Source organism: Notamacropus eugenii, chromosome 2 (assembly GCF_028372415.1).
Source record: "Notamacropus eugenii isolate mMacEug1 chromosome 2, mMacEug1.pri_v2, whole genome shotgun sequence".
Lineage (NCBI taxonomy): Eukaryota > Metazoa > Chordata > Mammalia > Diprotodontia > Macropodidae > Notamacropus > Notamacropus eugenii.
The window spans coordinates 27,825,991-27,941,580 of record NC_092873.1 but is presented as its reverse complement, the minus strand read 5'-3'; the positions used below and the strand labels follow the sequence as shown (position 1 = coordinate 27,941,580).

The 115,590-nt window shown below is 50.0% G+C and overlaps 4 protein-coding genes and 1 long non-coding RNA gene across 18 annotated transcripts; 3 read left to right on the top strand and 2 right to left on the bottom strand.

The window, feature by feature from the left end:
- Positions 1-8,675: 8,675 nt before the first annotated feature.
- On the top strand, positions 8,676-39,109 carry PTDSS2 (phosphatidylserine synthase 2). 7 transcript variants are annotated; one of them, XM_072639561.1, is made up of 13 exons: positions 8,680-8,773; positions 16,094-16,195; positions 19,531-19,613; positions 21,516-21,583; positions 24,802-24,990; positions 27,181-27,315; positions 27,615-27,665; positions 28,055-28,168; positions 29,483-29,601; positions 37,318-37,432; positions 37,542-37,687; positions 38,145-38,330; positions 38,435-39,109. In XM_072639561.1, the coding sequence occupies exons 5-13, from the start codon at positions 24,988-24,990 to the stop codon at positions 38,568-38,570; spliced, it is 1,005 nt and encodes a 334-aa protein (XP_072495662.1). In that variant the 5' UTR covers positions 8,680-8,773; positions 16,094-16,195; positions 19,531-19,613; positions 21,516-21,583; positions 24,802-24,987; the 3' UTR covers positions 38,571-39,109. The 7 variants fall into 7 exon arrangements, with proteins under 7 accessions (XP_072495664.1, XP_072495662.1, XP_072495665.1 ...); XM_072639563.1 differs by lacking the exon at positions 24,802-24,990 and having other exon boundaries at positions 8,676-8,773; XM_072639566.1 differs by lacking the exons at positions 8,680-8,773; positions 21,516-21,583 and adding an exon at positions 9,443-9,658 and having other exon boundaries at positions 24,802-24,983; positions 27,151-27,315.
- Positions 39,110-40,284: 1,175 nt separating this feature from the next.
- Positions 40,285-53,864, bottom strand: RNH1 (ribonuclease/angiogenin inhibitor 1). Of its 4 annotated transcripts, none has more exons than XM_072639558.1 (10): positions 53,736-53,864; positions 46,966-47,071; positions 46,699-46,869; positions 46,358-46,528; positions 43,766-43,936; positions 42,759-42,929; positions 41,892-42,062; positions 41,624-41,794; positions 40,852-41,022; positions 40,285-40,620 (listed from the first exon to the last, which is right to left on the bottom strand). In XM_072639558.1, exons 2-10 carry the CDS (start codon positions 47,049-47,051, stop codon positions 40,533-40,535), a joined length of 1,371 nt encoding a protein of 456 aa, XP_072495659.1. In that variant the 5' UTR covers positions 47,052-47,071; positions 53,736-53,864; the 3' UTR covers positions 40,285-40,532. The 4 variants fall into 4 exon arrangements, with proteins under 4 accessions (XP_072495659.1, XP_072495660.1, XP_072495657.1 ...); XM_072639559.1 differs by lacking the exon at positions 53,736-53,864 and adding an exon at positions 53,085-53,168; XM_072639556.1 differs by lacking the exon at positions 53,736-53,864 and adding an exon at positions 52,702-52,921.
- A 354-nt stretch (positions 53,865-54,218) lies between these two features.
- LOC140524776 (USP6 N-terminal-like protein) lies at positions 54,219-83,597 on the top strand. 4 transcript variants are annotated; one of them, XM_072639551.1, is made up of 16 exons: positions 54,219-54,349; positions 69,784-70,084; positions 70,184-70,262; positions 71,235-71,357; positions 71,745-71,830; positions 72,365-72,404; positions 72,985-73,065; positions 76,714-76,821; positions 79,945-80,054; positions 80,383-80,431; positions 80,893-81,013; positions 81,454-81,548; positions 81,656-81,721; positions 81,825-81,924; positions 82,090-82,242; positions 82,587-83,597. In XM_072639551.1, exons 4-16 carry the CDS (start codon positions 71,292-71,294, stop codon positions 83,378-83,380), a joined length of 1,869 nt encoding a protein of 622 aa, XP_072495652.1. In that variant the 5' UTR covers positions 54,219-54,349; positions 69,784-70,084; positions 70,184-70,262; positions 71,235-71,291; the 3' UTR covers positions 83,381-83,597. The 4 variants fall into 4 exon arrangements, with proteins under 4 accessions (XP_072495652.1, XP_072495653.1, XP_072495654.1 ...); XM_072639552.1 differs by lacking the exon at positions 70,184-70,262; XM_072639553.1 differs by lacking the exon at positions 82,090-82,242.
- A 195-nt stretch (positions 83,598-83,792) lies between these two features.
- Positions 83,793-86,912, bottom strand: HRAS (HRas proto-oncogene, GTPase). Its single transcript, XM_072639555.1, has 6 exons — positions 86,742-86,912; positions 86,096-86,219; positions 85,078-85,256; positions 84,834-84,993; positions 84,239-84,371; positions 83,793-84,123 (listed from the first exon to the last, which is right to left on the bottom strand). The coding sequence occupies exons 2-5, from the start codon at positions 86,204-86,206 to the stop codon at positions 84,252-84,254; spliced, it is 570 nt and encodes a 189-aa protein (XP_072495656.1). The 5' UTR covers positions 86,207-86,219; positions 86,742-86,912; the 3' UTR covers positions 83,793-84,123; positions 84,239-84,251.
- Positions 86,913-103,502: 16,590 nt separating this feature from the next.
- Positions 103,503-106,766, top strand: LOC140524775 (uncharacterized). Of its 2 annotated transcripts, none has more exons than XR_011973830.1 (4): positions 103,503-103,955; positions 104,363-104,564; positions 105,446-105,669; positions 106,017-106,766. It is a non-coding gene; the product is annotated as an uncharacterized lncRNA (long non-coding RNA). The 2 variants fall into 2 exon arrangements; XR_011973829.1 differs by having other exon boundaries at positions 103,516-103,955; positions 105,446-105,589.
- The last annotated feature ends 8,824 nt before the right edge of the window (positions 106,767-115,590 follow it).

Genomic DNA, 115,590 nt, shown 5'->3' with positions numbered 1-115,590 from the left:
TGGGTGTCCCCAGCTGTGCCTTTACTTCTCTATGAACATATCTCTGGATCCCCAATAGTAAGTCAGCTCTTTGAGGACAGTGTGGAACACCATAGGAGCTTAATCGTTGCTTGTTGAATAAATGTATGAATCAGTCCAGTTCCCCATGTGACCAGAGGCCACTGGTGGCACAGTGAATGGAGTGCTGAGTCTGGAGTCAGGAAGACCTGGGTACAAATCCAGCCTCAGACACTTATTAGCTGTGTCACCCTGGGCAAGTCACTTCACCTCTCTCTGCCTCAGTTGCCCCAACTGTAAAATGGGGACAATAACGCTTAGCTCATGGGGTTGTTGTGAGAACCAAATGAGACGGTATTTGTAAAGCACTTAACCAAGTGTCTGGCACATAGTAGGGTTTTTATACACACATATATAAATGCCTGTTCCCTTCCTTCCCCCTCCCAATATTCCAACTCTTAGAATCGTCTTCCTCCCCCTTTTCCTCTCCCCCTCCTCCTCTTTCCTTTTCCCCTCCTTCTCCTCCCTCCCACTGTGACTCCCCCACATCTCTCCCATAAGTTCCCTTTCCTCCACTCATATAGCGGTAAATCTCCCTTGTCCAACCTCCTCACTAAGGCAGCCAGTACTCATCTCATGAACCCTGGCCGGCGCCTCCCTGCTGCCTCCAGGATAAAACAAATGCCCACACCTGATGTTTGAGACCTTGTGGGACAAGTGAAGCTGACATTTATAGGGTGCTTTCAATTTGCAAAGGGCTCGAAGAGCAGAGAGCCCTGAGGCAAACTTGTGGCCATTTTACAGAACTGAGGAGCAAACAACCTTTGGTGCATAGTCAGAGACTAGCATTCTGAGCAGGAGGCTGCCTCTGCCACTCTGGCCTCCATCCTGTCCCTTCCCCCACTCCCCCAATCACTCTTCTTTAGGCTGTTGCTTCCTGGCCCACCCTCCTCATTCCACTTGGGCCACTTCCCCCAGGAAGCCTCTCATGATCTCCCGCACTATGGTTGTCAGTTGCTCAGGGCTCTACCTAGGAGAAGGTAAGCTCCTTGAGAGCAGGGACTGTCTCACTTTCTTCTTTACATCCTCAGCACCCAGCACAGACCCAAGTGGAGAGGCAGGTACCATATAGGGCCTGGGGGGAGGGCTAGGGTGTGTGTCTTCTCCCCCTCCATCCCCCCCAAGTGCTCAGGTCCAGTCCTGGTTATTCCTGCCCTCCCCTGGGGGATTTAGGACTTCAGACAGTGCAGTGAACTACTCTGCTGAGGGATAGGCCCATTGTGCTGGGCTGGGAGTGCCTGCACACGGCAGGGGGCCTTCCCTAGACTGGGAGCTCAGGTCTCTGCAGCTACCTGCCCTGCTCAGGTGTAAGAGGAAGAAGGAAGGAGGCACCGCTGTCCAGCATCTGCTGGTAGAGGGACCCATTCTGAGACAGGGACCTCTCCACAATGCCAGCAAGTTCCTTCCTCCTTGTGTCTCCATGGGCTCATTGGTGAAAAGGAGGCTTTGCTTGACCGAGTCTTCTTTGTCCCTTTGGGATCACAGGCCCTTGGGTCTGGAACTGGAGACAGAGAAATGAATTCTGTGGAAGTGCAGTTGGCACAGTTTATAAACACACAAACACACGAGTCACCAGCCCCCAGGGAAAGAGCCCCTGGGCCCAAGGGTCCCTAGGCTTCAGCTTCAGGTCTAAGCTAAGGACATTCACCCTCCTCCACATGTGGCCTTAGGTTTCAGATTTCAGGCAACTTGGACAACACCTGTGCTCCACTCCCCAAAGTTGGCAGAGTTGGGTCCTCTGAGGGTGATGGCTACTTCTGAGTTCTAGGGAGACCCAACCCTTGGCACAGCGCTTGGCACATAGTGGACCCTTCGTAAATGTTTACTGATTGACTGACTACCCACTTCTAGAACTCAAGTTCAAGAGTCCTCACTAAGGGGCTTCCTACTAACAGTCAGCCTGTAGACACAGCTCTTGTGCAAAGGCATTTATTAAGATGGCACCAAAAGACATTCTTTTCATCTGCCTGGGAGGTACTCTCCCACAAATGCCCACAGCATCCTTAGAAAAAGAGTGGGCCCAAACTGGAAGGTGGCAGTGGAAAGGCAAATGTGAAGATGGCACCTGTAACCCTGGGAGACAAATCACCTCTCTGCATGAGTGCTCCTGGCTGCTCCCTCTCCCATGAGTCCAGAAGTCACACTCTTGCAGCAATAATCACTTGGCATTGATGTCTGTCTAGAGAAGTTGTCCCTGCTCCTTCACCTGTACCTTGAACTTTGTCTACCCAACTTTCCAACTCTTTCCAGCTGCTGGATGGTGGTTAGACAGATCTTCAGCTCATGATTCACGCTGACCTGAGTGTCTTCCATCCTTGTTTGTCCAGTGACATTGTTTCTTTCTACTCAATGGGACGAGTGTTTGTATTTTGTAAAGGGATGAGTGTTCATACCTCTAACACCTGGTCTTGTCTGCTGTTAATTCTGCAACTGGATCAACTGAGATGGAGTAAAGGGGGTGGAAAAAAAAGCTGACATTCTAGATTTTCAAAGGAAACAGGGTAGCTGGTCTTTCATATCAAAGCGTGGGGCCAGGGGAGCAAGGTCCAGCTGGAAAGAGGCTCTTTTTGCTGCAGAAGACAGAGTTGAAAAAGGTTAGGAAGGTAAAGGATTTGATGAAAAAGAGCCCTTTGAAAAATATTTTTAAAGAAAAGTTGAGTAGTTAACAAAAACTAGTGGGGTTAGTAAGTTTCTTTTGCTTGGTGAATAATCATCATGTCCTTTGTGATGGAGTATTCACAAAGTTGGCCTTTGTATCACATGGGTGCAGCTCTCTCCTAGTGAAGGGAGCTTGTACACCTGGGATGTAAGGGGCAGACCCCATTCCCTACTTGATGGGAAAGGAGTAGATGGGGGCTGGGATCTCTGGAATGCAACCTGACTTGGCTCTGGGGACCCTGAGGCAGGAGATAAGAGACCTAGCTGCTCTGGGTACATCCATCCTGCTCTGGACCCTGAGGGTAGGGGCATGGTTCTGTCCTAACCTGTGAGTTCCTATAGAGATTCAGGAGTCCAGTCTGTGTGGGATGGCTCAGGTCCCTACTTAATTACTCAGAGGCCTCTCAAAGTGATGACAGAAAGTTTATTTACTAGATTCTCGAGAATCAGGACAGTCCTATACCAGTTCACCTGGAGTAGGTAAGCCGAAGACAAAGAAAAGGCAGTGATTTATATAGACCCTAATGCAAGTCCCCCCCACCCACTGACCATTATTCTCATTAGCTGAGAATATCTTAAATTCTAGACATGAAATCTAACCAATCCCTTTTGAAATGAAGACATTGAAGAATTAGGTAAACTTTATTCAATCATTGAGACCCTAATGTACTACACAGTTTTATATCCTTATATGGAATTATTCTGTTCTAAAAATATAGTAACCTTGAGCCTCTCAGTCTTACCTCACCCCTGGGAGAAGAATTACAATCTGAGAAGTCTTCACTAAACCTATCCCACTCAAGTCTAAGGACCAGTCTAAAGAATAAGCATTTATGAAGTGCCTACTGTGTGCCAGCCATTGTACTGAGCGCTTTACCACTGTGATCTCATTTGATCCTCACAACCACACTGGGAAGTGAGTGCTATTATTCTCCTTTTATAGATGAGGAAACCGAGGTAAACAGGTGAAATGACTTGCCCAGGGTCCCACAGCTAGCACATGTCTGAGGCTAGATTTGAACTCAGGTCTTCCTGACTCCAGGCCTGTGCTCTAGGCATTGTGGCATCTCCCAAGGGACACTTACCCCTTTGGACACTCTGATCTGACCTGGACTGCTCCACTCTACACTGGACAAACCCAACAGCTCGTTCAGCAGATTCCCCTAGCCCAGTCAATGGCCCCAAATCTATTAGCCAATACTCTATGAGGGCCTGCTGGCACCAGGAGGTCCAAAAACCTTTTGGGAGACGTTGAAGGGATGGGAAGGGGGTCCATGGAATCCCCTCCCCTCCCAAGCCAATTCTGCTGGTCTGCATCGAGGGAGAAGGCTGCATCGAGGAGGAACTAGCCAAAGCTGGAGCTGTGACTCATCCTGGCTACATGTGTCCTCACCCCTCAGGTCATACTGCCAAAGCAGCCCCTGTTTGTTGTGCAGGGTGCCCGTCAGTATCACTCCCCAATGCCCCCCAACACTCTCCAGGTCTGGTCACATACACCTTCTCTGCTCCGACTCAACCACGTTCCCTGGTGCAGGCCCTCCTCCCCTCATGACTGGACCTTTGCAATAGGTGCTGGATGGGGTGGGGGAGGAACTCTGCCTGCCTCAGTCTCTCTCCCTTCTAGTCAGCCACCAAAACAGCCTTCTGAAAGTGCAGGTCTAACCAAGTCTCTCCCCCTCCCCCACTAAATAACCTTCAGCATCTCCCCATCACTTTGGCTTCCTCTAAATCCCACTGAAATCCCACCTTCTGCAGGAAGCCTTTCCTGATTCCCCCTTAATTCAAGGGCCTTCCCATTGAGATGATCTCCTTTTTGCACGTCACTGCCTCCAGACTGTCAGCTGATCAGATTGTAAAGTCCAAAGCCAGGCATCTCAGACGCTGACTGAGACCAGAGAGGACATCCAAGCTGGAAGAGAAGACGGGGCTGGAGCATGGATGGCAATATTAGTCCCAGCATGTGCCCAGCTCTCAGAGGTTCACAGGTGCCAGGACTGTCCTCCTTGACAGAACAGGGAGCTGAGACTGACAGAAGGGCCCAGGGTCACACAGTTGTGTGTGGTGTGTGTGTGTGTGTGTGTGTGTGTGTGTGTGTGTGTGTGTGTGTGTTTGGATGGGTGTTCATGTGTGTACAGGTGTGTGTGTGAGAGAGTTTTTGGATGGGGGTGTATGTGTATGTGTGTTTGTGTGGGTATGAGGCAGGACTGGAGGGCCCTATCCAACAGTCTCTCCATTGCCCACCCACCATCATTGGACTGGGATTCCAATTAGGAGAAGCAGAATAGGGTTAGCCGACAATGCAGGGCCTCCCAGAGTGCCCAGCTGTGATTCTGGGCTCTGATTGGCTCGCCCAGACCCAGGCCCACCATGCTACTTCCTGGCCACCTCCCCCCTTGGGCAGACCTCAGGCTCTGATTGGTTATTGGTGCCCTCTCCAAGTCCTGTCACCTCCCAGGAGCTCTCGAGGGGTTCTCACTTTGGAAGTCAGCATTCTCCAATGCTTTCACGCAGGCCTTTTCCTGCACACCAGCACACCTTTGCTATCTTCTAGCCAGGGATGACTTGGGCCCCAGTGTCATTTGGATGGTTGGTAACTGGCTTTTACAGCTCAGAGGTTTCACTTTCACTTCACTGAAAAGCCATAGTAAGAACCACAGTCCAAAACGCTTTTTTTTTTTCCTTTTTGCCAAAACCCGGGCAGCCTCTGTCTCCCTCAACACCTTGAGCTCTAGAGTTGCTACCCAAGAATTCCTTCCAAGTTCCCTCTTTCTTGATTTTGTTGGGCACAGGCCTGGAAGTGGTTTGACTCCCTCAGAAGGGATGCATAGTCAGTAACTTTGGGGGCTGAATTACAAGTGGCTTTCTTGAAGAGCTGGACCTATCCACAACTCCAGCAATAGCTCCCTCTGCAGGTGAACTTGCATTCTCACAGCCCCACCTGCATCTGCCATCCTTTGTTGTCTTTGCCAGTCTGATCAGTGGGAGGAAAGGCTCTAATTTTTAGTGATTTAGGGCATTTTTTGCATACAGTTGTTGACAGCTTAGATTTCAACCTTTGAAAAAATTCTCTCCTCCTATTCTTTTACTATTTATCATTTGGGGCAATGGATCTTAGACTGAGATGTTTGAGCCAGTGCCTGATGCATCTTGGCCATGAGAGATGTACTGCAAAGATGTTCCCAGTTACCTGTTTCCTTTCAAACTACTTTGGACTGGTTTATGTAAAAGTTCTTCACATTTTATATAATCAGAATTGTCCCTTTGTCTTGTCTTGTGCACTACTTGTTGAGTCACAAACCAGGCCATTGCCCTCTCCTCAGATCGGAAAGGCAGTTTTCCCTTTGCCCTCCAATTGATTTTTCATGCAGTCTTTCACATCAGGCTCATATTTCCCCTGGAAGCGTCAGCACGCATTTACTGAGCCCTCGCCATGAGCTGAGTACTGGGGCTGTCAGGACAGACCCTGCTCTCAGAGAGTTTCCAGTCCAGAAGAGTTGATCAGAACAGCCATGAGCTCGAAGCAAAGACAGACTGAGAAGTTTTGGCAAAAGCAAGTTCTACTGATTCCTCCCTCCACCCACATTGTCACCCCAGGCACGCTCTCCCACAAGGACACACAGAGACCTTGGGAAGAATGGAGTGAACCTGGAAGATGGTGTTGAGTATCAGGAGGCCCCCCCCAGGAGGATCAAGGCAACTCTTCTTCCTTGAGTCAAAACCAAAAGTCAAGAAAGAACTGAGCTCACCTCTTAGAGGAAGAGAAGGTTTTCTTTTCTCCCTGATGGGTGAGTTATGGCATCCATTGGGGGAGCTCTGCTCTGGAGGAGACACTTCCATCTATCAATTTGGGAGAATTCCAAGCCAATGAACCAGCCTTACTATGTAAGCACTAGGGATACCGAAAGAGGCCCCCTCTCCAGACTGACATGGAGAGCTGACTGTGAATGTCAGTCCCAATGCTTCCAAGAGGACCAATGACTTAACTTGGCAGTGAATTGGATGGAAGAGGGGCACAGTTGCACAAAGTCATAGGCCTCACTCTCTCAGAGACATCAAAGTGCAGAGGCAGGACTACAGTCAGGACTGGTGATGGCCCAGGATGCAGCAGGTGATGGTGGCATCTTCAATGCCTGACCATGCTCTAAGCACTCCACTATGCCTAGGGAAGACACTTCCCTAACTCACCAACAGGTTTGTGGTCCATTGGTTGCCCTCAACCCCGCTGAGATAGTTTTAGTGCGGTGTGGCCACTTTGCATGCTACAGCTTCCGGGAGCCACAGGTGAGACAGAAGGATACTTGGAGTCCCCTCTGCCACACTTCTGTGGACCACAGGGAGATTTGTGGGAGAGGGCGGTCCAGGCTTAAGGTTGGCTTAGGGATGCTTGGTAGCTTCTGTTTTCCTCTTATGTTTTTTTTTTCAACCAACAAAAATCTATATTCTCTCTCATGTCCAACTCCCTAACTTGAGGAGAAAAAGAAAACTCTCATAAATATACATAGTTAAAAAATTAATTCCCATCTTGGCCATGTTTGTCGTTACCCTGTTTTGGATATTGGGTCATTGTGAGGTTTTCTGAGTCTGCATCTGCTCATCCAAATCTTCTGAGGCTTCTCTGAAACCATCCCCTTTGTCATTTCTTAGAGCACAGTCAGAGTCCCTGAACCTCCCTTAGGTCCACACACATAGCTGGGCCCTCGCTGGGCCATTCATTCCCCAGTTGTTGAGTGGGCTCCCAGTCACCACTCCACTCACCACCCACCACTGCTCCCTTCACAGTGGCTACCAGCTACTGATCCTTCGGGGGTCCTTTTCCTCTTGCTCCCATTTTTTTATTGGGTCAAAGGGTATTCATATTTTCCAGTTTGATTTGACTCATTTTCCATTTTTGTCAACTTGGCCAGTATCATGGGAATGGCTTTAAGCTGCTGCACTGCTCTGATTATTGGTGGTTGAGCGGCCAAAGGGTGCTGGATAGATGGAGAATGCTGGAGTCAGGAGGACCTGAGTTCAAATCCAGCCTCAGACACTAGCTGTGTGACCCTGGGCAGATCACTTCACCCTGTTGGCCTCGATTTCCTCATCTATAAAACGAGCCGGAGAAGGAAACAGCAAACTACTCCAGGACCTTTGCCTGGAAGAACCATCTGGATTTTTTTTCCCACGAGGCGACTGCTTTTATCCTCCAGAAACCGGCCCTTTATCATCCTTAGATTCTTCATCGGAGAAAGACTTCTTATTATAAGTCGGAATCAGTTCAATCAGTGCCAACCAGCACTGCCACCCTCGGGCACGATGCCTCTGCCAAGACCCGGAGAGGGGCCGACGGACACGGGACTTCTCCCCAGTTCCGGGGGCAGGTCAGGCTTCCCAGGCCGACGGGGTGGGGGGCTCCCGCCATCGCTCTGACCGCTGGCTCAGCCCCCGGGGTCTCCAGGCTGCGCGGGATGTCCCCTCCCACCCCCAGGCCGCTGCCACCCAAGGGGACCCACGCGTGATACTCCCTGCGGCGAGTGGATTGAAAGGCAAGCATCCGTTTAATGAGGGCGTGGGCCCCGCGCCGGGGAGCTGAGGGGGGGGCACTGCGGGCTTTTGTCATCTGGGAGGGAGGGTCACGGTCAGGGGGGGAGGAGTCACGGTTAAGGCGGGTGGGGTCACGGTCAGGGGGGGAAGGGTCGCGGTGATGGAATTGGAGTCCGGGTCTAAGGGAGGCGGGGTCACGACCAAGGGGGGCGGGGTCACGACCAAAGGAGGCGGAGTCACGGTCATGGGAGGGGGGGTCACGGTGCCCAGGCCGTAGGCACTCAGATCGAGGGGGGGCGGAGTCACGGAGAAGGCGGGCATAGTGAGCGTCAGGGAGGGCGGGGTCAGCGTGAAAGGGGGCAGGCCGAACGTGTCCGAGCCCGTGGAGGGGCGGGGACAGGGGGGCGGGGGTAAGGTCAGAGGGGGCGGGGTCACGGTGAAGGGCGGCGGGGTCACGGTGAAGGGCGGCGGGGTCACGGTGAAAGACGGCCCAGCCGAGGTGACAGACGACGAGCCCAAGGAGGCCGAGGTCACGGTAAAGCTCGGAATCACGGTCGGGCCGAGCCCCAGGACGGCGCGGGGCGGAGTGGCCGCCTGCTTCCGCATTTGCTTGGCAGGGGAGTGGGCGAGCGTCGGGGCGGACGAGGCCGGGGGCCGGGTCACGATCAGGGTCTTTGGGGACATGGAAGGGTGGGGAAAGGGCGTCCAGGGCCCCTGGCTCGCATCCAGCTGCTCGTTGGGCGAGACGCTCTGGCCAGAGGCAGACTGGGGGGGCTGCTGCCGGGACCGCGGGGGGTGGGCCCGGATGATCATGCTGCAGGCAGGGGCGAGAGCGAGGCCTGGATGTCAATTATCCTGATAACCAATCCGAGCCGGGACTACGAATCCCAGGATGCTGCGAGGGCCGGGAGCTGCGCGGGCGGGCGTGCTCGGACGCCGCTTCGTTCGAGGGGCGGGGCGGGCGGTGTTTCCCAGCATGCCGCGCGGTCGCGGATGTAACGCGGCGTGCGCCAGGGGCGGGACGAGGGGGGGGTCACCTTGGCAACCAGCCCGCGTCCCTCCGTCCTGCTCCTTGGGACTAGGAGCTGGAGCCCGGCTTGAGGCCCAGGAGTGGCGTCCAGTGACATGCGCCGGGCCACCCTGCGTGCGGGGCGGGCCGGGGGCGGGGTGTGCGTGCGGGGCGGACCGGGGGCGGGGCGCAGCGAGCGGGCCGGGCCGGAGCTTGAGGCGAGCGGTGTGGAGCCAACGCCATGCGCAGGGTCGAGCACAGGGACGCCCCGGGCCCGGGGCCGCAGGGCAAGGCCTCCCTGGAAGGGCCGCCGGCGGAGCCCGGACCCGGGGCTGGGGCGGGGGCCGGGACAGGGGCGCGCCGCAGCACCGAGTCCGAGGTCTATGACGACGGCACCAACACCTTCTTCTGGTGAGCGTCGGGCGGGCGCGCGGGTGTACGCGTGCGCGGGGAAGGGGCGCGCGTGCGCAGGGGGGGGCGGCGCTGCGCCGGCCCCTACCCTCTCCCCACCTCGCCGTCTCTGTCCCCGTGCCCCCGTGTACTCCTGCCGCGGCGTTCGGAGTGCCCCCTTTGACCCCCTGACCTTTCTTTGGCCCTTCATCTCCATCTAGAACCTCGACAAGGCTTGTCGTGGAAGGTTGTCCGCAGGCTGCCCTCGGGGGCTCCGGGTCTCCTGGGGCCGCTACGTGTGCAGAGGACACGTGGGAGCCATCCCCCCTAGGGGGTGCGCCGGCGGGGTCTGGCATTAGGGTGCTCCTGCTGGGAGGGCATTCCCGGGGTAGAGCTGGGTCTGGAGATGGGAGGTTGGGTGACCTCTGGGAGGCCAGGGTCACCGGATCCAATGAGATGTGAGAAGATCCCGGACGCGATAACGGGGTGGTGTGGTTAGACTGCCCTTTCGGAAGATCAGTCTGATATCTAAGTGGAGGGCTGGCTGGGGTGGGGGGAGGTAGAGGCAGGTAGAGTCTGTTGTAACAGAGCAGCCCTGACGGTGTGAGGGCGGCCGAGGTGTTACCAAAGCCCGACAGATCAGAAATGGTGCAGAGATGAAATGGACCAGAGATGTTGCAGAGGTGAAATGGACCAGAGATGTTGCAGAGGTGAAATCGACCAGAGATGTTGCAGAGGTGAAATCGACATGTGTTGGGACACAGTGAGCGGTCCGGGTGAAAGCCTAGGCTGGGAGTCTGGGGAACTTTGGCTCTGGATAGTTGGATTCTCTTCCTCTCACCAAGGCACATGGTCACTTAGATCAAGGCCACCAGCCCTTGTAGGACTGGACTACAGGTGTCCTCTCTAGTCTTCATGTGTCTGAGGGGTCACCAGTAATGATGCTGAGGATCAATAAGAGGCAGCCTTTCTGGAGCCCTTTAGTGTTCGCAAAGTGCCCCCCATCACAGTTCAGATCCCCATTTTACAGCTAGGGAAATGGGCACAAAGTCACGAAGGGTCGCAGTGCTTGTCATTGTCTGAAGCTCCATGCCACTGTACTCCCTGGCTGCCTTTCTGACTCGATGCCCCTAAGGCACAGATGACGCAGCTCCTGCCCTGCAGCTGTGAGTGCTAGGGAACAGAACTGAGGGGCCTACACAGACTGAGGAGTTGGAGGGAGAGAGCAGAGAGTCAAGCTCCTTTCTACTCACCTCCTCACCCAGTCCTGGCCCCCATGAGGGTGTGGCTCCTTGGCTTCCCTTACCCGGTCCCTCTCTCTTCATGGCCCCTGGCAGCCTTCCCATGTTCGAGTGCTAGGACCTACAGGGCAGAGAGCCTCTCCTGCCTGTCTCCTTGGGCCCTTGATGGGTCCCGCTCCCACCCTTGACCTGTCCCTCTGGCCTGGGCCCTGCCCTCCCACAGCAGCCTCTTCTTCTCTCTCCAGCATCCCCAAGAACCCTAAATGCAGTGCTAGGTGCTCTTGGCCACCCACTGTCCTTTCCTGCTTTCCTTTCTTCATATCTGTCTCCTTTTTGATTCATCCCTGCCACCTTGTGTCCTTGCCCAAGGTAAGGATTCAGCTATCCTTTCGACATGCCAGTCCCCGCAGACTTACATGTCTGGTTCCTTCTTTGGACGTCAACACCCTCATGTTCCCAAGGCAGAGCAATGCCTCATCATCCCCCCCAAAACTCCTCTCTGGACCACCTTTCCCCTCTTCCATATTCAGTCTGTGGCCATGCCTCTCTCCAGGCACTCACTTCTCTCTCTCCTGGGCTCCCCCATCCCATCCTCCACTGTGCCCCTAAAGCTGTTTACCTGAAGGGAAGGTCTCACTCTGGAGGCTTTGGAGGCTGAGCCCCCTGGTGGGATCCCAGACAGCCAGGGCCCCCCCACATTGGTGCTGGGCTGAGCAGGGACTGTGGGAAATGGGAGAGTACCTCCATTGTTTGTGGCATACAGGAGGTGCCCCATAATGCTTTTTGAAGAAAAGATGATCTAGTTGGAATTGTGCATCAGTCAAGGGATGAGACCTGTCAGGACCCCCAAAAAGCATCGGCCAGGTGAGGATGCTGCCACCATGCCATTCCTTCTGGGACCCTCCAGTGGTCCACACTGAGCTGGCTTCAGAATCAGGTTCCTGAGGCTGAGTCCCCAGCTGCCACATGCTCCCTGGAGGCCTTCCTGAGGCAGCTGGACACAGTGATTCCCAATGGCTTGTTTCTGGGCTGTGACTCTGTGAGCCCTTGCTGGCTGAGTTCGATACCCACTGCCACATCTGGCTCCAGACAGTTTGAAACTGGTGCCTCCCAGTAACCTTTGTGGGAGGTGTTGTGTGGCCAGCTGGGCAGAGGAAGCCTTGCTCTCTTTTCCAGAGGGTTTCTTTGTGATGACGCAGAGGGGCATCTGTGCTCCCTACAGAGGGGTTTGACTTTTGTCCGGGGCACAGGGGCAGGCCTTCAAAGGAGAAGACTCGTTAGGTCATAGTACATGATAGTTGGTGGAGAGGAGTCATGGGAGGCAGGTGAAGCCAGATTGCCCAGTGGAGGAGGGGGTTGCCTTTTCTCCTCTGAGCAGGGTTAGAGGGAAATTATTTTGGCAGTTGTGGGAAGGATGGAGTAGTGAGGGGTCAAACCTAAGGCAAGAAGACCAGGCATAAGTGGAAAGGAAAGGTTTGGGGAAGGCTGGGAAGAAGACCACCTTCCAGGCCTGGGTTACCCACAGGAAGACAGGGCCTTGGGCAGCAGACAGTTGAAGATGTTAGGTGAAAAAGAGGGAATAGGCTTGGAGATGGTCATTGAACCTTCGCGCACACACACACACACACACACACACACACACACACACACACACACACACACACACACACACACACACACACACTGCCCCCAGGGTGTTCCTGTTCAGTTTTGTGGCCTCTGCTCACTTAGACCAGAGGGCCTCTTCCTCTCTGCTCTTTGGGGTCCCTGTAGCCCTGGCATTGGGAATTGCTCAGAGGGGGTGGGACGGGTGAGAGACTGCCCTGTGTTCTCCCTCCCCTTCTCCTGGGGAACTTGAGCAGGCAAGCTCACTGCTATCTGGGCATCTATCTGCCAGTTGATGTGGGACTTCTGATTCCCAGCCCTTGCGAGCCTGGGGAAGTGTCAGAGACAAAAGGGTTAGGAGGCCAGAAAGGAAGCTCAGCTTTTCTCTGCCAAGGAGCCTGAATAGTTTTGACCCACTGACCAAAGTGATGAGCAGGTCCCCAAGAGTCAGTCAAAGAACTGTATCCTGGACTCCTGGATGAGCTGGTCCATGATCTTTAAAAGGTGGCAGGAGCCAGAAGGGGACACAGGGTTGGAGCACCTGGGACCAAGTTCTCAGTGAAGGAATGAATGAGATAGTGTCCTTTAGGGACATCCAGTGTGCCTCAGATGAAAGTGAGTTCAGTTTCCCATTTGGGGAAATAACATATTGGAGACTGATAGAAAGATCTGCTGGCCTTCAGTGCCCAGCGCACAGATTCTCCATGTCCAGGACTCAGGACGTTGTGGGGGGAAAGCAGAAGGTGTGGAGTTGATGACTCTTGGCTCACTCAAGTAGTGTGAGTGGCAGTTGCGACGGCCACCAGTTTGCTCCACTCCTGGCCCAGAGGCTGCTTTACCGGGACCTTGGGTGATTGGTATAGACATCAACTCTAAGAGAGAGGCAAGGTGTGGTTGTGCTATGAACATGTTAGCTTAGTGAGAAAAACCAATCCTGGGGCCTTGGTGGCCCTGGAACTCAGGAGTGAGGCCATCAGGGAGCCAGCCAAGTTCACAGGGTCTTGGGCTACCTTTGAGGGGCCCTTGTGGGAGAGAGAAAAGCCAAGATGGCAGACGGAGCTGGCTTCAAATTCCTGCTCCCCAGTCTCCTACCTTTGTGGTCTTAGACAAGTGGAATTTCTTATTTCAAAGCAGTTGGTTTTTTGTTTGTTTTTTTTTGTCCAGAAACTCCCAACGGATTCCTTCAGCACAGAAAGCTTTAGTTTTGTATGGCATGACTGCATACTTGGCTCAGCATTTTGTGAAAATTTTTCCTTCTCCTTTCCTATTCTCTCTGCTCCCCCATCCTCTTCCCCTCCTCCCTCCTTTCCCTTTTCCCTCCCCTTCCTTTCTCCCCCTCCCTCTCTTGCCCTATTTGAGTTCTTATGGAACTCGGCCTGCCTACTCTCCTCCTTGGGCGACTTGGGGTTACCATACCCATCTAGAATTTTCCTGCCCTTCTGGTGTCCTGTGACCTTAGGCTCCTGAAGTGCCTTTCCCTTTGCCCTAGGGATCCAGGGTGAAACCTCACAGTCCAGTCCCTGGGACCTCCCTAGCTTTGGTGGGCCCAAGGGCTTCATTGTCTTGACATGGGGTGACATCTCTTTGAGGTTCTTGGGAGAAGGAATCTTGAGGCTCTGCCCCTACCCTAACCCCCAGGACTGGTCAAACCCAGCAGGAGGCCATGGCCTTAGGGGTGACAGTGAGAATCCACATGGTTTCCTTGGGATGCTGGTGGTCTGGTAATGCAGGAATAACCTTTGACTGCTTGGAGAGGAGCCCCTGAGGGCTGGGAGGGTGGGGGTAGGGGCCTGGGCCTGGTAGTTCTGGTTTGACCAGAAAGGAGGCCTCATGAATTAGAGATGCCTGATTCCAGAGCTCCATGCAGAGTCTGGTTCTTTTCTAAGCAGGAAGTTGCTGGCCACATTTCCCTGCGGACGGAAACAGATATTCTTGGAAAAGTTTAAGGGTTTTAATGCTGAAATCAGAATACCCCAAAATAAGTATTTCCATATTCCTAGCAGAATGTAAAGAGAAGATGGTCAGGAAGCCAGCCACCTCCAGAACACCTCATAAGGATGCAACCACCTTGGATGGCCCCATCCATCCATCATCCATTTGTCTGTCCATCCATCACTCCATCCATTAGCCCATTCATTCACCAATCTGTCCATCCATCTATCCATCCATAGATCCATCTGTCCATCTATCCATTGTTCTCTTGGGTGCAGCTCAAATTTTCCCACTGGCCCTTTCCTTTCTTTTGTTGGGAAGTTCTCAGCTGTCTGTCCCAGCACCTGCCTCTCACTTCCCTTGCCTGCCATGAGTACTGATGGATGGGCTTGTGGGGTGCAGCATCAGAAGTGTCAGGTTAGACTTCCAAGCCAGGGCTTCCCAAGCAAGGGGAGGCTGGGGGAAGGAGGGTATCTGGGAGCTTGAGCTTTTTTTTCTAAATAGGTGTTTTGGTCATTGTTCCAGTTTAATTGGCTTCCTATATAAAGGCTTGTATTCCACTTTATACATTTAAAACCAGCATTCTGAGAAGAGGTCTCTCAGCTTCACCACAGTGCTGATGGACACAGATAAGGTTCTGAAACCCTGCCTTCCTCCGAGGGTTATAAGATCCAAAGTCCTCTCTGTCTCTGGAAAGGTGAAGCAAGTGTTCACATCCATTTGTACACACTGAAAAGAGAGTCACTGAATCTTGGGCCCTATCAACGCAGTCAGGAAAAATGAGTCTCCATGCTGGCCACACATGAGTCCAGACAGGCGGTCAGTCCTCAAGAATCACGGCTGATCATTGCATTGACCAAGCCAGCTCAGCTCAGCAAGCATTTATTAATTGATTACAAAGTGCCAGGCACTGTGTTGAGGACTCTCACAGACATTACACTCCCAAGGGGAACCTTCACATGGAAAGTAGATACCCTCACCCTACCCCCCCCAATATACCCCCTTCTCTCCCACACTGCCCCCGCCCTGGTGTAGACCCTCAGCCTCAGACCTGGACCATGGCCATAGCTGCTGGTGAGTCTGCCTACCTTCCTGCAAAGGGTCCAACTGTGTGTCCCCCCACCATCAGTAGACTCTGGGGGCTCCCTGTTAACCTCTAGGGTCACAGAAAATCCTCTTCATGACAGTCCCCACTTTCCTGTTTCCCCTCTGTGTATTGTGCGTTAGGCACTGGGCTCAGTGCTGGCTGTTCCTCTCATGGGTTGCTTCCCCAGCTCCCTTGACTTCCTTCAGGTCCCAGCTGAAATCTCAGGCCTCTCTAGTCTCAGTCACTTCTTCCCTATGTAAACCGTCCCTATTTTAGCCTGTATGTTTATTGTCCGTATATCATTGTGCATGTGCTGTCTCCCCCAGAAGAGGGAAAGCTTCCCGAGAGTAGAGCTGGTTTTTGTCTCTCTTGTATGCACATGCTTAGCATGGTGCCTGGCACACAGTCTGTGCTGATGGGCTGGAGAAAGCCTGCAGTCAGGAGGGAAAGCGTGAGGAGGAAGGAGGGTCTGGGGTCAGAGCTCAAGTCTAGGTGAGACTAGAGGACACCAGAAATGCCTTCAGCACATGTGACAAATGAAGGAGCGAAAGTGCCTGACTTGTAACTGTTCCCATTTTCCATGTGTTTCAGGAGAGCCCACACCTTAACCGTCTTGTTCATCCTTACCTGTGCCCTTGGCTACGTGACTCTGCTGGAAGAGACTCCTCAGGATACTGCTTACAACACCAAACGGTAAGCCTGGGCCTTGGGCCTGCCTCCTGCTGGCCAGGACCAGATGGAAATGATGGTTCATTGGGGTATCTTAGTAAGGTGCCTGTTCCCCTCTTTGATGGCAAAGCTTAGGGCTGCCATTGTTCTGGGGCTGCTACTCCTGTCACCATCCCCTTGGCCTGGGGCCCCAGCGCACCCCAGCACCTGCTTCTGTTTGCGTGTGTTATGGGTCTATCAGGGATACAATGCTCCAAAGGCCCTTGAGCTAGTGGGAGGGGAGAACATGGCAGGCGGCTGCCGTCAGTGGTCTCTAGTTGTCTTTCTTGGTTTTTACTTTCCCCGCTTCAGGTATCCAAACCACATTTGTGTCAGAGGGAGGACTCTTTCCCTCTTTTCCCCTCCAATTACGTAGTGTTGGAATTCATTGTTCTTGAAACATTTGATGTAGAACTTGCTGGGAAACTGTCTGGTCTTGAGTTTCTTGTCTCAGGGAGCTCATGTTTGGCTTGTTTGATTTCTTTTTGTATTTCCTTTTGTTGATCCGGGCAATTTCTATTTTTGTAAATAATTCATTTCATTTAAATTGTCAGTATTTTTGGCAGTTGGTTGGGCAAAATAGCTTTTAATAGTTGCTTTAATTTCATCTTCACTAGTTGTGTATTTACCCTTTTTACTTTTGAAACCGGTATTTGTTTTTCTTCCGTCTTCTTTTAAAAATCAATTTAGCCAATGGTTTATTTTTTCTCTTTTATAAAATCAGCTCCTAGCTTTACTTATTGGTTTAATAGTTTTTTTGACTCAATTTTTTTAATCTCAACTTTGATTTTCTGGATTTCTATTTTGATGTTTAATTGGGAGGATTTTAATTTGATGTTTTTCTATTTTGTTTAATCACACGCTCAATTTGTTGATTGTCCTTTTTTCTTTTTTTGTTGATGTATTTAGAGATAAAAATTTTCTGCTAAGTAGCTTTGGCTACAACACACACATTTTGGAACATTGTCTTGTTCTTGTGATTTTTAATGATGCTGTTGATTGTTTCTGTGATTTGTTTTCAGACCCACTCATTCTTTAGAATTAGGTTATTTGGTTTACAATTAATTTTTTGTCTGTTTTTCAGAGACCCTTTTTTTAAGATCTCCTTCCAGAGGTGATTGGTGGATTCTTTCAATTTCTATTTCACCCTTTGGTTCTAGAATATCAGGGCAATTTTCCTTGAGAATTTCTTGAAAGATGATGTCTAGCTGCTTTTTTTGATTGTGACTTTTAAGATAGTCCCAATATTTTTTTAATTGTCTCTCCTGGATCTATTTTCCAAGTCAGTGGTTTTTTCAATGAGATATTTCATGTTGTCGTCTATTTTCTTATTCTTTTGGTTCAGTTTTATAATTTCTTGATTTCTCATAAAGTCATTAGCTTCCGTTTGTTCCATTCTAATTTTGAAGGAATTATTTTTGTCGGTGAGCTTTTGGACCTCTTTTTTTATTTGGCCAGTTCTGCTTTTTAGGCATTCTTCTCCTCGTTGGCTTTTTGGACCTCTTTTACCATTTGGCTTAGTCTATTTTTAAGGTGCTATTTTCTTTAGTATTTTGTTGGGTCTCCTTTAGCAAGCTGTTGACTTGCTTTTCATGATTTTCTTGCATCATTCTCATTTCTCTTCCCAGTCTTTCCTCTACTTCTCTTACTTGGCTTTCAAAACCCTTTTTGAGCTTTTCCATGGCTTGCAACCAATTCGTATTTTTCTTGGAGGCTTTGGGTGTGGGAGCTCTAACTTTGTTGTCTTCGGGTTTTATGTGTTGACCCTTTTTGTCACCAAAGGAAGATTCTGTAGTCTGAGTTCTTTTACAACCTTTACTCATCTTTCCAGCCAAACACTTGACTTTCTGCCTCTTTGTCAAGGCAGGAGTCTGCTTCCAGTGAGGGTGGGGAAGGGGTGGGTGTATTTCCCAGGCTTCTGGGATTTTGTATCAGCTACTTGATCCCTAATTGTCTGTAGGCCCAGAGCTCCAGAAGCAGCTTCTGCGGCTGCTGCTACAGCCACCGCCCCCACAGAGTTTTCCCATGGACTTTTTTGGCATTTGTGGGCTGAGAAGTCTGGAAAATACCACAATTGCCAATGATTCAATGAGTCCCCTGAGGCCTGCTCCAGCCATCTGTGCTGCACTCCCTGCCCAGTGTGAAAGACCCTTTCTGTCAACTTTCCAGGTTGTCTTGGGCTAGGGATTTGTTTCACTCTGTCATTTTGTGGGATCTGTAGCTCTAGAATTTGTTTAGAGTCATTTTTTACAGGTATTTGGAGGGCTTTGGGGGAAAACTCAGAGGAGTCTCTGCTTTTATTCCACCATCTTGGCTCTGCCCCCTCCATATCTCACTTTCTAAAATTGTATTCATCTTCTTAACTTCTTCTTTTTTATTTTATGGTTAGATTTATCTAGATCTGAGGGGGGTAAATTGAGGTCCCTCACTGGTATAGTTTTACTGTTTATTTCCTTCTGTACCTCATTTTATGTTTACTATAAAGAGTTGTATGCTCAGCCTTTGGTGCTTTGATGACGAGCCTTTGGCACTCGCTGCAGCTTCTGGTGGATCAGAGATATCTTGTTTCACTAGTTCTTTTGGTCAGATCTTGTTCTGGTGAGATGCAAGGGACCTTCTGAGGGGCTAGTAACAACCTTAACTTGTGTTGAGCAGGAAGGCTACATGAGCCCTCAGTGGTGTTCTTGCCAGGGTCCTCCGTGGACAAGCAAACCCTACTGTTTATCATCTCACTGAAGGGCCAGAATCCCTAGTACCAATGTGCCCCACTTAGAGACCACCTTCTGGGCCCTTTGGGAGGAGGGGACCCTCGCCACATGGTAGCCCTTGGCTGGAGAGTGAGTTAGCAGCTAAAATCAAGGGGTTTCCTGGGAGCTGGAAGACTGATCAGATATATCTAAGCAGGGGGTGGGCTGCTTTCAAGGACACAAAGGGGAAGGGATAGAATCAGCTTCTGTATAGCCCCTACTGTGTGCCAGGTTCTGAGCCAAGCACCTTATAAATGTTAATTCGTGATCCTCACAGGAACCCAGGCATGTCCCTGTTATTGTTACTATCCCTGTTTCACAGATGAGGAAACTGGGGCAGAGAGGTTCAACAACTTGCCCAGGGTCACCCTGCTAGTCAGTATCTGAAGCTGGATTTGAACTTGGGTCTTCCTGACTCCAGAGAAGGAGAGGAGGGAGAGCCCCTTTGAAACAGAAGGGCCTGGCTCTTGGGCTGCTCTCCTGGCATGGGGGGGAGGCAGCCTAAAGTGGGAGGGTGATTTGGAGATCCCAGTGGGCCAGTGGCACAGACACTGAAGTACTCTTTGTCCTCAGAGGGGTCGTGGCCAGCATCTTGGTTTTCTTGTGCTTTGGAGTCACGCAGGCCAAAGACGGACCATTCTCCAGACCTCATCCAGGTAACTTGCCATTCGCTGTTGGATTTCCTGCATTGGCGTTAAGGGTGACTGTTGGTAACTGGGCCCATGAGACTCTGCCTTCCCTGAAGAGCCCTTGGGGCACTGACCTGGGCCTTTCCAGGTCCCTAGGGGAAACAGACAACTGTGGATGGCCCCCACATGGGACCAAGTGGCCTCTGACAAGAGAACAGGGCTTGATGCTCTCCATTGCTTCTCAGGATGCTGAATAAGGTCCCTGAAGAAGCCTGAGAATGCTGGCTGAGCCAAGCAGCAGGGGGGTCAGAGGGAGGGGTAGGGACCCAGCATGGCTTGGAAGGAGCACAAGGTCCATCCATGTGGTGAAGTTGTGCATCAGACCACAACCGTGAATCTGCTCTCTGCAAAGTGCTTCCCACATCTCACCCAGAAAGGCTCAGGTGGCCCAGGCAGAGTTATCCCCCTTGTCTTTTGCATCCCCAGTGGCCTTTTTTCTCAGTCTTCTTTCTTGACCTCCCTGTGGCCTTGAACACTGATAATCACTCTTTCCTCCTGGATCCTCTCTTCTCTTTAGGTTTTCAGGACACCCCTCCTCCAGGTCATGCCCTGTAACCATGTGGGTGTTCCTCAGGTTCTGTCCAGGGCCCTCTGGTCTTTTTCCCTCTAAGCTCCTTCCCTTGGTGATCTCATCAGCTCCCATGGATTTAACTCTTTATGCTGATGATGCTCAGATCTACCTTTCCTGCCCCAGCCTCTCTGCTGACCTCCAGTCTTGCATCTCTAGCTGCCTTTCAGACATCTCAAACTGGACATCCAGCAGACATCTTCAAGTAAATATGTCCAAAGCAGAGCTCATGATCTTACCCCCCAAAACCTCCCCCCATCTTCTTTGTAACTGTAGAGCGCTGTGCCCTCCTCCCAGACCCTTATGTTCGCAATCCAGGAGTCATCCTGGACTCCTCACTCTCTCATGCCCATATCCAATATGGCACCAAGGCTTGTCGATTTCACCTCTGCAGCATCTCCCCAATACTCCCACTTTTCTCCTCTGAAACTGCCCCCACCTGGGTCCAGGCCCTCTTCACCTCACAGCTGAACTATTGCAATAGGTGCTGGATGGTCTGCCTGCCTTTCGTTCCATCCAACGATTCAGCTTCCTAAGTGGTCTTCCTAAAGCACAGGTCTGACTATGTCCCCCCCAGTCAGTAACCTCCAGTAACTGCCTGTCACCTCCAGGATCTTATACAAAATGCTTCACTCCTAGCCCCATCCTCCCTTTCCACCTTACCCTCCAGCACATCCTCTTCAATCCAGTGCCCCTAGCCTCCTGGTTGTTCCACCAAGACCTTCCATCTCTCAGGCTGTCCCCCTTCTCTCTGTCTCCTGGCTTCCCTGGCTCCCTCTAAGTCCCAGCTCAAATCTCCCCTCCTAAAAGAAGCCTTCCCTGAAGCCCCTATTTCCAGTACCTTCCCTCTATGGAGGGAATTTCCAATTTTATTGCAATATCTGATAAAGAATTTCATACTGTTTATCTAGAAAAGATGGTGAGATGTGGGCTAGACTGTAATAACTGAAATGGGTGTGGCATGGATTAGATGGCTTTGAAGGAGGTCTCTAGTGGCTCAGGGAACTGTGCTTAGCTTTGTGTGGTGACTATTTTAGTCAGTGCTTGGATAAAGGGACAGATGGAAGGCTCCTCACACTTTAGGCGGATACTGTACTGATAGGGGTCACTAGACAGGCTAAAACACTGGGCTGGATCTGACAAGATGGAATTCAGTAGGGAAGAAGCTTCTCCTGTGGCTACCTTGAACTGAGGGGAACAACCTGGCAGGCCCTTGGAAAGCCTTGGGCACCACTGGGTTGGCTGGAGGAGGCGGGTGCAGACAAGGGCCGACACCTACTGCTCTCTCTGTGTCCTTGTAGCTTACTGGAGGTTCTGGCTGTGCGTCAGCGTCGTCTACGAGCTCTTCCTCATCTTCATCCTCTTTCAGGTAAGCTGCTTTGTCATTGCCATGCTGAGCACGGATCATAAGGACCAGAGGACAGAACATGACCTCTCCTCCCCGACCTGACTTGTAGACTGGGGTGGGTCAGGGCCATGCCCCACCCAGGAGGAGGGGGGCAGTCATGGCAATGTGTGGAGGTGGCCAGTCTTCCAGAGAGCCCTACATGGGCTGATGGCCTGCTTACCCAGCCAGTTTACTTAGATAGTGCACATCTGTTAGCTCATGTAACCATCTTTAAGCATCAACCCCTTCAACTAATATGTCAGGCCTGAAAGAGATAAGGACCTGGCAGCAGGCACTTTGTCTCTCCTGGCAAAGAAATTGGGGCTCCTGCAACTGATGCCTCAGATCTCAACAGAACAAGATCTCTCTTTGAGATCCAACTCAGTGAGGCGGCCCAGGCTGCCCCCAGCCCCTTCTGGAGCTCTCCAGTGAGCAGGGCATTGCTGTGGGCTCTCTCCTTGGGGGGAAGGGGGGAGTCAGACCTAGGGGGCCTGAGGCCCCTCCTTCCTAGAGGCTCCTACCCCTTTGGGCCTGTCCGCACTGTCCCCTTCCCCTGCAAAGCAAGTCATTCCTTCTCGAACAAATTGATGTTCCAGAGTATCTGAGACCAGGCTAGATCATGTCCTTTTCAGGGGTAGCAGGATTCCCTGCCCTTCACCCCCTAACCCTTTAGGACTGCTTCACTCCTCCCCAACCATTCCCTCTCCTCCTCCTCAGTCACCTGGCATGAATGTGTTAGGAGGGAGTTTCTCAGAGTCAGCCTCAGGTTTCGCATTCAGGCCTTGGGCGTCAGGGCCACTTGAATCTTATTGGGATTGAGCTATTCTTCCTCAGCCAAGGCCTGTCCAAGACACAGAAGATGCATTCATCTCTCCATGTGACCTGTGCTCCATGGGAAGACTCCTGGAGCTCTGACCCAGAGAATCCCAGAGTATTCAGAGTTGGAAGCCAGTCCAGCCAACCCTGATTGTAAATACACCTGATGGAACTGTGATGGCACTGAGGGGAGAAGCAGGTCCTAGGAGCTGGTGCCAGCAGCTGAGAGAGAGAGGGAGGGAGAGATTGGGGTGAGGGGAAGGGGCAAAGAGGGAGAAGCATCTCCAGGAGATTGGAGAAGAGAAGTAAGTGATCAGAAGTGGTCTCAAAGGATAGGAGTGGAAGAAAGGCTTCCCGTAGTCATGTTGGATGTGTTGGATGAGCCTGTCAGAAGCCAAAGAGGAGAGAGAGGACAGGAGTGGATGGGGAGTGGGCTCTCAGAGGAATGGGCTTGGGTCTCTGGGCCCTCCCTGAGGTCTCTGACTCCCACTAATACTCAGGTCCAGCTATGTGTCCGCATCTTTCCCACTCGGTCAGACTCAAGGTCAGGCCTGTCTGGAGTGACTGTTTCTTGAAGAAGCTCTGCTCCCACCTGCTGTCTTCATCCTCCCCTTCACTAGGCCTTTGAGAATCTTCCGGAGCCAGAGCACAGCTCACTGGCCTACACTTGGCTCACTCTGTGCTCTTCCTTTCTGTGAAAATTGGACTGTCGGCCTTTTCCCCAGCCCATGGCCTCTCCTGTTCTCCAGGGGTTCCACATTCATCTGGGCCTCACCATAGGGAGGACACCAGGCTGGGCCTAGTGCCCAGCTCCATCTCCTCCCCTGGGGCCTTCCCACCTCCCATAAACCCTGGAGCTCTCATAGATGACCTTTGGCCTTATCTTGCCCCCAACATGGTCCCTGAGTCACTTGCTGTGCCATGGCCCCCACCGTCGCGATCATCCCCTCAGACAAACTCACAGTTCCCTTTCATTCTTTGTCTTCCTTTCTTTACCATGTTAGCTTCTGAGAGCAGGAACTGTCCTGTGCTGGGCACACAGTAAGAGCTTAGTATATATTTCATCTCCTCTCATCTCCATCTGCCTACTCCCTTGCTGCCCTCTTCTTATCTTTCTCTTGGAAGAGAACACAAGTGCAGCCCCCATCACCCCTCCAGAGGGGCTTCTCTTGGCTCCCCCTCACTATGCCCCAGGGGGAGTGCATTAGGGAGTAGGGAGAAGGCACCCTGGTGCTTTCAGACTTCTCCTACTTTCGCAGCCCACTGGTCTTGTTCATCCATTTCACAGTGGCCAGGGCTACCAACAAGCCTCTGTGAATGTGGTCCCTCCTTCGGCTCAGGTGTGGGAACACCCAGCTTCTCTTTGGTGTGCTCGCCGCAGTCTGGCCGGGAGACAGCTTGTAACATGAGGCCCGGCGATCTGGAATCAAGGACGGACTCCAGCCTGGGCCCCTGGAGGCCATTTGAGGCAGGGGAGCCAGGCAGTGCAAAGCCAGGATGCGGAGGACAGAGCAGCTGCACCCAAGAGTGTGTGAAACCAGAGCACATTCCCAGAAACTAGGGAGCAAGCATCCTTGAGAAAGTCTTGGACCCCCTGGTCTCCGCTGAGTTTCTGAGGTACAGAGGTAGGCGTGAACAGATCAAGCAGCTGAATGGACATGTGGGCACATCACAAAACTGGGAGTCTGAGGGAGGGACCGGAGCTCAGGATGCAGAAATGTAGGAGGCCCGAACCTGGAGATGGTCCGGTCCTTTCTGTGTCTGCTTCCGGTATGTGCATCGTCTGCAGCTTGGTCGGATTGGAGATGGAGATGCATTGCTAGGGAGGTCAGTGATAGAAAGATCAGCGCTGTAGAGCCCAGAGGTGCACAGCCACGTGTTCTGTGGAAAGCAGCAGAGAGATGCCATCAGTTCTTGCAGTGTGTGCATGTGACGGGCTGTCCCTGGGATGGAGCCAGGTGGTCTTGGAGAGATGCTGAAGTACTGAAAGAAAGCTAGGAAAAGAGGGCCCCTGACGAGATCCGCCTCCCACCAAAACCGATGGACTGCTGCTGGACCACTGCCAAGCTGGTGCCAGACTGCTGCAGGACCACTGCCAGACTAGTCCCGGGCCTCTCCCAGATCTCTAGGACTGCTGCTGGACCCCTGGGGTCATTTATGGCCAACGAGATGCCTCTCCTTCCCCTTCCTGGGAGCCTCCTGCAGTGTCCAACTTTTGCAGTTGCTTGGTCAGTTGGGGAGGGACGTGTTGGTTTTCTTCTTTGATTCCAGGGGATGGCTCAGGGTGGAGAATGCAGGCAGTGTAGAAACCAGATCTATCAATAAAGTTGGATTTTATTTTTTCCAAAGAGAGGTCATGGGACTTTTCTCTTGGTCTCTTCCAGTCTGTGGTGTGCCCGGCAGTGAAGGCAGCATTGCGACAGCGGCCTGTCCCACAAATGGCGCCCGGAGACTCGTCTCTGAAGGGCTCAGCCCCAGAAGCGCCAGGGGGCCCCCCAGGGGCAACAGAACAGCTAGCCCTGGGCTATGGGACACACAGCCGGCCTCGGCCCTGAGACAGCGCACCATCAATGGTGAGGCAGGAAGCCGGTTTCCTTGGGCTTGGGAAGGGACTGAGGTGAGGAGGGAAAGGCCTCACAAAGGAGAGGGTAGGAATAAGCATCTGTTAGGCGCCTGTTGTGTGCCAGGCTCTGTGTTATCTGGTCTTCACAACAGCCCAAGGAGGGAGCTGCTGCTGTTCTCATTTTTCTAGATGAGATAGAGAGAGGGACAGGGCTTTGCCCACAGTCCCTCATCTAGTAAGTGTCCAAGACTGGATTTGAGCTCCTGTCTTGCTGACTTCAGGCCCAGGGCTCTAGGAGAGATTTTGTGTGGCAGGGTCTCTGGGAGAGGCGTAGACCTGTTTGTAGTATTTGTTAATAGAAAGGGGAGCAGTGCTCTGGGAGGGAACGAGGTCAGGGATACATAGAGGGGGAGAAGGAGCACTTATTCGGAGCACCGTGTAAAGGGGGAGTGGTCAGGGGATTGTGCCAGGGAGGAGTAGGGAGGGAGAGCTGCCCTCGGTCCAGAGGAGGTGAGGCTTAGGCCCTGGGAGTCAGGTGGATAGAGCAGGGGGAGGGAATGTGGACATGAAGGCTGAAATCCCCTCATGACAGCATTTAATAAGTGCTTACTGTGTGCTGAGGGCTGAAGGGAAAGTGCTCCCCTGCCAACGTGGGCTACACACTACCACCTACAGAAAGTTAAGGCCCAGTGGTCCAGAGGGCAACGCATGGGCTGCAAAGCCACTGCTGGACTAGAGAAGGAGGCTGGAGTGCCACAGTCTGCCCACACTTCTGGCTGGCCTTTGGTCTTTGATCCTGGTCCTCTTCTCTTTTGGGGAACATCTTTTCCCCCATCAGCTCCACCTCACTGGGTACCTGGCCAGCCCTCCGCTCCAGCACATCCATCTGCCTTGGACTCAGAAGCTCGGTCCCCTCTCGCCTCTGCCTCATTCCCCTTGTTTGGTCTCTAGGTGCTGTCAGTGAGGCAATTAAAGACAAATTCGCCCTCTCAGCCACACACACACGGCATTGCATCCACTCAAGGTCACCTACAAGGATGTGCCGACGTGTCCATGAGGAACCTCACCAGCCCCAAAGAGCTGCCCTCCCTTCTTGACCAAGGTTTTTGTCCTTAGGCCTGGCCATGGGAGACCTGATCTCACTCTTGTGGCCACACTAGGACTGTGGCCAGATCCCAAAGGAGAATGTGGTATAGCCAAGGTCATCCACCCATCCACAGCCACGCCAGAGCCGAAGGTCACACCTGAAAGCTGACCCTGAGGTCGAGGATCCCCTCCCTCTACTGCTCAGGCTGTGGCCCCTGGCCCCTTCGGTGATCATGCAACTTAACATGGGTTCTGGCCCAAAACATGAGGACCCCCATAGAACCCCCTCACTTCCCCCTCCCCCATGGGGGCTCCTTCATGGCCTATCCTGGCTTCTGCTCCGTGTGCACATGTCTGTTCCTTCCGTTTCTTTCTTCCCCTTGGCCTGGTATGCAGCAAATGCTTCGATGCTTATCAACTGACTAGGCTGGGTGGCCTCCCCCCTGCTGTGCCTCTCTTGGCTCCTTTCCTCGAACCCTGACCAGTTCCAGCCACTCCAGGACACTGGTGAGGCTGGGGGGGGGGAGGGGGGGGCCAGGGAGAATAGCCAAGAGAGAACAGCCAAGGAAACCAGTCTGGGCTGAAGCCCCCCAATGCAGGAAGGCCAGTGGCAGCCCCCAGCACTTCTGCCCAAGCCCTCATGTCGGGGAGCCAGGGCATCTGAATCCCCCTGGGGCCTTCCCTGGAGAAGAGGCTGGTGCTGCTGGATGGGGTGTGGGGGTGGGAATCAAGGGCATTTTTGGAGTTTTAAACAGGGTGGAGGAAAGGCCAAGGCCCCTGCATCCTGGCCACGTGGTGCTAGTTCTGACATTGTTTCCTGTCTGTCTGCTCCTCTTCCCTCTCCCCATCGGGTCTGGAGAAGATGGAGGACCCCAGACTCGTCCCTTCTCTCTGAGCTGCCGTAGGTGGGCCCAGCTGACCTCTGCATCCGCCCTTCTGTCTGGCCACTGTGGGATGCCTTTCTTTCTGTCGTGGGCAGGAGCCAGCTGGCCTCTGCCTTGTATCTTCCCTCCGAGTCACTGCAGGTGGGCCTGGCTGACCCCTGCCTCTTCCAGGCCAGCATGCCAGGGATGCTGGGAGCCACTTGCAGAGTCAGTTTCTCTTGGTCTTGCAGACGGTGCATGACGGAAGGCAGTTTTTGAAGTACATCGACCCTAAGCTGGGTGTTCCCTTGCCAGAGCGGGACTATGGAGGAAACTGCCTCATTTATGATCCGGACAACAAGACGGACCCGTTTCACAACATCTGGGTAAGGTGGGGCCACATGACAGGGTGCTGGGCTGAGCGCTTCAGCAGGAGGATCTCCTTGGATCCCCTCCTCATTTTACAGTTGAGGAAACTTGAGTCAGGCAGAGAGGAAATGACATGCCAAGGGTACACAGCTAGGAAGTGTCAGAGGGCAGATTTGAACTTAGGTCTTGCACCATTTGGTGGGTAGTAAGTTAACTGTCACTAGAGGTCAGGGATATCATACAGGGAGTCTGAGCCCCCAGGACCTGGCAGGGACCCCCCTTGGATGGCCACAAACACTCTCCTGTTTTTCTGCAGGACAAATTGGATGGATTTGTTCCTGCTCATTTCCTTGGCTGGTATTTAAAGGTATGGCCCAGGGTGTGGAGGCCCCCTGAGAACCCTGCCATGACTCCCTGCCCCCAGCCCAGTCTAGAGTAGGCACCCCAGGAGAGCACGGCTCTTGTGTGGGGAAGGCTTCAGAGGGCCTGGGGTGGAGAGGAGTGGGCCCTGGGAGAGAGAGGGGAAGAGATTTCCTTGGCCTGGACTGTTGTGGGAGCCGGTCTTTGGGGGAGGGAGGGCATCCTGTCCTGTCTCCCCCATTAGACAGAGTTCCCCTAGAGCAGGGGCTGCCTTCTGCCCAGAGCTGGCACATAGTCTGTGGCAGGTCTGGAGGGGGCTCTGATGCCCCTCCCTTGGGGGCCTGAGCAGCCTGTGGGGGCGGGTGCCAGTCTCCTCCTCTTGTCTCATGCCCCCAGACACTCATGATTCGGGACTGGTGGATGTGTATGATCATCAGTGTGATGTTTGAATTCTTGGAGTACAGCCTGGAACACCAGCTGCCCAATTTCAGCGAATGCTGGTGGGATCACGTAGGTATCTCATCTGGGTGTGAAGCAGGGGGTCAGCTGCAGGGATCTGGGTGTGAACCACACCTCTCCAACCCATGACCTGAGCAGCCCCAACCTGGGGAGAAGCCCCCCAGAGTGCGTGCATGCCCCAGAGCAGGGAGGCAACCCAGGACTGTGGGCAAGGAGGGAGTCACAGAGTCCTGAGTTCAAATACAGCCTCAGACGCTTGGCCTCTGGGAGAGGAAGCTAAGGCCCAGGGTGGTGGTTTCCTATAACTGGGTTCCACTTGCCCCTCAGAACATGGACCAGGGCCCATATCCTGTAACTTTGTGAATGTGAATTTGTATATGTAGCTATGTGAGAGTGTGGTTTTGTGTGTGTGTATATGCTTGTGTGGACCTATGAATCCAGAAACTAAAGCTGTTTCATCTAGTGTGGGAATGGGGCAGAAGAGGCCTTCCTGAAAGATGTTTTGATTAAGAGAGTTTCAATGGGTTTAGTTTTTTTTTTTTGAGGGGGTAAAGCCTGCCTGCCCTTTCCTCCCTCCCCTGCCTCACTTCCTGTTTCTTCTTTTTTTTTTTCCTCTCTTTATCTCTGTCTCTCTTTTCCTCCTACTGAGTGTAATCAGAGACCCTTTCTCCAAATCCCAATCAAATCCTTTCAGTTTTATTGTTGGTGGGTTATTTTCCAAATATCGGCATGTCCCTGGTACAAATCCTACTTGATCCCCTTCCCCCATTTCTTTGGCTGTACTGATATTATCGATCTACAGTTTTCTTTTTCTGCCTTATCTCTGTGACAGTGATAATTCATCAATGCCTTACAGATGTCATCCCCTTTGATTCCATCTTCCAGAAGAGGAAACCTAGGTAGGCAGTGAGGAAATCACTTGCCCAGGGTGTCTGGTATAAGGCAGGGTTAGGCAGTTAGGGACCCACTTATGTTTGCTGTATTTGTTTGTCTCATTGGGTGCCTTTGTATGGGACAGTTTGGTAACACTTTATTCAGTAGATTTCAAGGTTGTGGCTTCTTTGGGGCTTTTGTCCTTTTTCATCCATAAGGATAGCCAAGGGGCACCACTGTACCCAGAGCACCAGGCCTGGATTCAAATTCACCTTGGATACTTCCTAGCTGTAGGACTCTGGGCAAGTCCCTTCACCACTGTCTGCCTCAGTTTCTTTACCTGTAAAATGGGGAAAATAGCCTGCTGGGATTGTTACGAGCTTGCTCAGTCAATGCTGGGCACACAGTAGGTGCTTAATTAGGCTCATTCTGTCTTCCATTTGAGGGGCTGAGATGTGCCCTGTCTGGGTGTGACACTGTTCTCCTTTCCAGTGGATAATGGACGTGCTCTTGTGTAACGGGCTGGGCATCTACTGTGGCATGAAGACCCTAGGCTGGCTTTCTCTGAAGACGTACAAGTGGCAGGGGCTATGGAACATCCCCACCTACAAGTACGTGTGGGTGGCGGGGTTGGGCATGGGTCATTGGTGCCATGTTTCTGCCTTTCTGTGGACAGTTCACCCACACCATCCAGGGAGACAGATAAAACATTGCTGAGCACCTACTGTGTGCAGGAAACACTGGGCTACAGACAGAGAGAGGAAGCAGTCTCTGCCGTCTGGAGAAACCACAAGCAAACAAATGGGATGGAGTAGGCTTTAGGCAAGATAAACAGGGAAGGATTAACAGAGGGAAGGCCTTGCTGTGAAGAGCTGCCTGGAAGGCACACTGTAGGAGGGGGAGAACCTGCCAGGCTTCGTTTCTCAGCCAGAAGGCTGGGGTCACTTGGTGGGGAAAGGGAGAGAAGGAGGGAGAAGCAGGTGATGAAGGACCTTGAAGGGGCTAGGGGAGTGAGGTAGACCAGTGGTTTAGGAGGATGGGCTGGAGGCAGGAGATGATGAGGGTTGGGGCTGTGTAGGAGGGCTTAGAAATGATTAGGACAGCAGGGAGAGGTACTGTGGGTCTGAGTTCAAATGCTGCCTCCCTCACTTAGTATGTCCTGGGAGTCCCTGGGTAAATGATCCTCAAACCTGTCAGTGATTGGACCAGTTCATAACTGCATTGGAGGCCAGATGACAATGTCTTGTGGAAGTGATGGGTAATTCCCATCTTCGGGCTTCTTTGTCATCCTTCCAGCCCCCATTTCTGAGAGGCCTTTGTTCTTCCCCTTTGTCCTGTGTTCCCCCAGGGATCCGCTCACAAACCTTCATCCAGGATTTGATGCAAAGGCTATTTTTCCCCATCTAACTGCCTCCTAATTTAAATACAATCCGTACAACAATCCTAACTGGAAACATTTTTTGTGCTTTTAAGGTTTACAGAACACTCTTCTTGTGTTCTTCATAACAACCCTTTGAGCTCAGGGCTACAGTGACACCTGTTCACAAGTAAGGTATTTTGAGACTTGCCCAGGGTTGCACAGTTGGTCGGGGTCTGACCCCATTCCAGCTCCTGTGTTCACAGCACCGGGAATGAGAGTCCAGCAAGAAATCCATTTCCCAAATGATGCGGGCTGACTAAATGCTCTTTATCCTGGAGATGCAGGGATGGCCTTGGGTCCTTTTAAAAAGAGAACCATCCCAAACCGCACTGTCATAGGAGTAAAGCCTTTGACAAATCATAGCACTCATTTGGGCTCTGAAATACTGTTAATTGTAAGCATGGAAGGTCATTCTTGTATAGAATGTAAATATAGATGGCAGAGAGAAGCCAGGAAGTTGTCTGAGCTCTCCCAGTTTCCTTCAGAGCAGACCCTAGAGCAACAGAACCCCTGAAAAGATGGAGTGAAACAACTTTCTAGCTTCAGATAACTTAGAAGGATTTCAGGAAAGGTCTCACTTGGGCAAAAGGGGAGCTCAGCCCAGCAGAGACCGTGTCCAGGCAAGCCAGGAGGAGGCTCTTCATCACGGCAGACGTAAGCTAATGACTGTGGGAGACATCAAGAATCAAACAAAATCAGAGGAATGAAAAAATAAGAAAATGTAAATACCTCATTGAAAAAAGAACTGACCTGGAAGGTAGATCCAGGAGAGATAATTTAAGAATTATTGGACTGTCTGAAAGCCACAACTAAAAATAGAGCCTAGATAGCATCTTTCAAGAAATTCTCAAGGAAAACTGCCCAACATCCTAAAACCAGAAGGTAAAATAGTCATGGAACAAATCCACTAATCACCTGAAAGAGATCCCAGATTGAAAACTCCAAGGAATATTGTAGTGTAGTCAAATTCCAGAAATGTCGGTAAAGAAGAAAATACTGCAAGCAGCTAGAAAGAAATATTTCAGACGTGAAGGAGCCACAGTCTGAATTTCATAGGGCTTAACAGCTTCTACATTAAAGAGTCAGAGGGCTTGGAATGTGATATTCTGGAAGGTTACAACCAAGAATCAACCACCTAGCAACGTTGGCCATAGTCTTTCAAGGGAAAAGATGAACATTCAATGAAATGGAGGATTTTCAAACTTTCCTGATGAAAAGAGCAGAGCTGAACAGAAAGTTTAATCTTCAAAAACTATTTAAGAGAAGCATAAAAGGAAAGAGAAAAATTCAATAAGGTTAAACAGTTTACATCCCCATGCGGGAGATGACACTTGGAACTCTTGAAAACTGTATCTCTATTAGATAGTTAGAAAAAGTATACATAGACAGAGGATATGAGTATTAGTTGACTTTGATGTGATGATATAAAAAAGGGGTGAAAAAAGGATTGTACTGGGAGAACAGGAAAGGAGGAGGCAGAATATGGTAAATTACATCACATGAAGAGGCTCAATAACCTCTTATGGTAGAGGGTAAGAAGGGACAGGGTGAGCATCGTTTGAACCTTACTGTCATCGGATTTGGTTCAAGGAGAGAATAACACATATACTCAGTTGGGTATAGAAATTTATCTTACCCTGTAGGAGAGGAAAGGGGAAAGAAAAGGGAAAGGGGCCTGAGAGAAGGGAGGACTGATTGAGGGAGGCAATGGTCAGAAGCAGAACTGGTGGTAAGAAACAGGATGAAAGGAGAGAGAAAAGTATAAACAAAGGGAAAAATAGGATGGAGGGAAATCCATAGTAATCATAACTGAATGTGAATGGGATGAACTCTCCCATAAAACAGAAGCAGAAAGCAGAGTGGATTAAAAACCAGAATCCTACAATATGTTGTTTACAAGAAACACATTTAAAGCAGAGGGATGCACAGAGAGTAAAGGTAAAGGGCTGGAGTAGACTATATTATGCTTCCACTGAAGTAAAAAAAGCAATCCTGATCTCAGACAAAGCAAAAGCAAAAATAGATGTAATTAAAAGAAACAAGGAAGGAAACTACATCTTGCTAAAAAGGTACCATAGACAATGAAGTAATGTCAGTACTAAACATATATCCACAAAGTGGCATAGCATCCACATTCTTAGAGGAGAAATTGTGAGTAACAAAAAGATAGACTGTAAAGCTGTACTAGTAGGGAGACCCCAAACTCCCCTTCTCAGAACTAGATATAACTAATAACAAAATAAGAAAGAAGTTAAGGAGGTGAATAGAATTTTATATGTTAGCTATGATAGATTGCTAGAGAAAACTGAATGGGTATAGAAAGGAATACACCTTTTTTTCTAAGTGGTATATGGCACCTACAAAAAATTGACCATGTATTAGGGCATAAAAACCTCACAGTCAAATGCAGAAACGTAGAAATTTTAAATGCATCCTTTTTAGATCATGATGCAATAAAAATGGCATGTAATAAAGGGCCGTGGAAAGATAGATTAAAAATTAATTGGAAACCAATCCTAAAGAATAAGTGGGTCAAACAACAAATCATAGAAACAATAATTTCGTCAAAAATGTTCATCAAAAAATTGAGACAACATACCCAAATTTATGGGATTCAGCCAAAGCAGTTCTCAGGGGAAATTTTATCTTTACATGCTTACATGAATAAAATAAAGAGCAGATCGATGAATTGGGCATGCAGCAAAAACTAGGCAAAGAATAAATTGAAAACCCCCAATTAAATACCAAACCAGAAATTCTGAGAATCAAAGCACAAATTAATAAAATTGAAAGTAAGAAAACTGTTGAACTAATGAATAAAAATAAGAGCTGATTTAATGAAAAAAGAAAGCCAAATTACCAGCATCAAAAATAAAAAGAGACTGAATTCACTACCAGTGAAGAGGAAATTAAAGCAATAATTAGGAGCTATTTTGCCCAACCATCTGACAATCGAAGTGAAATGGATGAATATTTACAAAAATATAAATTGCCCGGATTAACAGAAGAAGAAATACAATAACCCTATTTTAGAAAAAAAAAATTTGAACATGCCATCAATGAACTCCCTAAGAAGAAAATCTCTAAGGCCTGATGGATTTACAAGTGAATTCTACCAAACATTTAATTCCAATACTACATAAACTCTTTGGAACAATTAACAAAGAAGGAATTCCACTAAATTCCTTTTATGACACAAATATGATGCTGATAACCTAAACTTAGGAAGAGCTAAAAGCAGGTTAAGATAATTATAGACCAGTTTCCATAATGAATATCAGTGCAGAAATTTTAAAATACTAGCAAAGATTACAGTAATCTATCATGAGGATATAACACACCATGACCAGGTGAGATTTGTACCAGGAATGCAGGGCTGGTTGAATAGTAGGAAATCTGTCAGCATAATTGACTATATATCAGTAACAAAACTAGCAAATCATATGATTATCCCAATCGATGCAGAAGAAGCTTTTGACAAACTGCAGCACCCATCCCTACTAAAAACAGTAGAGAGCATAGGAATAGAGTTTTCCTTAAAATGATAAGCAGTATCTATCTAAAATCATCAGCCAGCCTTATATGTAATGGGTTTAAGCCAGAAGTATTTCCAGTAAGATTGGGGATGAAGCAAGGATGTCTATCATCACCACTATTATTCGATATTATACTAGAAATGTTAACTTTAATAAGAAGAAAAAGAAATTGAAGGAATTGGAATAGGCAGAGAAGATGATATACTTAGAGGATCCTAGAGAATCAACTAAAAAACTACTTGGAATAATGAACAATGTTAGCAAAGTTGCAAGATATAAAATAAACCCACACAAATCATTGCCATTTCCATATATTATTAACGAAGCCCAACAGCAAGAGATAGAAAAAGAAATTTAATTTAAAATAATTGTAAATGATGTGCAATACTTGGGAGTCTCCCTGCCCAGAGAAACCCAGGAACTATATGAATATAATTACAGAATGCTTTTAACAAAAATGGAGCTGGACAATTGAAGAAACATCAGCTGCTTGTAGGTAGGCTGAGCTAATAGAATGAAAATGACGGTTCTATTCAAGTTACTTTACTTATTCAGTGCCATACCGATCAAACTGTCCAAAACCCTATTTTATAGAGCTAGAAAAAATAACATTCATCTGGAAGAACAAAAGATCCAGAATGTGAAGGGAACTAATGGGAAAAAATGTAAAGGAAGGTGATCTAGCAGTACCAGATCTAAAACTATATTATGTAGCAGCAGTCATCACAGCTATTTGGTACTGGCTAAGAAATAAGAGTGATAGATCAGGGGAAAGGGTTAGGTAAGCAGGACAGTAGTCAACAACTATAGTGGTCTGCTGTTTGATAAACCCAAACCCACCATCTGACAGAAACTGCGAATACTAGAAAACAGTATGGCAGAGACTAGGCATAGACCAACATCTCACAGCCTGTACCAAGAAAAGGGTGAAATGGGTACATGATGTAGACATAAAGGGTGAGAGTGTAAGCAGACTAGGAGACCAAGGAATGGTGTACCTGTCAGATCTATGGAGAAGGGAAGAATTTATGACCAAATGAGAGAACGTTATGAAATGCAAAATGGATAATTTGATTACCTTAAATTGAAAAGTTTTTGTACAAACAAAGCCAATGCAACCAAGATTAGGAGGGAAACAGAAAACTGGGAAAGAATTTTTACCACCAGTGTCTCTGATAAAGGCCTCATTTCTAAAATATATTGAGAATTAAGTCAAATTTATAAGAATACAAGTCATTTCCCAATTGATAAATGATCAAAGGATATTAACAGGCAGTTTTCGGAGGAAGAAATTAAAGCTATCCACAGTCATATAAAAAAATGCTCTAAATCACTATTGATCAGAGAAGTGCAAATCAAAACAACTGAGGTATCACATCTCACCTGTCAGATTGGCGGACGTGACAAAACAGGAAAATTATAAATGTTGGAGAAGATGTGGGAAAATTGGAACACTAATGCGTTGTTGGTGGAGTTATGAATTGGTCCAGCCATTCTGGTTGCCCAAATTTTGATTCAGTAATACATTGCTAGGTCTGTATCCCAAATAGATCATAAAAAGTTTTCCTTTCTCACATGTGCAAAAGTATTTCCAGCAGCTCTTTTTGTGACAAAGAATTGGAAAGTGAGGGGGTGCCCATCAATTGGGGAATGACTGAACAAGTTGTGGTATATGAATGCGATGGAATACTGTTGTTGCATAAGAAACGATGAACAGGCGGATTTCAGAAAAACCTGGAAAGACTGAGTGAAATGAACAGAACCAGGAGGGCGTAGTACACAGTAACAGCCACAGTGTGCGAGGATGAACTGTAGTAGACTTAGCTCTTCTCAGCAACACAGTGTTTCAGGACAGTTCCAAAAGACTCAGGATAGAAAATGCTATCCACATTCAAACAGAGAACTGTGGAGTCTATTTTCACTTGTTTTTGTTTTTCCCCTTTTGTTCTAATTCTTTCAGAACATGACTCATGTGGAACTATGTTTAACATGATTGTACATGTATAACCTATATCTGACTGCTTACTGTCTTGGGGAGGGAGGGAGAAAAATTTGGAACTCAAAATCTCATAAAAGTAGATGTTGAAAACTATCTTTAGATGTAAATGGAAAAAATAAAATACTGTTAAGTGATGGGGGTCGGGGCTGGGAGAAGTATCTAAAAGCAAAAGTTGGCATTATGTGCTGTGGTGAGACACTTAAAGCTTTCTCAGTTAACACAAGAATAAAGCAGCGGTTCCCTTATCCCAGTACTATAAGCAACAGCAGGAAAACATCTGTAGAGAGGAGACCAAACTATCCCTGCACTCTCTCATTGGGATGGTTTGCCTAGAAGATAGAAAACAAAAGGAAAATCCTGGAGAATCAGCAAAGAAACTGAATCAAGGCCAGGCGTAATGATAACAAAATAACAGGAGAAAATGATGAAAGGGAAGATCCATTTAAAATAACTTCAAATTGCATAAAATATCTGGGAATGAAGCCAGCAAGATTTGTGTGTGTGTGTGAGAATATATAGTATATGCATGTATATGTATCTATATATTTCAGTGTATGTAGATATAGGTGCTGTCTAGATACAGTGAATCTTGAATGAATCGACAGTACAAGTGCTCATGCCTGGGGAGACGTGCTAGTGCAGGACAAATGTCTACAATTCCAGAGTTAATTTTCAGATCAGTGGTCATGCCAGTCAGACTGGAGGGAAAATAACCTACTTCATTGGGAGGAGCCAAATAAAAGTCGAGAATCTCAAGGAAGATCATTTTAAAAGTCGGAATCAAAGAACAATACACTAAAGCGGGGATTACAGAAACTCTTGGATGCTGATCAGAAGTAGACATTCCAGTCAGAGGAACCGTTTAGAAGGGTTGCCATGTTTATTCTCATCCTCCTAAATTCTAGACTAATCCTGGGTCTGCCTCTCTATTTCCTTATGAATTACTAAGATTGCAGAACCTCTTTTACCCATTTCCTAAGCTCTGAGCTCCACCCAGTTTGTTAACTATTATGAGCAGTTCCTATCTGCATCCCAAAACCTCTTCATTTCTCATGTAACTTCACAGTTTCTGTCTACACCGTTGCATTGACAAGATAAGTAATAATGTCACAAAGATGGAAATAATTGCAGTATTTGGGCTGAACTGCAGATGACTTCTCATCACTTCTGGAGTGATGCCCTCACCTTCTGTGTCCCTTCTCAGTCCCTTAGGGCAGGGAGCTTTGCTACGCACTCCCCCCACCCCCCAGAGGTAGGCTGGGGTTCCCCCAAGTTCTCAGCCTCTGCAGCCTGGGCAGGCCCATCTATGAAGACTTGTAGGTGGAAGGCGGATCTCCCAGCCTGGGGGTGTTTGTGGTTCGTGTTTTTCCAGGGGTAAGATGAAGAGAATCGCCTTCCAGTTCACACCCTATAGTTGGGTACGCTTTGAATGGAAACCTGCCTCCAACCTTCGAAGATGGCTGGGAGTGTGCGGCATCATCCTGGTTGTAAGTCACCCTGGAGGCTGGCGTCTCTCGCCCTGCCCTGCACCCTGGCTGGGGGGAGGGCACCCTGGACATTGAGAAGGGTGGTGTTCTCAGGCCAGTCCTCTCGCAGTTTCTTTTGGCAGAACTGAACACCTTCTATCTGAAGTTTGTGCTCTGGATGCCCCCAGAACATTACCTGGTTCTCCTTCGACTAGTGTTCTTTGTGAACGTTGGGGGCGTCGCGATGCGAGAGATCTATGACTTCATGGATGACCCGTGAGTAAGCAGGGACCCAGCATCAGGGGAGGGGGTCTGCCTGGGCTCTGCTCAGCCTGCCTTTGTAAAGTACCTACTGTGTGCAGAGTCTAGGACTGGATGTAGTTCATGCAGTGCCTGACAGCTCTCAGTTATTAGCACCTGTGAGGTTAGGGAATACATCCTGAAAGAAGAGATTTTGAGTCATATCTGAAGGGTGGTGGGATGTCAGGACTCAGAGTAAGAGGAAAGGAACTGGCCCCCCAGAGAAGGACAAGAACCAGAGCTGGGGATGGGGGGCCCAAAAAAGGCTAACCAAGGATAAAGACTTGGGTCAGAAGGCGGTGGAGGTTGCGGGGGGACATTGGAGCAGCCAAGGCAGAGAGCCCTTGGAGAAGACAGATGGGGCACCGTGTGGCCTGGGAAGGACTACGTGGGCCCTCCTGCGCCTCGGGTCAGGGGTCCCTGTTGCTTCCAGGACATTCCATAAGAAGTTTGGCCAGCAGGCCTGGCTGGTGGCAGCCATCACGGCCACTGAGTTCCTGATTGTAGTGAAGTACGACCCCTACACGCTGACCCTGTCGCTGCCCTTCTACGTGGCACAGTGCTGGATCCTGGGTACTGTGCTCATCCTCACCTGGACTGTCTGGAGGTTCTTCCTGAGGTGAGCACCTGCCTGGGAGGGGGGAGGCCTGTTCTCAGTGCTACCCCACCCCTGGCCATGGGCCCCACCCTGTCCCCAGGTCAAGCCACAGCCTCTTCCTGCAGGGACATCACCCTGCGCTACAAAGAGATCAGAAGGCAGAAGCAGGAAAGCAGATGTGAAGTGGACCAGACCTCCATGGATGGCAGTGAAGGGCATTCTCCATTGTTAGAAGAGCAGGACAGAGATGGGGAGTTGTGAGCAGACCTCCACTGGCCTCTAGCCTCAGCCCTCCTGGAGACTTTGGGTGGGCCACTACCCTGCCTACCCAGCCCTGGGCCCACCCCGCTGGGCAGTGTCTGCACAGCCAGTGACAGAGCAAGAAGATGACAGTAGTCTGGGGGGGGGGGGGCGGGGTCGGGGAGTGTCCTGACTGATGAAGGACCAGATCTACCCCCTCCTAAAGAGGTGGTGAAGCCCTCAGGCCCAGAGAGAGGCCCCAGTGAGCCCTAATGATCTCCCAGAGTGGGGCAGAGGCTCCCCAGGGCCTGCTGGGCTCCCCAGGCTGAGTCTGATGATGCAAGACTGTCTTTCTCCATCAGAACCTGCCTTGAATTATTCAGCCTTCCGTCTGGGGAGGGATGGGCACCTCCTGGAGCCTTGGCCGAGAGGTGTGACATCTCAGGTGTGTCCTTCTTGGGGGTGAGGGCCCCCCGGGTTGGAGGGACAGAGTTGGGGTTGGGGTTGGGGTCAGTATCCGTTAGTGGAGCAGAACACAAATAAAGACAAATGAAGGAAAACAGAGACCAGAGATTTCCTTTCTAATTCATTGGCCTTGAGAGCAGAACCAGGAGCCACCAGGGAAAGGGGTTTGGCCCAGGCCCAGGTTCCTTAAGAGGCTGCCCCCTTCATCTGAGGAAGTAGTCCCAGCTGCTCTCTACCCAGCCCTCCTGCCCTGGACCCCCGTAGCTCCCACTCCCACCAGTCTGTCCCATTCTTCTTCAAGGCTCCCTCTCTGGTGGCACTAGGACCTTCGGGGGCTTTCCTGACTGCAGGCTCAGGACTTCTGTGAAGGGCTAGGTTACTAGCTTATTTGGGCTCTGCACACACCCATTTCTCCCTTGCCAGGACCCCACCATTGCCATGTTTTCGGCCAGGATACAGTAGATCATGCCCCCAGGTGTGGACCAGGTAGAGAACTGTCCTGGGGACCCACCTTGGATTTGAACCCCAGGGTTACCAGGTGGTCCAATTGGCTCACCCCTTGTGGCCCTCCAGGAAATGCCTTGGTGCTCATCCCTTGCCTTGAGGGAGGTCTTTCTTTTCCCTCTTCCTTTGTCCGTTCCCCTGTTTCACATCTCCCTCTCTCTCTCCCTCTCTCCCCTCTCCTCTAGGCGGAGTGAGAACTGGATGGGCCCCTCCTGTTCTCACCTGACCCCTTGGGGTCTGTCTTCCTACTCCTATCTCCACCATGTCCCCTCCCTCATCCCCACAGGGCTGCCTTTGACCAATGAGGACCTGGAGTGGGACATCAGGTCCCCCACAAGGTGTGGGGGGTGGGACAGGAGCAAGCAGGCACTCCATACAACTATATTTTACAGATGAGGAAACCGAGGCAGGCCCCAGTGAAGTGACTTATTTCCACCCCACAGCTGCCTGTGGGAATACCCATGTCTTCCACCCCAGAAGTAGACCCAGAGGGGAGGAAAGGGCTGCTTTCTAAGGCAGTGGAGCAGAGACTGGTCTGAGCACATATTAAGCACCTACCTCCTCTTACTTGATCTCCCTAACAACTTGAGAGGAAGGTGCTGTTGTGATCCCCGTTTTAGAGATGAGGAAACTGAAGCAGTGATTTGCCCAGGGACGTACCACTAGTGTGGGAGGCTAGATTAGAACTCTGGGCCCTGTGACGCCTGGAAGGATGCCCAGATGTCCTGGCAGCCAGTGTCCCATAACAAGAGCCTGAGCATCAGACTAGATCCAAAAGAAACTTTATTAAAGTAGGAAGTGTTTGGACCAGAAAAAGGAGATTTAAAGTGCCTGGTGCCGCTCCTGGGCAGCCATTAAAACCATAGCTCAGCTGAGGGTCTGAAAATTAGACAAGTGGTCCCTCCCTGCCCCCCCCCCCCCCCCCCGCCCCCTGCCCTCAGTGCCACCAGGGGAGAGTAAGGCACCTAACCCAAGAAACAGCCAAGGCTTAGTGTGGGTAGGGCCGCCAGGCCCTCAGGATGTGATGCGCAGACTGGGTTTGGCCTCCTGCAGGGCCTTCAGCTCATTGTCCACCTCCTCTGTCCAGTAAATGTCAAACAGGCTGTGGGGGAGGAGAGACAATGGGTCAGGCCCAGTGTGGCTCCACCAGGCCACCACTCAGTGCCACATGATGCGATGCCCAGGTCCATCACCACCACCCCCATCCCACTGCAGCACTGGCATCAGCTGTGATATAATGCCCAGGGCGCCCCCCCCCCCCCCCTGCAGCACTGGCACCAGCTATGATGTGATGCCCAGAGTCCCCCCTCCCCCGTCCCCCCACAGCACTCACACCAGCTGCTCCAGGGTGCAGTCAGGCTGTCGGAGGCTGGCCACCAGCTGCCTGATGCCCACGTCACCCATTCTGTTGTTGCTGAGGTCCAACTCCTTCAGAGTGTGGTTGGTGAGGAGGACAGAAGCCAGGGTCTCACAGCAGGCGTCTGAGAGCTCACAGTCACCCAACCTGGGAAGGACAGCCCTGCCCGTGTCAGGGCCTCCCACAGGAGCCCTTGTCCTGGGCTCTTCCTCCACCATCCTCTCCATCCTGCTCCCCAAGGGCACTGCCTTCTCCTAACCCTCCCCCCCGCCCCTGCCTCCCTGTCCCCTTGGTCCCTCAGCTTCGTCCTTTGGGCCCCATACAGTCCAGCTCCTCTCCATGCCTTTGCCCAGATTGATTTCCTTAGCGGATCAATGGCCCTTCCAGTGTGCTTGAGCCTTCCCCTCTGAGCTCATGGAGGGTGGGGCTCATTCCATTTCTGACTCTGGCTCTCCAGGGCCTAGCATACTTATTCAGTTCATTTTACAGCTGAGGAAAAGGAGGCAAACAGGGTCATACAGTTGGGAAGTATCTGAGGCCAGATTTGAACTCAGGAAGATGGGTCTTTGTGACTCTAGGCCCAGAGGCACTTCCTCCACAGTGGCACCCCCCATAGCTGCCCATGCCTGGCACACAGCACACGTCTTACAAGAGGGTCCCATAGGGACCTTTTCTCCTAGAGGCTCAGGAGCCCTGGGGTGTGGTGGCCTCTGGGAAGGAAGCTCCCACTGTCCAGCGTGATCCTCACCAGAGACTCTGGACTGGGCAGTCAGGATGCATGAGTCCCTTGCTCATCTGCTCGATGCCCACGTCCTCCAGCATGTTGGTGCTCAGCTGCAGCTCCTTCAGGGTCCGATTCTTCTCCAGGACAGTGCAGAAGCTGGCACAGCTAGCCACTGTGAAGCCACATGTCCTCAGCCTGTGGGAGAAGGCTCACTGAGGCACCCGGGGGGGAGGGGGAGGGAGGCTGCCCAGATTCCTGGGTGACCGCCTGGGAAAGAGGGGGTAGCACTCACCACAGCTCCTCCAGCTGGCAGCCAGGGTCCAGCAGTGCCTCGCACAGCAGCTCAGCCCCTTCATCACCCAGTTGGTTACAGATCAGGCTCAGCTTTGTCAAGCAAGGCTTGTTCTTTAGGACCTGGGCGAGGGCCCTGCAGCCCTCAGCTGTGATGTCACACTCCCAAAGCCTGCGGGGACAGAGGGACATGGATTCCCAGGGTGAGGCCCAAAAGGATAGAAGTTGGGAATCCGCCCCCCCCAGCTCTCGGGTTCCCCAAGTTTTCTCCCCTAGAGACTTCCACCTCTCTCAGCCCTTCAGCCCTCTAGCTCCACCGCCAGATGGGGTCTAAACAGGAAGAGGGATCTGCCCCTCCCTAATTCTGGAAATTTTGTAAGTTTAGCTCAGTGCCTAGCATACAGTAGGTGCCTCATAAATGTTTGTTGACTGACTGTGGCCTCCTTCATGCAGCCCATCAACTTTCTGCCAATGCTCGTTAGGCCTGTGAGCTACTCAGACACGCAGATCTTTTCCCAAAGATTCTGCGTGGCCCTAGAAGGCCACTCTTAGTTTCACGGTGGAACTTGGCATGGCTGCCTCATAGTGTTCTCTCAAGTACTATGAATCCCTCACCAACCCTTCACCAAAAATGGGGTTTGCCAAGTCCACCTCCTCTCCACATTCTCCCAGGTTCCCCAGCCAAAGATTCCTGCTGCCTGGATTTACAGCAGGAGGAAACCAAGCTGCTCTTGCAACTCAGGAGGTGTGCAGAAAGCTCCCTGAGGATCCTGGCTTCCACAACAGCTGCTGAGGATAGCCCCTGGCTAAGGCTGCCTCCAGGCTGCTCTGTAAACTTCAGGAGGAACGAAAGCCCAGGCCTCCTCACCACAAGGTCTTCAGGTTGCAGGCAGGGCTCAGGATCCCCTGGCACAACCAGTCCAACCCTGCATCTCCAATCTTGTTTTCTCCCAGGCACAGCTCCTGCACAGATTCCTTGGTTTGCAAGACCGTGCTGAGGTCCTTGCAATTGGCAGAGGTGACTCCACAGCCCTCCAGCCTATGGGAGAAAGAGGGGGCCAGCCTCAGTGAGTCCTGTGCCAATGATGCCTTTCACTGCCAAGCAGAAACATGCTGCATCTGGAAATCCCTTCCTGGTGCCAGGGCCCACTGTGGAAGGTAGCTGGCTCTGCTCCGGGGGCTTCACAGGCACCCACACATCAGGCCTTTTTAGCAAAGGCCATGAGAAACAGCCCAGCTCATTGCAGTCCCACTTGTTCTGGGAATGGACAAGGGATGCCATGCTGTGGCATGGTTGTGCTGGGCTCAAATCCTCCCTCAGACACTTTCTGGCTGTGGGACCCTTAGAATGACTGCACTCCTCTGATGCCAGGCCCCTTCACTGCTAATAATAGTGCCTGTTGCCCAAGGGTAACGATGGAAGGGTATACAAATGTCAGTTCATATGCTCATCACCATTCCCAGGGCACCCAGAGGAGGCTTTGTCCCATAGCAGGCTCATCCCCTCAGTCGCGGGCAGATCAGATCCCTTCCTGCCCCACCTGAAGCCTGAGTCAAAACTGGCCAGGAGCTTGAGTTCTGTCCCATTCTGGCCAGTGCCCACTCAGAGAAAGAATGGGCAGAATTGGAGACATTCCTGAGGAGCCAGGCCTCCACCGTGTCCCCAGCCAAAGAGGGTCTGCTCAGAGGAGCGCAGGGGCTCGTCCAAGGTCACAGAAGAGGGATCTCCTCACCATTGCTGGCCTCAGAGAGGAACTAGGTCATGTGTGCCACTAACACCCTGGGCCCTCCCAAATCCCCCCAAGAAGGCACAGAGGGCTATGACCCTGAGACCCCCTGCAGGCCCCCCACCAGGGGACCACGGAGAGCACTCACTTCAAGACCTGCAGTTCACAGCTGGGGTCCATCAGTCCTTGGCAGAGAACAGCCACCCCTGCCTCCCCTAGCTCGTTGTTGTTCAGAGTCAGTTCCCGGAGGGAGCCCTTGGCTTTGAGCACAGCTGCGAGAGCTTCACAGCTTGCTGTGGTGAACTCACAGTATTCCAGCCTGCCCCAGAGAACAAAGGGCAGTGAGGCCCCTGGGAGCACCCCTGGCACTGCCCAGACCTGCCCCTGGCACTGCCCAGACCTGCCCCCTGGGAACCCCACACCATGCCTTTCAGACATACCAGGATCCTGCCCAGCCCATGTCCTCCAGAAGCCTGCTCATTCACTCACCTCCAGTCTCTCCCTGTCTCCAAACATGCCCACATGTCCCCCACCATCCCATGTCTCCTGGGGCAGCTCAGTGCAGAGTGCTGGGCCTGGAGTCTGGAGGACCCAAGTTCAAATCTGGCCTCAGACACTTCCTAGCCGTGTGACTCTGGGCAAGTCACTTCATCATGTCTCCCTCAGTTCCTCATCTGTAAAATGGACTGGAGAAGGAAATAGCAGACCAGTCCAGCATCCTGGCCAAGAAAACCCCCAATGGGGTCACAAAGACTCGACTGGACCGACTAAACACCAATCACCACACATCTCCTGCCTCAGGGGTTAAATTTACAGTCGGGTTTGTGACCTTATCATTCACCTGAAACCACTCTTTCCAAAGTTACTAGTGACTTCTCAATGGCCAAATCTAAAAGCTTCTTCCCCCTCAGTCCTTCTTGACCAGCAGCCAAATGAGCATAGTAGGCAGAGGGTTTAATCCTGCCTTAGGCACTTGTGAGCTCGCTAACTCCCTTCACACCTCTCTGCCTCAGTTTTCTCATCTGCAAGATGGGGGTAATAACAGCCCCTGCCACCCAGGGCTGGTGTGAGGACAGCCCCTCCCACAGAGTGGCTCCCACATCACTGACCTCTGGCACAGGTGAGGACACTCACCCACCCCACAGATAACCCCTCCTGGTGCTCCTCCAGCTCACGGTCTCTTCCCATGAATGTCCTTTGGGGCTCCATCCTGGCCCCTGCCCTCTATCCTGTTGCCACCTCTATGCTGATGAGGCTCCCATCTACCTTTCCTGCCCCAGTCTCCCACCTCTAACTAGACATCCAGCAGACGTCATCTTTAACTCAACGGGTCCAAAACTGACTTCATTCCCTTTCTCATTATCTTTTACCTTCCTCCCAGCCCCCCAGGCTCCCAGCCCAGGAGTTACTCTGGGGTCCTCTTCACTATCCCTCCACCCCCATATCCAATGTGGTGGCAAAGCCAGGCAATTTCACCTCTGCAACATCTCCCCAAGACTCCCCCTTCTCTTCTCCACTGCAGGCTCTCAACCCCTCACACCTGGACCACACAGTTGCTGCTGAGGGTCTGCCTGCCTCAGTCTCCCCACTCCAGTCCACCCTCCACTCAGCCTCCAAAGTGATTTTCCTAAAGTGCAGGTCTCAGCATGTCACCCCCCTCCCCAATAAATTCCTGTTTGGCCTTCCAAGCTCTCCATCCCCATCCAAGTGACCCCCCAAGACCCTCCACCTCCCAACTTTGTGTTCTCACTGGCTGTCCTCTCGGCCTCAGAATCCCTGGCTTCCCTTCATAGCAGGCACTGCCAAAGCCCAATCCTCATGACAACCCTGGGAGGCACTACTATCCTCATTTCACAGATGAAGAAACTGAGGCAGAGTTGCTGAGTTGCCACACAGCGGCCAAACTTGAGCTCAGGTCCTCCTGACTACAGGCCCCACTTTCTATCTCATCCGAGAACCTGTCCTGTGGAAGTTTCTCGGGGCAGACTCTGTTCCCAGCGTTTTTGTCTTTGGGGCCCAGCTGCCTAACACAAAGTGCTGACTGACTGAACAGGGCTAACCCCATTTCTCTCTTTTCACTTTTGGCCCCCATATGCAGGACAGGGCACCCCCAACCTTTCTCCTGGGCCCCAGGAAAGCTTTCCCACATGAGTCCCATTTCCTGGCCCTGCAGAGGACACTCCGCAGACATCCCACCTGCCCCATTGCTCCTGGTGGCCCAGATTCAGCCACAGGGTTCTCCTACTTGCCCCCTTCCCGTATCACAAGCCAGTAGTGACTCAAGCAATCCCATCCATCTTATCTCTGCCAAGTTTTCCAGATTTCTCATCCATGTGCTGATACAGGCCACTCACTACCTGCCGGCCATCTTTGAACCAGGTGAGGGGGACCTTCCCAGGCAAAGCCCACTATAGCCTGAGGCAGGGGTGGCTTTCTAGGTCCTAGAGTACAGCCAGAAATTCACAGCTGGGGCAACTCTGTTTCTATCCATGCCCATCTTAAATCAAGTCCAGCTCAGAAGCCTTCTTCCCAGCTCTTCCCATGCCCAGTATGCTGGATGCCAGCAGGTTTGGAGCATGGCCTCCCTCTCACACTTTCTCAGATCAGTTGATCAGATCATGTCCTGCCTGGGAGGAGATTCCTGGATGTCCATTCCCTCCCAGACCCAGCAGGGCTGACAGCTGCCTGCTCCTGCCCCTCCCAGCCCACCAGGAACCTCAGCTCAGGCCCAGGGACTCACTCCAGCCTCTGCAGGCTGCACCTGGGATCCAGTAGGCCTTCACACAGTAGCTTCACACCTCCATCCCCGAGGTGGTTGTCGCTCAGCTGAAGGTCTATCAGGGTGGGCTTTGTCCGGAGCAGGACTGGGATCAGTTCACAGCCGGTGGACGTGATGTTGCAATTCTGCAGACTGGCAGAGATGGGGACAGAAATGGTGGCAGTGCCCTCCTCCTAGCTCCCCAGATGTGCCCAGGAGAGGCACCCAACCCAGAAAGGCCTCACCCCACAGAAGAGGCGGCTCCTTTGGCCCATGCCCCAATGTAACCCACTAGGGAGGCTCCCTGGGCCCTCGGGACTCACTTGAGTTTCTGTATCTTGCAGGTGGGACTCTGTAGACCCTTCAGTATCATCTGGGCTCCCGCATCTCCCAGCTCATTATTGGCTAGGCTGAGTTCCGTCAGGGATGAGTTGGCCTGCAGCACAGAGCCGATGCTGGAACACATGGCGTTGGTGAGGCCACAGTCATCAAGCCTGGAAGACAGAGGCCCAGTCAGAGCCTGGGTCACACAGCCAGGGCAGCAGAGGCCCAGCTAGGGCCCCAGGGAAAGGTGGGCAGGACCTCCCTACCTGATGACGCCATACTGCTGCATAGATGGAAGAAGCTCCGTCCAGCGGGCACTGCTCAGATCTTCACACTGAATCTCCAGACTCATGGTGGGCGTGGGAATGGCACCTGGGGGAGAGAAGGTAGGGGGCTGTGAGCCCCAGGAGGAGCCAGAGCCAGCCTCGGGCTCCATAACTCAGAGTCCAAGGCCAGGGCTAGGAACAGAACACAAAATGTAGTGGTCCTTGCCCTTGAGCACACAATCCAGCAACTAATTCTGGGATCCGGGGCCTTTTCTGTCTAACCTGGACCTGAGATTGAGAACCCAGTATCCCCAACTTCTGCTCAAAGACCTTTTGGGGCAGCCTGCACCTGACAGAGAGCCTAGCTCACTGCTCACTAGCTGGTTTCCAGTTCTACCCAAACCTCCCAGGAACCCAGAAGGGGGCACTGTCGGCTCAGCCTTAACCGGCAGGCCCCAACTCCACCCCCTCTCTCCAAGCCCCACTCAGCAGCCTGGGCCCTCCCCAGGGCCAGAGGCTGCCCACCCCTGAAGCCAGAGCAGCCCCAGAGCCGGTCAGGACAGGGACAGTCCCCAAGGTGCAGAACAGGTCTGGCCAGGCCACCAGCAAAAGAGGTCATTTAAAATGAGTACTGACAGCACTAGCTAGCAGGGCGTCCACATGCCAAGACAAACCCAGCAACGAGGTGAACACAGTGACAAAATACTACTCACACACAGAGACCTCCCAGGTCAATATAACCAACACGCCAATTCCATCCAAATTTACTTATTCAGTGCCACACCAAACTACCCAAAAAATCCTAACAAAATTCATCTGGAGAACAAAGGGTCAAGGATATCAGGGGAATCACGGGAAAAACCCCGTGAAAGGTGGTCTAGCCACACCAGATCTCAAGTTGTATTACAGGGCAGTGGAGGGAGATTGGACACAATTAGATTAACAAGCCTTTACGGATTTGGGCTCCATACATTTTCCTCCAGAAAAGGCCGGCAGACTCCAAAGGGTAACAGTGAGGCGACTCCTGCCCTCCCCCATACAATGGGACCCTCCTTCAGGGATTATGAGATTTGTCCTGGCTCACTTCATTAAAGTCTGGAGTGACCAGATGTACAAAGGAGACAAGGAGCAAGGAAAAACCCGGATGGAAAAGGGCTTCCAATTACTCAGAGGCCACACCTGAGAGCCAGCCAGCAGCCTTCTCGACTCCAAGACAGAGAAGAGCTCAGAACCCAAAGCTGACCACCCATGGGGATGGCCAGGGGAGGAGGTCCCACTGATGTATAGCAGGCCCACTATGGGCCAGTTCTCACTTCGGGGCTTTGGCACAAATATGACCCTGTCCCACATTAAGATATCCTGGACCCCTATCAGTAAATGATATGACACTCAGAGAAAAGACCTCCCCCCAGGCCATAGTGGTCACCAAAGCAATCTGGTACTGGCTAAGAAAAGCGGGATGGCTTGGGTGCCGGATACATTAAGTAATCTGTTGCTGCCTCTTTGTGTCCCCTGGGGGGGTTGTCTGGGCAAAGATACTGGAGGGATTTGCCATTTCGTTCTCCAGCCCAATTTACAGATAAGTAAACTGAGGCACACAAGGTGAAGTGACTTGCTCAGGGTCACATGGCTAGGAAGTGTCTGAGGCCACATTTGAACTCGGGTCTTCCTGACTCCAAGTCCAGCATTCTACTCACCATGCCACCTAGATGTCCATGGTAATCTAGTGTTTGATAAAAACCAAAGATCCCCATTTGGGGGCAAAATGCACTACTTGACAAAAAAATTGCTGGGAAAACTGGAAAGCAGTTTATCAGAAACAGGCACAGACCAACATCTCACATCATATACCGAGCTAAGCTCAAAAAGAGTGAGCAATTTAGGGAAGCGAGGAAAGTTAACCAATCAGATCTATGGATCAGATCTAGGGATAGCTCTGAACCAACAAGACATGAGAGCATTACAAGAAGCCAAACAGGAAAGGGGCAGCTGAGCCCCCCAGTCCAGCCATCTTCTCTCCCTTTCCCACCAGATGGAACCAAAAGGTGACCCAACAAGAATGGTGCCTTCCCTTAGTCTTGTCCCCAGTCCCTTCAGACAGAGTCATGTCAAAGCTCCCTCCCCACTGCCTGGGGATCTGGGCCATGGCCCCCGAGAGGGGAGAAGTGCCCACAGCTTCAGGGTCAGCAGATGGACAAGAAATGGCCTGGGGGAAATCCAGGCACAGATCAAGGCAGCCCATTGCCCTGGCTGGCCTTCTACTGTAGAGATTACAGGTCCCACAAAGCAGGTGTCAGGGGCATTGGGGTCACCTGCTCTCTGTGCCCTCTCCCTTCTAGGTTTCCCTCTTGTTCCTTCCCCCTGGCTAGGGCTGCCTCAAGTGTTTACTATCCCTCTTGAAAGCTAGAGAACTGGGGCAGCAGAAGACCCAGTCAGAGAGTACCCAGGGCCTGCCCAGGTGGTAACCAATGACCTCTAACGGGCCCTGACCCTGGCCTTCCCTCAGGATCCAGTCAGCAGTCAAGTTCTCCCTCCACAGCCCTCCCACCTCTCTCCTCATAGATGCCCCTCTGTTCAAGAAACACTGGGCAACAAATCCCAACCCCGCTCCAGAGACAGGCCTTCCAATGATGGGGTGATGAGACCCCTGAAAAGAAAAGATACAGCCCAATTCTGGAATTTTCCCACATATTCCAGCAGCCCAGACAACTGGCCCATCCCAGACCACACTCCTCAATCCCAGCTAGATCCTTTCCCATTTGTACATAAGTATCAGTTTCAACTCCATCAAGCTGCAGGTCCCCAGCTTTATGGACCTTACAATAAACCAGGGGTGGGGAGCCTTTGGCCCTGAGGCCATATGTGGCCTTCTAGGTCCTCAAGTGCATCCCTCTGACTGAATCCAAACTTCACAGAACTCCCCTTCGTAAAAGGATTTGTTCTGTAAAATCTGGACTTGGCTGTATCCCAAAGAGATTATAAAAATGGGAAAGGGACCCATGTATATAAAACTACTTATGGCCAAGAACTGGAAATCGAGGGGATCCATTGGGGAATGGCTGAGCTGGTTGTAGACAATTGTGATGGAGTACTACTGTGCTGCGGGAAATGATGAGCAGGCAGACTTCAGAAAAACCTGGAGAGACTTAGATGAACTGATGCGGAGAGAAGTGAGCAGAACCGGGAGAGCACTGCACACAGTAACAGCCACATTACATGATGGCCAACTTTGATGGACTTATCTCTTCTTAGCAAAGCAAGGATCTAAGACAACTCCAAAAGACTCAGGATGGAAAATGCATTCACACCCACAGAAAGAACTGGGGAGTCAGAACACACAGAGTATAAATGCTCTTTTGGTTTTGTTTCTTTCTCATGATTCCTCCCCCGATTGGTTCTAATTCTTTACATGACTAATGTGAAAATGTTTAATATGAATGTACGTGTACAGCCTGTATCAGACTACATGCCATTTTAGGGAAGGGGAGGAGAGAAAATTTAGAACTCAAAATCTTACGGAAGTGAATCTCAAAACTAAAAACAAACAAATCAATTTTTTAAAAAGTCAAGGAAAAACTCAGACCCAGTCAAAAGGCCACACCCAAGGACCTAGAAGGCCACACGTGGCCTCAAGGCGCAGGTTCACCACCCTGGCAAACCTTGTCACTTGAGTACAAGGTTTGAGTGCGTGCATTCATTCATTCCAGGCCCCATGAAATTGGTCCCAGGTGACACCGCCCTGTGCCCTGACATTTAGGGTTCCCAGCAACCCAAACTATGTCACCTTCATGCATCTACATTCCTGCCAAATGGGCCTCCAGTACCCATCCGCCCCCAAGCCTTTGTACTGGCTCTCCGTGAGGCCTGGCATATGGTCCCTCCTCCCTCCAACAGGAAGCCTCTCCCCCTCTTAGCTCCCCCTCTCCTTCCCCAGTGAGCATCCTGCCTATAAACCCTCTGAGGGCAGGGGCTGCCCAGCATCTGACAGAACGCTTGGTCAGCAGCAGGCAGCTGGCCAATGTCTTAGGAGTCAGACGGACAGACTGGGGGCTGGGCTGCCACCTGGGAGCTTTCCCAGCTCTGGCCTCTCCCAGGCCCCAGAGCAGGCAAGCACTAGTCTGGCTGGGCCTGGGACCAAAGGGCCACCATTCCACCACTCCCGTGGGCCTCAACAGCATGGTGAATGCTAGGGAACCCCTCCTCCCTTCCTTCCTCTTTCAGCCCCATCCCCTAAAAAGACCTACATCATCGGTCTTCCTGGGACACCCATCGGCTAGGACTGTCACTCCTGAAACTCTCCGGGCTTGATGTTCAAGGCCTTCCTTCCCCGTCCTAACAACAGCTGACCTGTGAAGCCTGGCTCGGCAGCGTCTGGGGACTGCCCCACACTCTCCTCCCCTCCCCTCCCCCAACAGCTGGAAGCAGATCTGGAGCTGTCCCACTCACAGCATCCTTCTTCTGGGCCAGAGCTGCCCAGGGCCAGAGAACCTGGCCAGACTCTGCTTACCTGGGGCTGGAAAGAGGGGGGTCTGCAGAGGTCGGGGGAGACCCAGGGAGCCAGGCAGCAGCAGCAGCAGCTACACACACCAGGCCAGAGACCTGACTCATGTCCCATGACTCAGACTGCCCGCCCATGGCTCCTCCCCCAGGCCCCACCCAGGCTCTCCCAGCCTCCTGGGACCTCCACCCCGGCCCTCAAGGAGGCCAGCCCCATGCTGGATGCAGAGCTGAGCCCCTAGACCCTCCCGGGGAGGACGGGAGAGCAGGGAAGGGGGAGGGGGGGAAAGAGGGGGAGGGGGAAAGGAAAGGAGATGGGGAAGAAGGGAGCCTGGCTGCATAACTGGGGACAGGGGGAATGTCCTGGGCCTGCCCTTCCACCCTGGACAGTGGGGTTCAGCGGGGCTAGGAAAGCTGGAATCTTCTCCACCAATCATTCCATGGGGTGAGGTTTCTAAGGGTTGCTAACAAGATCCCTGCTTAGATCTGGAAGGAAAAAGCCCAGAATTGAGATCTGGTCTCAAATACTAGCCAGCTTCATTCAGTGAAAAGCTTAAATTCTGCTCCAGTTTCCTCAGCCAAGGAGCAGGACCGAGTCTCCAAAGAGACCAACCTGAACATGTCAGACAAGGGCTGGTTCTGATTACACGGTTCCTGTGGGCCTCAGACGGCCCAGTCTTGTTTTACTAGGGGGAAGATGGGCTGGGAGGCGCAGCGATCCCCAGGGGGTCTCCACTTTCTCAGAAAGCCCAGGAGGCCACAGCTATCTCCAAGGGCCTGGGGCCTGCCAGCCTTCCAGGACCACCCCATGTGCGCCTGAGAAGTGGAGGGCAAGCAGCTGGCAGGCCCCGGCACAGGCCAGTAGTTCCTTAGCTGGGTAAGCCTGGACCAGTCACTCTGCTGGTGCCTGCCTCTGTTTCCCCGTCTGTAAATTAGCTGCAACAGCATCTCCATCTCAGGGGTGCTGGGACTGGGTAAAGTGCCAGACCAGTGCCTGGCACCTTGGAGGCACCTGATCCATGTCTGTTCACAGACCAAGGGTTCCCCCCAGATGCTGCCCAGTATGCTCTTTGACCTCCGGACTGATCCCCTACTACCCAGCCGGCCCCCGCTTCTTCATCCACTGGCCCCGCGGCCCCCCTGCGGTGCGGGCCCCGCGGCCCCCCTGCGGTGCGGGCCCCGCGGCCCCCCTGCGGTGCGGGCCCCGCGGCCCCCCTGCGGTGCGGGCCGCGCTCTCACCAGCTTCCCGGAGCGCGGAGCCCCCGCTGAGGGGCCACCGAGGGGGGCCGACCGCTGCCGCAAGCACCCATCGGGGGACCCCGTGGCCCGTGCGCGGCGGGGGTGGGCAGCCCGGCCCGGGGGCTCCCCACCTCGGCCAGCGTAGCCGCCTCCGCCCCAGCATGGGCCCCTCCCGCCCCGCCCCCGCTTCCGCCGCCCCGAGCATGCGCTCTGCGTGGAGGGCGGTGCCGGACACGCGGGCGAGGCCCCGCCCCCGCAGCGAGTCGGGGGGCGTGGGGGAGGGGGAGGGAAGGGCGCGCCCTCCCCCTCCGTCGTCCCCCAGGGTCCTGGAGCCGGGTCCGAGGCCCCAGGCGGTCAGGCGGGGCAGGGCCCGGCAGACTCACCAGCGCCTCGCTCTTTCCTCCCTCCCTCCGGGCCGGGCCAAGGGTCCTGCGGCGGCGGCGGCTGCGCAGCGTCGGAAGAGGCCGAAGGCCCTTTGGGGGGGGGGGGGGGCCGTTAGCCAAGCCACAGGGGCGGGGCTTGTCGGGGCGGGGCCACGGGGCGGGGCCTCAGGGGCGGGGTCAGAGCTGTCTGCCCGGGATCTCGAGATGCGCGCGCAGCCTTCGCCTCTCGGTGCGTAAGCTTGGTTACTGCGTGCGCCCCCCCGAGGCCGCGCGGCTCCCAGGGTCTTGGACGCTGGAGGGCCTTGGCCCCGCTGCCCACCGGGCACGGTTCAGGCAGCGAACGTTTCGATCCCTCCGGTCGTGTGCCGGCCTTTTCCCGTCCCTCCCGGATGCTCGCTGCAGCCTGGCCGCTCCTTCAGCTTTTCGGGGTTCCTCCTCGGGAGCCCCAGCCCCTGCCTGGGGGAACCCCGTTAGCTTCTCCAGCCCCAGCCCCCATCACCGCTGGGCTCTTTCCTCTCCGCCCGGAGCTGGCCAGCCAGCGTCTCTGCGCTCACATCCCGCCACTCGGCTTCTGCCCCAAGGGCCCCCCAGAGATCTGGAAATCCCCATCGTGCCTCCCCGCCGTCCCCGGCCACGCCCTCCGGCTCTCACCTCCCCGTCTTTGCACAGGCTGCCTCCCGCCAGGCCTGCCTCCCTGAATCCCGGGCGCCCCTGCCCCCAGCTGCCAGGGCTCCGCTGCCAGGACCGTATCCAGAGCACGGACGGGAGCCTGTCCTTGCACCACCAGGCTTTGCCTTCATCCCGGGCACTGTCTACACTTCCATCTGGGGAATGGGCCCAGTCCTTGCCCTTCCCCCTCCCCGGGCTGGGCGGGTTCCATAAATGGCTCTGCCCACCAAGACCGCAGGCCTTCGGGTGGCCCCGAGGCTGAACTCCAACTCCCAGCGGGCCTCGGGAAGTCGAGCCATTGCGCAGGCGCCAGGACCTCGGTCCTTCCCGTCTGCCTCCACTGGGTGGCGCTGCTGCTCCGCTGGGGGCGGGGCGGGGCAGGGAGGAAGGGAGGGGGAGGGGCAGAGAGGAGGGAGGAAGGGAGAGCGAAATGGGGGCGAGAGCGGGGAGGAAGGGGGCGGGAAGGGTTGTGCCCCGCCCACAGGCCGGAGCGGGAGGGGGGCCAAGGCGGGGGCCGCCCCGAGCCTTCCCTTCTGTCTCCCCGCGAGCCTCGGGAGCCTGAGCGGCCGCGGCCGCCTCCGCCTGGGCTGCTGCAGGTAAGGGAGCCTCCGGCCCCGGGAGAAGGGATGGGGGGTGCGCATGGCCGCCCCGCCGGGGGGCAGAGCTGCGGCGGAGCTGGGTGTGACCCTGCGCGCATCGTGGGGGCGCGGGGGGGGGGCAGCACCCTGATGGGGGAAGGTGGGGGGCAGCACCCTGATGGGGGGACGTGGGGGGCAGCACCCTGATGGGGGAAGGTGGGGGGCAGCACCCTGATCAGGGGGGAACGTGGGGGGCAGCACCCTGATGGGGGAAAGTAGGGGGCAGCACCCTGATGGTGGGGACGTGGGGGGCAGCACCCTGATGGGGGAAAGTGGGGGGCAGCACCCTGATGGGGGGACAGCACCCTGATGGGGGGGACGTGGGGGGCAGCACCCTGATGGGGAAAGGTGGGGGGCAGCACCCTGATGGGGGGACAGCACCCTGATGGGGGGAACGTGGGGGGCAGCACCCTGATGGGGGAAAGTGGGGGGCAGCACCCTGATCAGGGGGGAACGTGGGGGGCAGCACCCTGATCAGGGGGGAACGTGGGGGACAGCACCCTGATCGGGGGGGAACGTGGGGGACAGCACCCTGATCAGGGGGGGAATGTGGGGGCAGCACCCTGATCAGGGGGGGAACGTGGGGGGCAGCACCCTGATCAGGGGGGGAATGTGGGGGCAGCACCCTGATCAGGGGGGCAACGTGGGGGGCAGCACCCTGGTCAGGGCCCCACAAGCGAGGGGGGGGGTGTGTGGGGGTGTGTGGGCGGCCTGACAGCTGTCGGCAGAGCTGGGGCAGGGCCAGCCTGATCTGGTACTCAGACTTCACCCCAGGCCCTTATGGGCATCCAGGCAAGGTCCAGGTGCCCCTGGCTTACCATCATTGGGCCATTGGGCCCTGAGGCTTTCTCCAGCAGGGCCAGGCTACCTGGAGGGGCTTCTTCTGCCCAGGGGGAGCCTGGACCTGGACCCCCAGGCCCAGAAGTTTGGGTAAATGGCAAACACTGGTGAAAACCTACCCAGCACCATGCTCTTGTTCTCTTGAGGCTGCCTGCAGCCTGAGTTCTTGTGTGTGCTTGTTAGAGTTACTCTCTCTGCCCCTCAGCGCTGGGCTCCTCATTCATCTGCGGGGAGAAGGGAAGCTGGGACCCTGAACTTGTCAGAGAGAGCATTCCGATAATAGCAAACTGGCTGTGGCTGAGCCAAACACCAGCTACTGAGCTCAGGGACTCATGTGATGTGATGACAGGTGGTTCAGTGGTTAGGGCCTCCAATGGGCCAAGGAGAAGCATCGGAGTTCTTAATCCCTGAGCCACCTCAGAGGAGGTCCATAAAGCACCTACTGTGTGGGTCAGGGTTGGACTCTAGTCCCTGCCCTCACAGAGGCGGTTTAGTGAGAATGCATGGCTTTAGCCGTGAGGAAACAACATGAGACCATGGAAAGGCCTTTTGAGGGTACAATGCTGATACTGGCCTCAAGGGCCTTTGTGGACTCAGCTGTCCTAGGTTGTAAGACCTTGAACAGAGGCTGCTGCACAGCTTGCAGGATGTCCAAGGCGTCGGAAATGCTGCTGTTAACAGCAGAACCATTGACATTAGCCATTAATGGTTCTGGCCTTCACTCACTGGGGGACCTTGAGTTTCCTTATCTGGAAAATGAGAGAATTGTACTAGGTGACCTCCAAGGACCTTTCTAGCTCTGACAGGTTAGAATCCTCTGTGCCTCAGTTTCTCTAGCTGCAATGAAGGTATGCCTTCCTTCTCATTAGCTTGGCCTAGCCCCACAGGGGCTGGTGCCGTGTCTACTCACCTTTAAACCCTGATCCTGCCTGTGTGCCTCAGTTTCCCCATCTAACAGCTAGGGTACCACTGGAGTACATAGTGGTAGGTGATCATTGTAATCCCCCCATTTCTTCCCAGAGGCCAGGCAGTTTGCAGATTCTCAGTATTCAGAGAAGCTGATTCACTGACCCAGTGGGCAGGAATGAAAGTCTGGCCAGGGTTCTTGCCTTCACCGACTGGGTCTGCCCACCATGTGGGCCTCCGCTCTCTGAAGGGCTGGCCAGCCTTGGTCTGCTTGGCCCCAGAAGTCAGGAGCCAGAGCGTCAAAGGAAGGCACAAAGATGCCTTGGGATGGCCCAATGGGGTCAGAGCTGCCTGAGAAGGTGTGGAGTCTTCATCACCAGCTGTCTTCACCTGCACTTCTGGTCCATGCCCTTCAGGCATTCTCCAACAAAGGGCCCTGTTCTCTCAGCCTTCTTAGGCTGCTGGGATGAGGCCTGGGCCTAGCTCTGGCTCTCCCTTCATCCCACCCCCTGCTCCTCAGGGATTTCAAGATTCTTTCCTCCTGGAAGCAGACTCACTGAGGGAGTGACTCATTGGCCAGAATCCCCAGCAGGCCTGGGGCTGGGGCATTGGGCAGCCAGCCCAGGGATGCCAACACTGTGTGCAAATGTCCGAATGTGTGGTGGTGTTGCCTCTATCCCCTCTAAGGGCAGGGGAAGACCAGCCAAGTCCTCCAGGGACAAGATAATGTCCCTGTGTGGAAATGAGGAACGGGAAGGGAGAACAGGCTGCTCCCCAGGAAAGTCAGAGAGCCTGGGTAGGCAGCCAAAGGCAGGGTGAGACCTGGGCTCTGGCCTTCACTAGAAAGTTTTCTGCCCTGTGGGCTGTGTGTGTGTGTGTGTGTGTGTGTGTGTGAGAGAGAGAGAGAGAGAGAGAGAGAGAGAGAGAGTGGGGGTGATGGTTTGAGACAGGCAGTACTTTGGCCTTTGGGACTGGAGGTCTCTTTGAGGGGAGGCTTGGCTGTAGACCTGAGAAAACATGAATCCTCAGGGAGCCGGGAGAAATGACTCAGAAACTTACACATGGAAATTCTGAATTTTTTGCCTTCACTAATACATTAGCGAGGACAAAGGTGTCCAAATACTGAGTCTGCTGGCCACCCCTAATGTCTTTGGGACATGAGCCAGAGATCCCACCAGTGCTATCCTCTTGATGATGGGGTGAGGGACTGGGGCGGGGGGGTGTGAGGCCCAATCCCACACTTATTTGCAATTTGACTTTGGATATGTCCCATCCTATCTTTGGGCCTACGTTTTCCCATCTGTAAAATGGGGGAGAGGTCTCTTCCAGCTATGTTGTTCTAAGAGGCAACTTGGTGGGCTGCTGTAGTGGGGTCCAACAGAGAAAGCCTCCTCTGAAGAGTGCAAAGACAGAGGCACACACAGCCAGAGGACAGTGGATTGCTGCCTGGCTCCCAGGGTTCCTGGTCTGGCTGCTGTTGGCTCTGATATACAGCCCGTATTGGTGGCCCTGACACCAGTCCCTCCACACTGCACTAATTTTATTCTGGCCTCTTTTTCCCGCCCCTGCAGCAAAGCTTGCCTGCCCTGGAAAGAAGCTTAAAGTGGTAGGTGAGGGCAATTTCAGAGGAGAGCTAAGCTCTGGTTTTCTTGCGCCTTGCCTCATTGGCTGGAGACAGCTGCCCCAGTTAATGTGGGTGGTCATGCTCAGAACTCTCTGAGAGAGCCCTAGAGCAGAAGTCTGGCTGTCAGGCCGTTACTCCATGCCTCAGTGATCTCACCTGCTAAGTGGGCATAGTCAGGTTGGCAGAGCAGCCTTCAGACCCTTCCTTGATGGGCCTTGAGGGTCCCCTGGGGAGTGCAGGCATCCCAACGAGGGAGTGGCCAATAGCTCTTGGGGGTGGGGGAGGCGGATGGAGCAGCTTCAGCCTAGCGGTAGAGCTGTGGGCCAGGACGGAAGGCCAGTCACTGGGGCTTGTTGGTAAGTGAGGGCTAGGGCAGGAAGTGGGGGTGGGGGCAGCTTGGTGTGGGAGCTTGGCTGAGAAGGGGAGGAGAGGTGGGAGGTCTGGGGGAGTTTGCGGAAAGGGTAGAGGGGCTCTCTCTGAACCAGCCCATGCAAGATCCTGTGCTAGGGAGGAGAACACAGGCCCTGCCTTAGCTGAGCTTGGGTTGGGGCAGGCCAGTGGCAACAGAGAGAGAGAGAGAGAGAGAGAGCACGCTTTCAAGCAGGAAGCCTGTCCTGAGGGCCGAGGTCTGGGGCCCATGGTGGGGGGAGGTATGAGGGAAAGCCGTCAGGGAGAAGGTGCCACTGGGCCTAGGCCTTGAAGGTCCTGCCATGTGTAGAGAAAAGTGGGAGCAAATTTCAGAGTCTGGGAGAGTCGTAGGGAATACGGCTGGATTTTGAGTTGGTCTTCATTCTCAGAGGTCCAAGGAGGTCATACCTAGGGCCCTTGCCTCCCAATCCAGAGCTCTGCCAGCCAGACAATGGTGGGAGGGGAGCAGGTTATTGGGGGACCTGCCTGCCCTTAGTGCCAGTAGATGGGGGCTGCTCAGGTTCCAGGGATAGAACTGTGCCTTCCCCTATCACTGCTAGTTTTTATATAGCAAACGTAAACAAAGCGTGTTCTTATCCTTACAACAAACTTGAGAGAGGCACATTTTACAGACAAGGAAACTGAGGCAAAGGAGGGGAAGTGACTTGCTAGTAAGTGTCTGAGGCTGAATTTGAACTTGTGTCTTAATGACTCCAGCCCAGGACTCTGGTGCCTCCAGCTGGTTCAGGTGAAGCTACATCTGTTAAGATGTTCAGATGTCTCTATCCAGTCAATGGCCTTTCCCAAGACAACCTCATTCTAAGAGCGAGCCTGGAGGTGGCAGCTCTCTTTCGAAAAGAATGTGTTTGATTGATATGTCTTTAGAAATTGTCCTGCCAGGACAGCTGGGTAGTGCAGTGGCTAGCAAACTGACCCCCAAGTCAGGAGGACCTGAGTTCATATCCAGCCTCAGACACTTAATACTTACTAGCTGCATGCGTCATTTAACCCAGATTGCCAAGGGAGGGAGGGAGGGAGAGAGGGAGAGCGCTGCCATCTCCCTCCATCCCCAGGAAAGCCTGCCATGTACAGTTAAGAAAAATATATCCATACTCTTTCTGTGTCTAATAGCGTATTCCTCTTTCTTCACCTCTGGTCCACTACCCCTCTAACAAGGGAAGAGCTTGAGTTAAGACTGGTCATTGTGGGCACATTATACGTGTCTTCCCATAGTTCTCCAAATTCCTTGTGTTGGTCACTTTCTGTGACACGCTGATGTTCTATGACATTCCCATATTCTAGTTTCTTGAGTCATTCCCCAGTTGAGGGGCCTGCCTATTTGTTTCCAGGCCTTCACTGCTCCCCAAAAGGCTGCTGGAATACTTTTGTCTGTGTGAGGCTGGTATCTTTGACCTTGGGGTATAACCAGTGTTGGGATCACTGGGTCAGAAACATCATTTTTCTTAAATGATTCCAAGCTGTTATCCAGAATGAGCACAGCATTTTACAGCTCCACCAACCATGTGTGTGTCTGTCGTCCCACAGCCTGTCCACACTGACACTCTAGAGCATCTTTGCTATGTGTGTGTGGGAGACAAAACCTCCGAATTGTTTTCATTTGCATCTCTCTCATTAATAGTGACTTGGAGCATTTTCCCAATTTGCAGTGGATCGTTTGCATCTCTTAAAACTACTCTCATGTTTTGTGCCCTTCTCCTTTGGAGAGTGGCTCTCAGTCTTATCTAGGTGTCAGGCTTTTACTGCAGAGATCTATGCAAAGGTTTCTTTTCCCATTGGTGGCTTTCTTCTTCTCTTTGCTGCATTGATTTGGTTTGTCCCACTACTTTTACACCTCTCTCTGACTCTTGTCCAGCTAAAGATTCTCTTCCTTTAGCTCAGCTTTTCTGCCTGCTGGGCTTTGGAAATCTCCCTCTTCTGTGGATGAACCTGCCTTTACAGAAGAGGGGGAAGAGCAGTGAGGTGGGAGGCAGGGGTCCATGGACTGCCAATGGTTCTGCCCATGACTTGCTGAGGAGCCCTGAGGAAGGTCCTGAATGCTGCTGAGCCTCCATTGATGACACGTCTATAGAATGGGAGGGGTTGTTGTTCTTGTGCTGGAAGGATCTTTGAGGTCTTGGTGTCCAACTGCTTCATTTTACAGATAAGAAAACTGAGGCCCAGGAACATTAATTGACTTGCCCAGGTCTTAGAGCTAGTAAGAATCCAACACAAGATTCAAACCCAGGTGTTTCTGACTCCACATTCAGTGTGCCCAGCCCTTCAGTCACGTGGAAATTCTTTTTATAGTGTTTATGGTAAAACACCCAGATTCTCTGGACGCTGACCCTCAGTGGCGACGGGTCCAGTCAGATGCCATCTGAGGGTTCCCCCTAGGAGCCTGGGCTAGTGATGGCCCTGCAGAGATGGGACCTGCAGGACGGCTCTGAGTAGGGGGCAAAGGGAGGGCGGACCTGCTCCTGCTCCTCCCCTTCTTTCTCCTCTCCTCTTTCTCCTAATCATTTCCCTCCTTTTCTTAGATCTCCTCCTCCTCTCCTTTGCATCCTGCCCCTCTTGGATTCTGGCCCAACATGGAGACAATGGGGTCCAACTAGGCTGGCATGGGAGCCTACTCTCTGTGGTGGGAAAGGAAGATATATTTGGACAACAGGGAATCTTGGGTCAGGTCCAACTGGGCTTCTGCTGACCGTGCCCTCAGGGCCCAGGAACACTGGGTTTGGGATGGACAGCTCCCTGGAGCAGACCCCCCACAGCTGTTTGTCTGAAGCCTCCCACCCACTGCCTGCTTTGTGCTGAACCTGGCTGACCCTGCCTGGGTCACTGACTCAGCAGCCAAACTTGTTTGTAACCCAGAATATCCTTATTCAATGAGGGGGTCACGTATTTGCGTGAAAGCCTCTGGGGATGGTTGCCTCACTGCCTGTGAAGGCAGCCTGTTTTGACAGGAGGCTTTTCCCCGCATCAAACCTGATGAACTTTCCCCCCACTATGTCCAGTTCTGCCTTCTGGAGCCAAGCACCTTCCCCATAGTTGCCCTTCCAGTGCAGAAGACAGATCTACTGACCCCCGTGTCTTCTCTTCTGTCCATGTGGCCTGTTTTTCTAGTGCTTCCTGGGTCACCTTCCTCAGGTGAGCCCAGCCTCCAGAAAGAGTCCTGTTAAGATGGTTATGGGTATGATGGGGGTTGAGAATGGTCCCCTCCCATTTCCACCCAACACCTGCACATGCCCCCCCACCTCCACTATCTTGGCACTCAGGGAGCCCCCATCACCACCCCCCACCTGATCCCTCTCTCTATCCCTCCCAGGGCTCCTGCTTTTTCCTCTAGCTGCACTGAGAGAGGCTGTTAGCAATACTCACACATCTGGCATGTCTTTCTCAGCCATACTTACCTCAGAACCTCAGCAGGGCCCTGGATTAGAGGCAGGGGTGGGGGTCTGCACCTGAAGGGTCTCTCTGTCTCCAGGTCCAGTGCTCTCACTACTGGATGAGGAGTACCCACTTCTTAGGCCAGCCCAGATCCAGCTGGAGCCTGGAGCATGAAGAGGAACCAATCAGGACAGTCTGGATCAGCCAGGCTGATGAAAAGCCAGTCAATGAGTCTTCATACCCTTAGAACTTAGCCGTGCTCGGCACATAGTAAATTTTTAACGTTTGTTGCCTGACTGCCTGACCTTTCTGGTCACTCTCTCCACTCTGGGTTTTGGGGTACCTGGTTCTCCTGTTTGTCCAGGCCTCTCCTGATAACTGGATGTCCCCAAAAGGCTCTGACTTTGGCCCTCATCTCTTTTTGTACTCTTTGTCTTGGTGACCTCAGCAGCTCCCATGAATCCAACTGTCATCTCTGTGCAGACCACCCTCCAATCTCTGTCTCCTGTGGCATCGCAGATGTCTCAGCCTGGGCATCCAGCAGACATCCTCCTGCCTGGGACTTTTGCCTACCTGTGCCCTTCAAGGCTCGTCTTAAAGGCTCCCTCCTAAAGGAGGCCTTTATTGAGTCTCCCCTCCCCAGCCACAGTCCTGTACAGCACTTGGTGGTTTCCCATTTTGTGTCTTCCTGTATCTACTTCTCTGTGGACTCCCAGAGGGCAGGGGTCAGGTTGCAGAAGGCCCATTTCTTGGAAGCCAAGTTGGGGGGACAGCTATAATCCCAGCTGCACATTCACTTTGATAATTGGACCACTAGCACTTCAGTTGATCTAGAGACAGTTAGGAAGCATCTACTACATACCTGGTGCTGCACCAAGCATCATAGGAGGTGCTTTAAAGGTATTTGTTGGTTGACCAATGGACCAATCCCCAGGATAACCCTCTCTTATCTGGGGCTGCTTTAGGTCAGATGCAGTCCCAAAATCTTGGAAGCCTTACTATATGAGATCCCTATGGAGGTGGAGAGGGGAGCTGGCCATGACAGGCCTTACCATGGGCAGGCTCCAGTGGAGCCTCTGATCCCAGACCTGGGCTCCTAGGTGGAATGTGACCCCCTGCTGTGATGATAGGACTGAGGCATGGAGAGGCTAGGAGGGGTTATTCTTGCTTGGATTCTGGGCTTCCAGGAACTAGGTCATTCTAGGAGGGGTCACCAGGAAAGTCAGCCAGAGAGGGCGCCCGATGAACTCCAACACGGGAAGCTCCGGAGTATAGGGCGAGCCAGACTGGACAGGTTTCTGGGGTGACCTGGGGACAGGAGGCTTCCTGGGCTCTTCTCCCAGCTCTCTGGTAAGTCCCTTTGCTCTCTTGGTGCCTCCCCAGGCCTTACATCATCTGTAAGATGAGGCCTTCCAAAGTCACACTGGCTGTGGTCCTGTGACTTATTGGAAGAGCAGTGTCTTCCATGTTCCCCAAGGGGGCACCCAAGGAGGGCTGCCTGAGGGCCTGTTGTCTGGGGTGCTGGAGCCCAGCAGGTCCTGCTGCTCATGGCCTCTGCATGGTGTGGCCAGGGATGACCCTTCCTTCTAGTCACCTCCCTGGCAGAGCTTGAGCCTGAACTGTCCTCGCTGAGCAGTTCATGTGAAAGGAGATGTTGTAGGCAGAAGCGATCCCTGGAGAGGCTGCCACAGACAAACAGCCCTTTGATTTCTCTGGAAGGAGCCGGGACAGTGTCATCAGGCAGTGCCTGGCTGTCTTGACCCTCTCACCCCGGAGGGGACAGGCTTGGGGGTAACGTGTCTGGGAAGGAGAGAAGAGGGCCCCCACCAGGTGGGGCAGCTATAGACCACACTAGACCGAATTGTTCTGATGTGGAAGGTGTTTCAAGGTCATGGTGGTGGGCATCTCCCGACCCTTACATCTGGGGTTGTATAGCTGGGATTATAGCTGTCCCCCCAACTTGGCTTCCAAGAAATGGGCCTTCTGTGACCTGCCCCCTGCCCCAGGTGGGGATGGGGGAATGTGGAGTGGCTATGACACAGGCTGGTGGGTGGTTCCTGAGGTCCAGCCTCAATATCAGTGAGCTTTCTTTTCCAGAATCTGAAGAAACCCCCCTACCTCCCCAGTGTGGCTTTCTTTTGCATGCCACAAACTGCTAGGGTTGGGGAGAGAGAAGGCCATGGGCTCAGAATAGGGGCCACAGAGAGAGCTCAGGCTCAGCAGCCTCAGAGAACCAGGCTCTTCCATCCTGGGTGTTGATCCAGAATGAGCATCCCCCATATACCTCCTGCCCAGGGTCAAGAGCTGGCTACAGCTGGACCGAGATGCCCAGCCATATTCTAGCCAAGGCAGGGAGCAGCACAAGCCCTCAGGGCCCTCCCTAAACAGGAGGCCTCACCCCTTTCCCAGCCAGAGCCTTTAATTGTGGAGAGTGAGTACTGACTTGGACGTGGTCACTGTATTTGGCAGGAATCGAGGCTGCCAGGTCCTAGGGAGGAAAAGCTGGGGTTGGTGTGAGGCCAGTGAGCTGGTGCAGTAGGTGCTGACCACACTGTGAGAACAGTGTTTGGGGTGGGAGTGGGGGGCTCCAGAGAAGATGCTAATCCTAAAGTTCAGCCTTTCTAGAGCCCGTGGGAAAGTGGGAGGGAAGGCCTCTCACCCTCGCAGCAGGCCTAGTCACCCAGAACAGGCTGCCTCAGGAGGCCTTGTCACTGCAGGACCACTCACGAGGGATTCTTATTCAGGTACCCACCCATACTCCCATGGCCCTTTCCTGAGCACCTACTACACACTCTGAACCAAAGGCAATGTGAGACACACACACTGTGCATTTAGGGTTAGCGTGTGACAAACAGCATACTGTAGTCTGACATCTGGGCCTGGGAGGCTCGCCCACATGCCCACACATACCCCTAGCCCTGGCATGTGGCCACACCCATATAAATGTGCTCACAGGAGCCAGCATCTGTAAGCTAGCTAGGAGCTCCTGCTCAGTGCTCAGGCGGAAACGTCAGTCTGGCCCACCCACCCTGCAGGGACAGGATGTCCTGGGTAGGCTTTCTTTCAGAGGTTAGTCTCCCCTAAAGCCTTCACACTGTGGGCTGCCTGCCTGGGTTAGGAGAGCATGCTTACAGTCAGAGGATCTGGATGCACAGGCCGCCTCTCATGGTTAGAGGCAGCATGGTAAAGTGGAGTGGATAGAGCCCTGCACTTGGAGTCAGGAAGACCCAGGTTCTAACCCTGCTCTCTGACCCTGGACAAGTCATTTCTCCTCCCTGCTTCTGTTTCCTCACACATAACATGGGCTGACTGTGGTCCCTTCTAGCTGGTCTTTTCTCTTGAGGAGCAGCACAGTTGCCAGACCTGGCCTTCAGAAGAGGCCTTCCTGCCTTGGCTTATGGGCAGCTTCATCACCACTGCAGTCAGATTCTTATTCTCTGTTGTCCAGTGTGTGTGCCTGGCCAGTGTCTTCAGAACCATGGGCTTTTATAAATACCTCCTGTTCTTTATGGAGGAGATCAGCCAATCCTAACCTCCAAGGTTGGTGGTCCCTGTTCAGCTAGGGAAGCTCATGCCTGACCCTAAAGAAATATACTTGTCTCTTCCTTCCATCCTCACCTCCAATTTCCCTGCAACTCTGGGCTCTCTGGGGCCTGGGGAAGAGGTAGGCTGAGTTGTGGGGCTTTCCTCTTTCCGATGCTTCTTCTCTGTTCCCAGAGTAGGTCACCCAAAAATGGTTTGTTTTTGTTCCCTCTGACCCACCTCTCCTAAACCCTCATAAAAGCCTCCCTTATGATGAATACATCCAGTCAAACCAATGGATATGTTGGTCATGTCTGACGTCTGCCTCATTGCAACTTGCATTGTCCACCACCTCTGGGAATGGTGTTTTCTTCTGTGATATAAATTGTCTCCTCAGTTCTGCTCTCTTCCCTCTGCACCAGGACAAGCATGTGTTTCTTAGGCTCTCTGAGTCTGCCACATTTGTCACTTCTTGCAGTGGAGGAGTCATTCCTTACTCTTCTGGACCAGTTTGTTCCTACATTCCCCACCTGACTTCTGGTCCTTCGCTGTACCCTGCTGCCAATCAATATGAGTGACTATATCAGACCCATTTCCCTGTCTTATGGGCTTCTCTGGGTCCAAGAATTCACATCTGGATAGTAGTCCCTCCCCCTTTTTAAAGTATACTTCCCCACTGTTTCCCAAGGGGCTGACCCAACTGACACCAGCAGTACCCTAGTGCTACTGCCTGCCTGCTCTCCTCTGGGGCCTCTCTCATAGTTGGTGGTGTTCTTGTCTTCCATCTTTGCCCATCAGACCAGTGAGGTAGAGCCTTCAGAGCCTGTTTGGTACTAACACTGCTTGCCTCGCTTGGAGACTGATAACTCTTTCAGATAATCAGCCAACAAGCATTTATTAAGCATTTGCTATGTGCCAGGCCCAAGGTACCAGAGAACAAAGACAAAGGAGACAATTCCTGTCTGCAAGGATCTTATGTTCTACTGAGGAAAATAACACATGCACAGAAATATCAAATAAAGCAAATCAGGAAGAGTCTCCTGAAGGAGGTGGTGTGAGCAGGTAGGGGGATTAGGTGACATGAGAAGTAGAGATGAGAAGAGAGGCATGGGGCAGAGTCAAAGGTGTGGATGTGGGGAATAGGATGTCATGTTGCACAACAGCAAGAAGAGCAGTGTGGTTGGATCATATGATGAGTGAGTGAAAAGGTGTCATGGGCAACAAGATTAGTGACAGATGGTTATTGAGGTTCTTATGTGGGGGGAGAGGAGGGGTGACATGGTGAGACCTGTGCTTTAGGAAAATCACTTTAGAGATTTAGTGAGGCTGAATGGACGATGGACAAGGTGGGGAGAGACTGAGGCAGGCAGACCCCTCCCCCCAGCAGCATATTACAATAACCCAGGCATTAGGGATAAGGGCCTGCACCAAAGTAGGGGCAGCAGTGTCAGAAGATAGAAGAGGGCTTATTGGAAAGATCCTACAGAAGTGAAACCTACAAGAGATGCTGCAGAGGTGAAATTGATGAGAGGTGTTGCAGAAGTGAAATTGATGAGATGTGAAATCAAGGAGAAATGCTGCAGAGGTGAAATTGACAGACCTTGGCAACAGCTTAGATATGGGATGGAGAGTTGAGAAAGAGGGAGGATTCCAGGATGATGCCTAGGATATGAACCTGGGGGCCTGGGAAGATGATGTTGCCCTCTATACTGTAATAAGGAAGGTAGGAGGAAGGGAAGGTTTAGAGCAAAAAATGAATTCCATTTTGGACATGCTGAGTTTACAGGACATGCAGTTCAAGATGTCTAAAAGGCAGTTGGAGATGAGAAATTAGAAGTCAGCAAAGGTTAGGGAAATTCAGGAGTGGGGAGGATTTGAGGAGAGAGATCATGAGTTTTATTTTAGGGCACACTGGCCCTGAAGTCCCAAGTAGCATTTACAGTAGTGCATAATCTTGGTATCTTCTAGGACACACTCACTCCAGGTGTGTCTAGGGAGTGTTTGCTGTTGTTTTGACCTCAAAGTTGTGTCTGACTCTTGTTGACCCCATTTGGGATTTTCTTGACAAAGATACTGAAGTGGTTTGCCTTTTCCTTCTCCAGCTCATTTTACAGATGAGGAAACAAGGTGAAGTGACTTGCTTAGGGTCACACAGCTAGGAAGTGTCTATCACCAGATTTGAATTTAGGAAGATGAGTCTTTCTGGCTTCAGGCCTTGGCATCCTATCCACTGTGCCACCTAGCACATATATAGCACATTAGGGTATAAGCCCAAGAATGGAGTCTCTGGGTCAAAGGGTAGACATTTTAGTCACTTTATTTACATAATTCCAAATTGCTTTCCAAAATAGTTGTATTTGATTCATAACTCCACCAACAATGTATTAGAGCATCTATCCTTCCATAATTCCTCTGATATTGATTGTTTCTATTTTTTTCTCATTTTTGCCAATTTTCTGGGTGTGAGGTAAAACCTCAGGGTTGCTTCTTATTCTTAGTGATTTGGAGCATTTTTTTCATATGGTTGTGAATACTCTGCAGGAATTCTTTTGAGAATTGTTTGCTCCTATACTTTAACCACTTACCTATTGAGGAACAACTCTGAGTCATATATGTGTCTATGTGTATTATAAATTGTTATATATCTTGAATGCCAGAATCTTATGAGAGAAATTTGAGACACAGATTGTTTTCCCATTTGTCCACTTCCTTTTTATCCTAGGTGCATTAATGTTATATCTATGCAGAAGCTTTTTAGTTACAAGTAATCAAAATTATTTTATTTTTTGTAATTACCTCTATCTCTTCTTTCATTAAGACTACTTCTCTTACCCATAGCAGTGAGAGATACATGATTTGTTTCTCTTTTTATTTTTGAACAGTGTGACCTTTAATGTTAAGGTTCTGTATTCATTTAGAATGCATTGTGGAGTGTGGTGTAAGGTGTTGGTCTGAGCTTCATTTCTGCCAGATGACTTTCTTCTTTTGCACTGCTTAATCCAGTGCTTTGTACACCATAAACACTTAATAAATGCCTTATTCACCCTTTCATTCATTTAGGCAGAGGGCATGAAATGGGGTAGTGGCCAGAACCAGAGTAGAAATTAACTCAGGCCGTCCAAAGGAGATGCAGTTTCCTCGAGGCAGACATTCTCTCTGGTGCAAAATTAAACCTATCCTGAGTGCCTCTTGTCCCCAGCCTCTTTTTGGGCTCCCCACAGGACATGAACCGACACCTCTGAGAATCTCTGGTTTCCTTCAAAGCCACTTCTGGGTGGTCTCCCAGTGCTCCCAGTGCTCATGCCCCGCCCCCAACCATGGTCCTTTTTATTTTGTGTAGATTTCTATGTGTACATGTTCCCATAGAAGGGAATCCCTCTGAGGGCAGAAATTGGTTCCTCCAGGGCCTGACCAAAAGTAGGCGCCTAATCAATCCTCATTTGACTGACTTGTCTGTCCTTAACACAATCTACCCATTATGTGCTAAGCCAGGGATACCCATGGCCATCAGCTCCTCCCCTCTGCTTTCCTAGGGGTGGCCATCAATTTACCTCTGTGTCGCTGGTTTCAGTGTCATTTCCCTGGGTCCCATCCATTTTTCAGAGTCAGCAGAGCCCATGGTCAAGCAGATTTTTCTCATGATTTTCCCTTCTAACTTGACATACCCCAGTCCCTCCTACGTCCTCTCTGGTCCAGTGGCACTGGCCTCCTTGCCCTTCTTAAGCAAGACACTCCATCTCCCAACTCCAAGCATTTGTACTGGCTATCCTTTATGCCTAGAATGCCTACTCTTTGCCGGCTGGCTTTCTTCAAGGTTGCCTTTCCTAAACCCCCTTCCTTCTGGGGCCTTCCCTCTGTCCTTGTCTGCACCTAGCTGTTTGCCTGTTGCCATTTCTCACTCCCACTATTCCAAAGGGAGCTCCTGGAGGACAGGAATTGTCTTTTGTCTTTCTTTGTATCTAAGTGTCTAGCACAGGCGGTACTTAATCAATGTGGACGAGTCAGCATAAGACCACACAAAAAGTGACTTTGGGGTGACTCCTCCATCCTTTTTCTCTAAGAAAGGAGAGGATCTGGTCTTGTGGTTCTCCAAAGCAGGTTGGGATTTGGCACTCAGCCACCCCAACCAGCTCATGTGTCAGAGGGTGCTAAGGTGAAAGGCCTGGCAGAGAGCCCCCTCCCAACTTCTCAGGTTCCCCCCACTCCAAGTTGTTGCTCTCCTCCAAGATGATGCCCACCCAGGGAAGCACTTGGCTGGCTGTTGAGGCCCTGAGTAGGCAGGAATGGGAGCCCCACCCTGCTGTCTGGCCCAGCAGTGTGGGGCACTGGGTCAGGGTTGGCTGGGTTAGAACTGCTGCAGCTGGGATATCCCAGGGCTCTCAGCCACTGGCCAGGGGAGGGTCCTCCCTAGAACCCTGGAAGTGATACTGGAAAGGCTGGAGGAAATAGCCATTTCACCAATGGGGAAGCTGAGGCTCAGAGAGGAGACATGTGCCCAAGGTACCCTTGGGAACTGGTGGCAGGATTCTTTCTAAGTGTCTGCCCCTGGTGGTTTGTTTCAGACAGGATGATGTCTGTCTGTCTGGATGTCCATCCAACCTGAGGACTAGGCAGCTTGGAGTCTTGGTGCTGGGGGGCACTGGGGCAGGGAACATAGGTCATCTTCCCAGATCAATTCCCTTCTCTCTGGCATTTTTCCTTCCAGTGAGTGGGACCAACAGAAGAACATCTGCATGTGGGCACTGAGTAGCAAGAAGAGAGGGCAGCGCTGTCACTGGTCCTCCCTCCCAGGGTGGAGGAGGGAAGAGCACAAGGCCTGGGCCTCACCTACACCTGACCCATGCACCATGCCCAGGACCCTGCCAGGGATGATGATGGTGAGAGTGGCCCCTTGGACCTGGTGCTCTGACTTGGACTCCCAGGCCCAAGGCAGGGCCATGGGCCCTCCTACCTGCTAGCGTGAGGGCACCATCTGGATGTGTTTAGACTGGCCAAGGCCTGCTCAGGTAAGAGGCCTGCTGGGGCCAGAACTCCCCCTCCCACCTTTACCTTTGAAGCCCCAGCAGGTAGGTTCTGTGTTGACCTGAGCCTGGCTTCCTCACCAGGCGCCTTCTGCAGATGAAGAAACTCCAGTTGTTCTGATCTGGGTCGGGTCATTGGACCCACATGGCTCCAGAGGAGGAGGTGAGGCTGGTGACTTTTTCCCTCACTTACCTCCAAGTCACTTGCATGTCACAGCATCTCCTCCCTGATGTCAGGGTCCTCCTTGAGAACAAAGCAGCAGCTCCAGCTCCCCCTCCCCTGGGAAATTGCTCCCTGTGTGTTGCAGGGCCGGGGCCCAGGTCCTTCACTTTGGCCACCTCACCTGTAGCTGTGCCCACACTGGGCACCTGGGAGTGCCTCATGCCCTGCTCCCTCTCTCCCTGGGGCAAAGCCAGCCCTGAGCCTGAGCTCCTGTAGAGATGCCCTGGGGGCAGCAGCCCAACCTGGCTTCGCCCTCCCATCTCCTACCGGGCACCACAGAAAGCCTGGGGCCTATTGGGGATTGCCAGCCAGGTTAACCAGCACAGAATGTGAGTGGGAGCTGGAGGCAGATGCCCTGGGTTCGGAACTGCTGCTGCTCACTCACCGGATGACTGATCACTGCCTTTCTCTCTGGGCCTCAGTTTACTCATTTGTAAGAGGGATTTGAACTTGATCCCCATTGGCATTCAGAGGCAGCGAGGAGGCACCACAGTGGTGAGAGTGCTAGGTGTAGAGTCAGGAAGACCTGAGTTCAAATCTAACCCCAGACACTTACTGGCTGGGTGACCCAGGGCAAGTCTTCATCTGTAAAATGGAGAAAATAGCAGCACCTTCCTCCTGGGGTTGTTGTGAGGATCAAAGGAGGTAATAATGTGCTTGCCTGGTACGCAGTAGGCGCTACATAAATGTCAGTTGTTGGCATCCTCATGATTTCTTTGTGGCCTCGAGCACCAATCCTGCCCGTTGCACCATTCCCCTCCTTGAGGCCTCCTCTCTTTTCTCTTCCCTCCTCCCCTCCCCTTCCCTCCTCCCTCCTCTCCCCTCCCCTTCCCCTCTCCCCTTCTTCCTCCTCTCCCTTCCCCTCTCTTCTCATCTCTTTTCTCTCTTCCCTACTTTGTCTTTCTGCTGCAGGGGTGCCTGTGAGCACAGAGCAGGGGAGGGGGCTTTTCTTGCCTCCCCTTTCTGGACATGAAGAAAGACATTGAGGCTTTGGTAGCAGAGGAGAGAGCTGAGATCATCACCAAGTACCAGAAGGTAAGGACCTGTCTTTGTGTTTAGGGTCCAAGTCCACAGGGGCCACCCTTAACCCCAACCCTCCTCCATGTTCACTCCCTGCCCTGGTCCTGGCTGGGCAGACTTCTGGTCTTCTAGTGCCTGGCTTCTGTCCTCCTGAGCAGAGGGGCATTTGTCTGGACCACATGCTTTTCTGCGCAGTGCTCTCAGCCTCAGGGATCTGGGGGCCAGTGGGCAGGCCTGAGGCTGGCCCTCCCTGAACTGGTCAGGGCAGCCCAGGGGAGGATGGGAGCGGGTGGAACTGGCTTCCCCCATCCTGGTGCTAGGACTTTCCTTCCTGATTCTGGGGAAAGGGCCCAGAAGGTCCAGGTTCCCCACCGCAGCCCCTGAGTTCCCCTCTCTTTGCAGGGAAGACAGCATGGAGCTCAGATCGACCCTTGGGAGGATGCAGACTTTGCCCTCTACAAAGTCACAGACCGATTTGGGTTTCTGCAGTGAGTGTTCTGGTGTTCTCCCTATGCCCCCCATGCACCCCATTGTCATGCAGGTTAAGCCCAGATGGTGCTTTAGGCTGCTGCCCTAGAAGGCTGAGTCCTGTGAACAGGCCATTCTGGGAGCTTTGCAAGTGCCCTCTAGGTATTCAGGCAAAGGGAGGAGGAAGGCTCAGAATGTCCAGGGCCTTCAATCCCTAGGAACTTGAGGTCAGACACTGAGAGCTGGGAAGGACCTTGGAGCCACCCTCCAAATGAAGAAGAAAGCAGTTGCCAGGGGCCCCAGAACTAAGGGGCATATGAGGTGGGATGACTCCAGGTCTTCCTGACTCTAGGCCCAACACCCTAATCCCTAGGCCTTAGGGCTGCTCCACTGACCCTGAGGCCATAGGCTCCACTAACCCTGAGGCCACAGGGCTGCTCCACTGACCCTGAGGCCACAGGGCTACTCCACTTTAGATCCCTCCTTCTTTGGAATGTGGTATATCTGACTTTTCTGTTCATGCCCCTCACTGCCTTTTTCCTCTGCCCCCCCAGTGAGAGTGAACTGCCAAGCCGCAGCGCCCTGGAGGAGAAGGTGAGAACCAACTGTGGGGGCCCACAGGGTCTGAGCTGGTGGAGAGGGATCAGAAGCCTCCCTCTGGGTGCCCTCCCAAGGCAGGAAGTGGGCTGGACATCAAGGGTGCTGGGGAGAGGGAGGGGCATAAAGAGCAGGGCTACCTTGTCTTCCAGTGAGGCAAGTCCGCTGCTCCCTTCCCTTCTCCCACCCCCACCATCTCTCTCTCCTCCTTTACCTCTGTCTCTCTTCCTTTCTTTCTCCCTCTCCCCTTCTCCCGCTTTCTCCCTTCTCCCTCTCTCCCTCTCCTTTCTCTCTGGTGTCTGTCCTCTCTCTTTCAGCCTCATTCCCTCCTTCATGATTCCATCTATCTGGCATGACCCTTGCAGTGGTAACTCCCCTGCACCAGGTGTGTACTTGGGAGTCACCTGAGGGTGGGCAGAACTGGTAGGGAAAACAGAACAAAGCCTGCCCAGAGGCGTGGCTCTCCTTCAGGGCTGCTGGGCCCCTCCTCACATGGGCAGCCACAGGACCCTGCACAGACAGGGCGCTTCTCCAGGAAATTTCAGTTCTGAGGGTGCTCTGCGTCCTCATTTTTCAGCAAAAACTCCAGGAGATCGAGCGGGTGGGCAAATGGCTGAAGATGCTGAAGAAGTGGGATAAATATTGTAATAGTGAGAAGGTAAGAGGAGGAAAAGCCCCTGAACCCAGAGCCCACGACAGCCAAGCTCCCTCCCTCCCGCCTGCCCTGGGCACACAGCCTGCTCAGGCTCCCTCCCTCCTGCCAGCCCTGGGCACAGCCTGCTCAGGCTCCCCCACATGCTTTGCCATCACTCCCTCTGTGTGTGGGGACCAGCACAAGGATTTTGGGGTGCCCCAGAGCCCCAGCACCAACTTTCTTCACATTTTCAAACAGTCAGAGGATGTCTCTGACTCCAGTCACCATCCTGGCTGCTCCTTTCCCTCCTGGGAAATGATGGACACCCTCTTCTATCATTCCCCCCCCCCCACCTCATTTTCAATCTCTCCCTGCCTACTGGCTGCTTCTCTCCTGCTTGACCATGTCTCTGCCATCCTGAAAAACCTTCACTGGCCCCATATACCCCCACTATCTTATATCTCCCTTACCTTTGGGTGGCTAAACTCCTTGAAAAGGCTGAGTCTACGCTGGTCTCCCTTTCCTCTCCTCTCTCGCTCTTCTTAAACCCTTGTAATCTGGCCACCAACCTTATCATTCTGCCAAAATTGCTTTCAAAATTTCTTATCCTAATTTCCAGATCCAATAGCCCTTTCCTAATCCTCATTCTTCTATGCCTGTCTTCAGCCTTGGACACTGGTGATCACTCTCTCCTCCCAGATCCTGGCTCCCCTCTTCCTCAGTGACTATCTCTGCCCAGTCTCCTTAGCTGGATCCTCCTCCAGGCTATGCCCTCTAGCTGTAGGTGTTCCTGAGGAGTCTGTCCTGCATCCTCTGCTCTTCTCCCACCATAATCCTTCACCCCATGATCTCATGTGCTTCCATGGATTTAATTACCATCCATGTCTATGCTGATGATTCTCAAATCTAACTTTCCTGCCCCAATCTCTCTGCTGAGCTCCAGTCTCATATCTCCCATTGCCTTTCAGACATGTTCAACTGCCAGCAGACATCTTAAATTCAATATTTATAACACAGAACTCATTATCTCTCCCCCTAAGCCTCCCCACTCCTGCCTTCCCTATCACTACCAAGGGCAGCACTCTTCTCCCAGTCTTTAGGCTCCCAAACTGGGAGTCACCTTGGACTCCTCACTACCTCTCATCCCCCAGATCCAATATGGTGCCAAGGCCTGTCATTTCACCTCTGCCACACCTCTGGTCAATTTCTCCTCTGGTCATTTCATTTCTGCTGTATCTGTGGTTGATTTCACCTCTGCCACACCTCTGGTCGATTTCTCCTCTGGTCATTTCACCTCTGCCACACCTGTGGTCGATTTCTCCTCTGGTCATTTCACCTCTGCCACACCTCTGGTCGATTTCTCCTCTGGTCATTTCATTTCTGCCTATCTGTGGTTGATTTCACCTCTGCCACATCTCTGGTCAGTTTCACCTCCACCACACCTCTGGTTTGATTTCACCTCTGCCACATCTCTCCAATGCATCCCCTTCTGTCCTTGGACACTGCCCCCTTCCATGGTGCAGATCCCCATTTCCTCATGCCTGCATTATTGCAGTAGCTGCTGGGGGGTTATACCTGCCTGAGGTCTCCCCCTATTCCAGTCCGTCCTCCACTCAGCCATCAAAGTGATTTTTCCTAAAGTGCAGGTCTGACCACATCAACACACACACACACACACACACACACACACACACACACACACACACACACACACACACCACCACCACCACCACCACCACCACCACCACCACCACCACCACCACCACCACCTTTGCAGTCCTCTTTCACCGTACTCCCCAACATTCTCTTTGATCCAGTGACAATGGCCTCCCAGCAGTTGCTCCAACGAGACCTTTCATCTCTGGCTGACCCCCTTTCTTAGAATACTCTCCATCTACTGACTACTGACTTTTCTAGCTTTTTTGGACTTGCAGCTAAAATTGCACCTTCCACCAGAATTTTTTCCTGATTGCACTTTTCTCTGTTATCTCCAGTGTATCCTTATAGCTTGTATGTACGCAGTTGTTCGTATATTGTCTTCCCCATTCGATTTTGAGCTGCTTGAGGGCAGGTACTATCTTTTGCCACTTTCCCTGTTCTCCAAGTTTAGCACTGGGACTGGCTTATAGTCAATACTCTTTGACTGACTTTGACCAGGAAGCCCTCAGGCACCAGGCTCTTGCTGCTTTATTGACTAACACCCTCCTACTCACTTTCACTGATTGATCTGCCCATAGGCTATTTCTGCTCTCCCAGCCTCCATCCCAGTGTGGGTGTGGGCATATCTGTCCCTGCCTCTCTCTATCCCTTATCTTTTTCTGTCCCACACACACTTTTTCATTCATTTCTCCTCTTCCTCTTTTTCTTCCTCCTTTCCTATTAATCAAATCATTTTTAGACTCCTACTGTGCTAAATGTTAGGGATACTGGGATAACAGTGAGATTATCCTTCCCCTCTCTTTGGTGGGGGAGGGGGAGAGCCTCTAGAAAGAAAGGGATGCATTCCTGGGGGAATCAGGGAAGACTTCCCAGAGGAGGTGGCCCCAGAGCAGAGCCTTGAAGGAAGGTTAAGATTATGAGAGCAATAAAATAGTCTGAGTGAATGCACAAAGATGGAAGAAGCCTGTTAGCTTCAGGGAGCAGTGAGTTGGTTAGTTTGTCTGCGATGAGGGTGAGGAGGAGGGCTATGACTGGGAGGCTGGACATGGAGACAGGGAGAGTCATCAGAAAACTGCTGGAACGACCGGGGTAAGAGATGGCTGGTGCCTGAGCCCAGGGAGGGAAGAGAAAGGGATGGATGGAGGGAAAGCCAGCGAGACTTGGCTGAGATTGACCGAGAGACTGAGGGAGAGGGAGGCAGTGAAGTTGGTGAGGAGCCCCATTGGGAAATGTCCTGGGGAAGAACCGTCTGGGTCATTGGCGATGCTGATTTAAGGTTGGATTAGTGGCGCCCCCTTTTTATTTTTCATTTTTTTCTGTGGATGCCTTTCATTCTGAATCTCTCCCTCTCCGACCCCCATGAGCTATCCCTTGTATCAGAGATTTTAACAGAAAATATAAAAGGCAGCGAGAGGAGCCAGCTGTGTAGAAGATACTTCATAGCCACCCTCCTCCACCCCCACTTCTGCAGTGAAGGGAGGGACATGAATTTTGCCTCCTCTCTTCCTGGGGCCAATGTCATAGCACCTGCTTTGCCCTGAGTCCTAGAGCCCTGCGCTGGGTGCTAGGGACAGAGAAAGAATGCTGAGAAAAGGTCTCACGCCCTGGGATGGGTATGGATATGTTTACGTATAGGTTGTGTATGTGGGTGTGCAGCTGAGTGTTGGGGTTTGGAGGTGTGAGTGGGTGTGGGTGGCAAACACTGGTCTGTGGTGGAGGAGAGAGTATACAGCAGGATGTTCCAGAGACCAGAGGCCACTTCTGACTGATCAGTGTGCAGACTGTGCAGCAGGGGGCTCCCAGGAGGAGGTGGACCCCGAGCTGGGCCTTGAAGGATAAGATCCAGGGGGAAGGAGAGGCAGAGTCCTGTGCCTGGATCCTGTACAGGCTGACGGTAGATCCCTCCTGCGGAGGGGTGGGGCTTCTGTCTTTCTGTGTGGGACTGCTTGGTCAGGGGGTGCCAGTGCCAAGGGCCAATGCCCTCCTTCAGCCTGCTTTCCTCTCAACCCTCAGATGGCTCGAAGAGTCTACAAAGGCATCCCTCTGCAGGTACGGGGCCAAGTCTGGTCCCTCCTCCTGGAAGTGGAGAAAGTGAAGACAGAAAATCCTGGCAAGTATGAGGTAGGAGGCTTTCCTAGTCCCGGGGCCGCTGCCAGCTTCTGGCCCATGACCTTTAGTGTCTCTGTCACCTGGCATGGCCTGCCCTAGGTGGAGATCAGTGTTGGGGCCACCCTCCCAGTTGGCCCGCAGACACTGTGAACAAGTCTGGACTCAGAGGACAGGCTCCAGTCTGCAGCCCCCAACCCAGGTGTCCTAGCTGGCCTGACCTCTTCCCTGGGCTTTCCCAGGCCTCCCTAGGGGTCCTCCCTACCCCTGGCCATCTTCTCAGTGCTCCTTCCCACCTGGGCAAGTCACCAAACTTGTGTCTGCCTCAATTTCCACACCTGTAAAATGGGGACAGTAATAACTCCTCCCTCCCAGGATTGTTATGAGGATTAAATGAGATATTTGCAAAGTGCTTAGCAGGGTGCCTGGCACGTGGTAGGTGCCCTTCCCTCCCTCCCACCACCCTGGAAGGTGGGGAGCATACATTTATCCCCTTTTCCTGATGAAGAAACAGTTATAGAGTCCAAGCAACCTGCCCAGGTCACACACATCGAATTAGTGTTGGGGCTCATACAGAGCCCCCCCACCTCAGAGGGCCCAGCCCCTCCTTTATCATGGATTAGCAGGACCCAGCCCAGGCCCCCTCAGGTCCCCAGTGTTGTACTCGTGCCACCCTCCAGGCGAGGGAGTCACCTTCAATCAGTCAACATTCAACAAGTCTTTGTCAAACACCTGGGACTGGGTGTCTGGGACTGGGAAGGGAGTGGGGGGGAGGAGGACCTTAGTCTAAGAATTGGGAAGAGAGACCCAGGGAATCACGTCAGAGAAGGGCTAAATGAAAGCTCAGGTTGGCTTCCTGGAGGCAGTGTCTGCAGCTGGGCTTGGAAGGATGGGCAGGGCAGGGTCAGCCCAGGAGAAGACTGGCCATGGATCCATCTCCAGACAGGTAGGAGGCACCTACTCTGAACAAAGATCTCAGCTTGGGATGGGGACAGACCAGGGCTGAGAGAGCAGCCAATAAGACTAAAGAGGAAGATGTAATGAGAAACAAATGACCAAAATCAGGTCAAAGGGGATCCATGACCTAGGCATAAAGGGAGATCTCCTAAGAAAATGAGAAGAACATGGAACATATTACCTCTCAGAATTAGGGCCAAGCAAACAAATTATGAATAAACAAGAGACAGCACTGTGGGATCCCAATATGTGGATCATTTAGATTACATTAAATTTAAAATAATAAATAAATAAAACCAGTGTAACCAAGATCAGAAGAAAAGCAGAAAATTGGGGGGAAATTTCATAGGCAGTTTCTCAGATAAAGACTTCATATCTCAAAAATACAGAGAACTTGGTCAAATCTGTAAGAATATGAGTCATTCCCAAATGATAAATGGTCAAAAGATCTGAACAAGTGGTTTTTTGATGAAATCAAAGCTATACATAATCACATGAAAAAATGTTCTAAATCATTATTAATTAGAGAAATGCAAATTAAGACCACCTTGAAATATCATCTCACATCTATCAGATTGGCTAAAACGATCGAAGGGGCAAACAGCAAGTGTTGGAGGCAATGTGGAGAACCTGGGACGCGAATACACTATCGGTGGAACTGCGAACTGATCCACTCATTTTGGAGAACAATCTGAAATTATGCCCACAAAGTTATTAAGCTGCCTCTGCCCTTTGACTCAGAAACGACACTCCTCAGTCTTTTTCCAAAGATGATTAGGGCGAAAGGAAAAGAACCTATATGTTTTAAACTACTTATAGCAGCTCTCTTTATGGTGGCAAAAAACTGGAAATTACAGGGATGCCCATCAATCGGGGAATGGCTGAGCAAGTTGTGGTGTATGACTGTGATGGAATACTACTGTGCTGTAAGAAATGATGCACTCAGTGGTCTTAGAAAAACAGGGATAGACTTGCGTAGAGTAGTGAAGTACAAAATGGGCAGGCAGGAGAACATTCAAAGTAGAGTTCTTCTGAGTATTATACGTAGTCAGATCAGTTACCAAGGACCTATGAAGGAAAGATGTGATCCACCTGCAGAGAAAGAAATGATACATGGAAGTATTCATAGTATGGTTTTATATGTATTTATCAATCTGTGTCAGGGTGTGGGGTGGGGAGGAAGGGATAGAACAAAGAGAAGCCAAGCTAGGAGGGAAGGTGGCAAGTGCTGAATGCCTTCCACAGAGCAGCCTGAACTTTCTTTGAGGCAGTAAGGAGCCCCTGAAGACTTGGAAGCAGAGGAGGGAGCAGAAGTAGCCTTCCAGGTAGTGGTAGGGAGGACAGGAGAAGAGATAGAAAAATGGGGTGGAGAACAAGGTAGGTAGTCATGAGTGGGCCGGGGTGCCTGAAGACATGTGCATGAAGGGGATGCTGAGAGGGTCTGCAAAGCCCCGATGGCAGTGGTCGGGTCTTATGAGGTCGATGACCCTTTTCAGATGCAGCAAAAGGGCAGGTGTTTGATAGGGGGCTACTCTCCGGGGGCCTCAACATCAGGATCCAGGGAAAAAGGGAACAGTTCCTAAAAAGACCTTGAAAAGATCCGTTAACCTGGGCCCTCCTTTGGGATAGGTGTATCCCAGGTGCCCAAGATCCCGTCGGCAGCAGAGGCAGGAAAGGACCCCCTTCCCCCACAGGACCCATCTCCAGTGGGGCTCAAGCTGTTGCCTCTGCTGTGCTCTGTTGATGGCCAAAGACAGTGACAAGGAAGGGCTGGAGGGCCTGGATGGGGAGAGATTGCAGTGTGAGCAGGGAAGTCAGCCCCAGGGCTCTCTGCCCAGCCAAGGCCAGACACCTCAAGAACTCACAGTCAGCCTGGGGTGCTGCTGAGAGCATCCACCTGGGTACAGGGTAGGACAGTGCATAAGGGGCAAGAGCAGAGACTGTCACAGTCAGGCCTAGGCTGGCCTTCGATGCCCCTGCTTCCCTGGGGGGGCACTGCACCCAAAGGAGGCGAGCCCTCGGATATTCTCTGTTGGAATTTGTCCTCAGGTAGAGTCCCACACTGGCTGTGTTGGGTGACTGGGGGGTGGGGCAGGTTCTGGGTGTCCGGCCCAGGGCTTCTCAGGAGGCTATCTCCCCTCCCTTTGCTTGGTGCTGACACGCTGCCCCCTCTCCCCACAGGAGATGAAGGAGAAAGCCCAGAGCTTTTCTTCCGAGATCAGACAGATTGATCTGGACATCAACCGTACATTTCGCAATCATATCATGTTTCGGGACCGCTATGGAGTAAAGTGAGTGATCCTGGGGTCGGGCAGAGTGTCTGAGGCTGGATCAGAGAGAGAGGGCCGGCTTTGGCCCCAGCTAGGGTCCTCCTGCCACCCTCTGCTCCCCATGCCCTGACTGCTTGGGGCTGGGCCACCCCACCACCACCCCTTCCCTGAAGTGTCCTCTCTCCGTGGGCTGTGGTCTCAGTATCCGCTGCCTTCCTCTGACAGCCAGGTGTCAGTGAGGACAGACTTGGAAGCCCAGAGGGTGGGCTAGGGGGAGATTCCCTTGGTCCCGAGTGGCCACTGTGTTCTAGGCTGCCCAGAGTGGTCAGAGATCCTCCTTTCTCCCCAGGCAGCAAGCCCTGTTCCATGTCCTGTCTGCATACTCTGTCTACAACACGGTGAGATTCTGAGGAGCTTCTGCCTGTGGGCAGATGGATGGGCATGAGTGTGTGCTGCAGGATAGGTAGGAGGAGTACTAGGTCAGCCCGGTTGGCCCAAGTCTTAACCAGCTGGGGTAGGCCGGGCCTGCTGGCTTTTCTCTAGCATCGTGTTAGCCCCTCGGCCTCCGGAGGCAGCCTGCCTCCCAAGAGGCTCCGTTGGCCCCCTGCCCAGGCCCTGGGAGTTCAGGGTGGACCCCTGCCTCAGTCCAAGCAGCCCCTGGGGATCACATCCTGTGAGTCCTGGGGGAGATGCACACAGGTGGCCAAGTCCAGACCTAGCCTCGCACACTCAAGACTTAGCTCAAGACCTCACTCGGAGGTGTCTTCCCAGCCAGAGAGCCTGGGGAGGGGGAGATGTCACTATACACCCCAAGTCATCTGTGTGTCTGTGTGTCGGGGTGGTGGGGTGCCCCCTGCAGGAGGTTAGCTATTGCCAGGGCATGAGTCAGATCGCTGCCATCCTGCTGATGTACCTGAATGAAGAGGAAGCCTTCTGGGCTCTGGCCCAGCTGCTGGCCAACCAGAGGCACGCGATGCATGGTGAGCACCTGACCCCACCCCCGCTCCTCCCCAGGGGTGGCAGAGGGGGACGGATCCCCAGTCCCATACCTGCTGGAAATTGAGCCAGGAAGTCACACCCCACCACCACCACCCACCTCCCTTTCCCTAGCTTCCCCGTAGCTCAGAGGCCAAGGCAGGTTAGGAATTAGCTCCATGCTCCAGATGAGAGCACTGAGGCTGCAGGGGGTCTGGCCAGAACCTTCCATCTGCTAGAGGGGCCACACCTGAGCCCAACACAGCAGGCATCACCTGAGATGGTGTCCCCCCAGAGGGACATGCCCAGGGGCTCAGTCCCAGAGGCACCCCACTCACTCTGGGGAAGCCCATCCCTGCTTGGCCAGGGGGTGAACCCGAGGTGGCTCCTGGGCTTTCTCCCCAGGCTGCTGCTGAGCCCTTTGCCCTGGGCGGGCTCCCCACAGGCTTCTTCATGCCTGGATTCCCCAAGCTTCAGCGCTTCCAAGACCATCATGAGCAGATCCTCGGGAAAGCCCTGCCCAAGCTGAAGAAACACATGGTGAGCTCAGCAGCATTGAGCACAGGGTGGCAGCACACCTGGGCACAGGGGAGCTGCCTGCTAGCTGGGGTAAAGATGACCCTGCCATCTCCACTGTCTCCCTTCAGGACAAAGAACAGATGTCCACAGGCATTTATACCACAAAGTGGTTCCTGCAATGTTTCATTGACCGGGTGAGAACCTCAGGTCAGCCCAGGCCTTCTCTGGGCTCTGGGCTCTGCTGGGCATGGTGTTGCCTTCTTGGGGCACCCTCTCAGCTTGGCCTCTCCTCCACAGACCCCATTCACCCTCACCCTGCGCCTGTGGGATGTGTACATCTTGGAGGGCGAGCGAGTTCTCACTGCCATGGCCTATACAGTTCTCAAGCTGCACAGGAGTAAGGGCCGGGCCCAGACTTGAGGTGGGGGGAAAGGATGGATTTTCAGGGGGGCAAAAGGGAGATGAGAGAACCAAGCCCAGGCTCTGGCCAGGAGCAGAGCAAAGGGGGCCTCTGGGCAGGGGGCTCACCGCCTGGCCCCCCACCCCACTCTTGGATCTCCAGAACGTCTGCTGAAGATGGCCCTGGAGGATCTCAGAGAATTTCTGCAGGAGAAGTTGGCTGGCCCCTGGCCCCAAGAAGATGATGCCGTATTGGATCATTTGCAAGCGTCCATGGCTGAACTGCGCAGAATGAAATGCGAACTGCCCCCCCCAGGTGGGCTCTGGGCTGGGACACAGGGAGGGGAAGAGGCCAAAACCAGGCTGTCAGGGCCCATGTAGAAGATGGCCTAGTGGGGCCAAGGGCGGGCCAGGTGGGACCAGGGGGAGGCCAGGTGGGACCAGGAGCAGGCCGGGTGGGGCCAGCTGGGACCAGGGGCAGACCAGGTGGGGCCAGGAAGGATAGTGGTAGGCAGATTACAGGCATGAATGTACACAAATACTAGACAAGGTAGTTTGGAGGCTTTCCTCTCTCTGGGCCTCAGTTTCCTTTCCTATACGATCAGAAGCCCATCTGTCAGGGACTGGGTCTAAATGTCTACTCTCTTGTTTTCCTTGAAGCCAAACTGGAAGAGTTCCCCAAGAAGCCTCTGGGAATGGAGTTCTCCCTGGGCCCGGTGATCAATGGGCGCAGCAAGGCAGCTCCGACTGGGAGCCCCCACGTGAGCCCGTTGCTGCCCACTCAGCAGACTGCACTCTCAGGAGATGGGCCCTCTCCCCAGCCGCTAGGCAGTCTAGAATGGACACTCCCTCAGGACAGCCAGGGCCTGGACAAGGCCTGCCCAAGGCCCACACCTCCACCCTTCTCACCCCCAGGCCTGGACCACAGTGCCCCAACGTCCCCTGAAGAGGGCATCCCCTCAGAGCTAGATGCAGCCCTGTTCCCTCCTCCCCCATCCCCTGAAGAGCTGCTGCCTCTGGAAAGTGTCCCCGATGAGAATGCCTATCCAGATTGCCCTCCCCCTCCCCCTCCTCCTCCCAGCACTTCAGAGCAGCTTGGTCTGCTTGCCCCAGGGCCCAGCAGTTGGCCCCCTCCCAGCAGTTGGCACCCCCAACACTGTAATATTCCCAAGGAGGCTGAGGGGCTGGGGCCAGGCAGTATCCACACTGCCCAAAGCAGCTTCTCACCCAGGCACTGGGCCAGCATGCCCAGCCTCGACATTCCTGGGCCCTGCTCAGCATCTCTGGGCACAAGCCCCTGTGGCCTCTGCAGGGCCCAGGTTGGCAAGGACTCAGGACTGGGAGCCCATGGTGCTTCAGTGGGGAGGAGCTGGCCCCTCGCCGTCCCCAGGTCACCCCAGGGTCTCCCCATGAGGAGGCCATATCCAGACAGGGCTTACCCCTGGGCCATCTGAAGGGATGCTGTGCACCCTGGGCCTCACAGACCCTGGATGGGAGGCAAGGGGGCTTGGAGATGCAGGGCAGGGCTGCAGGGCCCCAAACCCGCCCAGAGAGGCCAAGGCTCTCTGCCAGAGGGCGCACTACACTGGGTCTGTCAGAGAACAAGATCCAAATTGGACAGAAATGGTACGAACCGAGGGCAGACGTATCAGTAAAGGCGTTTACACCAAGCACCCTTTGACTGCCTGCGGTGTTCCTTATTCCTGAAGCCTCCTCCGGGGGCAGCAGAGGGCAGCTCCGGCCCCGCCCAGCTCGGGGCAGGCCTCCCCCACCCCCAGCTCAGAGCCCCTGGCCCAGCCCAATGGGCTAGAGCGCTCCGCCCCTCCCTCACAGGCCGGGCTGGGGCCCCCGACAGCCACAGCAAGGTCAAGAGCATCCAATAATTTACTGAAATGAGCCCGGTGGGTCGGGCAGAGGGGCAGGGGAGGCAGAGGAAGCAGCTTGGGGCCGGGGAGTTGGAGACAGTCCGTGCAAAAAGCCTGCGGGGGGATCAGAGGCGCCATCTGGCCCTCCCGGCAGGACCAGGAACTCCAGCAGCAGCAGCAGCAGCAGCAGCAGCGCCGAGGGGCGGCCGCCGCTGTCTTCCTTCCTTCCTTCCAACCGACTGTCCGTCAGTGTGTCCACCATGGTCCATCCGTCCCTCCGTCCGTCGGCTCCTCCATCCCTCACTCGGGTCCTGCACCTCCAAACCCCCAGCCTGGGCGGGGACCAGAAGGCCAACTCAGGGTCCAGCCGACGGGATGGGGGAAGGAAAGGAGGGGGGGTCCCTGCTCTCAGCCCCGCCCGCGACCTCCCCCCTCCCCAGGCCTCACCTCCACCCCGCGGTCAGGAGATCACACACTTGCAGTTCAGACACCCCGGGCCGCTCTCGTCCGGGGGATTCAGCTTCCGCAGTTTGTGCTGCCGGATTTCCCGCACCAGTGTGTAGAAAGCATCCTCCACCCCCTGCGGAGAGGGGCAGCTCAGCCAGAGCCTGGGTGTGCCCTGGCCTCGGGCTGGCCTCCGAGGGAGCCGCTCTGGGGCCCTGAGGCCATACAGCCTCAGGCTTCCCTCGGAGGGAGCTCATCCAGGGCCTAGGTTCTTCCCAGACTCCAGCTTCTTTTGGACCCAGGGTCACCTTGGACATGGGCTCATGTCAGATCAGGGTTCATCTTGGACCCAGACCTCCCAAGGATCCCCCAGGTCCACTTCAGATAGGAGCTCACATCCAACCAGGGCCTACCTAGCCCAAACTGTGCCACACAAGGGCTCACCTCTTCACTACCCAGACTCCCTGCTGTTCTGGGGCCTTGTACTCAGCTACTCAGCTTTTTTGGGTCTCTCCATGCTGGGGAGAGGCCTCCAGCTTGGCCTCTGTACCCCCACCCCCACAGCGGGCAGCTGGGACAGTAGGTGGGAGGCCTTCACCTGGCGAGTTTTGGCCGAAGTCTCAATGTAGGGGATCCCATAACTTCGGGCCAGTTCCTGTGCCTGGCGTGTCTCCACTGTCCGGGCTGGCAGGTCACATTTGTTCCCCACCAACACCATGGGCACATCATCCGAGTCCTTCACCCGCTTAATCTGCTCCCTGCATGGGAGGAGAGAAGCAGGAGCTGGCCAGTGGGGCAGGGCAGGGCTGGCAGGGCCGGTGGAGGGTGGGGTGGGGGCTCACCTGTACTGGTGAATGTCTTCGAAGGACTTGGTGTTGTTAATGGCAAAGACACAGAGGAAGCCCTCCCCGGTGCGCATGTACTGATCTCTCATGGCGCTGTACTCCTCCTGGCCTGCAGTGTCCAAGATGTCAAGCAGACAGGTCTCTCCATCAATGACCACTTGCTTCCTGTATGAGTCCTGGAGTGGGGGGAGTTAAGGCAGAACCCCAGGTCTCAGCTCCCTCCCTGCTAGGGAGTTCCTGGGGAAAGCTTCTGGGAGCCTGCTTCTGGTGATGGGAGTGATTCTGAAGGGGATGGGGTTGGGGGAGGGGGACCTGGGGTGTAAGTGTATGTGTTCCTGGGGCGGGGTGTGGGGGGTGAGCATTCAGGTTCCTGGGTGTGTGTGTGTGTGTGTGTGTGTGTGTGTGTGTGTGTGTGTGTGTGTGTGTGTGTGTGTGCGCGCGTGTGTGTGCATGCGCGCACGCACCATCTGGGGTCCTGGCTGGGGAGGGCAGCATCCAGGATCCTGTGAGTGTATGCGAAGTCAAGGGTCCTGGGGTATGTGTAAGGGGGAGGGTGCCATCCAGGGTCCTAGGTCAGGGGTAGGGAGCCGTCCAGGGTCCTGGGTATGTGTAGGGGGGAGGGTGCCATCCAGGGTCCTAGGTCAGGGGTAGGGAGCCGTCCAGGGTCCTGGGTATGTGTTGGGTAAGGGGTCAGCATCCAGGGCCCTGGGGGAGGGGGGGAAGGAGGGTGCTGTCCAGGGTCCTGTGAGCATGTGTATGCGAAGTCCACGGTCCTGAGGTATGTGTTGGAGGGGGACATCCTCCAGGGTCCTGGGTGGGGGAAGCTGTCCAGGGTTCTGGGTATGTGTTGGGGGGCGCACCATCCAGGGTCCTGGGTCCAGGGTGTGTGGGGGGAGGGCGCCCTCCAGGGTCCTGGGGCGGGGGTGTGGAGCCGTACAGGGTCCTAGGGGCCTGGGGGGGAGGGCGCCGTCCAGACTCCTGGGTCCTGGGGCGGGGGGCGTGGGGGCGCGCTTACCTCGATCGTGGGATCATACTCGTCCACGAAGTGATTCTGAATGAGCTGAATGGTGAGCGCGCTCTTGCCCACGCCCCCCGCACCCACGACCACCAGCTTGTATTCGGTCATCCTGGCCAGGAGCCTGCGGGGAAGCTGCGCTGTCTCAGGGGCCCCCAAGGCCGGCCCCCCAGGCCTGCCCAGGCCCCCGAGCGTGGGGGAGGGGGAGCTCCCAGGTGGGGGCCCCGCCCCCGGCAGCCCCTCCCCCTGCAGCCCCTCCCCCAGCCCCTCCCGGCCCGGGCCAGGTCCCCCCCTCTCACGGCACGCGCACCCCCAGACACGGACACGCCCCGGGACAACCCCCCCAGCCCCCGCGTTCGGATGACGGGCAAGTTTGTAGGCTGCCCGCCCCGCATTCCCCCGCACCCCTTTCCCCAGGCCGCACCCCGCCCCCGCCCGTGCCCCTGCCCCAGAAGGGGAAAGCCAAGGCCACGGCCACGGCCACGGCATGCGCTCCGGGAGGCCCGAGCCCCCAACCTCCCCGCTGAGGGGGCACCGTCCCCACCCCAATAACCCCCCCACACACACACACACTCCCCACCCCCCGCCGCCCCCTCCCCTCTGCCCTCCGTCCCGCTCCGCTCGCCGGGACCCCCCCTAGGCTCACCGGGCTCACTGCCTCCTCCGCCGTCTCCTTCTGCTCCGCCACTGCTGCCCCCCCGGGCCGGGGGCTCCGGGCCGGGGGCTCCGGAGGGGGCTCGGGGGGCTCCGGGGCTGGGGCTGGGGCCGGGCCGGGCGGCTCACTCCGCGCATGGGCTCCTGGCGGCCCGGGGCGCGGGCGCGCGCGGCGGGCGGGGGCGCGGCGAGCGGCGGCGCGCGCCTCGGCCCCGCCCCACCGCGCACGCGCACGCACACGTACGAGGACATTCCTCGGCCCCGCCCACCCTTTCTAGCCGTCTGCAAGGTCTCACCGCCGTCGACGCTCTCTGAGCGGCTCTGACTATTGGCTGAGCCTCCTGCCCATCACGTCCTGGAGCCAGCCCTACTTCCCGTTGGAGAAGTAAGTTGACCATCAGAGTCTAGTTTCTTATTGGCTGAAGCGCCTGCTTCAACCCGATCAGTGGCCGGAGCGGCCTTCTAGGCACCGCCCACTCCGGGATCCTTTTCGGTATTGGCTGGGAGGTGAGAAGGGGAGAGCATTCCAGGCAGAGGGAACTGCCGGGGCAAAGGCGGGGCGACGGGAGCTGGAACTTCTTGCGGCACTGCAGTAGGCTAGTTTGGGCCGGTCGCGCGGCATACTCTGAGGAAGCTCAAAGAGAGGAGCGGTGACCCTGGGCAATGGGGAGCCAGGGATGGAATGACTGTTGGGCAGCTCCCTAGATAGAGGGCCCCTGCGGCTGGTGGGCCAGCCTGTGCCCTCGAAGCGTGTGCTGGCCCGGGTCTGCCTGTGCCTGCGAGGAGGGCTGAGCCTTCATCCCGACACCGCGGGGCCTGGGGCTCCCACCAGGATGGTCAGGGAGCAGCAGGTCAGCGCAGGGTCCGAAAGACACCTCCCTGACCCCACCTGGGCGCTGCCGCTCCCTGCACCCAAGTGGTCCCTGCCCGAGCCTAGGCAGGAGGTCAGGGAAGGCTTCCTCTGTGTAGAAGGAGGGACTGCATTCCAGGAGTGGGGCACAGCCAGAGAAAATGCTAGGGTCGGGAGATTGAGTGGCACATTCAAGGGCCAGCCCGACAGCCAGCGTCTGTATGCAAGAGCACAGAAAATGAGGGGAAGCAGCCACATTGGCCCTGGAGGTAATAGGGAACCACAGGAATTTGTGGGCAGGGGGAGCAGGGAGATTGAGATGGTCAGAGCAGCAGATGATCTCCCCACTACCAGCAGGTGGTTACGATAGGCTAGGAGTGAGGGGACGGGTCTGCCCAGGACCGCAAAGGAAGAGTTCTCAGACCCACACTGAGAGACCGGAACAGGAGTCAAGGGCAGGCAGAGTGGACCGCGAAGTGGGACTGCGCACTGGGCAAACACCCGCTCCGGGACTTTGACCAGGGAGCAGAGCAGACCTCGAGTTTCAGGTACGGCCAAGTCTACAACCTGCAGCAGAATGAGTAATCAGGGCAGGCAGCCCAGATGAATAGGAGCTTCCATTTCTGCCACTCTGGACCTGGAAAGCCTTCCACCTGGCTGGCCCTGGCCGAGTCCAGTAGCAGTTTACTGGAACTTGAACATGGAGTAAGCCCACAGTTATGTGGCTAAGACCTAAACCGACCTCTGGAACTGGCGAAACTCAAACCAAGACGACAGGGATTAGCCTTCACAAACTCAAATAGAAATACAACAAACATTTCTTTACCTTGCCAAGCACTGGGAACACAAATAAAAAAACCCAAAGTCTCTGCCCTCAAGGAACTTATGATTTAACGGGGCATGAAAGGAAATGGGAAAGTAGAATGGGGTGGGGGTGGGGGAACATGATGACAGAATCCGAAGAGTACAGCTGTTGGAAGATGAAGAGTCAGACTTCTGAGCCCTCTTTTAAATGGAGATTTTGGGTGGAGTTTTTTGCTCTGCCCTCCAAGCCTCCAGTCCAAGGCAACTGAGGTTCTTAATGAGATGTGAATATCCAAGTTGATGAAATCTCCTTGAGTTTGATGGTTCGGGGAGGGAAGGGAGGAGGAAGGAATAACTAGTGCCATCTGAATCCAAAGGGAGATAATCCTGCATCAGACCACTTTAGGAGCAAAGCAGGACCTAAGAGGACCGAACGTGGCTCAGCCCTTAACCAGAAGCAGAGCCTGACCCTTACATGAAGTTTAGAATCAGGAAGTAAGGGTGGAAGAATGAGTAAACAGAAAAAGAATCCTACCATAAAAAAGCTATTATGATGACAAGGATACTCAACATAAACCCAAAAGGAGAGAATGACTCCAAAAACATCTACAAACTGAACTTCAAAGAATAGCACAGCTTGGACACAAGTTCAATGAGAATTTCTGGAACAGATGAAGCAGGAGTTTAAAAAAAAAAAACTAAAACGCCATTTTATAAATTAAATGAGAATTAGAGTAAATAATCAAAAAATAAAAGAGGGGAATAGGGGAGAAAATTGAAAATGAATGAGAGCCACAGAAGAAAGAATTGGAGAGAAAATTAACAGCTTAGAACAAGAGGCATAAAACCTTACCCAAGTAACAGACTCCTACAAAAATTATAATGTACCAAATAGAAGTTAATGGTTTCTGTTTAAGGACAAGAAATATTAAAGTCAAAAGACTGGGGGGAAAAGTGGAAGAAACTACAGTGAACCTCATTAAAAAAAAAAAAGCAAAAATGACCTGGGGGAACATAAAAGGTCAGGGAGAGACAATTTAAGAATCATTGCACTACTTATTTCAAGAAATAAAAGAAAACTTCTCACATCTTTTAGAATCAGTGGGCAAAATAGAAATAGAAGGAAGTTACTTCCTGAAAGAAATCTCAAAATGAAAATTCCCAGGAACATTGTAAACAAGGGGCGGAGCCAAGATGGCGGAGTAGAAAGACACATGGACGCTAGCTCTGAACCCACAGCCCATAAAATATCTGTAAAGAAGAACTCCCAACAAATTCTGGAGCAGCAGAAGCCACAGAACAACAGAGTGGATGAGATTTCTGTTCCAGAGAGCCCTGGAAACCTCTTGCAAAAGGTCCGTCGTGCCCTGGACCCAGAGCCAAGCCCAGCCCTGCCTTGGCCCTGCGGGCACCAAAAGAAGCAGATCCGAGCAGGCTTCAGGGATGGAATCTCCAGCGGCCACGCAGGTCCCTCCACCCACAGGCCCCAAAGGTTGGTGAGAAGGTCTTCTCGGCTTGCCGAGAGGGGAGTGGGGTCCCCCCATAACTCAGGTGCCCTCGGGAGGCAGCAGCAGAGGCAGGAGCAGACCAGGGCTCCCCAAGCAGGCAGGAGCTTGGATCCATTGTTGAAAGTCTCCCCATAAACCTCCTGAGGGAACTGAGCCCGTGTGGCGGCCCTGCCCCCACCTGAGCACCTGAACTTGATCTCACACTGAATAGCAGCCCCGCCCCCGCCAAAAGCCCTGAGGCTGGGAAGCAGCATTTGAATCTCAGACCCCAAGTGCTGGCTGGGCAGATCTGGAGGCAAAGTGGGTGTGAAGAGAATACTCAGAAGTCAAGTCACTGGCTGGGAAAATGCCCAGAAAAGGGAAAAAAAAATAAGACTATAGAAGGTTACTTTCTTGGTGAACAGGTATTTCCTTCCTTCCTGTCTGATGAGGAAGAACAATGCTTACCATCAGGGAAAGACACAGCAGTCAAGGCTTCTGTATCCCAGCCCACCCAATGGGCTCAGGCCATGGAAGAGCTCAAAAAGGATTTTGAAAATCAAGTTAGAGAGGTGGAGGAAAAACTGGGAAGAGAAATGAGAGAGATGAAAGAAAAGCATGAAAAGCAGGTTAAAAATGCTGAAGAAAATAACACCTTGAAAAATAGGCTAACTCAACTGGCAAAAGAGGTTCAAAAAGCCAATGAGGAGAAGAATGCTTTCAAAAGCAGAATTAGCCAAATGGAAAAGGAGGTTCAAAAACTCACTGAAGAAAATAGTTCTTTCAACATTAGAATGGAACAGATGGAGGCTAATGACTTTATGAGAAACCAAGAAATCACAAAACAAAACCAAAAGAATGAAAAAATGGAAGATAATGTGAAATATCTCATTGTAAAATCAACTGACCTGGAAAATAGATCCAGGAGAGACAATTTAAAAATTATGGGCCTACCTGAAAGCCATGATCAAAAAAAGAGCCTAGACATCATCTTTCATGAAATTATCTAGGAAAACCGCCCTGAGATTCTAGAACCAGAGGGCAAAATAAGTATTCAAGGAATCCACAGATCACCACCTGAAAGAGATCCAAAAAGAGAAACTCCTAGGAACATTGTGGCCAAATTCCAGAGTTCCCAGGTCAAGGAGAAAATATTGCAAGCAGCTAGAAAGAAACAATTCAAGTACTGTGGAAATACAATCAGGATAACACAAGATATAGCAGCTTCTACATTAAGGGATCAAAGGGCATGGAAGAGGATATTCCAGAAGTCAAAGGAACTGGAACTAAAACCAAGAATCACCTAGCCAGCAAAACTGAGTATAATACTTCAGGGGAAAAATTGGTCTTTCAATGAAATAGAGGACTTTCAAGCATTCTTGATGAAAAGACCAGAGCTGAAAAGAAAATTTGACTTTCAAACACAAGAATGAAGAGAAGCATGAAAAGGTAAACAGCAAAGAGAAGTCATAAGGGACTTACTAAAGTTGAACTCTTTACATTCCTACATGGAAAGACAATATTTGTAACTCTTCAAACTTTTAATTATCTGGGTACTGGGTGGGATTACACACATGCACACGCACACACACATAGAGACTGAGTGCACAGATGGGATGGGATCATATCTTAAAAAAATGAAATCAAGCAGTGAGAGAGAAATATATTGGGAGGAGAAAGGGAGAAATGGAATGGGGCAAATTATCTCTCATAAAAGAGGCAAGCAAAAGACTTTTTAGTGGAGGGAAAAAGAGGGGAGGTGAGAGAAAAACATGGTTTACTCTCATCACATTCCACTAAAGGAAGGAATAAAATGCCCACTCATTTGGGTATGAAAACCTATCTTACAATACAGAAAAAGTGGGGGATAAGGGAATAAGCAGGGTGGGGGGATGATGGAAGGGAGGGCATGGGGAGGAGGGAGCAATTTGAGTTACTCATGGGGAGGGACAGGATCAAAAGAGAGAATAGAAGTAATGGGGGACAGCATAGGATGGAGGGAAATATAGTTAGTCTTATACAACATGACTATTATGGAAGTCATTTGCAAAACTACACAGATATAGCCTATATTGAATTGCTTGCCTTCCAAAGGGAAGGGTTGAGGAGGGAGGGAGGAAGAGAAGTTGGAACTCAAAGTATTAGGAGCAACTGTCGAGTACTGTTCTTGCCACTAGGAAACAAGAAATACAGGTAAAGGGGTATAGAAAGTTATTTGGCCCTACAGGACAAAGGAGAAGATGGAGACAAGAGCAGAGAGGGATGATGGAAGAGAGGGCAGATTGGTGATAGGGGCAATTAGAATGCTCGATGTTTTGGGGTGGGGGAGGGGACAAAAGGGGAGAAAATTTGGAACCCAAAATTTTGTGAAAATGAATGTTAAAAGTTAAATAAAAAAATAAATTTTAAAAAAAGAGAAAAATTAAAAAAAAAAAACATTGTAAACAAAATCCTGACCTTCCAAGTCAAAGAAAAGACAATGTAAGTACCCAGGAAGAAAGAACTCAAGTCCCAAGGGAACTCAATCAGCATCACACAAGATTTAGAAGCCACCACTAGTAAGAAGTGGAGAGCTTGAAATATAATATTTCAGAACTCAAATATTTTTCAGAAAAGATATAGGCTTACAGCTGAGAATTACTCAGCAAAACCGAGTGTAGTCCTAAAAGGATGCAACCAAAGCAGCTCTTAAGGGAAAATTTGTACCTTTCATCAAGAAAATAGAGAAAGAAAAGATCAACAAATTGGTCAAGAAACTCAAAAACAAAAAACCAACAAATTTAGGAATCCCATTTAAATACCAAAATAGAACTACTGAAAATCCTTTCTTTTCTAGCAGATTATATTCTATTACATTCTCACTCTCTCATTTGTCTTCAACATCTCTTTGTCTTCTGGCTGCTTCTCTATTGCCTGCAAACACACCCTGGTCTCTTCCCTTTCTCAAAAGCCCTACAACTAATTTGTCCATCCCTACTGCATATGATCCCATATCTCTCTTCCCTTTTGTGTCTGAGCTGCTTGAGAAGCCTACCTACAATTGGTGCTTCTGCTTTTTCTCCTCTCACTTGCATACTTTTGATAGTGTGGCTTCAGACTTTATCGTTCATCCAAAACTATTTCTAAAGTTACCAGTGATCTCTTAATGTTTAAATCTTGTGACAGTTTTCATCCTTCTTGACCTCTCTGTAGTATTTGACCCTATCTTCCTTGACACTCTCTTCTCTCCAGGTTTTCAGGATACAAAGATCTTGTGGTCCTCCTCCCAACTTATCTGACTGCTCCTTTTCGGTCTTCCTTGCTGGATCTTCACTCAGGCTATACCCACTAATAAGAATAAAAATAAGGTTTTCAAAGTATTGTGATATGTTTTCTCATTTGATTTACAACTTTGTGAAATTTTTGTGGGGTCCTTGTGAGAGGCTATTATCACTAATTTATAGGTAAACCATTTTGCTTCAGTTTCCTCGTCTGTAAAATGGAAATTATATTAGCATTTATCTCACAGAGTTTTTGATTCACAATTTTGTGAAATTTTTGTGAGGTCCTTGTGAGAAGCTGTTATCAATTTGCAGATAAACTACTCTCTGCCTCAGTTTTCTCATCTGTAAAATGGAGATGTTATTAGCATTTATCGCACAGAATTATTGTGAAGATCAAATGAAATAGTCTGTAAAGTGCTTTGCAAACCGTCACGTGCCATATAAATAAATGCTCATTTTCACCATCATCACTAAAGCTTAACTCTGACCTTATCATCTCTTCCTCATTCAATCAATTACCAAGGTTCCCTCTTCTCTTACCTCTAAGATCAAATTGAAAATACTTCACTCGGATTAGAAACCCTTCCTGACCACTTTTCCAGTACTCTTAGCCTTTACTGCCCACCACATGCTCTGCAGTTGGCATTCTTGATGTTCCTTTTTTCCTCATCTTTTATCTCCTAACATTCTTGGCTTCCTTCAAGTGCCCAGTTTAATCCCGCCTTTTACAGGAAGCCTTTTCCATCCCCCTTTATGCTAGTGCCTCCCCTCTGTTAATCTGCTCTAATTTTCCCTGTATGCGTTTTGTTTCATATAATGGTTTGCATGGTCTCCTCCAATAGACTGTGAACTCCTTGAAGGCAGGAGCTAATTTGTCGCCTTTCTTTGCTTGCTGGGCACTTAACACAGTATCTGGCACATAGTAAACACTTAATAGCTTGTTTATGGACTCACTGACAAAAGCAAAGAAGAGATTAAAGAAATTTAAGGTAAACAAATCCTTTAATTAATACCTAAAACTGGCAATTGGGGGGGGGGGGGAGGAAAAATAAAATAGATAAGTCATTATCTGATTTGATTTTTTTAAAGAGGAAAACGAAATTACCAGTATCAAAAATGAAGAAAGACAAATTCATAATAAAGAAAAGCAAATGAAATTATTAGATGCCTCCCCCAATTATATAACAATAAAACTGACAATCTCAATAAACCGGATGAGCATTTACAAAAAATGTAAAATGCCTAGATATGGAACAAGAAATAAAGAACTTAAATAACCTAATATGGAGTGGGAGAGTGGAAAGAATTGAACAAACCTTAAATGAGCTTCAAAATTAAAAACAAACCTTAGGACTACCTGGGCTTACAAGTTAATTCTGTCAAATGTTTAAAGAGCAATGAATTCCAAATACTACATAACTGTTTGAAAAAATAGGAAAAGAAAAGGTCCTACCAGAACACTTCTATCACACAAGTATGGCCTCAATATGTAAAGCAGGGAGAGTCAAAACAGAAAGAAAACTATAGACCAGCATCCCTAATGAATATTTGACCAAAATTTTAAAAACGTTTTATTTTTCCAATTACATGTAAAAAAGTTGTAAACATACATTTAAAAAAAAATTTTGAGTTCCGTATTCTCTCCCTCTTCTTTCTCTCCCTCCTCATTGAGAAGGATTATACATGTGTAGTAGTCATGTGAAAGAAAGACTCCCTCCCCCCCCAAAAAGAAAACTCAAGAAAAATAAAGGAAGTTAAAAATATGTATGCTTTGATCTGCATTCAGACTTCATCAGTTCTTTCTCTGAAGGGGGATAGAACTTTTCACTCTAAGTCCTTCAGAATTGTCTTGGGTCATTGTATTGCTCAGAATAGCTAAATCATTCATAGTTGATTATCATGCAATACTGTTATTGTGTGCAATGTTCTCCTGGTTCTGCTCCCTTCACTTTGCATCAGTTGATGTAAGTCTTTTCAGGTTTTTCTAAAACCATCCTGCTTGTTTCTCATAGCCCAGTAATATTCCGTCACAATCATATGAATCATATGGCATATGTATCACATGCCATTCCCCAGCTGGTGGCCATTCCCTTAATTTTCAACTCTTTGCCACCACAAAAAGAGCTGCCATAAATATTTTTATATCAAGAGATCCTTTTTCTTTAAAAAAAATCTCTTTGGGATACAGGTCTAGCAGTGACATTGCTAGATGCACAGTTTTAAAGCCTTTTGGGCACAGTTCCAAAGTGCTTTCCAGGATGGTTGGGTCAGTTCACAACTCCACCAGTAATGCATTAGTGTCCCAATTTTTCCACACCCCCTCCAACATGTGTTATTTTCCTTTTCTGTCTGATAGGTGTGAGGTGGTACCTCAGAGTTGTTTTCATTTGCATTTCTCTAATCAATAGTGATTTAAGGCATTTTTATATGACTATAGGTAGTTTTGAGTTCTTCTGAAAACTCTCTGTTCATATCCTTGGACTTTTTCTCAGTTGGGGAATATTGTTTGTCATCTCTTCTCAAAAAGGACCATAACTTCAGGGAAGTGATGCCCTGACATGCAAGTGAATTGGATTTAAGAGAGAGAGTTCTGTACAAAGTCACCAGCCTCACTTTCTCCCCCAGAGCAATAGGGGTCCAATGGCCCAGTACAGATCATTTTTGACTAGGCAAAGAAGCCATGTTCTTCCTTATTTCTTATTAATCCTTAATCACTGAATGGGCATTGCCCCAGTCAAAACTGAGACCTGTTGAAGACTTTAGATTGAAAAGGCCAAGGTTCCCCATTGCATTTTGGGCCATCTCCAGTTGTCTTGATCTCTATCTGGTCACTGCACCCAGATGGCTCCAGAGGAGAGAGAGAGGCTGGTGATTTTGCTTAGGCCTCCCTCACTTAAATCCAATTTACTTGTATGTCATGACATCACCTCCCCGAGGTCATGGTTCAATTTGAGAACAAAGGGCAAACAACAACAACAGTTGGGGAATGACTTGTATTCTGATAAATTTTACTCAGTTCTCTATATATTTCAGAAATGAGGCCTTTATCAGAGAAACCTCTTGTAAAAAAGTTCCCCCAGTTTTCTGCTTTCCTTCTAATCTTGGCTGCATTGGTTTTGTTTGTGCAAAACCTTTTAAATATCATGTAATCAAAGTTATCCCTTTTACATTATGTAATACTCTCTATTTCTTGTTTGTTCATAAGGTCTTTCCTTCTCCAAAGATCCATCAGCTATTCCATGTATCCAAAAATCTTAAGTAAAATATTAGCAAGGGGACTGCAGCAACATATCACAAAGATTATACTCTATGACTGGGCTGGATTTATGCCAGGAATGCAAGGTTTATCTAATTTAAGAAATTTACAAACAGCTGAGCCTGTTAATGACAAGAACAATAAACTCATATGATTATAGGAATAGATGCAGAAAAGTCTTTTGGCAAGATGCAGCACCCATTCCTGTTTTTGAAAAAGGCATTAAGAAAGCAAAGGAGTGAATTGCCTTCATATGATAAGCAGTATACATAGAAAACTAAGATTCAGCATTATATGTAAAGGTGATAAATCATTCCAATAAGATCAGGGATAAAGACAATGTTCATTATCATCCTTACTATTTGATGTAGTGCAAGAGATGCTAGCCATAGCAATGATGAAAACTGAGGGAATAAAACGAGGCAAAGAGGAAAGAAAGTTACTTTTTTGCTGACAAAAAGATAACTTAGACAATGAGAGGGAATCAACTAAAAATTCATTGAAAAAATTAACAGCTTCATCAAAGTTGCAAGAGATAACGTAAGTTTTACATAAAGCACCAACTTTATGTGTATATTACAAAAAACCAAGGAAAATAAAACCCAACAGTAAGAGATAGAAAGAGAAAGTTCATTTAAAATTACTACAGAAACTATAAATTACTTGGTAACCTACCTGCCAATTCATACACCAGAACTATATGAATACAACTATAAAATGTTCTCTATAAAATACACAAATAAAGGCAGATCAAAATGATTGGAGAAATTTTAATTGTTTGTAGTTAAGCTGAGTCAATATAGTAAAAATGGCAAGTTTATGTAAATTATATGCTTATTCAGTGGTATGCCAAACAAACGACCAAGGAGTTACTTTAGTGAACTAGAAAAATACTAATGGAATTTATCTGGAGGAACAAAAAGGTGAAGAATCTCAAGAGAAATGATGAAAAAAAAGTCAGAAGGAAATGGCTCAGCAGTTACAGATCCCCCCTAGACAACAAATCACCATCAAATCATCAGTAATTATCAAAACAATTTGGTACTGGTTAAGAAATAGGTTGATCAGTGGAACAGATTAGATCTGCAATACAAAGAGGCAAATGAGCACAGCAGCCTAGTGTTTAATAAGCCCAAAGATCCCAGTTATTGCAGTAAGATCTCCTTTTTTGACAAAAAGCTACTCAGAAAACTGGAAAGCATTCTGGCAGAAATTAGATAAGCTCCAAATGGATAACCTGACTTCATCATAACAGGTGACATCATAAATTAGAAGAGGAAGGAAAAAATTACCTGTCAGATCTATAGAGGGGGAAGAGTTCATGACAAAGTATAGATAGAATCACAAAAGATAAAATGAACAAGATTAATTATATAGCATTACAAAATCTTCATAGTAATAAAACCAAGGAAATTAAAGTTATAAAAGATGCAGGTAAATGGGGAAAAACAATTTGTAGCAAGTTTCTGTGATAAAGGTTTCATTTCCAAGATATGGAAGGAACTGAATAAAATTTAAAAGAATAAGAGCCATTTCTCAGTTGATAAATGGTAAACAGATGTGAACTGGCTGTTTTCATAGAAATTCAAGCTGTCAAGAGCTATATGAAATAATAGTAACAATGGGTCTGTCCTCAACCAACCAGTTAATGAACCTTATGTCCTGCAGATTTTCTTATGGCCCCAGCACAAAGAGTCCTATAACAAGACTGGTGGTCAAGATTCCCACCCAAAGATGTCTATCTTTTCCATTTCCTTCATTGCTACTCTCATTTCTTCATACTCTTTTCAAACAGAGACCAATGTTAAACACGATTGTCCAAAAAAAAGTCTGACCAAAGCCATGAGTAGCTCAAGGACATCTATAAGAATCACCAGACTACTTGCAAACTGTGGTCAAAATATTTTAAAGTTTAAATTACCAAATTTCAAGAAATCCTAATGAAAATTGATAAAATTTTTAGAATAGGGGAAAAATAAATAAGAAATAAAAATAAATAGGGGAAAAATAAGTGAAAAAAACCTACCATTCACCTCCTAAAAGAAACCTCATGATTTATAGAGGCATTTAATTTCAAAAGACAGAAGCATTTTTTCCTTTAATATATAATTTACTTATTTTTGGTTTACAACATTCACTTCTAGAAGATTTCGAATTCCAAATTTTCTCCCCATTGCTCCCCACCCTCACCCCAAGACAGCATGCATCCCATTTGCCTCTCCTCTCAATCTGTCCTCCCTTCTATCACCCCCCCTTCTCCCATCTCCTTCCCCTCTATTTTCCTGTAGGGCAAGATAGATGTACATTGCCTGTACATCTTATTTCCCAGTTGCATACAAAAACAATTTTTAACATTCATTTTTAAATCTTCAAATTCCGCATTCTCTCCCTCCCTCCCCACCACCCACATTGAGAAAACAAGCAATTAGTTTTAGGTTACACGTGTGTAGTCATGCAAAACACTTCCATAACAGTCATGTTGTGAAAGACTAACCACATTTTCCCCTATCCTGTCCTGTCTTCCATTTATTCCATTCTATCCCGTAACCTGTCCCTCCATAATAGTATTTGCTTGTGATTACCCCTTCCCCCAATCTACCATCCCTTCTTTTATCCTCTCTCTTCTATCCCTTTCCCCCTGCCTTCCTGCAGGGTAAGATAGGTTTCCATACCCAATTGAGTGTGTTATTCCCTCATCAAGCCAAATCAGATGAGAGTAAGGCTCACTTATTCCTTTTCACCTCCCCCCTCTTCCCCTCCATTGTAAAAGCTCTTTCTTGGCTCTTTTATGTGAGGTGATTTGTTATAGTCTGCCTCTCACTTTCTCTCTCCCCCAGTACATTCCTCTTAACAGTTAATTTTATTTTTTAGGTGTCCTCCCTTCATATTCAGTTCATCATGCACTCTCTGTCTAGAAAGATAGATAGATAGATAGATAGATAGATAAATAGATAGATAGATAGATAGATAGATAGGTAGGTAGATAGATGCTTGTGTATGTATACATATATGCATGTATGTCCACACATATACATGTATACACATATACATACTCATAGATAATATACATACACATACATATATATTCCTTCTAACTACCCTAATACTGAGAAAGGTCTCATGAGTTACAAATATCATCTTTCCATGTAGGAATGTAAACAGTTCAACTTTAATGAGTCCCTTATGGCTTCTTTTTCCTGTTTACCTTGATTTTTGTATTTGAAAGTCAAATTTTCTATTCAGCTCTGGTCTTTTCAACAAGAATGCTTGGAAGTCCTCTATTTCATTGAAATTCCACTTTTTCCCTGAAGCATTAGACTTAATTTTGTTGGGTAGGTGATTCTTAGTTTTAATCCTACTTCTTTTGATTTCTGAAATATCATAATCCAGGCCTTTCAATCCCTTAGTGTAAAAGTTGCTAAACTCTGTGTTATTCTGATTGTATTTCCACAATATTTGAATTACCTCTTTCTGGTGGCTTGCAATATTTTCTCCTTGACCTGTAACTCTGGGATTTGGCTACAATATTCCTAGGTGTTTTCCTTTTGGGGTCTCTTTCAAGAGGTGATTGGTGGATTCTTTCCATTTCTTTTTGATCTTCTGGTTCTAGAATATCAGGGCAATTGTCCTTGATAATTTCTTGGAATATGATGTCTAGGTTCTTTTTTTCATCATGGTTTTCAGGTAGATGAATACTTTTTAAATTATTTCTCCTGGATCTATTTTCCAGGCCATTTGTTTTTCCAATGAGATATTTCACATTATCTTCTATTTTTTCATTCTTTTGATTTTGTTTTGTATTCTCTTGATTTCTCATAATGTCATTAGCTTCCATCTGCTCCATTCTAATTTTTAAAGAATTATTTTCTTCAGTGAGATTTTGGACCTCTTTTTCCATTTGGCCAGTTCTGGTTTTTAAGGCATTCTTCTCCTAATTGACTTTTTTGGACCTCTTTTGCTATGTGGGTTAGATTATTTGTAAAGGTGTTATTTTCTTCAGCATTTTTTTAAGGTCTCCTTTAGCAAGCTGTTGACTAATTTTTCATGATTTTCTTGCATCACTCTCATTTCTCTTCCCAATTTTTCTTCTATTTCTCTTACTTGATTTTCAGAACCCTTTTTGAACTCTTGCATGCCTGAGATCATTTCATTTTTTTTGGAGGTCTTAGATGTAGGAGCATTGACCTTGCTGTCTTTCATCAGTTACTCATCTGAAAAGATGGAAGAAAATGCCTTTTCACAAGAAAATAACCTGCTATCTTCTTATTTTTCCCCCTTTTTGGACATTCCCCCAGCCAATTACTTGACTTTTTAGGTCTTTATTAAGTAGGGGGTGTGCTACCCCAGGTTTCAGAGGTTTTGTGCAGCTGTTTTCAAAGATATCTCTGGGAACCTGTAAGTTCTCAGTTCCTCCAAAGTGGTATAATCAAGGGAGACGTGTTTACTCCTCTCCTGGCCTGTGTTCTGGTCTTTGAACAACCACAAGTGCTTTTTTCTACCCTGTAACTGTGAGTAGGATTCCTTCTCCACCACTGCCACCAGCTCTGCCAGAGCTCCTCCTCACCCCAGGACCTCCACTCAGGACTGCAACCCAGATCAGCCGTGATTCCCCCACCATCTGTAGGCCATGAGCTGCAGCAGCAGATGCCACAGCCCTGGGGCTAGGGCTAGGATGAAGCTGGGGCCAGACTATGCTCCTCTCTCACCCAAGTGAGAGAGCTTTCCCACTGACCTTTGAAGCTGTCTTTGGCATTTATAGATTGAAAGTCTGGAAATTGCAGCAGCTGCCCATGATTCAGTGTCCTGAAGCCTGCTCCAGTCCCATTGGTGCAGGCTCTGAGCCTGGTGAAATAGTCCCTTCCCATCAGCCTCCTAGACTGTCCTGGGCTGGAAATCTATTTCACTCTGTCATTTTGCTTCTGTTGTTCTAGAATTTGTTTAGAGTCATTTTTACAGGTATTTTGAAGGGCTTGGGGAAGGGGGAGAGCTCAGGCAGGTCCCTACCTACTTCTAATCCACCATCTTGGCTCTGCCTCATCATAAGCATTTTACCAACTGAATCAAATCCATTTTTTATTTGCCATTGTCCAATCAATTGTCACAAAGAAGGCTGCTGAAAATATTTAGGTAAGTATTGATTTTGTCTCTGACCTCCTTAGTCGCTGTTCTTACATCATTCCTAATAGAAATCCAGAATTGTTGGACCACCTCCCAATGCCGCAACAATCCACAGGGGTTTAGATTGGTTTTCCTAGACTCTCTCCTTCATTGATGATTCTCATCTATTTTTCATCATTAGCATTTTGCATGGTGTAAGATGAAATCTCAGAATTGTTTTAATTTATTTTACTTAACAAGTTGATTTAATGAATCATTAATTGTTAGTAGTGATTTTAAGGATGTTTTCATATGGTTATTTTAAGCTGGCAATTCTTTTGAAAACTGTGTGGGCATATCCTTATAATATGTCTTTATTTGGGAATGGCTCAGAGGTATATATTTGGGTCAATTTCCTGTATATTTTGTATAACAGACTTTTAACAGTGATATTTGATCCAAATAATTTACATACACACGCACACACACACATACACACACACACACACCAGCTATTTTTCATCTAATTCTGTCTTTGTCTATTTCATTTGCACAAAAACTTTAAATTGTACGTGGTCAAATTTATCTGTTTTACCTTTTATGATCTACTCTGTTATCTAGTTTAAAAATCTGCCTCCTTTTCAGAACAATAAAGAGCAATTGATCTCTCTCATTCTCCATTGTTAATGGTATGATTTAAAAAAAATATTCAGGCTCCATATCTATTTTGAGTTAATTTTGACATGCTGGATATAGTGTAAAATGTTGTTCTAACCTAAATTTCTCCCAAACTTCTTTCCAGTTTCCCCAGGAGTTCTTGTAAAAACAAAAACATATAAACAATTCTCTTCAAAGGATAGAAAGAATTACAGAAGAAAAAATTGATTACATAAAATTAAAAATATTTTGCAGAAACAAAACCAATACAACTAAAATTGGAAGAAAATTTTTAAAAAAATTTTAAAACTCAGGAAAAAGGAGAGGAAATCTTTGCATTGAGTTTTTCTAATAAAAGTTTATTTCCAAGATATATAAGGAACTGATTAAAATATAGAGGAATAAGAGTCATTCCCCAAGTGATAGTCAAAGGATATGAACAGCAAGTTTTCAAAGGAAGAAGTCTAAGCTGCTAACAGACATGTGAAAATACTCCAAAATAATAACAATTAGAAAAAATGCAAAGAACAAGTAATTCTGGAGGTTCCACTTTACACTCTTCAAGTTAATGAAGCTGACAAAAAAGAAAAAGGACAAATGTTGGAGGGGCAGCAGGAAAACAGGCATATTGATGTCATTCTGAACTGTGCCCCCAACATTATTGTACAAGTGGCATGACCAGGCTATTCCACTTCTTAGTCTATAACCCAGAGAAATGAAGGAACAATGGAAAGGACCCAGATTTGTGAAAGAAAGCAAAGCACTGGGAATGAAAGGGATAATCATCAATTGGGAAATTATACACTAAAAGAGATGGACATTTTTGGACATGGTCAGTTTTGCTTAATAATGTATATTTGTTAAAATGGTGCTTTTTTTCTTTTAAATTGGGGGCCAAGGGGGAGGGAGAGAAAACATGTTTGTTCAGTAAAAACAGTAACAGTATAAAAACAGAAAAGGAGATATCCTTGTTACTTATGTCCTTTAGTTTATCACTTGTTTCTATTTCTGGCTTATTTAGAAATGAGGAAATGAGGTTTCTTCAATTTATCAAATGATAATTTGATAATAATTTGATAGTTATTTGATAATAATATAATTTATCAATAATATATCAAAATATTTGATAATAATATAATGAGGTAGAGACTTAGGACATTACTGAGATTCTAAAATTTTAATAATTAATGTAGAAATATTAGAACATACCCTTTAACTACCTTAGGACCCAGGATAAGACATCAGAAAATGGGCCATTAGCAATTAGAGAAAGCCTGGCTAGGCTACGTGTTATTGTGGTTGACCCTCACAACTGCTAGAGTAAGATGTGATGCCATCCTAGACATGCTAGTAATGTGAATAACACAAGAGAAAGCAAATAAAGGATAAATATTGGTGAGTGGAGGGGTAAATAATTCTTTTTGCAGACAACACAATTACTTTTGACCATCGCTACAAATGCAGATTTCTCACTTACGAAAACAGTCGTGCCCATCTGACTCTCAAAGACAGCAGGAAAAGTTTTTTGCAAATTCTCCTCTTAACCTGCTTCACATTATGAGTGAAAATAGTCATCTCACAAAAACATTCTCTTCACCTTTCTTCGTGTGCCTCGCTCAGATAAATCTCCCAGACTCTGGTTAATTTGCCAGTCTTCCAACAGACTCCTCATAGAGTAACAGAAAAACAGTCATTTCAAGATTCCGTTGCTTTTTAAAAATGCAGAAACATCATCTACAGTCTTTGTGAGAGAGATTTTGAAGCTGGTGCTGTCAGAGTATCATAACCATGGGTATCATTATTGAGGGCAAAGTTGGCTGGCTGGGACTCAGTGTTTTCTGCTCCCTTCTCTCTACTGGATAGGGGGCAGAGATGAATCCTTTCCAGGTCTTTCTTATCTCTTCCCTAGGGAGAAGTCTAGGGTGTAGTTTTTTTCTCCAGTCTTGGTCCCCTCTTCCTTACTTCCCTTCTGTCTGGATTTTTAGTTAGCCATGCTCTGTTATAATAGGTTACCATAGGAGAAATGTGGTTAGGGTTAGGGTTAGGCCCATGTGTCCTCTTTCTCTATTTTATGGAACTTATTTAAGATTAAAAGTCAGTAATGTAATCACTATAGCTTGGAGCCCCTAGTTATAAAATTGCTAACATTCTGAAGAGGTTTGGCTCTCTGTCCTAACTTACATATTTGCTCATTTCTAGCTACCTCGGGTCAGAATACAAGAAACATTTGGATAAAAGAAGCAAGCAGAATATACTAGAGTATCCACTACTGGACAGGAAAAGGGAGGAGAAGATGGGGGAAAAAACAGGTCTTTTTTTTTCTGGAGCTTCTTTAAATATCTGAAAAGGTGGATACAATTAGAACCGTCAGCTCATCTTCTGTTCCAAGATGCCTATAGAGGTACCATGACCCACATTAATCTCTCCTTTCCCCACCACACTCTGGTTTTCCTTTCACTTTCTCCTTTGCCATTCTTCTGCCTATCATCCCTGTTCTGTCCATTCTTTCTGATTCAGCCTAATAAGTCATGGGTTGGTCCACGACCCTGTCCCACTGCTGCTGCCACCAAGACATTCCTATGGTCGGAACCTTGTCCTCTCAAACCTGCCCCTTTGATCCCTCCTGGACCAGATTTAAGCCCACCTTCTGGCTCTAATCTCATGAGAGTCCCAAAGCATCCTTAGGGCTGAGGGGAAAAGCTTGGCCTTCCAAAGTATGTTTCATGTTGGGGCCAGTTTTCAAACATCCATTGTGAGGGTTTTCTTGTTTCACTTCTGCGTTTATTGGTAAACTTCTTATATTCCTCCATTACAAATAATGTCAGCTTTTGGTTTTGGCTATATGCTTCTTGTCATGTTAAAAATAGCCCTTCTTTACCCACACTTTGGGGTTTTTTAGTATAAATGAGTTACAGACTTTGTCAAAGACTTCTCCCACAGACTACAGGTACTGCTACTGTATCTTTAAGACCTAGATGGAATGCAGAAGAAAAAAAACCTGTTTGGCAGGCAGTTTGCTGCTATGGTTATAACTATGGGGTTTTATTTTGAAAAGGAATGAACACTAGCTCAGAAGAATTGAGTCTGCATCCCAACTTGGACACTTACTAATTGTGGGGGATTAGGCAGATCACTCCCCCTCCCTGGACCTCAGTTTCCTTATCTGTAAAAGGATAACTTTAGAGGTCCCTTCTAGCCCTAGGTCTGAGATAAACTGAGGAAAGAGAGAGAAAGCAGGGAAGGATATTCCTGGTGAGAATGGGCCTTCTTATTTTATACTAGAGAAGATGATCCTGCTGTGTCTGGAGAGAAAATGGAGAAGACAGAGATGGAAAATGGAGAGATTTTCTGATGGAGCTGTTTTCACTGTGGCCTTGTGAAAAGGATTATGAAGAAGAGACTTGATTTGATATCCTGTGATGTGAGGTGACAGACTGCCATGTTTTTCCCAGATTAAATACTGGAAATCCAACAGACAGACTTGTCAATGGAAGCCCTGTATTTAAGTGAGCGCACTATGTTCAGCTTGATACCAACCCAAGTGGAGGTTCACAGACCTTGCTTCCAAAAATGTGTAATGAGGGTGGGAGCCCTTTTCCTGTCCTCTTCAGGACCCATCAGGGTTTACTCTATTTCCTGTTGGCTCATGATGTGGGGGTGAAAATTCTTTTAATTGGCCCCTGAGTCATAATTGAGTGTATATACAAATGCCCAGAGAGATGAGCCACCTCTTTCTTCCCTGAGAATGACTGAAGCAAGAACAGCTGGGAGCAACTGGGTGGGAGAGCCTTGTCCCTTCTGGTCACCAACCACTTCTAACTCTTTTGTCTCCATCATGGACCTTCTTTCTTAGGTCAATGAGAAACCAAGACAGTGGAGAGTGGCATGCCTTTGTGAGCTCTGGAAGATCTGAAGAGACCTCAGAAGCCCAACTGGATCCAGAGCAGCCTCTGGGAGCCACAGCACTGATGCCACTGAAGATCTGGCTCTGAGAAGTGACTTGCTTGGACAAGTCCAACAGCAAATTGGCTCGGCTTGGCAGATGCTATGTTTTGTAATAAAGGGAGCAGCTCGAACATTAGCCGTGCCACACCCAGAAGTGAAACCGAAGAGGTTAGGGAGGAAGATTTTGTAACCAAGAGTCTCCAGTTCCCTCTCCCTTGGGACTTGAGTGTGTGGAGGGGGTATCAGCATCTGACCTTGGGTCCTTGCTCTACTTTCTTAGCAAATATCTCTTTGTCAAAACAAATGACTATTAAGTAATTTGTTGATATTGGGGGGAATGATGATTGGTGATTGATAATGAGAAGAAAAAAAAACTCAGACCTTCAGGGTTACCCTTAGAACCCTAAGGGAGAAGAGAATTCTGGAGACCAGCCTGACAATGCAGAGTGAACCCAGAGTGTGTATTACAGAAATATCTGTGTCTTTGTCTTGTAGTTTATTTTATTGCTAATACATTGCGTATTTGGCAATTTCATTTGATCTGAGAAGATTCAGATATTGAGCATGCAAAACTACTAGTAGGAAAGGGGATTTGTCTGCTTCATTGAATCAATCATTTCTAATAAATTGCAGGAACTCAGGGTAACTGCTAACTTAATGAGAAAGGTTTCCATTTTGTTAATGAAGGAATATCCAAATACGCCCCTTGGATCATTATAGAGATTATGATATTAAGAATAAATGTGGGCAGAACTGGGCAAGCACATTGGGGTCTGTGCCTGTGCTGGCAGGGGGCATGGAAGCCTCCAGAGGTGGTGATGGCACTGTCGGGAACTAGCCTCCACCTTAAGTTTCACCAGTTTTGGAAAGAAAGCAAGGACATCAAACTTGGAAGCCATGTTTGAAAAACCTGAAGAACAGCTGGGGGGGGGGGGGGAATCTCCCTGACTCTTAGACCCTCCTCAGAAGAGCAAAGGTTTCGAGGCCCTTCCTTCAATATCTTAAGTAGCCTTTGGTGACCTCTCTAAGAAATGTCATTCATTTTGTCCTCCTGCCCCAGATCACCACTTTGGCATTCTTTTAATTCTTGGATTCCCCTTACTCCACAGATCCCATCTATTGCCAAATCTGGCTATTTGCACCTGCACTACACTGGCATCTGCTCCCTTCTTTCTACTCACATGGCAAGCGCCTGGTTAAGGTGCTCATTATATCCCACCTGGACTATTGTCATCACGTCTTTTTCAAATTTAATTTTAAAAATTAACAAGTATTCATTTTCTCTTCTCTTACCTCCCTCCCCCCAAAAGAGGAGCCAAATCCTTGTAACAAATATATATAACCTAGCAATACCACTATTAGGTCTATTTCTTAAGGTCAATAGGGAAAAGGGGAAATAACCTATATGCTCTAAACTATTGTTAGCAGCTCTCTTTGTGGTAGCAGTGGACTTGAGAGGGTGCCCATCAACCAGGAAATGGCTGAACAAGTCGGGATATATGAGTATGATGAAGTATGATTATGCTGTAAGACATAAAAAACAGATGAATTTCAGAATGACATGGAAAGACTTGCATGAAATAATAGAGAGTGAAATGAGCACAACCACGAGGGTATTGTATACCGTAACAACAATCTTGTTCTGAGAACAACTTTGAGCAACCAAGTCATTTTGAGTATTATACTCAAATCTATTACAAAGGAAACTATGAATCAAAATGATATGTACTTCCAGAGAAAGAACTGGTAAATGGAAGTATATATAGTATAGTTTTATATAGCCATATCCATATCTGCATCTAAGAGTAGCCTTCTCTACCAGGGTGGGGAGGGAGGGAGAAAAAAAATCAAAGTGCCCAGCAGAGAACAAAAGAAAACCTCAAAGGAAGCACAGAAAATCAGGGTAGCTTTGAAAACAATGTGTAGTACTTAGTACATAGCTTTTCACAAAAAGTAGACTGTGAAATGGAAATTCATAATTTTATATTGAATCCTCTTTTTATGTCATGCTACATACATGGAAATGTTCTTTTTTGTCTTTTTGTATTTAAGTTCAAAATAAATTTTTTAAAAAATACATATGCATAGTCAAACAAAACAAACTTCCATATTGGCCATGCCTAAAAATGTATTCTTCATTCTGTATGAATCTATCACTTCCCTATCACTTCCTCATCAGTGCTCTGGAAGCATGGGTGGTGATTGTATTAGTCAATGTTCTGAAGTCTTTCAATGGGGTTCATTTCCTTGTACAAATTGTTTTCCTGGTTCTACTTACTTCTCTCTGAATCTCCTCAGGTTTCTTTCAGACCATCCCTTTCATAGTGTGAATTTCTCTTTCTGTCTTGTTTCTCCCTTCTCTAATCCATTACACAAATTGCTGTTGAAATGATTTCCTCTTTCTTGTGTTTAAAAGTATTGCAAATTTTTTATTGTGAAATCAACAATCACTAAAAGCATTTCAATGTACAAAAAAGAAGAAAAGACTGTACAAGCAACTGTAAACTCCTATTATGAATAATTTGTTAACAGGACACATACATGTAATGTTATATTTAACAAGGTAATAGTACAATTGCCACGTTTGTCTGTGTCCCCTTCTGTGCTTCTGTTTTATAACATGCATTAAACATTTTATTTTGCCAAAATCTGAGGGGGGGAGCACTCTACTATATTCTCTTCATGAAACATACATATACATATACATATATAGTCCTAATACCTAAAAGTGTTGTTTAGCCATTTCCGTTATGTCTGATTCTTCATGATCCCCATCTGGGGTTTTCTCAGTCATTTCCTTCTCCAGCTCATTTTTAAAGATGAGGACGCTGAGGCAAACAAGGTTAAGTGACTTTCCTAGGGTCACTCAGCTAATAAGTGTCTGAATGCAGATTTGATCTCAGGTCTTCCTGACTCCAGGCTGGGTACTCTATCCACTGTGCCACCTAGCTGACCAAATCCCTAAAGTAGGGAACAATAAAAAAAGTAACTAAAGAAGAACTAGAGACCAATGCCATTTACGAATATTGATCCAAAAAATTTAAATAAGATCTTATCAAATTCACCAAATCTTATCCAAATCAGCAATTAATCAAGAAACTATTCATCATGACCAAACTGAACTAACACCAAGGATGCAAGGAAGGTTCAACATTAGGAAATAATCATATCAAAAACAGAAATATCCAAACCACATGGTTATCCTGATTTACACACAAAACATCTTTGACAAAGCACAATACTCACTTATGTTAAGAAAGACAAATAAAACTATGAAGGATAGGCCTATCTACCCTAAAAAGTATCACTCTCATACCAAAGGGAAGTATCATATGCAATGGTGATGAACAAAAGCCTTTCCTAGAACTGATTCAACCATTCTGGAGAGCAATTTGGAACTATTCCCAAACAGTACACATAAAAATCCAACAACACCACTGCTAGGTCTTTGTCCCAAAGACATCCAAAAAAGGGAAGAAGATATAAACGAAAATATAGCAGCTCTTTTTGTGGTGGCTCAAAATTAGAAATCAAAGGGCTTCTGTCAGTTGGAGGATGGCTAAACAAGCTGCGATGTATGGTTATAATAGAATATTGTCGTACTTCAAGAAATGACAAGCAGGACGGTTTCAGAAAAATGTGGACTTAGCTGAACTGATGCAAAGTGAAGTAAACAGCACCAGAACATCGTACACAGTAATAGCAATATTGTTCAATGAACAAGTGACTGACTTGTTATTCTCAGCAATACAGTGATCCAAGACAACCACAAAGGAGCAATGATGAAACAGGCTATCCACTTCCAGAGAAAGAACTCATATTGATTGAATACAGACTGAAGCAGGCTATTTTTCACTTTCATTCTTTTTTCTTTTATTTGAATCATATTCTACAAAATGACTAATATGGAAATATCTTTCATGATTGCATATGTATAACCTATTTCTAATTGCTTACTGTCTCAGGAACGGGGAAAGGCAAAGAGATAGGGAGGAAGGGATAGAATTTGGAATTGGGAGAAAAAGAAACTTTCCTAGTAAATACAGGAGTAAGATAAAGAGGCTCACTCTCTATCATTTGATATAGTTCTAGAAATGCTAACAATGAGAACAAGACAAGAGAAAGTCAAGGTGTAAAAGACAGTTGAAGAAGAGATAAAACTCTCCTCTTTGCTGATGACATGATGCTTTACTAAGAACATCCTAGAGATAGGGAGTAATATTCAGTGCTCCCAGCTGGGTCATGCCAAAATAGTAAAAATGGTAATGATACCAAAGCTGTACCAAACTATGAAAAAGAAGCTTAACGGAACTTGATAAAGTAATACATTTCATTTGGAAAAACAGAAGATTTAGAATATCAAAAGAAATGATGAAAAGAAAAGGAGGATGAAGAGGAAATAGTACTTCTAGACCTTGAACTCTATTATAAAACAGCAATATTGATTAAAAAATAAGAGAGTTGGATCAATTGAACACACTATCCAAGGGAGAATCAGAAATAATGGAACTCAAGAATCTACCTAAAAACATAAATTACTCCAGAAAGAATCTCCTATTTAATAAAGACTTCAAGAAGTACTGAAAAGCATTCTGGGAGAAATTAGACTTGGTCTAACCTCATATACCACATTCCACAATAAATTCAAAATGAACATGTGAACTTAATGTTAAAGATCATTCCTTAAAATATTAGAATATAGGGGGAGGAGCCAAGATGGCAGAGTAGAAAGACACACATATGCCAGCTCTGAACCCACAGCCTATAAAATATCTGTAAAGAAGAACTCCCAACAAATTCAGGAGCAGCAGAAGCCACAGAACAACAGAGTGGAGGAGATTTCTGTTCCAGAGAGCCCTGAAAACCTGATGCAAAAGGTCCATCACGCACCAGACCCAGAGCAGAGCCCAGCCCTGCCTTGGCCCTGCCGAGAGGAGCAGATCTGAGCAGGCTTCAGGGATGGAATCTCCTCTGCCCCGCAGGTCCCTCCACCCACAGGTGGTGGGGGTCGGTGAGAGTCTTTTTGGGTGGCCGACAGGGGAGTGGGGTGTCCCTGTGGCTCGGGCCCCCTCGGGAGGCAGCGGCGGGGCGGCAGTGGACAGAGGCGGCAGCGGACAGAGGCAGCAGCGGACAAGGGCTCCCCAAGCAGGCAGGAGCCTGGATCCATTGTTGAAGGTCTAAACCCCCTGAGGGAACTAAGTCTCAAGTGGTGGCCCTGCCCCCACCTGAGCACCTGAACTTGATCTCACACTGAATAGCAGCCCTGCCCCCACTGAAAGCCCTGAGGCTGGAAGCAGCATTTGAATCTCAGACCCCAAGCGCTGGCTGGGAGGATCTGGGGGTGAGGTGGGGGTGGAGAGGACACTCAGAAGTCAAGTCACTGGCTGGGAAAAAGCCAAGAAAAGGGAAAAAAAATAAGACTATAGAAGGTTACTTTCTTGGTGAACAGGTATTTCCTCCCTTCCTTTCTGATGAGGAAGAACAATGCTTACCATCAGGGAAAGACACAGAAGTCAAGGCTTCTATATCCCAGCCCACTTAATGGGCTCAGGCTATGGAAGAGCTCAAAAAGGATTTTGAAAATCAAGTTAGAGAGGTGGAGGAAAAACTGGGAAGAGAAATGAGAGAGATGCAAGAAAAGCATGAAAAGCAGGCTAAAAATGCTGAAGAAAATAACACCCTGAAAAACAGGCTAACTCAATTGGCAAAAGAGGTTCAAAAAGCCAATGAGGAGAAGAAGGCTTTAAAAAGCAGAATTAGTCAAATGGAAAAGGAGATTCAAAAGCTCACTGAAGAAAATAGTTCTTTCAAAATTAGAATGGAACAGATGGAGGCTAATGACTTTATGAGAAACCAGGAAATCACAAAACAAAACCAAAAGAATGAAAAAATGGAAGATAATGTGAAATATCTCGTTGGAAAAACAACTGACCTGGAAAATAGATCCAGGAGAGACAATTTAAAAATTATGGGCCTACCTGAAAGCCATGATCAAAAAAAGAGCCTAGACATCATCTTTCATGAAATTATCTAGGAAAACCGCCCTGAGATTCTAGAACCAGAGGGCAAAATAAGTATTCAAGGAATCCACAGATCACCACCTGAAAGAGATCCAAAAAGAGAAACTCCTACGAACATTGTGGCCAAATTCCAGAGTTCCCAGGTCAAGGAGAAAATATTGCAAGCAGCTAGAAAGAAACAATTCAAGTATTGTGGAAATACAATCAGGATAACACAAGATATAGCAGCTTCTACATTAAGGGATCAAAGGGCATGGAAGAGGATATTCCAGAAGTCAAAGGAACTGGAACTAAAACCAAGAATCACCTAGCCAGCAAAACTGAGTATAATACTTCAGGGGAAAAATTGGTCTTTCAATGAAATAGAGGACTTTCAAGCATTCTTGATGAAAAGACCAGAGCTGAAAAGAAAATTTGACTTTCAAACACAAGAATGAAGAGAAGCATGAAAAGGTAAACAGCAAAGAGAAGTCATAAGGGACTTACTAAAGTTGAACTCTTTACATTCCTACATGGAAAGACAATATTTGTAACTCTTCAAACTTTTCAGTATCTGGGTAGTGGGTGGGATTACACACACATATGCATGCACACACAGAGACAGAGAGCACAGAGTGAATTGAATAGGATGGGATCATATTTCAAAAAAATGAAATTAAGTGGTGAGAGAGAAATATATTGGGAGGAGAAAGGGAGAAATGGAATGGGGCAAATTATCTCTCATAAAAGAGGCAAGCAAAAGACTCTTTAGTGGAGGGGAAAAGAAGGGAGGTGAGAGAAAAACATGAAGTTTACTCTCATCACATTCCACTAAAGGAAGGAATAAAATGCCCACTCATTTGGGTATGAAAACCTGTCTTACAATACAGGAAAAGTGGGGGAGAAGGGGATAAGCAGGGTGGGGGGGATGATGGAAGGGAGGGCAATGGGAGGAGGGAGCAATTAGAAGTCAACACTTTTGGGGAGGGACAGGATCAAAAGAGAGAATAGAAGCAATGGGGGGGCAGGATAGGATGGAGGGAAATACAGTTAGTCTTACACAACACAACCATTATGGAAGTCATTTGCAAAACTACACATATATGGCCTATATTGAATTGCTTGCCTTCCAAAGGGAATGGGTGAGGAGGGAGGGAGGAAGAGAAGTTGGAACTCAAAGTATTAGGAGCAACTGTCGAGTACTGTTCTTGCTACTAGGAAACAAGAAATGCAGGTAAAGGGGTATAGAAAGTTATTTGGCCCTACAGGACAAAAGAGAAGATGGGGACAAGGGAAGGGAGGGATGACAAAAGAGAGGGCAGATTGGTGGTAGGGGCAATTAGAATGCTCGGTGTTTGGGGGTGGGGGAGGGGACAAATGGGGAGAAAATTTGGAACCCAAAATTTTGTGAAAATGAATGTTAAAAGTTAAATTAATAAAAAAAGGAAAAAAAATATTAGAATATATATGTCTTTGACTCCAAATCTCTCTCTGTATATATACATACATATATATACATATTCACACGTACATATATACATACACATTATATAGATGTACATACTTTATTATAGGCAGCTAGGTGGAGCAACGGATACAGCCCTGCGTCTGGAGTCAGGAAGACCTAAGTTCAAATCCTGCCTCAGACATTTACTAGCTGTATAGCCCTGTGGAAGTCACTTAATCCCTGTCTGCCTCTGGTTCCTTACTTGTAAAATGGTGTTTAGCAAAACTTCTATCTCCCATCTATCTATGAGGATCAAATAAGTTATTTGTCAAGAACTCAGCACTTAATAAATATTATTCTTATTCTTCTCATAAACCTTTCTCAGCTTGTAAGATGTATTCTTAAGCAAGAAATAGAAACAATTACAAAAGAAAAATAGATAATTTTGATTACATGGAACTAAAAAGCTTCTGCACAAAATAAAAGCACCAAGGATAAAAAGGGCATTGGGGAAAAGTCTGTATCAAATTTCTCCGATAAGAGTTTGGTATCCAACATATAGAAGCACTCATCAGTTATGTACGGCAACGGATAAATGGTCAGAAGCTGTGAACAAACAATTCTCAAAAGAAAGCATGTAATTTATCAATAACCGCATGAAGGAATGCTCCTGATCATTAATAATGAAATGCAAATCAAAATAAGCTTCAGGTGTCACCTCACAGTCAGCCAAATGAACTAAGATGACCGTAGATAGAAATAGCCAGTATTGGTTGGGTTGTGACAAGACCGACACACTGGTGCCTTGTTGGTGAAGCTATGATCAATATAACTATTCTGGAAAACATTCTACAATTATGCAAGTAAAGCGATTAAAGTGTCTATGCCCTTTGAACCAGGAATTCTTTTACTGGGCGTCTACCCCCAGGAGGCCATTGACAAGAAGAAATCCATTGGGAAATGATTCCACAGCTACTGTAGTAAATCGTGTTGGGCTTGGAGCATATCTAAGTGATGCTGGACAAGCGACTTCATCTCCTTCTGCCTCAGGTTCCTCATCTGCAAAGCGGAATGCAATAGCATCTCTCTTCCAGGGTTGTTGGAGAAATAGAACAAATTATTTTTAAATCACTTTGTGAAGCTTCAAGTCCTACATAAACGCTAGTTATTGTTATTATTACATAAGTAATATAACTATTACTGTGATGTTAGAAACAAAGGCATATCACAAGAACTACAGCCAGCATTTAGATAGCACTACTGTCTGCCGGGCACTGTGCTAAGTGCTTTACAAATCGCATCTCATTTGATCCTCACAACAACCCTGGGAGGGAGGTGCTGCTATTATCCCCATTTTACAAATGAGGAACCTGAGGCAGATGCTAAAGGATACGCCCAGTGTTGTAGGGCACTTCCTAAAGTGTCAGAGTCTGAATTTGAACTCGGGTCTTCCTGACTTGAGACCCAATGCTCTAGCCACTGTGCATATGAAGAGCCACTGCAGAGTGAAGTCAAGGGAACTTTATACATAGTAGCACCAACGTGGTCCATGGAAAGAACCACAACAGAGCAGTCCAAAGCGAGCATTACAAAGTTGCAGAGAACAAGGCTGTCTCGAAGAGGCTGGAAGAGAAACCTCCTCTACTGCCTGCTCCTTTGAGGTGGCCACTCTGGGAACATTGCATACATGAACATACATGTTCAGCCTTTGCGATACCGGGAGCAGTTGGGCTTTTTTTCTCTTCTTCCTTAAAATTATTACTTGTAATGTGGATGGTTTTCTGGGAGAGAGATACCAGAAAGAGTTTTGTTGGTGTGGAGAAAGGCAGAAATTTATTCTAAAAAATAGTACAGATTCTCCCGTTTTTGCTCATCTAGGAGCACCCACTAAGCTTCCCCTCTGCCCTGCTCATCTTCCCTTGCAGTATGTGTAGTACAGCAAAACAAATCCATACTCAAGTCAAGTCTGAGAATGCCCTTCTCAGCCCACATCTTGGTTGGGAGGTGAGGTGTGGCTCTTTGGAAGTCTCTTATTG

Bases quoted from the DNA above. Each gene is read 5' to 3' on its own strand.
- LOC140524776 (XM_072639552.1), top strand. From the start codon at position 71,292: ATGAAGAAAGACATTGAGGCTTTGGTAGCAGAGGAGAGAGCTGAGATC. The intron at 81,014-81,453 runs GTGAGCACCTGA...GGCTCCCCACAG, and splicing joins CCAGAGGCACGCGATGCATG to GCTTCTTCATGCCTGGATTC. The intron at 82,243-82,586 runs GTGGGCTCTGGG...TTTTCCTTGAAG, and splicing joins ATGCGAACTGCCCCCCCCAG to CCAAACTGGAAGAGTTCCCC.
- HRAS (XM_072639555.1), bottom strand. From the start codon at position 86,206: ATGACCGAATACAAGCTGGTGGTCGTGGGTGCGGGGGGCGTGGGCAAG. The intron at 84,994-85,077 runs GTGAGCCCCCAC...CCTCCCATGCAG, and splicing joins GAAGACATTCACCAGTACAG to GGAGCAGATTAAGCGGGTGA. The intron at 84,372-84,833 runs GTGAAGGCCTCC...CCCTCTCCGCAG, and splicing joins CTTCGGCCAAAACTCGCCAG to GGGGTGGAGGATGCTTTCTA.
- RNH1 (XM_072639556.1), bottom strand. From the start codon at position 52,906: ATGCTCGGGGCGGCGGAAGCGGGGGCGGGGCGGGAGGGGCCCATGCTG. The intron at 47,072-52,701 runs GTGAGAGCGCGG...TCTCTCCCCCAG, and splicing joins CTCCGCGCTCCGGGAAGCTG to GTGCCATTCCCACGCCCACC. The intron at 40,621-40,851 runs GTGAGTGCTGTG...CCTCCCCCACAG, and splicing joins TGCACCCTGGAGCAGCTGGT to CCTGTTTGACATTTACTGGA.
- PTDSS2 (XM_072639566.1), top strand. From the start codon at position 9,489: ATGCGCAGGGTCGAGCACAGGGACGCCCCGGGCCCGGGGCCGCAGGGC. The intron at 37,433-37,541 runs GTAAGTCACCCT...GTCCTCTCGCAG, and splicing joins TGTGCGGCATCATCCTGGTT to TTTCTTTTGGCAGAACTGAA. The intron at 38,331-38,434 runs GTGAGCACCTGC...CTCTTCCTGCAG, and splicing joins GTCTGGAGGTTCTTCCTGAG to GGACATCACCCTGCGCTACA.